Raw genomic sequence first — 136057 nt, forward strand, 5'->3', positions numbered from 1 at the left:
AATTATAATCTTGTAACCAAACTTGGAAACAGGGGATGCACTCAAACAATAAAGGGTGATACGGTCAAAATTTGGTCAATATCAACTTGACGTATTTCTTTCAATTTTGCATTTAAAAAACCTGAACACCCCTCATTTTGAAGGTGTGTGTGTGTAGAATGTTGCTCCTATTTTGATTTTGGAATTCACTCTTCAGTTGTCAAAATGCCGTCCAAGCAAGAAGAGCAGCGTATCAAAATTTTGCTCGCGCATCGCGAAAATCCGAGCTACTCGCACGCAAAGTTGACAAAATCGCTAAAAGTTGCCAAATCAACCGTTACAAATGTAATTAAAGTGTTTGGGGAACGTTTGTCGACAGCCAGGAAGTCTGGATCGGGGGGAAATCGAAAACCGGAAGCCGCTGAGACGACAAAGAGAGTTGCCGGTAGTTTCAAGCGAAACCCTAACCTCTCTCTCCGAGATGCCGCAAATAAGCTGGGTGTATCGTCTACAACCGTGCATCGAGCCAAAAAACGAGCCGGACTATCGACTTACAAGAAGGTAGTGACTCCAAATCGCGATGATAAACAAAATACGACGGCCAAAGCGCGATCCCGGAGGCTGTACACGACGATGCTGACGAAGTTTGACTGCGTGGTAATGGACGACGAAACCTACGTCAAAGCCGACTACAAGCAGCTTCCGGGACAGGAGTTTTATACGGCAAAAGGAAGGGGAAAGGTAGCAGATGTTTTCAAGCACATGAAACTGTCAAAATTCGCAAAGAAATATCTGGTTTGGCAAGCCATCTGTACCTGTGGCTTGAAAAGCAGCATTTTCATAGCTTCCGGGACTGTCAACCAAGAAATTTACGTGAAAGAGTGTTTGAATAAACGTCTGCTGCCTTTCCTGAAGAAACACGGTTGTTCCGTACTGTTTTGGCCGGATTTGGCATCTTGCCATTACGGTAAAAAGGCCATGGAGTGGTACGCCGCCAACAACGTGCAGGTGGTTCCCAAGGACAAGAACCCTCCCAACACGCCAGAGCTCCGCCCAATTGAGAAATACTGGGCTATTGTCAAGCGGAACCTAAAGAAGACCAAAAAACTGCTAAGGGCGAGCAGCAGTTCAAGGCAAACTGGCTTTCTGCGGCGAAGAAGGTTGACAAGGTGGCTGTACAAAATCTGATGGCAGGGGTCAAGCGTAAGGCCCGGCAATTCGGATTTGGAAAAGCGGAAGCCTAACTGAATATTTTTCCTGAATTTTATACTAATTGAACTTGAAAAAGAAATTTAATTTGATTTTTTAAATAAACGATTTCACCGATTTACACGCGTTTTCCCTTGACCAAATTTTGACCGTATCACCCTTTATATCACATATGTAATGCATGAAATCCATGTGAATTTCACATAGCTTTCCAAAAAAAGTTGACAACAACCTAAAGAAATCGTTTATGGACTTTCTCGTTCAGTTTTTTCCTGGAATTTTTTGTTAAATAAGCTAGAATTAAATAAAAAAGGTTTTTTCCCATACATTTTTCACCGCTTTACTACCAATCCCCATAGAGCCAAAACATTCAAATATGAAAGAGAAAATTCACTCTCACGATCTCAATATCTCAATATTCCTTGTTATTTGATGACACTCTGTAACATTTGGTGTGGGAGGGAGGATTACCATTAGTCCCTCCCATTTTGCATATTCTGCATAAAAAATACATAAAAATTCCCTCCCTTTTAACATATTCTGCAGGAAAATACTATTTATCAAAAATTTCTAGGAAAAAACTGAACGATAATGAATAATTTCTTTTGACTTATTTTGACCATAATATGCATCCAAAGCGTTCCATCCATTCCAAATTTCTAACTTACTATCAATGGAACAGCGCCATCAATAAGAAAAAAATAGCCTTGACTTAATGGTGAAAACTATTTTTGTAGTTCTTTAACAATTCTACTCTAACTCTTTTCTTAAATGAACTTAGTGGCCGAAACTGTCTGTTCTTGGCGTGTTCAGTGACGGCATCACGGATCTTATTTTCTAGGCACACCTTCAGCACACCTCGGGTTTCCTCGTACATGGCGACTCCTTTACCAAATCCTTGCCACCCTTGCCACGACCAGTCATGCCTCCTGGTTTTTTGCCGTTGAACGGGTGCATCGCAACTAATGCGAACGCGCAGTTAGCTACCTGTTGTATAGACAACCAGCTCTACCGGTACCATATTTTCTCACTTCTCATTGGTTACTGTGTATAGCGTGTATAGTGTATAGTGTATAGTGAAGCGAGAAAATATGGTATATAACAGGTAGCTAACTGCGCCTTCGCATATAACTAAAGTTGAAAAGACGCATCTGTGTCACTTGAAAATCCATACATGTAAACCAAACAAATACAAGAAATAAAGATCAATTAAATTAAAAAAAAAAAAAAAATCGCCTTCGCATTAGGCATTCTCTGCTTGAACGTCAAGCAGTACAGTTCGGTCTTTGCTCGCTCTGTCAAGTTGTTCTAAAGTTTCTAGTTTGTTCCAAACATTCGCAGTTTAATCGCGTCGTCAGTAGTGTCGGTCGCTTCGTGTGATGGGAAGCGCTTCCGGAGCAGGCTCCGAGAGAAAACGGAGAAGAAGAACAGCGGTGAGGGTAGCTTGAGTGTACCTATTTCGAATAGGTACGCTATTCTTCCCACCGATGTAGGGAATAGGGAATATCTTCCAAGAAGAGGAAGAAAAATCAAGGCCAGTCCGATGGTGCGAGTGGACGGGACGATGCCACCGCGACGAACGTCAGCGTCATTGGTGAGTTCGGTGACGCCGTCGAAAACGAAACTGCTGCCAGCCCGAGTGCAGCAAAAATTAAGCTTCCTCCACTGGTGGTGAAGCAAGTCCCACTCAACACGCTGATTGGCGATCTCACATCGCTGGGCGTTGCAGCTGAGTTTAAGCTCGGCAGGATCGGCACCAAGGTGATGCTCCGAACAAAAGCGGAGTACGAAGTGGCCGTGAAATATCTGAAGGATACCAAGGCGGAATTCTTCACGCACGACATCCCCGGTGAGAAGCCCTTCAAGGTAGTCATCAGGGGTCTACCAAACTTCGACCCCAAGATGGTCGAAGCTGAAATCAACCGGTACAAGCTTGCCCCAATCGCTGTCTTCCGAATGACAAGGAGAGATGAAAACGTGAAGACGTACCCGGATTGTCTTTTCCTGGTGCACTTCTAGAAAGGGACGGTGACGCTCAATGCGCTACAAGCCATCCGATCGATCTACTCCATCATCATACGGTGGGAGCCATACCGTGGCGGCCATCGTGACGTAACGCAGTGTATGAGGTGCCTCAATTTTGGACACGGTACCCGCAACTGCAACATCAAGCCACGCTGCAGCAACTGCGCTCAAGAACACGCCACTTCCAACTGCCCTGCGGATGGAGCCGTGGCGATAAAATGCGCTAACTGTGGTGGTGCACATCAAGGTTCCGACAGACAGTGCTCCAAACGCGAGGACTTCAAACGCATCCGAAAGCAGGCGTCAAGCAACAATCAACCAGGACGCAAGAAGGACAAAACCCCAGCATTCAGGACGGAGGATTTTCCGCCTCTTCGTGCTCCCCAGCAAAGGCAAGCGAATTCGCGGGTGCGACCCGCCCCCCTCAAGAAGCTTCCGGTGATTCTGCTGGCCAAAGCTCTCCATCCCCCCTGGATTCTGGAGACAACCAACAGCGCAAAACAACAACCCCGATCTGTTCTCAGCGGATGAACTGATGGAAATTTTCGTCAACATGTCCGGTGCTCTTCGTAAGTGCCGCAATAAGCCCGAACATATCCAGGTGCTCGGTAAGTTCATCATCCAGTATGGCGTCTAAACCGCTAACTATCGTCACCTGGAATGCTTGCTCTGTAAGAGCAAAAGAGATTAAGCTTGCCGACTTCCTCCGCAAGCACAGCATCGACGTGGGCCTTCTAACCGAGACCCATCTAAAGTCCGGCGATAGCTTCTGGTTGCCTGACCACAACATTATTCGGCTTGATCGCACTAGCTCCAGGGGGGGTGGTGTTGCGGTCGTCGTCAAGAAAGGAATAAAATACCACACTCTGTCCCATATCCGCACCTCTATCATCGAGGCCCTTGGTGTGGAGGTGGAGTCGTCGACTGGATACGTCCAGTTCATCGCCGTCTACTGCCCTCGACAGTGTGCCGCCAGCAGCGGACTAGCGGCTAAATTCAAGAAAGACCTGTCCACCATCGCCCGTACCGGTTCCCGCTTCGTTGTTGGAGGAGATCTGAATGCTCGCCATGAGGCCTGGCGGAACTACCAGCAGAACCAGAACGGTCGTCTGCTGTTCGACCATTCACAGCATGGGCTGTACTCCGTTTGGTTCTCGGACGAGCCAACATTCATCTCACCGGCAGGCAACCCATCGACGCTAGACCTGTTTGTCCAAGCCGGTAGCCTTAAACGAACTCAGCTCCGACCATCAACCGGTGGTGGCTGAACTGGGATACAACGTAGCTCCTGCTCCAAGCCTGCGCAAGGACTACCATCGCGTAAACTGGGCCCAGTTTGGACGCGTGGTAGACCCGCCGCTTGACTCCGTGGAGGACATCGACCGAGCGTTGGAGTGACTCCACCAAGCCATAACCGTGGCTGACGAGGCGTGCGTCCGACGAGTTCCTGTGAGGGGTAAGTTTATTGCCATTGATTCCCACACCCAACTCTTAATTCGCCTGAGAAATGTTCGTAGACGCCAGTTTCAGAGGACTGGAGATCTAGCGAGGAAACGTGAAATGGCCAATCTGAACAAGGAGATTGCTTCCAGAATGGTCTCACTCCGGAACAAAAGTTTCGGGCGGCTTGTCCAGAATCTGGACGACCGCTCCAGACCATTCTGGAAAGTTGTCAAGGTCTTAAAGACGCACCCTAAACCCATTCCACCACTCAAAGATGAAAATGATGACGATCGGCTCATAATCACCCCTCAGGAGAAAGCAAATGCGATTGGAGAGCATATTGCCAAATCGCACTTGCTTGGCTCTAACATCCAAAGTCCGCTCGAAGATCAGGTTGAGCAATGCGTACTCAACCTTGATTCCTCCCCTTGTGCCATCCCTCCGGAGGATAGAATCACAGTGGAACAGATTTGCTCAGCGCTGAAATGCACCAAAAACATGAAGGCCCCCGGGTTTGACGGAATATTCAACCTAGTGTTGAAAAATCTCAGCATGAAGGTTCACTCTCTGCTGGCTGCTGTCTTCAACAGATACTTGGAACTGCACTACTTTCCAAGTATCTGGAAGACAGCGAAAATCATACCTATCCGCAAACCCGGGAAGGGCCCAACGCTAGCTTCAAGCTACAGACCAATCAGCCTCCTTTCAGCGCTGAGCAAATTGTTCGAGAAACTCATTCTCAATCGTTTGCTCAAGTTTGTCGAGGAAAATAACATTCTCCTTCCGGAACAGTTTGGGTTCAGAAAGGGGCACTCCACCAATCCCTCCCCTTGGCTAGTTTTTTAACCTGGACGTTGGCGGGCGGGCCTAATCTTATGCTTCATAGTGGAGCGTTGGAGCCGGTTGGTTTAGGTCCGGCATCGTTGGCTCATGCCGTGACAAAATAGCGTCATGAGCATGCGATGAGTATTACTGAGTTTCCCCTCTCTGATGAACCATTGCATAAGAGAACCAAAGTTCTAGCCTGAAGTGATAGTATCACACTTGTTACTCCTTTATTTGAAAGCCGTGTTGTAGTACGCTTACGTATAGGCACTGACGTTGGGTGCGATACTGGCGGGTTTTGCCGCAAATCACTCTTATTTTATTTATTTTTACGCAGATAGATTTATTTGGGTTCAGTGCTCCTTCTACTTGCGTGACAAGCTTTCGTTGTTGTTTTCATTGAGGTATTACTCAGGGAACAATGTTAAACATTTTTGTACATGGTATTGCAACTATTCTTATATGTGCTTCATTTTGATTTGGGATAAGTGTTTGAACTATGGCTCGGAATGTCCACTGTGACGCGCTTCTATTGTGACATAACCATACGTATTTTTGTGGTGCGACATAGTGGAAACGTGTGAGCGTAGTTGAAGCATATGCCCTATGTAATTTAAAAATCAGCTAGGAAACTAACTTCAAAGTGAAGCATTTTAGTCACTTGAAGGTGTCACCTGGGACGAACTAATATATATTAAATATAGGTCAAAGTCAAAAAGAACTTGAAACACGTTAAATTTTAGATTACATTCACAAGTGCAGGTACTTAATAAAGCATGGTAGGTAGATTAGAGATTTCAATTATTTATTAAATTAGACTAATGATATATCATAATCATCAAATGAACTTAAATAAGAAACTTGAAAAAGTCTAATAACATTAGGTAGATGAACAAAAGAATTAGGTTGTGGGGGGCTCGCTTAGGGAGGCAACTAACCTTTAAAGTTGTAGAATAAATCTTCCTATTTAGTTTATCAAGAAAATGCATGCAGACCAATAGCATTAAGTAGATTAACAAGGAGATGATTAGTTTAGGAAATAAATAAAATTAGAGGTTTATGACAATTAATTACTTTTAATCTTTTGTAGGTATTGTTTTCTCCTGAGTTAATTGTACTCGTTTACTATATTATTCTCTCAATACGTGAAATCTCTGTGGCTTAAGGAAGCCTTAGCGTGAAACTTTAAAGGCACAAATGTGACGCTTCCATAAAACATACACATTTTAAATTGCTACTCCTTGTTTGCTGTGCTACTACAAACAGGTAGTAGCAATTTCAAATTTGTATGTTTTGTGGAAGCTGACATTTGTGCCTTTGAAGTTTCACGCTAAGGCTTCCTTAGAGTATCACCTTAAGCATTTGAGTTAATTTATTTTTTAGTGTTCAAGTACTTACATCTGTAAATAGCAGTCAATGTTAATCTATGAACTAAACCCTACGTGACTGTAAAATCGATCTTTTCTTAAGTGGTATTGATGCATGTTTAACTTTTCGCGGCTTTCGGATTCAACGCGCCTACGACCACGGAGCTTACGCAAAAGTGATATGCAATTCGGTGGAGCTTATCAAATGCTTTTGAATAACAACGGCGCGTCTTTCTCACTCGCTGCTCGTCAAATAATATCCAGCAAACCTTTGACAACTGTAGCCGGAAATCTCCTCTCACCCAGTTCTCGTCTTCGCCGGCGTTGGTCATTCTGGCGCTGTGGTTGCGACACTGAGGCAGTGCACCCATTTTGCAACATCCTCCAACCCGTAACACTGGTCACCGAAAGTTTCGTGTCCAGTTTTACCGACCTGCGCCACATCCAAGATTGCTAATTTAGCGACTGGTCTTCGAATGAAACCCCTGTTTGTTTGAACCAATGCTTGCCGAATCCGACCTTCTTGCCCCGCATTGACATTGAAGATTCGACCTTTTCTCCAACCATTTCTTCTTGATGCCTCCACTATTAAGACTAGATCCCCAACTGCCATAGGTTTAACCATTTTGTTCGTCGCGTAAGAGTTGGTAGATACTCACGTGACCAGCGCTTCCAGAAAGTATCCATTTGATGTTGCACCTGGCCCCAGTTGCTGCGTAGTGCGACTGATTCTTCCGTTGGGTCCGCTGCTGGTTATCGTACGCCACTCGAACTGCCCAGGAGGAAATTGTTGGGATTGAGGGCTTGCGCCTCCTCGGAATCCAGAGGGAGATACGTCAACGGTCTCGAGTTCACCATTCCTTCTGCTTCTATCGCCAAAGTAAGTAGACCTTCGTCGTCCAATCTCCGTCCCTCATTAGCTGCTTCCATCGCTGACTTGAAGGAACGCACCATCTGTTCCCACGATCCACCCATATGCGGCGCGCTCGGTGGGATGAATACCCATTTCGTGTTTGTGTTAGTGAAGGTTTCCGCCATCGCTCCGTTGATCTTCCGTATCTGTTCCCGTAGTATTCCATCGGCTCCTCGGAAGTTCGTCCCGCTGTCGGAATGGATTTCCATAGGTGCTCCACGACGGCTCACGAATCAACGCACACTCATGATGCAGGATTCAGTTGAGAGAGTGTGTCAATTCGACGTAGACAGCACGGATCGTCAAGCATGTAAATAGTGCGATCCACCTTTTGGCGTTGCTCCGACCGATCTTAACAAGGAATGGTCCGAAGAGATCCAACCCTACATAGCTAAACGGTCGCCTCAACGATGCTAGACGAGCATTTGGATTTCCATGATGGTACTTCCTATGGAAGGAATCGATGCTAAGGTGAGTCAATCGATGTTTCCTCGGCAGAATTACGGGAAACTTTGCATCACTTGTTACATTCGCTGCTTGTATTCAAATGTCCACTCGTAGGATTCCACGTTCGTCAAGCACAGGTGATAACTGGTAGATACACACTAAGGTTATTTTACAGATTTCTGTAAAATTTTACCGAAATCTCAACAGCTGAACGTTCGGTAAACAATTTTACAGTTTTCCTGTAATTATTTACAGATATCTGTGAAAAATTCACATAAATTTGTGAAAAATTACAGGAAATCTGCGAAACTGTTTACCGAACGTTCAGCTGTTGAGATTTCGGTAAAATTTTACAGATTTCTGTAAAAATGTCTAAGTGTGTACTGCTGTGTTTGTCCAGAGGCTCCTGCGATTCCCTCGGACGTTGAAGATTGTTCGTTAAGATGGCAAGTTCAACTGGGAAGGCTTCCCATTGAACCGTCCGGATCAAGTACTCCAAGGCTTGTTTTATCTCCGCCTGCGTAAGACTTCCGGGTAGTGGTCCTGATCCATTTGCCCCGCCATGTGTATTCCCAATGAAGCGATGGACGTATGCTGTAGCTCGTAGTACCCGGTTCCAGTTGGAAAACCTTTCCAGGTCGACTACTAATTGTGTTATAACGACTCCTCGATGAACGTAAATCGAGCGAAGTTCTTCATCGGCGATCTCGGTCGTTTGTCTCTGTGCAAGCTTGGCTGGCCACTGATCTTCGCTGCTCCTCAGAAACGCCGAACCTTTAAACCAAACGCTGTCTGACTTGAGCTCTGGCCCTTTACCCCACTTAGTCGCTGCATCTTGAGTCGGTCCAGAACACTCTCTTAATGATTTGTATTGAGTGCCCTTCCGTAACGAACTGCATCAATCGGACCCCCAGAACGGCTGCTTGAAGCTCCAGCCGTGGAATGGACATCGGTTTGATAGACGCGGCCTTGGTTTTAGCAGCTACTAGTGAACATTCCACTTCCCCTTGCTGATCTACGGTTCGGAAATAGGCCACCGCAACGTATGCTTCTTCACTCGCGTCGACAAATATGTGTAGTTCGACGTGTTGGTAGTGCCGAACAGTTGCTCCCAGGAAATAGCAGCGAGGAACGTGGAGGCGTTTCACATCGTTTAACAGCTCCACCCATTCTCGCCAACGCTCATGAATCACTTCGTTGACCTGTTGATCCCACTGGATACCGGATCTCCAAATCCCCTGTAGAAGAATCTTGCCCTGTACCATAAACGTGGATGGCAATCCTACTGGATCAAAGAAACTCATTAGGCACTTCAGGACTTGTTTCTTGGTGGGTGGCACTCCTGTAGATATCACTCTCTGGACTTCCGGTTGCATCAGCGTTGAAAATCCTAGAAGATCCTCCTTTGGACTCCATAGTAGCCCCAAAACTCGTTCACACTTGTCCGGGTTCTGCAAGTCCAGGCAGCGCACTTCCGATACTTCTTTCTCGCCAAGACTGTTGAGCACTACGGAACTGTTCGATTGAAAATTACATATATTGAACCCGCCTTTGGCGTGGATCGCACGAACCTCCTGCATAATTCTAGCTGCTTCTTCGAAGCTTTCAAAACTCTCCAAAAGATCATCGACGTAGTGGTTCTTCACTATGCTCTCCACAGCACGCAGATACTGCTCGACGAATTCCATTGCGTTTTTGTTTTTCACAAATTGAGCGGATGCTGGCGAACACGTTGATCCGAATGTTGCGACGTTCATCAGAAACACTTCAGGAGCTTCAGACGGGTTGCCTCTCCACAGGAAGCGCTGAGCATGACGGTCCATTTCTCGTATTAAAATTTGGTGAAACATCTCTGATATATCAGCAGAAACAGCTACTTCAAACTGCCGAAAGTGAAACAACACTGCTGGTAACGATGCCAATTGATCCGGACCCTTCAGAAGCATATCGTTCAATGATACTCCACGAGTCTTTGCTGCTGCATCCCATATCATCCGAATCTTGTTAGGTTTCTTCGGGTTGAACACCACTCCTAGCGGCAGATACCACACCCGTTTAGTGTCAGGTTGCTCCAGATCTTGTACAGTGGCTCGACGGATATATCCCTTCTCCAGATAGTGATCGATTTGCTTCGCCATGTTCTCCTTCAGTCGGGGTTCTCGTTTCATACGCCGTTCAAGACATTCCAGACGCTTTAGAGCCATTCCGTAACTGTCAGGTAGCACAAAGTCGTCGAATCGCCACAGCAGACCGGTTTCAAACCTATCTCTTACTTTTTTGGCTGTTTGCTCGAGTAGATCGCTGGTCCTTCTATCGCCGTCCGAGATTATTGGCTGGTCGTGACCCGACTTCCTCCACTGAAAAGAACTCCTTCACCATGTTGTGCAGATTCTCATCCGAAGAACAATCGCAAACGTGTACGTTGAGGGACGATGCTGTTGTGGTTTCACCTTTACCTCCGTAGATGCACCAGCCTAAGCGAGTTTTCACTGCGACTGGTTCATTTGCTCCACCTTCTTGTGTTTTCAGTGGAACAGTCAACCGTATGTTGTCGATTCCCACCAGCAAACGTGGGGCAGCTGCCTCGTAGCTTTGTACAGGAATGCCTCGCAGATGTGGATACTGGCTTGACAACCATTCAGCGTCTAGGCTTTGACTAGGAAGAGTGAGTGCCTTTACCGTGCGTACGTTTCGCAGCTCAAAGAGACGCTGGTTGTCGTGGGACAGCGATAAGCATACTGTTCGGGATTCATCTTCTACACGTGACATATTACCCGTACACTTCATCAACTCCTAACTGCCGCACCAACCCGTCCTCGATTAATGTAATGGATGACCCATCGTCCAAGAAAGCAAACGTTGTAATGCTTTTTCCTCCTCCATGTACCGTCACAGGAATGAACCTGAAGTAGAGTGATGATTTTATGTTTCGATGTATGTGGTTCTCTGCTGCTGGTACCACCGAACGGGAAAAATAGAGAAGTGGGTGGTGTCGATACTGGCATCCATTTACACCACAAACTCCAGGACTGCGACAGGAACGTCTGCCGTGGGCGTGCGGCAGATTCCTTGCTGTTGTACGAAACGGCCTCGCCCTTCGATAGAATAGGACTTGAACGTTCTGCACTTCTTCAGTAGATGACCCTTCTGGCGACACGCTGGACAGATCTTGTCGACTCCTTCTACGTTGCTGTTCTGCGGCGCTTCCGTGTACGAATGAACTGCTGCTCGCTTTTGTTTCCATTTGTCCTCTCCTTTGCTCGTTGCTCCAGTGAACAGCGTGACCCGACTTGCCGACTTCACAAATCCCCGCATGAATTCACGAAACACTTTCAAGTTCACTTCTTCACTTCTTTCCATAAACTTCACCCACTCCATCTTCACGTGCACTGGTAACTTGTCCACTAATTCACTCATCAGCGATGGATTTGACAAATGAGCTTGTTGATTTGCAGCTTCTTGGTGGTCGCACAATGTTTGCACTGCCATCCCGAAGTCGATGAGAGATTCCAACTTCTCTGCTTTCGGCGTGGGAACGGAGTGGACCTTATCGATGAGCGCATTTTTTTTTTTTTTTTTTTTTTTTTAACTCTTTATTTGTTCCAAATTCAAAATAAATTACATTTCATTTTTAACCTAGGTGCTCCAGTTACTACAGTAACTTACCAGCCTTAATTGTTATGATATATATCTAAGTGTTTTTACATTGTTCCTGTCTTGGCAATTCAGTATTTTAAACAGGTTTTTTAAACCTGAATGTCAGTATAACAATTGATAGCTTAAAACTAAATAACTAAAACTAAATCTTATCTAAGTATAAAGGGAATTAATCGTTGCAATTGAGGATTGTAACGATTTTTGCCGGAAATTATTAATTATTTTGTTGGACATTTGTGCTAAAGTCTCAACATTCGAAATTCTATGTACTTCGGTAGTACTGTACCAGGGAGGCAACTTCAAAATCATCTTCAGAATTTTGTTCTGAATCCTTTGAAGTGCTTTTTTCCTGGTAGTGCAACAACTAGACCATATTGGCACAGCGTAAAGCATGGCCGGTCTAAAAGCTTGTTTAAATATTAGAAGTTTATTCGTCAGGCAAAGTTTGGATTTCCTGTTAATAAGAGGATACAAACATTTTATATATTTGTTACATTTGGCTTGAATGCCCTCAATGTGATCTTTAAAAGTTAATTTATGGTCAAGTACTAATCCAAGATATTTCACTTGGTTTGACCAGGAAATTGGAACTCCGTTCATAGTGACTATGTGACTACTACTAGGTTTCAAAAACGAAGCTCTAGGCTTATGTGGAAATATTATAAGTTGAGTTTTGGAAGCGTTGGGAGAAATCTTCCATTTTTGTAAATAAGAAGAGAAAATATCTAAACTTTTCTGAAGTCTGCTGCAAATAACACGAAGACTTCTTCCTTTAGCGGAAATGCCTGTGTCATCAGCGAACAAAGATTTGTGGCAACCCTGAGGCAAATCAGGGAGGTCCGAAGTGAAAATGTTATACAATATAGGCCCAAGAATGCTACCCTGAGGAACTCCTGCTCTAACAGGTAGTCGATTAGATTTGGAATTTTGATAATTAACCTGAAGAGTTCTGTCAGTTAAATAATTTTGAACTAATTTCATAATGTAAAGTGGAAAATTAAACTTTTTCAATTTAGCAATCAAACCTTCATGCCAAACACTGTCGAATGCTTTTTTTATGTCTAGAAGAGCAATTCCAGTTGAGTGGCCTTCAGATTTGTTTGAACGAATTAAATTGGTAACTCTCAAGAGTTGATGAGTAGTTGAATGCCCATGGCGAAATCCAAACTGCTCATCTGCAAAAGTTGAGTTCGTATTGATGTGAAGCATCATTCTATTCAAAATTATTTTTTCAAAAAGTTTACTTATTGAAGAAAGCAAACTTATTGGACGGTAGCTAGAAGCTTCAGCTGGATTTTTATCCGGCTTCAAAATTGGAACAACTTTTGCATTTTTCCATTTATCAGGAAAGTATGCCAAATGGAAACATCTGTTAAATAATTTTACCAGGAAAGACAAGGTACTCTCTGGGAGTTTTTTGATGAGGATATAGAAAATTCCATCATCACCTGGAGCTTTCATATTTTGAAATTTTTTAGTTATAGACCTTACTTCGTCCAAATCAGTCCCCCAGGAATCATCAAAAATATTTTCCCGAGAGAAAATATTCCGAAAATCCCGAGCAACCTGATTCTCAATAGGACTAGTAAGACCCAAACTGAAATTATGGGAACTCTCGAATTGCTTGGCAAGTTTCTGAGCTTTTTCCAAATTTGTGATCAAAATTTTATCACCTTCTTTAAGCGCTGGAATTGGCTTTTGAGGTTTTTTCAAAAATTTTGTGAGTTTCCAAAAGGGTTTGGAACTCGGGTCTAATTTAGAAACATTATTTTCAAAAGTTTTGTTCCTCAGGGCAGAGAATCGCTTTTTAATTTGTTTTTGCATATCCCGCCAGATAACTTTCATGGCAGGATCGCGTGTTCTTTGAAATTGTCTCCTACGGACATTTTTAAGACGGATCAAGAGCTGAAGATCATCGTCTATCATAATTGAATCGAATTTAACCTCGCATTTTGGTACTGAGGCAGCTCTTGCTTCAACTATAGAAGTAGTCAGAGATTCAAGAGCATAATTAATTTCATCTTTGGTTTGCAAAGGAATGTTTGGATCGAAGTTATATTCCATAAATGTTCGATATTGCTCCCAATCAGCCCTATGGTAATTGAAAGTAAAGCTGTTGGGATTAGAAATTATTTCTTGGGATATTTCAAAAGTTACTGGAAGGTGATCAGAACCGAAGTCAGCATGGGTAACCAATTGGCTACAAAGATGACATGAATCAGTTAAGACCAAATCAATAGTTGAGGGATTTCTTGCAGAAGAAAAGCATGTTGGGCTGTTTGGATATTGAATAGTGTAATAACCTGCAGAACAATCATCAAACAGAATATTACCATTGGAATTGCTTTGAGCATTATTCCATGAGCGGTGTTTTGCATTAAAATCACCAATAATAAAGAATTTAGACCTATGACGGGTAAGTTTCTGGAGGTCACCCTTGAGAAAATTCTTTTGCTGGCCTACGCATTGGAATGGCAAATAGGCAGCTATAAACGTAAGTTGTCCAAATTTTGTTTCAACAGAAACTCCCAAAGTTTCAAAAACTTTGGTTTCAAATGAAGAAAGAATTTTATGCTTGATTCGTCTATGAATAATGATGGCAACGCCACCACAGGGTCCATCAAGACGATCATTTCTATAAATCAAGTAATTTGCGTCCTTCTTAACCTTATGGTCAGGTTTAAGGAACGTTTCAGTTATAACGGCAATATGCACGTTATGAACTCTCAAAAAATTAAATAGCTCGTCTTCATTATCTTTAAGAGATCGAGCATTCCAATTTAAAATGTTTAATGCTTTAAAATCCATTACTGAATTTTAAAGTCATGACAATATTATTAGCAAATTTTACTCCAGTTTGAATAGCATCAAACATGGAGTTAGATTTAAGCATATCAGAAATCATGTCAATTAATGAATTCTGTAAAATTCCATTTTAGGGGCAGTAATGCTTCCTAAGTCAAAATTGTCAAAATTTCCGTTAGAACGTTGGTTAGTATTTTGATTTCTACCCGCTGCAATAGCAGCATAGGTAGCTCCATTAACTCGCTGAACATTGTTAGCAGCGAGGGGAGTAGGTACAGATGAAACATTTGAAGCAGGGGTGATATTTGTACCTACGGGTACGAATGTAGAATTTGTTCCTCGCTGACCGTTGTTAACAGCAGAGGAATTTGTACCTGGTCGGAAACGTGGAGCGTTTCCTACCTGTCGGTTAGAACGAGATTGTAGGATCGCTTTGCGAGTCTTACATTCCCAAAAATTGGATTTGTGGTTTTCACCACAATTTGAACATTTAAATTTCTTAGGATCTTCCTTCACAGGACAGTCGTCCTTTGCGTGAGAGGAATCACCACAATTCATGCATTTAGCTGGCATGTAGCAATTTTTAGTTCCGTGACCCCATCCCTGGCACTTACGGCACTGAGTGAGGTTTTGGAAATTTCCTCCAGTCTTCCTGAAGTGTTCCCACTTCACTCGGACATGGAGCATAAGGCTAGCTTTTTCTAAGGCCTTAAGGTTGTTTAGTTCACTAGACTTGAAGTGAACTAAATAAAAATCATTAGAAATCCCGTTGCGCGAATCGCCAGGACGGGATTTCATTTTCATTTTGATTACTTGGAGTGGCACAACTCCAAGTAATTTTGCCAGTTCATCTTTGATCTGATCCAGGGATTCACCACTGGGCAGTCCTTTCATGACAACCTTGAACACACGTTCAGTTTTGGTGTCGTAAGTAAAAAATTTGTGCTTCTTCTCAGTAAGATACTTGAGAAGACATTTAAATCCGTCCAAGGTTTCAGCCAATACACGGCATTCACCCCGACGTCCAATTTGTAGTGAAAACTTAACTTTTTCACGAAATTCAAAAGTTCCATGCGAAGAGCATGGAAATCGGTAGTGGTTATCACAATAGGGGGAATCTTTTCCTTCTTGGCATTAAGCCGGGAAAGTTTACTAGAATTTTTCTTGGATGATGGATCATTCTCATCATCCGTGAGCAAATCAAATTGATTACTCAAATTAATTTCTTCAGAAGGGGGGTCAAGAGTTTGCCCCTTTCTTTTGCGTTTAGGCGCCATGGCGGCAGTAAATTTTTTATCCAAATCGACTTCCAAGCAGATTACTATAAGAATCTGAAGGATCGAAGAGGAATTTTCCAAATCGATATCCAAGAAGGATTACCTCGGGTAGGGTCCAAACAAGGATCGAAGAGGAATAAGAGGAGTTGAACAAGGTAGAAAATTTTTACAGGTTGAGCACTGAAAAGTGCTGTTTAAATTTGTTGTAGCTTTAGGTAGTAGTAACACTTCCTTAAGCAAAAAGCAAATAGATCCGCACGGCAAGAGAGCACGATGCGGACTGTCGATGAGCGCATTTATCAACAGCTCCGGTCGACCATACAGCAAACGAAGCGTTTCTATTATATGGGGAACAGATTCGGGGAGAAGAAAGCGACTGCGAACCGCTTCCAGGGCAGGACCTTTCAGAGAGCGTTGCAGTCTCATTAAATTTTCAGCGGGGCTATAGCTACATGCCAACGTAGAGGTCATAAAACTACTGATAAATACTGGCCAATCAGCTGGACTGCCAGAAAAGGTTGGAAGGTCCCGGGGCATTACTAGTCTCGCCGCTAATTGTGACGGCGAGGATGTAAATATGTTAATATTGGTCGGGAGGTTCAAATTTTCGGTAGAGCCGAGTCTAAATTGTTTGGTAAGTTGCTCAAGGGCAGCGATATCGTTCGTTTTGGTCTCTTCATTAGCATTTACTAGTAGTGAAGGATGGTTGAATTTACCTGGACGTGGCGGCTTAGGGTCTAAAGTGTTACCTGTCTTGGGGGGGGGGGGATTGTTGTTGTTGTTGTTGTTGTTGTTATGATTCAATTTGGGTGTTGAATTCTGATGGCCGTTGAGAAACTGGAGCAACGACTTCGGTAGTACTGGCTTCGGGGCTACTTGCTTCGGAATGGACCCTTTCTATTTTTCTGCATCGGAACGGTTCCTTTCGTTGGTGGAACAACTACTGCTGCTCCTTCCTCCTTATCGGGTATCGCGTCAACCTACTCTTGAGCTTTGTTCCGACTTGCTCTGTCACTCGTACGGCTCCGAACACTAGCACCATCTTGTTCTTCTTCCAAAACTGTTTCAAGGCAAGCATACTTTCGCTCCAGAAATGTCTTCTCCAAATCTTACTGGTCCTTTAGCTTTCTCAATTTCATGTCGTGCTCCTCCTGCATCTTCTTCAGCACCAACAACATCCGTCTAGACTTCGTGGTGGACACCGACGTTACCGATCCGGCGCAACTTGGGACGTGAACACACTTGCTGCAACTCCACGAACGATTCTCCACCGAACTTGTCACCCCGGCGCATGTCATGTGCCACCAAGCGTTGCATTGGTCGCACTGCACGAAGTTATCGGTGGAATCCGGACGATCGCAATAAACACAGTTGCTTTCTTCCGCCGGTGGCGTTTCATTCGGGTCCATCGCGACGAAATTTCTAGAAGAAATGTTCCTACTAGGGGTTCTTTTTTGGTTCGACCGCTTCCATTAGCAGGCACAGGTTATGTTTGTGTGGGGCAAGCTTCTAGCTGCAAGTAGATTTTTTATTGTTTGCAACAAATTCACTATATATAAGTTTAAATAGATTAACTTACAAATTTCGATCTTCCAATTAGTTTTAAGTAGAACAATTTTAGGTAGAAACAAATTTAGAATAACAAATTTTGATTTGAAACAAATTTATTAAATTTTGCAACTGTTCAACGCCGTCTTTCTCACTCGCTGCTCGCTGCCGGCGTTGGACATACTGGCGCTGTGGTTGCGACGCTGAGGCAGTGCACCCAGTTTACAACACATGGAATCCAGTGTTCAAGCTGCCAACATAGGCTAGTCATTCTACTGTATTGTCAAAAATAGAAGCAAAATTTATTCAAATGGGTCAAGTCTTGAAAACTAAGCTGTCACGCAGCTCCAGCTTGATACCCAATAAAAAAATAAGCCATGGATTTTGTAATTATTATTGATTTCAGTAGCAAAAACAGTCGCCTAGTCCTACGTCAATAATGCGAGCGTGCCTTAGACACACTCCATAACGTTTTTTTTTTAGAAAAAATGCATTTTTTTCCACCATTTTTTTTTTTTACTTTTGCTCATTTGCAGTCATAATAAAGATCTTTCATGTGCCGCTAATTTTACTAAAATTCGTTTATTACGTTCTACCACTCTGAAAGTACAATTTTATGAGAGCGAGCGGGTATTCTTCTTTTTAATAAGGGCAGTTCTTCCGAGATTTTCCATTCTTATAAATCGGTCTGAGAAAGGATTCAAAAGTTTAACTAGAATTATTTTTACTTCTTTTCAAAGCAGTTTGTTCTTTGCTTGGATTTTATTGCATCAAAATTTAAAAATCCATGGAAACTATTCCCAGAATTGCACAACTTTGTGATTGCTATACGTAGGTGATTTATTATTTCAACCGATGCTTGGATTTGGAAAAGTCATGCGTCTTATATTTATTTCAAACCGTTTATTACTCGATATACTATGTTTCGATATTCCTCCCTATCTCGATTATTTGAGCAGTTCCTTTGAATTCCCATACATCCAGGAGCCTCATTACACCAGTCGAAACGAAGCATCGTTCCAACAATCAATACGAAACTAACGATTTTAAATTGGCTCACTACTTGACTAGCCTATTGGTCCCAAGCAAATCGATTACGTCCCCCATTCTAGTACTACACTATGTTTGTTTTGATTCGCTATGAAAGTTTGAAAGATAAAATGAGAGGTTCGTGGATTTTCCTATGTTTCGATGGGTGCATCGATTAGATTGGGACCGAAGATAGTACCAGCACTGAGCCAAAAAGTTGAGCTCGTTTCTTCGGGACCTTCCGATCTTAGAGTTACCTGTATGATCGTTCTCTATGTCGATGGTCCCTAGAAAATATTCTGGAATACATTACCCTCCATTTGTCGATGAAAAATCTAGTTCACTTGTTTTTTCTACTGTTGAAGTAAGCGATCGAGCTTTGCTTTGGATAGGCGAAAGTTGGTAAATATGGACACAGTAGAAAAGATGGACACGCACTGCTTTAAATCGAAACATCTTTTTAAATAAATATAGAACTACAGCCTTTAACATGAACTAAATGATGTGGGTTGTTTATTTAAAAAGCATGTCACGCTGAATTTATTCTATAAAGATTTTTTAGATTTAAAGCAGCAAAGTTGACATATTTCCTGCTTTGTCCATTAGTGTGGTTCAAAAAATCAATTTTGATCCACCACGCTCTATCGTTTCTAAATCAGGTCTGGCACTGGCCCTTTGAAATTTATATGGGAATTACTACAAGTGAACTTTATATTCACAACGTTCTCGTAATTCGCCATAACGATTTACGTAAAAGCTGGCTATCTGCTCTTATGTAAAAAAAAAATCAACTGCAACTTTGTTGAATACCACTTTTTGATTAGACTTCAAGGTAATTATTTATTATTTGATTTCAAAGACTATAACTTTCTGAAATGATTTATCGACTGCTTTCAGGGCAACACTGCACGTATGACATAGTAGCCTGGTAGTTGCTACTGTACCCCTACCTAACCCGTGTCCCCTCGAGATCGTCAAGTCGACGATGACAGGAGCACATATCGTGGTAGGGGTAAACAATAGTTGCAATTTCCAAACCTACGACTGGATGCCTTCCTTCAAATAACAATTGAAGTGCGATAAAAATCGGTAGAACTGTTTCAAACACACAGTTGGTACTTGAACGGGTCGGTTTTCATCTCTTTTTGCCAGTGGTGGCGGGGGGGGGGGACACCCCTCACCATCCCTCTCCAAAGGGGGAGTTTGGTAAAGAGAGATGAAAAAACCGATTTGTACCTTCCTAAAGAAGTTGTCCTAGTTCGCTATTCTAATATCTATATACAATCTTCACACTGCCGTACTCTAACGGAACTATCAACTCTATGCTTTCATCTACTCCATCTATCGTATAAAAATTACCACTACAGTCTGTTATTTGAAATTAGCATCTTCAACTATGTAAATCGTTGACTTCACGTAGAAGTAATACTAAAAACATATAGTCAAAGAACTTGCAAGTGTTATGTCTGTTTGTCTGTGCAAATACCATAAACGAACTTTATCCCGGATGGGTAAACTATCCCACAAATGGTTTGGATGATACCTCGAATACGTCGTTAAGCTCTCTTTTATGGTTATTTTTATTAGGGAGTGCTTCTAGAATCGTTCTAACTGTTCTGAATGTCGATCTCTCCCTATCTCAATATCGAGAAATGGAAAGTTTGTCAGGAATTTCAGTTGAACGAGGAGAGTGGTGGGATTGGTATGTTTTCTAATGTCTAACAAAAGTAGCTTCCTGTATTAACCTCAATCACTCAAGTAGTATGCACAAACGTATTCCAGATTAATCATTCTAATGAAGCAATTTTCTTCTTTCTTCCGGAACAAAAAATCAACCCGAAGATGATTTTGTAGGTATCATTCAGCAAAGCCAACGTTCCAGCGGATCTGTGCAGCCAGGATTAATAAAAATCGAGCCACAGTTGCCCAGTGCACAGAAAGTGCTTCTCATCAATCAAACCAGCGGGCAGCAGGGACCGACCGCCAACGTCATCACTAAACCGCTATTTGTTGGAGGCAGCAGTACTGGAAGTATTAGTTCACAAGCTGCCCCACCTCCGGAGTTGGATGACCTATCGCATCTGGCGTAGGAGGTAAGGTGCACATTTCTGAATGGTAGTTTTAAGTAATTTGATGGCAAAATTTATCAAGTTTATTCTTGTATTAGAATAAAGGATGGTCTAGGAGTAATGTGTATAGGATACAAATTCGAAGAGAGTTGTTGATCATCCGAAATCCATTCAATCTCTGGAATGTTGGAATAATCGTTTTTTTCCTCCGTGTAGCACAGATGACAAGTCGAGCGAAGACATTATATCAAGAAGACTGGCAACTTTGTCAGAATCTTAGCAGCAGATACAGCAACGCTGCGTTTGAGCAAGCGTGGAAGCAACGCATTGAAACATGAGCAAATACACAAACCTATCTTCTGAGGTTGGAATTCTTGCTATCGAATTCGTTCGGAGTATTTACCTCTGAGCGGTAGATGACGCTATTGTGCCTACCCAACAAACAATTTGAGGTGATTAAAGGCTGTGTAAGCCATTTTTTAACTGCAGAAGCATATTGTTGCCTGAATAAGCTCTTATTCTGCTTGCAATGTTTCTTGAGCGGTCGTATAAGAAAATTTGAGAGTAGTCAGTCTTCTTGATATGCAGACTTCATGTCGAATTTTGAATCAAAATGTGTTTTCTCAACGACTAGGAGATTTTTTTTTCGTGGTGCAAATCTACCAGGGAAATCTGAAATCCCTAGAAAAAGTTATAAATTCACCTGGAAAAACTGAGAAAAGAGTGAATAATTTTAACAGTTTACAAGGAAAATCGCCTTTTAACAAAACATTTGAAATAAGATCCTTTGTGATAAGTGTTTAATTTAAAAACACCCTATTTTAAGGTTTGCATTTTCAAAATACAGCAAATCAAGATAATTCATTAGCGGCGCCGGTGGTGTAGTGGTAAGCGTGATTACCTCTCATCCCAAATGGCCTGGGTTCAATCCCAACATCTCTGATCACGCCTTCCTTCGGAAGGGAAGTAAAGCCGTTGGTCCCCGGTTCCATGAGTTGATGGGTCGATAGATAGGTAGGGTAAATATGTGTGAGCTTGCCTCCCTGGCGTTGGTAGCATTGGTACTCAGTACGGAAATCAAAGAAAAAAAAAAGATAATTCATTCACAGCACGGCAAAATTTCACTTCTTATGCAATCGTAGCTATTGTAAAACGCAAGACCCTATGTGAAGAGAGCTAAATAATCTTCAAGATCGTCCCTCTTGTTTTGAGTTGTCATCAGTTGCATTGCATAACTGCATCGTGGAACTATTAACTAAACTTGTTTGTCTTTTATTTGCAGAAACCGTAATAAATAGTTTGACCTATTCCATTAACCAGCCGCAAGCGCTTTAAACAGCGTGAAAAGTGTAAACTACAACATGACCTATTGGAAGCAAATACAATATTAGATAGCGTAAGGCAAAAGCTGTAAATGTTCACATTCTAATAGATAAACACGTGGACTTTTTTGTGGAAGGAACTTGGTAAATTTCACATAATAGGTAGTTGATGAAAGTTGAACGTTGAGAGTTTCCTAGGTTGATTTATTGAAAGCTCCAATCCCGTGATATGGAGAATATTCTTATCTTTGAGGCTGTTGCATCCCACTGAAAATGCTTAGGTGCGTATACTGTTTCCTCATTTATTCGGAATTTGGCAGTTACTAATGAAAGAAAGAAATGAGTTATAAGCAAAATTATAATAATCACACATGCTTAAAAAATTACCTAGTAGTTCCAAAAAGTTATTTAACGTGTCTTGGTTGCGTTCTGTGCACGACAAAACGAACTTACACTGATTGTTCGTAAGTGTGAACACGTAGTTGATTGCGGTGAATAAGGGTTGAAACAGAGCCGGGTCGTATACTATATCCGCACCGACAAGTACATCTGGTTCAATCAATTGATTGATATTCGATGCATTGATATAGCTCCAGTCGAGATCCATCACACCGACTATTGAATCTCCATTATCGACCAAACATTTCACTAGTGGGTTATCAGTCTCGACCTTTGCGCCCTTGGGAAAGTTCATCTCAACGTTTTGCTTCAATGTGCCAATCACTGAGCCATGGCAATCGGATAGGATTATCATGGATGGTTCACAGTGTTTTGCCATGAATATTCCAGTCAGTCCGACTCCTGAACCAAGTTCTAATATATTTTTGCCGTGGAATTCTTCGGGGTTGTTGGTAATAAACTCACATAATGCTTTCGATGCTTGCCAACTACATAAACCCGTTGTTCCCTCCGATATGAATGCAGATGATTCCTTCAAAGTAATCACATCATTGCCAGGTAATTCGTAATGTTTGAAGCTGAATCCAGCTTGGTCCTCCATTCCTGATTGAGTTAGTAAACTACAATACCTCTCGTAAAGCTGATCGTGCTGTTCTACGTTCATCTTGTTCAGATGGTGTATAATATGCTTTAAAAATGCTATCTGGTATGCTACTTTCAAAGGATATTGAACCACGAGCGGATTATTCACCGTGATGTCTAATAACTTTTCTTGATCTTCCCAGCTGATGTCGTCTAGAAGGCCCTAAAAGAAGAAGAAGACAATTGTTACGAAAAGCTGCTCCTCGGTCACCAAAGGTCTACTCACGTGCCAATATATTTGATTAATAGGCGTACCACACAAAAAGTTCTGTCTAACTAGTGCTAGGGCATCATCAGAGCGCATGGTTTTATTTTTACATTTCTGAAACATTGCTGCTGGCGCGCTGCACCACTAGAAGTTTATGTCGATGACTGTGGCAATGGATGCCTCTCAAAGATCTGGCACAGGAGCTGGATTGCACAATGTAATTATTCCGATCGTGATAGGAATTCATATCCGACCGAGTAGCCCAAGCTTGTCTTATTACTAGTTGGAAAAGAAAATTGAACGCAATTTATACGTTCCTCAAACAATGCTAAATGTCAAACTACGACTCCACACAAATATTTGGATTTTAATTAATTGTCCATTTTTTATGGCAATTAAAAGGCAAGTTTATTTATAATTCTTGTTATTACAAGTGTTTTCATTCGAACGAGATTTTTTTTCTTTCAAGTACTTTATTATTAAATGAATTTTCGCGCAGAAGCGTGGTATTTACGTTGTCAAAATATTTTGCCACCAGATGATATACTGAGAAAATCTCCTATATCTCGCGTCACTTTTCAAATAGACCAATGTAACAAATATAAACAAATCGAGTTAAGCGATACAAACTATTGCTCTTCTGCCATTGTATGTGATACAAAAACATCCATCCAAATTTACTTTCATTTATTTAAGATAATCATTGATCAAAAATTGTCCAATGTACAGTTTGAAATGATGGGTGAATGATTGTTACTTCGGTCATTCGGACTGCCTAACATGATTGGTGCTCATTTTCTAAAGGCGGGGCCAATCTAAAGTTAGGTACTATACTCTGAAATCTGTGAAAGGGAATCCAGTATCATGTAGACAAAACGTCCAATGTAACACTCATTGATTATGTCATTGAGAAAAATCGTCCAATGTAACATGTCCGATGTACAACTTGACTTGTCAAAACGTCCTATGTGATTTTTTCTATGTTGTAGCATGAAATTCAAAGTAAAATTGTGATTTTACCGTTTCTTCTGAATTTTCAACGTTATTATATGCTGACTACATTAAAAATAGTAATGCAAAATGTATTGTTTTTAAACAGTTAAAATAATAATGTGTCGAACTTCAACTTCGATTTTCTCAAAATGGTGGATATGTTACATTGGTCTATTTGAAAAGTGACGCGAGATATGTTATTTGGTTTACGTCTGCCTTCGCACTAACTAGTTTGTATCTTTGTATGCATACAGATCGATTTGACAGTACTGTATGTCAGGATTTTCGTTTGAATTCACCACGACCAAGAGCAACAGCAAACAGCATCATAATTAGGTTTTGCACCGTCGGGGTTAACCTCAATCTGATGACAGTTTAGTGGTACTGTTTACGTGGACTTAGCCGATTTTTTCTTGGGTGGATTTTCTCGATAATTTTTCAGACTGCAGTGAGATGTAAACCACATTTCTGCAATGTTCACGAGCAACATCCTTGCAATGCGCTGTTCCTCGACAATTTTCAAGTTAAAATTCGGAAATTTTAGAATTTTTTTTCGAAAAAACGACTAAGTGCTTGTAAACAGTACATCTGAACTGTCAAAAAGGTTCAGCCGATTAACACTGAGTTCATTCGTGACGTCACGCTGCAGAACCTAATTAGGTTTTGCACCGTCGGGGTTAACCTCAATCTGATGACAGTTTAGTGGTACTGTTTACGTGGACTTAGCCGATTTTTTCTTGGGTGGATTTTCTCGATAATTTTTCAGACTGCAGTGAGATGCAAACCACACTTCTGCAATGTCCACGAGCAACATCCTTGCAATGCGCTGTTCCTCGACAATTTTCAAGTTAAAATTCGGAAATTTTAGAATTTTTTTTTTTGAAAAAACGACTAAGTGCTTGTAAACAGTACCCCTGAACTGTCAAAAAGGTTCAGCCGATTAACACTGAGTTCATTCGTGACGTCACGCTGCAGAACCTAATAGCAGCCAAATTAGGGTGACTATATGAAATCGATGTGTTGGGAACCATGATTGAATTCTAAAACACAACCGAGCACATAACTGGAGGGAGAACTAAAGTATTTTTTAATGTTTTAGCAATGTAGAATAAGAATGGGTTTTAAATTCTATGCTTGTATGAAAAACATGCTTTAAGAGGAAGTTCACCGCCCCAAAAATAATTTTTTTCGGTTCGTTTTTAATTTAATTAAAAAATGGGAAAAATTATAAAAATTCCAACGAAATCCGATTTTTCCTTAGATTCTTGAATTCTAGAGTTTACATGTAACAATATTTTTTCTATGTCATCATGAAGAATTCAGTGCTAACATTTGAAAACGGCACAAAAGCCATTTGTAAACAAATGGTTTGTGGGCCCTTTACTCACTACTTGAAGTACACCCACGCGACACAACAGCAACATCGGGTAGGGGAAATTTTCCCCTTCCTGACGATGCTGTTGGTTTGCGTGGGCGTTCTTCGGGTAGCGAGTAAAGGGCCCACAAACCATTTGTTTACAAATGACTTTTGCGCCGTTTTCAAATGTTAGCACTGAATTGAATCCTCAGCAAAACCGAAAGGTCGGTGTTTTGTGGTTTTTTGAGTTCAACTTTGTGCCATGATCAGGGCTCTACAATTTCGAAGCTCTAAAATGAACTCGTGTTTTGTTTCTCTCATACGTACGTGTTCGACGCTTCATTTATATAACGCCTAGCTAGACTATCAGCAAGAAACGAAAATAAAAAAGCAGGACGCTTAGAAGGAAAGGCTGGCTGTGGAACTTCTCGTCGTTGCTTTGCTCATCGCTTTCAATGTAACTAACGTCGATTTTCTAGTTAAACGAAACCTCATTATGGCTTTCAATCCCCTTTCACGAACACTCTATCACCGCTCTTTCAATTTGTTTAAAATGCGTTATGTCCCGTTTTCGATCATTTTTTTTGATAAATATATATATATAGATGGAAGATAAATTAAAAATATGACGTGTAATCTTCAAGTGTTTTGACGTGAGAAATGCTTTAAATGTGTTATTTCATTTTCCGTCATATACGTCATGAAACCTCTGTTGATGTGTTTCATGAAAGAGAAAACTATCCAAGTCGAGCGCTCTTTCGCTCATCCGTTTCGACGAAGTTCGAAAGCAAGACCAATGGAGCGACGGGAGAAAGAGAGACAAGCGATTGAACATTTGTTTGTGCACGCCGACTGAGGTTCTAGAATGCTGCGAAGCTGTTCGACTTTAACAGAAAAAGAAAGCCAGAACTGGCCCAGAAGTCTCTTCGTCGCATCGATTTGGTCGATTGAAGCTGATATTATGACGCCCTGGCCATGATGACTTACAAAAAATGTTTTTGCATGTGATTTTTTTTTAATTTGAAAAAAAAAATGATTGTTTTAGATTTTTGATGTCTTTTTCCAATATTTTTAGAAAATCAAACGTTTTTTTTCGGAGTGGTGAACTTCCCCTCAATACTATGTTCAAACCACAGAGTTATACCAACCGGTAGAAACCTGAGTACTGTGAACCCAGCCGATTTTATTTTTCAAGTGAGCTAGAAAACATCTTGAAAATTTTCCGAAGTTTCAAATTGTTTTGCTGAAACAGCTCACGAAATTGTATATACATGCTGTCAAATGAACTCTTGGCTCCTCCTCCTCTGCTCCAGAAATAACGTATACATGGTGATGGGAGTGCACCTGCCATAAAGCTCACATGACTCTTATAAAGTTTGATTACATTCTTGTTTCAGCAACCCAGTTTTGGCATTAATATCAAATAAAAACACTTTTTCGAGCATCACGCTCGATGATTTACATTATCCGCCTACTAAGGTTGATGTTTCGACAGTTTCATAATTATAATTCTTAATTTGTTTTCAGTAGGTGGCAACACCTTTACTTGTGGTTCAAAAAGTAACTACCTACGTGAATTCTGAGCTCTTGTGGTATAACGGTAGTACAATCACAAACGAAGTGACAGACGGAGCGGCTCGAAAACTTTGGTGACTAACCTGCTATTGCAATTTTTCAGTGTACCACATGGCAACACCACTACTACTGGATTGTACCACATGGCAACACTACTACTGGATTGAACTAGCAATTTCACCAAATGTACTAGAATGTTTTGGTTCTATCTCTTTCACTCTACTCAAAACTGAAATGCATAAAAAAATGACAAAATGATACGCACTCTTTGCACACTGTCAAAGAATCATTGTACACAAAATCAACTTTGTGCAAAACCAAAACAAAAATACTATCCCATCTGGTGGATGATGGCAGAAGCTTCTAAGAAAATTCTATTACAGTGAACCACATTATTTTAATTGATTTCTTCGCCAGTTAGTCGTCTGTCACTTCGTTTGTGGTACAATCATGTACATACGTCGGGTGGGACTTATTTTTCAAAATCGATCGGGGACATGTTTTCCCATGTGGTAAATGATTATTGGGACTTATTAAGTAACATATAAAAGTTTGGATTTTTCGTTGACATTTAGAGGTGGCACAAAAGGTTGAAGTCCAAAATTTTGCCCATTTTGCGATATCTTCACTCGTTCTCGAGAAATATGGCATAGTGATGTTTCCGCATATGGGCTTCCGCTTACATATTGCTATATCGCAAGTATGCAGTACAATATGCAGCATGAGTAAATATGAGAATAAGAGAGAATAAAAGAAAGTGGAAGAGAAAGAGAGATAGAAAATCTGAAAAACGAGGGAAATGGTAAACTCTCTCTCTAAATAGAAATTCAAGCGAACAACTTCTTATTCTTTCCTTTATTTAACGTCGGTCTCTGTTCCTGCAATCTAGTGCCAATCACCGACGGACATCGATTGCCATCCATTGACACCTGCGTAGGAGGATATCGCACCCATTCAACAACACACATGGGCCGGGACCAACGGCTTTACTTCCCTTCCGAAGGAAGACGTGACCAGAGATTTTTATGCCTCAGAAAAATCCCACCGACCTCGACTGGGATTGAACCCAGACCCACTGGGGTGTTAGAAAGCAGTCACGCTTACCACTACACCACCGGCGCCTGCTCAAGCGAAGGATTTCGAGTTATGGTAGTACCTAAATGTGCATGGGAAATGTGGTCGAAGGAGCCTAGATACCGTCTGTGGGATAAGTTGACTGTATTTGAAATGTGATCTGATTACAGCGTTGAGTATTAGGAATACATATCAATAATTCGACAGTGAGCATGCATAAGGGCGTAAACGCGATGATTGATTCTCTTCATCGATTTTCTCTTTTAGTAATAACTCGCTTGGATTAACGTTTCTCGGTGCGTTTGATGGTGATTTTGATTGCCAATACAACCTGTTACAGCACTACATTGAACAAATTCTAGAAAATTGTTTCGCTTAGCTGTAGCAATGCAAAGAGAAAACCGATGAAAATAATCGACCATCGCGTATAGGCTCTTACGCATGCTCACTAGACTGATGCAAAATTTGAAATTTTCGCTCCACAGTGCTCAAGTGGATCCAAATTGGGCCTTGATTAGCCTCCAAAAATTTAAACTCATTTAGTGAGAAACTGACTTGGCACAAACCATTTGAAGTTTATATGGGAATTACTATGGAGAAGCCATAATTTTGTTCATATCTATCTCCAAATTCACTAGTTCACTCTACTTTAGAAAATGATAGCTGAGCTTGTTGAAAATTTTCTCAGCTACAACTTTATCCAGACCACTTTTCGATCAAATGTAAGGAACAAAAATTATTAATGATTCAAGTCACTGATGTCTTATGTCATTGGTGTTTATGGCGCGTAGAATAGAGGACAAAAATAATGGCTACTATGTCACACTGCAGAATATAGTGTTGCTCACAATACAGTAGCTTAATCTTGCCATAAGATTATCAATCTCTTAAACACGTTTGGCTGAAAAACGATTTTCTGCAAAGTTGTATATTGTAAATGTAAAATTCCCATATGAATAGCAATAGAATTTGTTAACAGTACAATATGTAAAAAGGCTAGAAGGCAATGAACAAAAAATTTAGTTTTCCCATAGTAATTTCAATATAAACTTCAAATGGTTTGTGCCCAGTCAGTTTCTTATCAAATCAGTTTAAACTTTCGGAGGCTAATTTGGACCCGATTTGAAACCGTTTGAACACTGTGGAGCGAAAATTTCAAATTTTGTATCAGTCTAATGGTCACTGTCGAATTGTTCTTTTCTTCATGGAAAGGTTTTGTTTATGAAGATTTACATTTACAGCTAGGTTTTACAAATTATCCTTGTTGCGACTTATGCTTCCATTGCCATTTTCAATCATCATGATGTCTATTTACGCGTGATTGTTTATGATCTCCAAATTAATGATTTACTATGTTACTTCCATAAATATAGGGTTCAAGACCCAGGAAAATTCAAAAACACAAGGAAAGCAGTAATTTATACCATGTTTATAAAAAAATATGATCTTTGTTCCCATGTAAGATATTGCGGTGCTCATCGCTTTCTCCCTGTTAAGTGGGGCCATATTATAAAACCAAGTCGAAACGACTGTTTTCATACAAGCGTTCATACGAATAACGTTTTGTTTCGACTTCCCCAATGAGTCCTGTGATCTCTAAGGTTTAAAGGGAGGTGACTATGTCGTTCCTTATCGTGAAGATTTTAATTAATAATGTCAAGACCAATTAGTACTTCACGTAGATACCACGTGTGTGACGTATGTTTATAACTAAAGAGTTAAAAATCTGGAGATCTCCAGATGATCCAGTTCAAATGCTATGACTCAATGATTACAATGGTAACATAAGTCAAATAAGAATAATTAACAATACAATGTATGATAAACCAAACTTTAATAACTTGATAAAAAGAACAATTCTCATTTATTTTTTCGAAGGAACGCATCAGTTTTTGTAAACAATGCATTTGATCGTCGGTTTGGCGTAACTGATAGCTCGCCCACGCATATTTTTTTTTCGTCTGTTCGGGACATAAATCCACTGCGACCAGTTATTTGATCTATTGTGGTATACCCCGTGTCCTTTGTTTAGTGCATGTCGTATTACCAACAATCAATACGAAACTAACGATTCTAAATTGGCTCACTACTTGACTAGCCTATTGGTCCCAAGCAAACGATTAACGTACCATATTCTAGTCGAAATTATAGTACTACGCAATGTTTGTTTTGATTCGCTATGAAAGTTTGACAGGTAAAATGAGGGGTTATTGGTTTTTCTTATGTTTCGAGGGGTGAATCGATAGCTTGGGACCGAAGAGAGTACCAGAGCTGAGCCAAAAAGTTGAGCACGTTATTTCGGGACCTTCTAGTCTTAGAGTTACCTCTATGGTATTACTCCATCACTATTGAGAAATGAAGAAGTAATCGGTTTTGATACAGTTGCCATTCTTGCCTTTATCGCAAGGATCCGACTTTAATTGTAAGGTCCCGCTCTTTATACCCCTTGGAGTGTTGGAACACCCTCCAAAGGCGCGCCCCTTTTGCTACACTGGCTTGACGAAATAAATAAATAAAAAAAAATATATTTTATTTGAAAAAGTTCATCGTTCGACATTTTGGTCTTAGGTCTCTGGCGCCACATCTGAATGTAAACGAAAAAATCTAAATTTTTGATACATTAGTTAATTAGTCCTAATAATCATTTACAACATGAGAAAACATGTCCCAGAACGACTTTGGAAAATAAACCCCACCCTATGGGGCACCGCCCAAGTAACCAAAAGTTCTGATAAAAAGCTATTTGTGGCTTAAGCAGCTTGGTTGGTGGTGGTCTATAGAATTCTAAGCAGTCTCATTTTTAAGTCGTTATAAGAACTTGAAAGTTCCGGTATCATAATTGAAGAGCATTCTTAGCAGCTTCTGGCGGACCTTGAAATAAACTTTTAGAAAATAAATTAAAAAAGTTTTTTGTCCTCTACACCAAAATTCTAAATTCAGTTCGCACTTTTATGAAAGTTATTTCTAAAGGCAGGTGTATTGATTTATCACAACATTAGTAGTAGAATTGGAGCTTGTTTGAGATATAATAAAGTGAGCTGTTGTCCCGCCTACTGTTGGAGTTTTCAGTGCCAGCTGACTGACTTGAATACGAAACACAACACCTTGATGAATTTTAAATTGGTGTTTGCCCGCATGGTATTCCAACACATTTGTGGCGCAGTGGTTAGCGTTCGTAGATTGCATGCCCGAATACACGGGTTCGAATCCAGGAAACCTTTAATTTATTTTATGTTTGGGTAGAATGTTGATGCACTGCATAAATATAAGAATTATGATTTATTCGGGCCACTGATCATTTCATATTTACGTACATTAAATTTTGTTACTAATAAATCGTTGAATGCGGAACTTTTGGTTACTTGGGCGTTCACCGCGCGATCCAATGCAGGAATGAGCGCGCTGTTTTTTTTCTTTGTTTAATATTTATTTATTTATTTAGATATATTGTTAATATTACATGGTTGAAAAGCTTTCTGAGTGTGTTGATTTATTTCCTTTATAATTGCTTATCTTTTAACATATTCACGTATTTAGACTACTACTTGTAGACTTTATCAGTGCCAAGTACTCAACACAGAGGGGGCGACTCTATCTACAATGCAGGAAAAATTGTGTTTTGCAGTGTTTAGCTGCGCGCACGCTTAGTAGATTGATGGCGATTCTGAAGACTTCTTGCAAAAAGATGATGCACGATGCAATTAGATGCGAGAAATGAAAGAAGATTTTTCGAAGTTTGATTCGCTAGTGTGAGGTTTGTTGAGCATCTAGAATTGAGATTTAGATGTGAAGCTCCTCTTGCTCAACACCACGTTTAGAGGTACGACAAAATTAAAAGATTACAAGGTTGTTTATTATGTGATACATACTTTGATTCACATTAATTTTACATCAATGATGTATATTTTTGTTTTTCATTTCATTATGTTTATTTTTGATAACCTACGTAACCTTATATTTGGTAACCTAATTTACCAGCGCTCTGATGAGCGGTTGCGAGTGCTCGGAGAATGTGGCACTCTCGATAAAATTATCGATCGAGTCTTCGATGCGCTCTTGTATCGTCTTGCACCCGATGCGATGCAGTTCGCTTATCCTCGTGTTGAACAGGGCATTCCAGGATAGTCCTCAACAGCCGGTTTTGGACCAATTGCAGCTTCTTCTTAACACACACGTACCGCATACCAGCATGGCATAATTGACTACCGGAGCGATAGTCATGTTGTATGCTGCCAGTTTGTTCCGTCGCGACAGCCGGGACCGTCGGGATATCAACGGGTACATCGATTTCAGTAGCCTACTACACATGTTTTTTTTTAGCTTCTCGGTGTGGGCACTATACAGTCACTCGTCATCGATAGGTAGTTGACTTCATTTGACCAGTCAACGGGGTGGCCGTTAACTTGGATGAAGCAGTCAGATGGAGGTAGTAGCTTTGGTGATTTTTTTTTTTTTGTATTAATTTATTTGTACAGGCTCAATCGAATAAACTTTACAGAGCCGAGTTATCATTTGCATTATACATGATTAATGTCTTAAATCTAGAGTTAAAGGAATTGAACCGATTACTCGCGGTCGTCTCGAGGTTAGTGGAGATTTACAATTTTTTGGATGGGGAAAGGGAGAAGGAGGTTTGAAATATGATTTATTATACAAATATTTAATTAATCCTAAAACATGAATTTATTTCTATTCATCTTGAAGACAAACATTAAAAAAAAAAACTACACGCACAATACACAAACTAAACACAAGGTTAATCAAACTTACAATCTAAGGTTAGTATTCTTAAAGTAAACATATATGAGTTTCATAAACTCCAGATCACGTCTAGCCAAAATATCCCGAACTGGAACATTAGGTTGTCTACCTCGAGCCCGAAGGGAATCGCACAGCTCAGATCTGACTCCACGATGCTCAGCACAAGACCAAAGGATGTGATCGGCGTCTTGGTAACCTTGTCCACATTCACAGAGATTGCTGTCTCCCAGCCCAACACGAAACAAGTGAGCGTTTAATGAATAGTGATTGGACATGAGGCGAGACATCAGACGAATGAAGTCTCGACCCACATCCAACCCCTTGAACCAAGGACTCTTCGACACCTTAGGGATGATCGAGAATAGCCATCGTCCCAAACTTCCTTCACTCCATTTATTTTGCCAGCTGGCGAGCGACTGTTGACGATAAATGAAGAAAAATTCATTGTAGGCGATTTGTCGATCGTAAATATCGCCTTGCATAGCGCCCACCTTAGCAAGTGAGTCCGCCTTCTCATTGCCCGGAATCGAGCAATGAGATGGGACCCATGCAAAGGTGATGACAAAAGATCTTAAAGATAAAGCACTCAGAAGCTCTCGTATTTTCATGAGAAAATACGAGGAGTGCTTTACCGGCCTCATGGATCGAATAGCCTCGACAGAACTGAGACTATCCGTAAAAATAAAATAGTGATCTGGTGCAAGTGAGGCGATCGTTTCTAGCGCATAGTGTATTGCCGCCAGTTCCGCAACATATACGGAACAAGGAGCTTGAAGCATTCGAGAGGCGCTATGAAATTCGTTAAAAATACCAAAACCAGCGGACGACTCTATTAGTGATCCATCTGTGAAGAACGATCTTGCGGAATCAACTTGGCCAAACTTTGCAGCGTAAATTGACGGAACAATCATGGAACGATGATGTTCTGGGATTCCACGAATCTCCCGCGTCATAGATAAATCAAAACTAACTGAATTGCCGAAGTCGGAGAAGCATACACGATGGGGATTATGCTGTGAAGGGCTGACATCCTGAGTTATGTACACGTAGTACAATGACATAAAACGAGTTTGAGGGTTTAGCTCAAGAAGCTTCTCAAAGTTTTCGATTACCAGTGGGTTCATAACTTCACAACGGGTGACGAGCCTGAGGGACAATTCCGAAAACCGATCCGATAGTGGCAACACGCCCGCCAACACTTCGAGACTCATCGTATGAGTCGAGTGCATGCATCCTAACGCGATACGAAGACAACGATACTGGATACGTTCCAGTTTGATGATGTGAGTTTTAGCCGCCGACTGGAAGCAAAAACTACCGTATTCTAAAACCGATAAAATCGTTGTCCGGTACAACGTTAGAAGATCTTGCGGATGAGCTCCCCACCACGTTCCGGTAATTGTTCGGAGAAAATTGATCCTTTGTTGGCATTTTCGTCTCAGATACTCAATGTGGGATCTCCAGGTGCATTTGGAATCGAACCAGACCCCAAGATATTTGAAAGACATGGAATGAGTGATCGGCTTACCCAAAAGTTGAAGCTTCGGTTGTGCTGGGCTATGCTTCCTAGAAAAAACGACCAACTCAGTTTTCTCCGTGGAGAATTCGATACCTAGCTGGATAGCCCAAGTAGACAAATTGTCTAAGGTATTCTGTAAGGGTCCTTGCAGGTTGACCCCTTTGGGCCCTGTCGTAGACACTATGCCATCATCTGCAAGTTGTCTCAACGTGCAGTTGTCACTTAGACAATTGTCAATTTCTCTGACATAGAAATTGTACAAAAGGGGGCTTAAACATGAGCCCTGGGGGAGACCCATGTAACTAAATCGAGAAGCTGTAGAGTTTCCATGAGAAAAGCTCATATGTTTCTCTGACAGCAAATTGTACAAAAAGTTATTAATTAATGGGGAAAGGCCACAAGCGTGGAGTTTGTCTGAAAGGACTTCAACCGATACTGAATCAAAAGCCCCCTTAATATCCAAGAACACAGAAGCCATTTGCTCTTTTTTTGCAAAAGCCAACTGGATTTCTGTGGAAAGCAAAGCGAGACAGTCGTTCGTTCCCTTACCCCTACGGAAACCAAATTGAGTATCTGAGAGTAGGTGGTTCGTCTCAACCCATTTGTCGAGGCGAAAAAGGATCATTTTCTCCAACAATTTTCGAATGCACGATAACATCGCAATGGGACGATACGAGTTATGATCTGACGCGGGTTTTCCAGGCTTTTTAATGGCTATAACTCTCACTCGCCTCCAATCATCTGGAACAATATTGAACTCCAGGAACTGACAAAACAAGTTCAACATGCGCCTCTTAGCGACGTCTGGGAGGTTCTTCAACAAGTCGAACTTGATCCTATCAGCCCCCGGAGCCGAATTGCGACACGAAAGGAGCGCGAGTGAGAGCTCCAGCATTGAAAAAGGCTGGCTGATCTCGTCTACCGAATTCGTCGTTTCGCGAGGAATCATCTGTGCCGGCACGGAATCAGGACATACTTTTCGCGCGAACTTGAGAATCCACCGATCCGAGTACTCCTCGCTCTCGTTGTTTGAAGACCGGTTACGCATCCTTCGCGCCGTGTTCCAAAGCGTATTCATCGACGTTTCGCGCGATAAACCGTCCACGAATTGCCGCCAGTATCCGCGTTTCTTGGCTTTGATGAGGTTCTTGAGTTCGTGTTCAAGAGTCGAGTACGCTTCGAAATACTCGGGTGTTCCGCGTTTCCGGAAAAGCTTAAACGCGTCGGACTTTTTACGATAAACCTCAGTGCATTGCTGGTCCCACCAAGGGGTAGGAGGTTTCCTACGAAAAGACGTTCCTGGAACCGGCCGAGTTTGAGCTCGAAGCGCGCTGTCCAAGATCAGATTGGAGAGGAAGTTATATTCCTCCAACGGTGGAAGCTCTTCTACCGACGACACGGCTTCATCTATCGCGGTCTTGAACGTTGTCCAATCGATATTACGGGTGAGGTCGTACGCGACGTTAACGGATTCCGACGAATTGAACCCACTGGCAATCGAAATGCCGATCGGCAAGTGATCACTACCGTGGGGATCCTGGATCACATTCCACGTGCAATCCAACGATAATGAATTAGAGCAAAGTGTGAGGTCTAATCTACTTCCATTTGAGGATGCACCAGCCAGACGTGTTACTTCTCCATTGTTAAGAATTGTCATATTGAAGTTATCACAGAGGTCATATATCAAAGTAGAACGGTTGTCATCATACAGTTCCCCCCAGCCTGTACCGTGGGAGTTAAAATCTCCCATAATCAACCGTGGAGTAGGAAGAACTGAACAGATATCTGAAAGTTGTTTTTGACTAATCGAAACTCGGGGAGGAATATACACAGAAGCAATACAAAGGCTCTTGCCTTTAACAAAAGCCTGACATGCGACAACTTCAATACCTGGAAATTGTGGAAGATTCACTCTATAGAAGGAATGGCACTTTTTGATCCCCAAAAGTACTCCTCCTCCACGCGAATCCTCACGATCCAGTCGAATAATGTTAAAATCATGAAAAGGAAGATCGATATCTGAAGAGAGCCAAGTTTCACACAGAGCAAATGCATCACAATCATTATTGTGAACCAAAAACTTAAACGATTCTATCTTAGGAATAAGACTTCGACAATTCCACTGTAGAACAGTGATCAAATCCCCGACCTCGTTTGGAAAATTATCCATCGAAGGAGATGATTGCTGCAAGGAGGGGCCACTTCAATGTCAACTGCTTCAAGAGGGTTTTCACAGTAGGAAGCATTGCCAGAACAATGCTTTTCAGAGGATCAGAAATATCGAGGTAATTGAGGATACTGTCCACAATGTTATCAAATGAGAACAACCCAGATGAAGAAGGGGCTTGTGTTCTGAAAATTGGGGCATCGGGGGTTTTGGATGTCCCCGGGAGAGGTGGAAAATCCTGGGTATAATCAGTTCTGCGGAACCCAGGAGGAGTAGAAGTCTCCTTTTTTCCACCACTCCTTGATTTGGGCAAGCTGATTTGGGGTTCTTGATCTGCAATTTTCCGCGAACGGATGCGTTTTCGTTTCCGTGCAGAACCTTCCGGAAAACTGAAAGAAACTCCCTCCTCAGCCAAGTCAGAGCCAGACTCGTCATCTGACAAAAGAGCGAAGGGATTTGTTTCGTTGGTCGATGGCTTGGCTGTCTTAAGCATTTCTGCAAAAGACCGCCTGGAACGTTCTTTAAGAGAGCGCTCTAGTTTTTCCCCACGTTGTTTGTACACCGGACACGACGAGAGACCATGAGGAGGAGATCCTTTGCAGTACACGCATTTTGGTGCCGTGACTGTGCAGGCGCCATCCTCGTGCTTCTCCCCGCATTTGGAACAGCGTGCCTTGCTGCCACAGTGAGAGGCCGTATGTCCCAACTGTTTGCAGTTTTGGCAGATCATGACCCGAGGAACAAACAAGCGCACAGGTAGCCGAAGTTTTCCCAACTCGATGTACTGAGGAAGGGCTGAACCAGAAAAGGTCACGCGAAACGAGTCTGTGGGGGTAAAACTCTTTTTACCCTCGCTGACAGATACTGAGCCCAGTTTTTGGACATCCAGTATCTTCACCCGGGGGAGCAAGGGGTTCTTGAAACGGCCAACCGCCTGCTTCTCCAAGATTTCGGGGGTCAGACTCGCTTCGGTGACCACACCTTCGATCTCCACATCACGAGCTGGTATGTAAACCCTGTACTCAATCGTAAAGAGCTGGGAGGCAGCAATCTCGTTAGCCTGCTTCAGGTTAGAAACGACAACACGAAGTTTATTATGCCTAACCTTCGTGATTTCGGTCACGGCCGAGTATCGCTTCGTCAGATCAGTGGAAATTTGCATCAAGTTCAAAGGTTTGTTTTTGGGCTGAAAGTAGACAACCCATGGCCCAGTCGAGTCATCTGGATAGGCTCGCGATCGGGGGCTTTTCTGAGACGAACCATGAATGACAGGACGTTTTCGTCTTTTCTTGCCATCGAGTGGCAAACTGGTGTCATCTTCCGACAAAATGTCCATATCGTCTTCTGACGAGACGTCCATTTTGCCGTACTAGTGGGAGCGGTAAACGCTCTACCACTGAAACGATGCTTAAAACCACACAGACACAATAAACAGAAAAAAACTACAAACACAGAAACACAAAATTAAATTTAACTGATGGGCGAGAGAAAGAAACAGGAAAAAAAAACTTATCTGCTATACTACTACCACCGAGTGATTACACAGCAGCAGCGGAGCGACGCGCAGCGTGGGTGACCTTCGATGCGCGTGTGCGGGCGATCTTTGTAGTGGTGTGCTTGTATGAGGCTCGGCACTCAGCTGGACACACGATGATGGATGACCGGTATAAATGCGGAGGCAGATACTGACACTCGATGACGATGATCTGTGTGCAGGTATGCGTGATCACGCACCGATGAAGCGCAAATTGGTTTGCGAATATCCAATTGCAAGTGAACAATTTTCTTTCCGATGACGCCGAAAACCACTTTCTTCTCAGAAAAACTCACTTTCAGATAATTGTTTAGCCGGGTACTATGCCAGTAATCACTAAGCGAGAAAAAACTGATAATTTAAACCAACCGAATACCGAGAAAACTTCCGAAATACCGGAGCGCGAAACAAGTCGACTGCACTTCTTGCTAGGTCGCAGTGGGATGTTTTAGATGCACTTGTAGCTTTGGTGATGATCGATGTCGGAAGAGGATGGCTTGACTCTTGGTTTCGTTTACTTTGGGGTACGAGAAGTACGTCGTTACAGCGTTGGCCATGATGGCACCGTCATCTGCATACAGCGCCAGGCTCCAGCCAGCAGGGAGTTGTGGAACGTCGAAGTTGTGGAGTTTTGAGGTGGCATCTGAAAGATGTACCTACTCGAAACGTTCGATTTGTTAGATTCTTTCTTACCATTCTTGTGTGGTGTGTGTGGAAAGTTCACCTGCACCAGCTTATGGACAACCCATCGTGCCAGACGTTGTCGAAGGCCTTTTCCACATTCAAGAGTACTATGGCTGTGTTGTTAGAGAGTGACTTGTTCCGTTGAATGGGGTTCTCCACTCGGACTAGTTGATGGACGGTAGAATCCCCCTTCCGAAAGCCGAATTGCTGTGGCATGATGACGTGGTGTTCTTCAACGTGTTCCATAAGATGATGGAGAATAAGTCGTTCAAATACCAAGCCTTTGGAATTTTCCTTATTAGAGAGTTGTATAGATTTTTTTCTCCTTTAGTTTACTTAAATTTTTGGTTTTTGTTAGTTCCGATTCAACACATTGTAGTTTCATTTTTATACCTGTGCTCTTGACTTTTTTTTACCTATGGGATGAGTATTTAAGGGGGTTAGATTTTGATAAGTTCTTTAGTGGGAATGACACTGATGAAGACTGCACATTGTAGTCGAAATACGTATCTGTCATGGATACCAAAATTAATTAAGTGGAATTAAATGGAAGATAACCTTTTTTGCTGTTTTATTTTTAAATGGTTCATATGTTTTTTACGGAACAAATCATTTCTCAGGTCCAAATATTCATCCTGTGTTTCCGCATCTATTGAGGAAGAAAACGGATTGCGCACTACATCAGCATCTTCTTGTATCAGCTCAGGGAAATAGAGCTCACATTGATAATCCAGTGAGTGAAAATGAGCAAAAATTTATGATTAAAGATCCGAGTTTAGCTCGTACGCTCCTTTGTCAGTCATACTTCAGAGTCTATGGAACATGGCAACATTTCCAATACTAACATTTCGGGGATTGAATGCTTGAAGATCGTCTTGGAAGTGAATTAGATGGGTTTGCTAGCCCTCTGAGATGAACTAGCCATCGGCTAAAAATCTCATTTATAAAGTATTTAAAAAAAAAGTTTACAGGACCCGTCCAGCGAATTTTGATGCATACAATTCGTTGAACAAGCGAGACGCTTATGCCAACCTTCCACACTAAAATTAGCAATGAAATCATTTTTCCCTTGAACTTCCAAGAACATGTTGATTTCATTCTTTAATTCAAAGCACGTTTGCGAACATTGTCTTTGGACAACCAGCGCACAACACTATAGAAAAGAAGAAACACTTGATCTGAATTAATTTGCTTGTAGTTGTTCAGAGCTTAGTTAACAATTTTGATGACAGAATCAAGTACTTTTAACATTTGTTCCGGCAGAGTCTTGCTCTTGGCATATCGAACACCTGCGGCGTATAATCTCTTTCTGAAATCTTGATTTGTTATCAAGTATTGCTAGCAGAGTTCGTAACGGTCAGTTTGGTCAGTGACGTTTGACGAAAACCAAAAATAAATTGTCGCGGTACAAAAATCATCATTTCCATATACCCGTCGTCATTGACAAAGAGAGGCCGCAATAATCCCTTTGAACAAATCCTATCGCATCTTTTACCTTCACTTCTCTTTTTTCTATCATGCATGGACAAAAACGAACGTGCATGTGAGCAGACTAGTTACCACACTATGAGCGCTTCTTCTTTTCCCTTAGTCTTTCAATTCTCCTAAGCGTTGATAGACCAATGGTAAAGACACAAGTCTGATATTCTCAACGTTGGTGGTTCGAATTCGTTTTGTACCCATTTTAAGTTTTTTTGTGTTGCTTCCAACGATCATCTTTTTTTGTCAAACAATACGGAACGGCTGACTAAAACGTGCAGTTTTTAATTCTCTCCGAGTAACCGACAGATCTAAGAGAGAGAGTGGGAGAGAGAACGTACTGAGATAGTTTTTTTTTCACGACGTAAATGAAAGAGAACTGTTTTCATACGGAATTTGTCATGCGCTGTTTGGAGTGCGACGAAGATAGTAATACAATATTTTTCATCACTGACTAGCAAAGTCAGTGATGAAAAATATTGTATTACTATCTTCCAGGCCAGTGACAAGGCCTATACCAACAGCAGCGTTTGACAGTAGGCAGCATGTCCCGGGCTCAAATCATGTATTATGCTGTGCTGGGCCCGCTGTCACCGTATAACATGTTGCCTACGCAGCTACGCACCTACCACTGGGCTGCTATCTTCGTCGCACTCCAAACAGCGCATGACAAGAGAGAGCAACTCTCTCAACGTTGATGCAAGACAGCCCTGATTGCTAGAGCGCCGTCGGTATTAGCTCCACTTACTTTTCCCACTGTAATTCAAAAAATCAAGCTAAACATTGCATTAGGTCCTAAGTAACATTGACAGATTCTCTTCGTCGACTTTCTCTTTGTATTCCTACGGATTTGATCGATATTACATTTTTTTTGCTGTGCACTACACCACCGGAGCCAGCAAAGTTCAACAATCCATCGTTGCTTATGCCTTTGTTGTCGTTTGGAACCAGTTTTGCGAGGTAGGTGACGATTGTGCGTATTTCTCGCGTAAATTTTGAAAAGGGCCTAGCCTGAACAATACGTAAAGAGCAAATTGAAACATTGTACGTCGCGTGAAAGTGGAACTTAATGAAGGCCTAAGTACTTTTTCGTAGTTTTTAGTTTTCGGATTTGAAAGATCGTCGGTTACAGTGGCCTGCTTACTGAGCAGAAAAACGCGGTCCCAGGTCCTTACATATCAAAGAGATTTATAGTAAAATCGCTTGTGTATCGTGTATTTTGCGAAACTCGTTGTTGTCGTTGGTTCCGGGTTTGAATGGATACAAAAATTAGATCAACGGTATTATGTGATATGAGGGGCTCGGTGGCCTTAGAGCACCCGTTTTTGCTTACTGAGCAGAACATCATGAGTCTAATCTCAGGTCCATCCACAATCAAGATTCGTCAATCGTTTTATTTGTTAATATGACTACATGGTAATAACAGCAACTCGGTGATTAAAAAGGTGCTCGTCTGCCTAGTGGCAAACGTTTTTGCTTACTGAGCAGAAGACCGTGGGTTTAGTCCCAAGCTCCTTCGCGTTATATGATCGTTAGGACATTAATTCAGCTTATCGTTTACTAAAACGAACCCTGCTGCAAACCCAACCCTCTTATCCAACATCCCAGTGATTCCTCGTGGAAGTGCAGAGGTGTTTTCGGCTTCCATCAAAGCGAGTGTCATGTCAACACAATCCTTCCCATTCCTTTCTTGACCTGTGTTCGGGCGCGGCCGGCGCTGGTATTGCCTAATTTAAGATCACCAGTTTTTACACATTGAGGATGATTGCTAGTCCCAAGCATCGTCTATTGGTTCTCTGTGTAATTACAGCTGATCTGGAAATAACAGAGTAGCAACCGTGGGCGGTCAATCAAGCTCAAGCAAGCTCAAGCTCTCTTTGTATTCCTACGGTCATGTAAAGACATTTCCAGGTATTTTCAGCACATATATCGATAAAAGAAGCTTTTATCTAGCATCTAATATGACAAATACAACAAGAAATGGTTATGTGCTCAAGTTATTAACGAAAGAGAAAGTCGACGAAGAGAATCGATCAATATTACTTAGGACTTAATGCAATGTTCAGCTTGAAATGTTTTGATTTTAGCCATGATATCGTCACTTTTAGCATATTTGTTTAGACCAAACAAACCAAGTCCCTCGCGGCCCCCTGTCGGCCGCGGACCACCGGTTGGTAAACACTGTTTTAGACGATGCTTGGCGTTCACTAATTTTTCAGAAGTACTTCTTGAAAATTAATAGTTCAGTGCCAACATTTCAAAGGGGCGTAATTGCATTTGTAAACAATGGCTTTAGCCATCGATTTCTCGCGAATAAAAGCTCACTCATGAAAAATAATGACACCATTAGGTAGAGGAATGTTTCCTCTACCAGCTAGCATTGTTATTTTGAAGAGGTAAGATTTCATTCGCGAGAAATTGATGGCTAAAGTCATTGTTTACAAAAGCAATTACGCCCCTTTGAAATGTTGGCACTGAGTTTATGATATGATGGAATCGATAGGTAAAGAAAATTCCGATCGATTGTCGCAAAAATATTGAAAATGTATCATGAATTAGCCGAGTTATAATCGTTCAAAACCTGGCCACTTTTCGTTACATATTCATTTTTCGTACTTGCTACCTCGATATAGAAAACAAACGTAGTGCTACCTCAAACGCGCCATAAGAGACCTTGATGTTGGATTATCGAGCCGTTGATTAACGAGAGCTGGATTAGCGGGGGATTCTGTAGCTGCAACATTATGTATTACAGTCTATGCTACTAAGCACTACAGATTTCCCTCCGTGCGATGGGGTGTGTTTAGCATACCTTTGCTAACATAGCAACATCAGCGACGCCGTAATTCGTTTAATTGTGTGCAGTTAATAGAATACTTGAGAAAGAAGAACGTCAAAAACAGACCTTGGCACAGACATATGCACGGCGGGAGGGTTTCTTTTTTTCATTATTATGTACATTAAAAAAACCGTACTATCCATGTGGCCAGTCCTATGCAGTGCAGTGTGTGAACGTTGCGTTGATCGTCAGTAGACTCGTCGTTGTAAGCTAAAGGTGCAAGAGTCAAAACAGTCGGGTAGTTGAATTTGTGCATCTGGTAAAAAAAGTTGCACTTTAGAGCATAGCTCCACAACTTGACACTGGTTGACCGATCTCCGTGTCTCCTATCCCATCCCGTCCGTTTTGTGTGGTGTTTTTTTTCAGTTTATTTTTCTCGCTCTTGCCCGAGTTTACGGTTCTATGGACTGGTATGTATGATGCCCAATACCCACAGAATGGATGGTGTCTGAATCATCATCAGCAGTTGATTTCGTTGTCGCGTTGTGGAAGTACCTAAGTCGCGTATGGTACGCAAAAGTTCATAATAGTTCACTTCAATTAGCGAGTAGGTGTAGCTTAATTACAAAAGTGAGATATTCCAGTGCCCGTGGAGTGATTTCTCGTGGACAGTGCAGGAAAGTTCAAGCAGCGACAAAAATAAAACGGTTCCAATTGACTGGAGCCATTAAGAGAGGACCATTCTCTTTTTTCACGCTTATATCATATATATAAGCGACGAAGAATATATTAATAGAAAACACACAAGTGCTTTAGTGGCACTTTGTATGTGTAGTGGTTAGTGTTTGTTGTTGTTTTTGCTGGTGGTTCGTCGGACCTAAACCGCAGCAGCCAGCAGCGGACGAACGATTCAGCGCGTACAAGTCAAGCCAGTAGTCCTACTTTCACATCGGTTGTCGTACGGTCGTTTATGCCTTTGCCGTCCCGCGGCTGTTGTCGTTGATTCCTTATACTTTACTTTGAAATTATAGTTTTCCTCTTGTAGCCGAAACGTGTTTATGCTAAAAAGTTATTAAAAAAAAAGTGTGCAGTGAGAAAAGCAGGAAGAGTGGAAGTGTCCAAATGTTTATGATTTTATGCACATGAGAAACCATTTTGTGCAACAAAGTACGGTGCGCCACCGTTCGCTCAAGTGTTGGTACCCAGAGATCGTGGTTTAGTCACCAGAAGGTAGTAGTGGCCCCAAAGAAGATAAAACATAAAAATAAGAGTATAGAGAAGGAAAATCAAAACGATCCAAAGCCAGGCTAACGGGGGCCGCAGAGCACTTTCCATTCTCATGCCACTGGACAGCGGTTTGCAGTAAAGAAAAAGTTGATGTTGACTAATCTCGTATTAGGTGAGTGGAGATTTTCAATTCATGATTTTTCAACGCAGTCAGCGAACGTGTGCGCCCAGTTAAGCGCACTATAAAACAAAACGCTACTTTGGACCCACGGCAATGTTGTCAGATCTAGACAAACGCGCATGTTCCTCTATGCTACTGCTGTTGCATTTGCGTTGCTCGATGATAGCTGTTGTTTTTTTCTTTTGCTTTTTTATTTTATTTTTATTTTTATTTTTAAGAAACCCATGTAATGCTGCATGTTTCTTAGCCTAGGTAGGGTATACGTCCCTAACCTCGGTCTAATATGCAGCCATCGATTACGTTTTTAATCATAACTCATCAATGAATTTACCTGCAAACGATATTCTACTGCTAAATGGTATGCTTAGATATGCTTATCATGTCGTTTGCTATCAGAAACCACGAAAAGTTGAAAAACTTACTTTTTTTAAGACAATAACTCACGAGGGAAATGTATGTAATATGGGTCTATTGTCCCCAAATTGGGTCTATTTATGGATGCAACTTCGTCCTATCTTGTTTGATCCTCAAAAAAACGCTCTTGGTAACGTTTTCTGATGTATTTTTTTTTATCACTATCACTGTTAACTTAATGCTCTTCATTCCTCAAAACATTTCTTAGAGAAAATTTTACGAAAACTACATTAAATCACTCAATTTAAAAATTAAAAATTAAAAATTTCGCTTATCGTCTTTTGACCGCAGAATATCTAAATCAGAACATTGTGATGTTCATTATACAGGTTTGGCAGAAAAAATCTCCCTTCCTGTTCGTTCCTTATCATCCAAATGCAAAACAACATTGTTGACGTTACTCTTATTGCTATATGCTGTCAAATGAATTTCATGGGCCATAGTTAGGAACATAGAAAAGAAATGTGTCCCTAAAGTTGGGTCCATGTTTTACTTGTGAAAACGTTGTTAAACAATTAAAATAAACATAAAATATTCAAACAGCAACTGTAAGTTTTACGTCTAGTGTGTATTATCAGGTAATTCCAATCAATAAATGCCATAATCAGGCCATTTGATGATCGTCAGTCAACCTTCCCATCTTAACCTTATAAGTCATGGCGGCTAAAAACTCCGAACATTGTGATATTCTCAACCAGTTTTATTACTTACGAGAGCTGAAAATGTATTGAAATGTTGTGATATAAATTGATTTGTGTGTGGTACACATTTATCAACCATCAGTGATCAATATTTTCCTTATTTTTTGTGTAATATTCCTTAATTAATTATTTATTTGCGTGATAGGCCGAATGAAAGGACTAGACCCACATTACATACCGTAACCCTATCTTTACCGTTTTCCTCGATATTGAAGAGAGCGCTGCTCGAAATGGCTTTTGTTCGAAAACATCAAAATTAAAAAGCGTAAAGTACAAGCTTTGATTTCTAATATTTGTGCAAAAAAAATGTTTCTCTTCAAATGGTTTGCTTTTTTCCTCATTTTGAAGAGTACGGGTAAATTTGTTATTTACTTTAATTTAAACGTTTAACACTTTCTTCGATTACCTTATTTGGGATTGTATGAAAATTATACTCAACTCTCCAAAACTGTGGTATTCCCTAAGTCGATATCGCCGTTGGCAGCCCGAGCAAAGTCGGTTAACAAAATGAAAGCAAATCGATATCAAAGTTTGCTTGAACTAACGATTATTGTTTATTTGTATTGTTTAACACATTTTAGGTCATTCGTGACTTGTCCGGGGTGAGATTTGTACTCAAGTCTTGCAGCGTGAGAAGCATGGGTGCTAACCATGTACGTCAGGCCCGTATTCAGTTAAATATTATGAATGCAAAATCAGCAATGATTGATTGAATTGAAAACAGAAATAGTTTTCCGTTTGATTCAACAGTGTAATATGTTGCTCTCGTTTTTGCTGTGTTATCGTCAATCCATACAAAACGAGACCAACAGTAGTAATAAAAAAAAATACATCATAACAGAACATTTCGATTGCAATTTGATCTCAAACATTGCGCCACCCTCTCAGATTTCAATGACACTTTGTGACACAATGACACTTCTTTTCAAGTAATGTTGCGTGCTTATTTACTTGTTAACATACTCTAGACTACCAAAAAGCTTAACTTTCTTCAATTGTTTACATAAAAATTGAAAAGACGTACCCAAATTTCGTCAGAGTGTTTATTTCTACTCAAACATTTAATTTCTTCACTGAACAAAATAAAAATATTGGAAAATTTTAATAGATTTTTCTCAAAATCTTTTTTTTTTATAATTGGGTGATTCATACTATTTTTGACGGCACTCACCACCCGAGGGTGAGCCGCCTTCGATCGTATAGGCTGGTGGAAAATCGACTTCAGAATGTATGGATAAACTCACTTTTAATTGAATATAATGGCCCATTTTGTCCGTTACGTTATTTCTGTATAATGCCGATATTACTATAACGAACAAAATGTAGAAATAAGAATACATATTAAATGAAAAATCTCAGATTTTCTCTGATTCTCCAAACAGAAAATCTGGTTTATCCACCACTGGCGGGGCATACAAAATGAACTAGCCAAAGAGCTAAAAATCTCGCTAATAAATATGTAAAGCATTAACATAAAACTGGCCGGGTGACATCTGTCGGTTTCAACGATGGAAAATAGTATTCAATCATGAAATTTTTTTTTTAGAAAGATAGCTAACCCCCTCTATTGTCCAATTTTTTCTGCATGCTTAGCAGGCAATAATGTTGAAAATTATTTTAATCTAGATTTATTAGGCTTGTTTTTTTAATTTTTAAAGATTTTTTTTTAATTTTCATTATGTTTGTTTCAATTAAAAAAAAAATGATTGCTAGAAAGCAAATTCTGACTTCAAAAATATCTGTTCTGTAAAAATATCAATATCCACATCCCTCAGGGCCCCAGGAAAACAACCTGCGATACAGCAGACAGAATGATAAAATGTTGAAAATTATTTTGATCTAGATTCATTGGGCTTGTTTTTTTTTTAATTTTTAAAGGATTTTTTTAAATTTTTATTTTGTTTGTTTCAATTAAAAAAAAAAACGATTGCTAGAAAGCAAATTCTGACTTCAGAAATATCTGTTCTATAAAAATATCAATATCCACATGCCGAGGAAAACAACTGGCTAGCGGAGATCTCGACTATTTGAATTTAATTGATGTGTTTTTGAAACGGATGGATCTGAGGATTTAGTAGTTAGTGTCATCTTGTGTTTTCCCAAGTTGTTAACTGCCCATCGGTGTACCCTCATGTTTGTCTTTTTCATCAGTATGTCGCTTAGTTCGAGATCAAGAGCACATTGCTCTCCAAACCTTGTGTATCCCCTTCGTTACAATTTGTTACCCCTAACCTCGAGATAGTCGCGAGTAATCGGCCCCCGCTAATATTGTAAATATCGGCTCCGCAAAGCTACAGCAAATGAACCTGGAAAAATAAACGCATTTAAGAAAAAAAAAATTCAATACGATGGAATTTTCTTTTTGAAGTTAAGAGCATTTTTTCAATGAAATACTTTTTTTTACTGAAATCCATTACATTTTTTGTATAATTCGATAATTTGTCCAGGCTCATTAACAGTAGCTTTGCGGAGCCGAAATTCAGTTTTTGTTTAACAAAATTACTTAAAACTAAGATTAGTAGAGTGGGGCCAATTACTCGCAGCTTGCTCGAGATTAGGGGTAACAATTGGTAAACAGTATGATGGAGTGCTGTGAACTGAGAACACAAGATTTAGGGCTGCACTATGGTACTGTATGAGTAACCCAACTAACAATTTTCACAATGTAAACGCTTTACTCAGTTCATTTATACAGTCTCAAGCTGTATTCAAACGTTATACGATATGAGGAAACCTTTACTTAACCTCTATACAACCTAATCTGGCGAACTTAGTCAGCTATTTATGGCTGTTGGAACGGTCGCGAGAAGCTCTTATTGCATATCCATTAACGCTTCTATACAGCTGAACTTGAACTTGAAAGGCGCTTATTTAACCTTTCCTTGTTGTCCAATAATCACTACACAGCTTTCTCTTGAAGCCGGGTTAAATACTGTTTACGCTTTTTTTATGAAGGAATTTATTGAGTTTATTTTGCTGTGAAATCAAATTTATCGAAATTAGTTACAAATCATCACGAAATTATTTACCCTGCACCGAAACCTGGAATCAAACTCGAGACGACCTCATTTGCAAACCTTGACACTACCAACTGTGCTACGCCAACACTTTGAACTTATGTAAACAAATCAACATTCCCTTCTACAACAAAATCTCTGAGTAGAGGCTTTATAATAGTGCACATGAATCACTTTTCTCGACTAGTTATAAAAGAGCAGAGTAATAGCTGTAAAACTGCACACGTCTAAAAATAAACCTAGTTGACTGTGAAAATGCTTCCGAAGTTGCTCTAACACAGTTTATAAGCTGAGTACAGGTTGTTTAGTTGTTGAAAAAGCACTTTTGATGTTCATGTTATTCATCAAGAGTTGTTGGTTGTGTAGAAGCCATCAAATGGGTAATATATTCACTTTGTTAGCTTTGTTTTGCAGCTACAAGTGGAAAGTTGATTAGTGTGTGTATAGAAGTGACATTAGCGTTTATTGGCTGATGTTATTCAGTGCGACTGACAAATTGAATAATGGTTGTGAGAAAGTTGAGTAAACGCTCTCCAAAACTATTTTTGCTAAGCTTTTGCTTGTAGCTGTATCTGCAGCTTCTTTTCAGCTACTTTACAGCACAACGCTGGAAAAGTTGGCTTACAAAACTGAAAATGTTATGAAGTAATGAAATTGGGTTGTTAGCGGAATGCTTTAATAAAACAGCAAAAAAGGTTATCTTCCATTTAATTCCACTTAATTAATTTTGGTATCCATGACAGATACGTATTTCGACTACAATGTGCAGTCTTCATCAGTGTCATTCCCACTAAAGAACTTATCAAAATCTAACCCCCTTAAGTACTCATCCCCTAGGTATAAAAGTCAAGATCACAGGTATATAAATGAAACTACAATGTGTTGAATCGGAACCTACCTAACTAATTAAAACCAAAGATTTAAGTAAGCTAAAGGAGAAAAATCTATTCAACTCTCTAATAAGGAAAATCCCAAAGGCTTGGTAGCCATCATAATGAAGTAATGAAATTGGGTTGTTAGCGGAATGCTTTAATAAAACAGCAAAAAAGGTTATCTTCCATTTAATTCCACTTAATTAATTTTGGTATCCATGACAGATACGTATTTCGACTACAATGTGCAGTCTTCATCAGTGTCATTCCCACTAAAGAACTTATCAAAATCTAACCCCCTTAAGTACTCATCCCCTAGGTATAAAAGTCAAGATCACAGGTATATAAATGAAACTACAATGTGTTGAATCGGAACCTACCTAACTAATTAAAACCAAAGATTTAAGTAAGCTAAAGGAGAAAAATCTATTCAACTCTCTAATAAGGAAAATCCCAAAGGCTTGGTAGCCATCATAATGAAGTAATGAAATTGGGTTGTTAGCGGAATGCTTTAATAAAACAGCAAAAAAGGTTATCTTCCATTTAATTCCACTTAATTAATTTTGGTATCCATGACAGATACGTATTTCGACTACAATGTGCAGTCTTCATCAGTGTCATTCCCACTAAAGAACTTATCAAAATCTAACCCCCTTAAGTACTCATCCCCTAGGTATAAAAGTCAAGATCACAGGTATATAGGGTATACGTCCCTAACCTCGGTCTAATATGCAGCCATCGATTACGTTTTTAATCATAACTCATCAATGAATTTACCTGCAAACGATATTCTACTGCTAAATGGTATGCTTAGATATGCTTATCATGTCGTTTGCTATCAGAAACCACGAAAAGTTGAAAAACTTACTTTTTTTAAGACAATAACTCACGAGGGAAATGTATGTAATATGGGTCTATTGTCCCCAAATTGGGTCTATTTATGGATGCAACTTCGTCCTATCTTGTTTGATCCTCAAAAAAACGCTCTTGGTAACGTTTTCTGATGTATTTTTTTTTATCACTATCACTGTTAACTTAATGCTCTTCATTCCTCAAAACATTTCTTAGAGAAAATTTTACGAAAACTACATTAAATCACTCAATTTAAAAATTAAAAATTAAAAATTTCGCTTATCGTCTTTTGACCGCAGAATATCTAAATCAGAACATTGTGATGTTCATTATACAGGTTTGGCAGAAAAAATCTCCCTTCCTGTTCGTTCCTTATCATCCAAATGCAAAACAACATTGTTGACGTTACTCTTATTGCTATATGCTGTCAAATGAATTTCATGGGCCATAGTTAGGAACATAGAAAAGAAATGTGTCCCTAAAGTTGGGTCCATGTTTTACTTGTGAAAACGTTGTTAAACAATTAAAATAAACATAAAATATTCAAACAGCAACTGTAAGTTTTACGTCTAGTGTGTATTATCAGGTAATTCCAATCAATAAATGCCATAATCAGGCCATTTGATGATCGTCAGTCAACCTTCCCATCTTAACCTTATAAGTCATGGCGGCTAAAAACTCCGAACATTGTGATATTCTCAACCAGTTTTATTACTTACGAGAGCTGAAAATGTATTGAAATGTTGTGATATAAATTGATTTGTGTGTGGTACACATTTATCAACCATCAGTGATCAATATTTTCCTTATTTTTTGTGTAATATTCCTTAATTAATTGTTTATTTGCGTGATAGGCCGAATGAAAGGACTAGACCCACATTACATACCGTAACCTTAAATGAAACTACAATGTGTTGAATCGGAACCTACCTAACTAATTAAAACCAAAGATTTAAGTAAGCTAAAGGAGAAAAATCTATTCAACTCTCTAATAAGGAAAATCCCAAAGGCTTGGTAGCCATCATAATGAAGTAATGAAATTGGGTTGTTAGCGGAATGCTTTAATAAAACAGCAAAAAAGGTTATCTTCCACTTAATTCCACTTAATTAATTTTGGTATCCATGACAGATACGTATTTCGACTACAATGTGCAGTCTTCATCAGTGTCATTCCCACTAAAGAACTTATCAAAATCTAACCCCCTTAAGTACTCATCCCCTAGGTATAAAAGTCAAGATCACAGGTATATAAATGAAACTACAATGTGTTGAATCGGAACCTACCTAACTAATTAAAACCAAAGATTTAAGTAAGCTAAATCTATTCAACTCTCTAATAAGGAAAATCCCAAAGGCTTGGTAGCCATCATAATGAAGTAATGAAATTGGGTTGTTAGCGGAATGCTTTAATAAAACAGCAAAAAAGGTTATCTTCCATTTAATTCCACTTAATTAATTTTGGTATCCATGACAGATACGTATTTCGACTACAATGTGCAGTCTTCATCAGTGTCATTCCCACTAAAGAACTTATCAAAATCTAACCCCCTTAAGTACTCATCCCCTAGGTATAAAAGTCAAGATCACAGGTATATAAATGAAACTACAATGTGTTGAATCGGAACCTACCTAACTAATTAAAACCAAAGATTTAAGTAAGCTAAAGGAGAAAAATGTATTCAACTCTCTAATAAGGAAAATCCCAAAGGCTTGGTAGCCATCATAATGAAGTAATGAAATTGGGTTGTTAGCGGAATGCTTTAATAAAACAGCAAAAAAGGTTATCTTCCATTTAATTCCACTTAATTAATTTTGGTATCCATGACAGATACGTATTTCGACTACAATGTGCAGTCTTCATCAGTGTCATTCCCACTAAAGAACTTATCAAAATCTAACCCCCTTAAGTACTCATCCCCTAGGTATAAAAGTCAAGATCACAGGTATATAAATGAAACTACAATGTGTTGAATCGGAACCTACCTAACTAATTAAAACCAAAGATTTAAGTAAGCTAAAGGAGAAAAATCTATTCAACTCTCTAATAAGGAAAAGTAATGTGTGGTTTTAATTAGTTAGGTAGGTTCCGATTCAACACATTGTAGTTTCATTTATATACCTGTGATCTTGACTTTTATACCTAGGGGATGAGTACTTAAGGGGGTTAGATTTTGATAAGTTCTTTAGTGGGAATGACACTGATGAAGACTGCACATTGTAGTCGAAATACGTATCTGTCATGGATACCAAAATTAATTAAGTGGAATTAAATGGAAGATAACCTTTTTTGCTGTTTTATTAAAGCATTCCGCTAACAACCCAATTTCATTACTTCATTATGATGGCTACCAAGCCTTTGGGATTTTCCTTATTAGAGAGTTGAATAGATTTTTCTCCTTTAGCTTACTTAAATCTTTGGTTTTAATTAGTTAGGTAGGTTCCGATTCAACACATTGTAGTTTCATTTATATACCTGTGATCTTGACTTTTATACCTAGGGGATGAGTACTTAAGGGGGTTAGATTTTGATAAGTTCTTTAGTGGGAATGACACTGATGAAGACTGCACATTGTAGTCGAAATACGTATCTGTCATGGATACCAAAATTAATTAAGTGGAATTAAATGGAAGATAACCTTTTTTGCTGTTTTATGAAAATGTTAGTTGGGAAGTGATTAGGACCTCGAACTAAGCGGACGGAAGAAAATGTACCGAAACACAAAAGACGGACTATGGTGGAACACCGAAGGGGGGCTGACGTTTCAACTTGGAGGAACACAAGAAGACAAGATACTACTAAATCCTCAAATCGAAATACATAAATTAAATTCATATACTCGAGATCCCGGCTCGCCAAGAAACTCTAACGGGTATCTCGAGTTGTTTTCCTCGGGCCCTGAGGGATGTGGACATCTCAGATCTGGCAATACGGTGTAACCAAACATGCGCAATATCATGATTCACTGCCACAAGCACATAAAGTGCTGCCTGAGATCCCAATTCGATAGAAATGCGAGTCTAACGAACAGGGATTGGACATAAGCCTTGACATAAGGCGTATAAAGTCGCGGCCCACGCTCAACCCTTTGAACCACGGGTTGTTCGACACCTGTGGAAGAATATAATGTAACCATCTTCTCAAATCACTATCTGTCCATTTTTGTTGCCAACTGATGAGGACTTGCTGACGAGCAATGGAGAAAAATTCGTTGAAGGCGATTTGTCGCTCAAAAATACCGCTTTCCATAACGCCCACCTTAGCCAGCGAGTCTGCTTTCTCATTACCCGGAATTGAACAATGAGATGGGATCCAAACTGAGATGATAGTATAGGCAATTTAGCGGGTGATAGTATAGGCAATTTAGCGGGAATACAATATTCCGTTTCTGTTAATTTTAGGGAGTTGGCGTGCTCGTACAAGTTGTTTATAATTTTAAAAAATCGCGTAGATGAAAAATAACTACCTAACTCGTTTTTTCATTGTTTCAAGATCATCCTTGGTGGACAAAGCCGAGTTTTGTCACTATCAACAAGGCATACAAAGTAAAAAAGGGCTAAGATGTGTTCTTTTGATTACAAAAACTATTTTTTCCTTGTTTCAAGATCATCCTCGGTCCAGGCAACCCGAGGACTTATTACTATTAACAAGGCATAAAAAGTAACATGGACTGTGTTCCTTTGATTACGGAAAAATCCTATTCTCCTAGTTTGAAGTAGTCAGGACTAGGAATCGGTGGTAGATCTTACATCCCGTTACGTACCACGAAAAGTGATCTACCCACGTTATATGTCGTTACATTCCTCTGAAAAGTTGTACAAACAATTATTTTAAGCAACTTTGCTGTATACACCGTATATCCAACTACATGCTAGAGCAATTTTTCTGAAAAATTAGGGTGCAACTTTTTTGTTTCAAATTAAAAAAAAGTAATCTTCAGAAGAGTTGTAGGGCGCACATTTTTGCTCGTGGAAGTATGTTGGTGTAATTTAACATTCAAAATTTACGGGTAATTTTAACCCAAAAAACTTGCAATCATCAAGTGTTGATATCGCAAGCAGTTGGATAGATAATTGTATGATCAGGGGGGTCTCAAGAAATTCATTTTATTACCTGGAAACTCAGGGAATCTTAGGAAATTTTCATTAAATTCAGGGAAATATTTCTCAATCCTTATTCATACCAGCGTTTCAAACTACAGTCAACTTTTCATTTCTCGATGTTGAAGGGACCATCGAGATAAGGAGAGATTGATATTCAGAACAGTAATTTTTTAGCCTACTTGTAAGATTCTAGAAGCACTTCGGGTTTATAAATTGTATTTGTTTATCCCGTATCCAAAGCAATGGATCACTTACTTCAAACGGATAAAAAACTACACCGTATGAAAAAATCATATTAATTTCTGCGATATAGCGCACATGCTATTAACGCTAGATTTGGCGTAATTTTATACAATAGGGGAAATGACGGCTTCGGCATGACAGACTATTTTCGGCAACCCAAATTGAAACACTATTTTCACTGGATTTTCTTACGAAAACACTTCGCTGAATGCATGCAAACGATTCTTTATGCTTTCAGCTTCAATTTGACTATATTTTTACCACTGAGAAAAAGCAATCTAGCAGGGTTTTCTTGAAATGAAACACACGCACTACAAATTGTAGCTGATTTCGAGTTGCCGATAATAGAACAGCAGATTTACATGCAGTTCAAATGGAACGGTTGCCGAAGAAAAACTGGTTGCCGACAATACTCGCTCTCACTAGAGAAGATTGGAGCTTTGTAAAAGCGGTTCAAAACAGTTTTTGACATTTCTTTCGACTGAAATTGTTAGAGCAGCTGGCAGCAAAAGATTGTAAACAAACCAATACTGCATATGTGTGCGTTCCATAGAGAAAAAGGCTATAGAAAGAAGGTCGCTGCTTAGGTTGCCGAGAATACGTAAATTCCCCTATATCATGTAAATTTATGCACAATATTGCGTTAATCCGCAATATTGTATAGGGTAAACGCTCATATAGTTGTGGTACGTTAGAAGCGTTAGGTTCCTATATACAACTATATGGTAATTCGTTGTATGTACCGTATTTTTATTAGGATTTGAATATTAATCATTTTCAAGTAAATTTGTATTTCAAATTAAAATGCATGAATATTTTAAAATGATGTTTCAGAAAAGCTAGGCCGCTTTAATTCAATAGAATATCTCATGATGTAAGGGTGGTTTATAACGTTACTCAGAATTTATACATCCAAGGACATAAATAACTGGAGATACTGAAGATACATTTTTATTTTTATTTTTCAAAGAGTACAAACTATACCCTCTTAGATCAGTTGGTAAAGGCTACAAAGCAATTCCATGCTGGAGGCGGCAGGGTTTGATTCCCGTCCGGTCTATTAATTTTTCGGGTTGGAAAACTTCTCGACTTCCTTAGGCATATGATGTTAAAGGCAATTTATATGTGGCAGTGCAGGCAGTTGAGAACAGGCAAAAAGCCAATATGCTCTAAGCAATAAGAAAATATCTTGAAATGCCATATAGGTTTTTTGATCAAATTTCCGTCCTACTAAGCACAACCCACGCTTTACCTTTACCCGTACCGTTAAATTTGATAAAGAGTCACAAATTGTGGAGATATTGTTTAAAATCTAACACTGCTTCTTGATTCTAAATTCGTTCTACGATTTTCAATTGCGTCCTAATGCAATGAAACGCCATTAGATTTTCTTCGTTCTACGGATAAACGTAGAAAAGGGGCATTCGCTAGGAGCGCTTCTTTTGTTTTGAGAACAATGAGCGTAAATATTCATACAATGCGCTCAAGTAGGATTTATGTTGTAGCTAATGAACTAACGCATCAGAACAAACTTATTATTGATTTGTGCATGGTGAAATCATTGATATTATTGATCTTTTCTAATCGATAGAACGGAAATAGGCGATTACGACGAAGTAGTGCTCTACCCTAGTTTTTATTTTAATTGTCGTCAATCAGTGTAGACCGTTTTACAATTGTAGTAATACAAATTGCAGGGTGTCCATCCAGTCGGGAATTCGGATTTACCGGGAAAAAACCGGGAAAAATGCGGGAAAACCCAAATTGCACTGGGGAAGATCATAAATACTCATCCCAAGTAGAAAATTTAGTTTTATCATAGTCTTGTAGGCCATAATTTGGTCTTGAAGAATTCTTTAAGGCTTTATAAAACTTGCATTACTTGAAATCAATGATTTTTATATAACATTCATCTACACATCTCTTTACAACATTCATATTATGTCTTTCACTATGGTAAAGTATCAAAAAATCTTCAAAATTATTGCACATTTTGCTCTCACTCGCAATCTACTCGTGCAAGGGGCAAACAGTGATTTTGCCATTATTCCTACCACGATAGCTTATAGAGTTATTATTTAAAAAAATATTTTGGTGTAGCTATAATAAAAAAAAAGTATAAAGATCTGAACTCCAGGCATTTTGGAAAACCTACCAAACCAAATGATATTATGGGGCTTCACGAAGGTTTAACCATTATTTTATTAAGTCTTCTTCTTCTTCTTGTTCGCATTTCAAGCTTATTGCTCAGCGCATATTAGCTTATTGCGTGCTCTCAACTTGTGTTCTAAATGCACTTCCACAGTTATTAATTGAGAGCTTTCGATGCCAATACCAATGCATGAATTTTGTATATTGTGTGGCAAGCACAATGATACTCTATGCCCAGGGAAGTCGAGAAAATTTCCAACCCGAAAGATTCCCTCGACTGGACCGGGAATCGAACCCACCGCCTCCGGCTTGGTAATACCGTGCCTTTACTGACTAGGCTATGAGGCCCCTATTTTATTAAGTAGAATCTTTGTATACCTTGTTGAGTCTCCAGAACTTCAAGATCATATATGCGGTATGATTTGGATAATCCAAAAATGTTATTTTTAAGAACAATTAATAATTTTGAATGAGATTATGAGTCTCCGTGAAGTACAAAATGCTCAAAAATTCTGAGTGGACATCGAACAAGATTTTGATTAACCTGTAAAAAATCGTCATGACAATTTGAAGATTCATAAATATTTTGGTAACACATCTTTGTATTCCACAAAATATTATGTGACTTATAGAACTTTAAGATTTAAACTCCAGGAAGATTTGAAGAACTTTCAATACTGCGTTTCTCTTGTTTAGGCCTCTTGTATTGCTATATGCTTTTTCTGACATACCAAAACAAGATTTAGGCTCATTTTGTGCAGTGATACTCTTCGATTTTATACGAATATATGATTCCATGAGATTTTGGAGATCTGTATCTTCAACATTCAAATAACACGAAGACTTCTTCCTTTTGCGGAAATGCCTGTGTCATCAGCGAACAATCGACGGAAAACAAAATCAAGGAAAAAAAGTATTGAAAGCAAAACTAACAGGTTTTATATGTCATACACAAACTCTACCTCCTCTTCTTGTATCTTACATGTAAAAAAATCTTATTATAATATCTCATAGTTTCATAATTTCGAAAAGTAGCACTGTAAGTAACTGTAAGTTTGCAAGTTTGCATAGAACTGTCTGATGTAGGCTGATCAGTAGCGTCTCGTAAAACGGTTTAATCAGTAGAGGAAACGCTCCTATGTTAGCGATGTACTGGCATAATTTTGACAAAAAATCAAGTTGGAATAAAAAAAAAGAACCCTAATTTAATGCCAAAAAATGGCTGGTAAATGGTAAAATAAAGAGCTATTCAAATGGTGTCGCTACGAAAGTTGCATGAAATTACATTTTCTACAAATATGCTGCAGAATACCGGATAAGAATACACATATATTACAAATATTTAAAGATATAGTGATTTTCCGGCTGTATTGCTCAAAATTGCCTGTACTCACTCGACCAGATGATATCTTCACACATCTAGTAAATAGGTTTTCGAATATATAGAGGGAATTCAGGCCAAAATCTTAAAATTAACAAAATCCGAGCGATATGAAAGGACCTTGGATACATAGGATAACTTGGATACCTTCCAATAATCTGATTATTTACTTTAGTTAGTTATAATCAAATTCTTCATTCAAATACCTTCAAAAAGGTGGGTTATGAATACACATAATTTGTTTGATTGCGAAGTAATCTCTATTCAAAGATATAATGTAGTGATTTTCCGGCTAAAAAGCTTTAAATTTCCTAGTCCTTCATCTAGCTTTATCTCATAAATCATATGTTCAAATCATTTTCTTTTCGGAACACTTCTAGTAGATCGATTTTCCAATATGTGCACAGTGGGACGAAATCAAAAAAAAAGTGAGAGCCACCCTAATGTAAATACTTGTAAAAATGGTAATGAAAACAGCAAAACGTAACAAAACTTTGAGGTACTTTATAAGAAAATTCATTAGGCATCCCGTTGGATCCCCCTATGAATTGTATATGAAACAATAGAGTATAAGTTGCTGAACAAGATAACGTTGAGATTAGCTGCTAATACCTGCTAACCTGCAAGATATACCCACCAAAAGATAGTGCTTAAACATATAAAAAACGGACGGTAATCCGTTATATAATGATGCAGCAATTTGTTTTATTAAGCAAAAATATTTATTTTCAATGCACTTACAACTTTGTAGAACATTGAAAAAATTAGAAAATTCAAACAAAAAAGTTATGGTAAAAACGGTTTTTAAGGGGGTACTATCGTTTGTACTCCATTTTGACCTTATAACTTCGTCCAGTTGAGCGATAGAAAATTATCGTACTGTACAAAGTTTCTTAAAATGATGTAATCTACAATGTTTCCATAGATGTTCATCAATTTTAACTAGACATAAAAAAGTTTTTTTTTATCTTAGTGTATACCCACCTTGAGCAAAAAATTTCACCACTCAAATAATGTACTTAAAAATTGAACAAACATTTTAGAAGACATCAAAGGGCTACACCCAATAGTTTCGTCGCAAATGGCCATACCCCACTTTTTTTTTATTTCGTCCCTCTGTGATGTGAAGCGAATTTCAGGTCCAAAATATCTAAGCTCTATTCTGTAGTTTGAATAACGCAAATCATTTTTTTTATTAATTCTTTTTGATTCTACATTAAAAAAAAAAACTTTGAAATGGTGCGACAAGAACCCGAGAAAATAAGGTCTTATTTATGCTAAGATAAAAAAAACCAGGGATTGCTTCATTTTCTTGAAATTGTTGGTAGAAGGTCGTCTCAAAACTAGTCGGTAATATGATTAATTAAATTGAAGTCGTATTATCGTTTACCATTTATGGCATTATACATTGTATCTCACATGATCCTTCAAACATAGTGCCGCTCTGCTAAACCAATGTTGTAAAAAACTAATCATCAGACAGTCTTTAATTTGAAAAGTAGCTTCATTTGGGTATAAAGTCCTATATATGACTTGTTTACGGAAATATTTCAAACCAGTTGCTGTTTACTCACGATACAAAAAAAACTATGATTTAAAATTGAACAACGTTTCATGTGGCACCCTTCTTTTAACTACTAAGCTGATCCTAACCATTCGCTCCCAAGACTTGTGCGACTTTGGCACATTTGATGAATTGATTTCGTAAAAAATGGGTGTTCCACTCGCTGCCTATCTATCTCTGATTCGATTACGCAAAACCGTTTATAAACACCGACGATCGGGGGGCCACAACAGGCAGACGTTAAGCCCTGACTGGGTGCGCAAGGCAACATTATTGAACGTCGATTCTGCGCAGGTAATCTTGCTTTATAAGGCCCAAGAGTCACTCTCTTTCTCAATGAAACTATATACCGTCGTGCTACGGCGAGGTCTCTGCGCACTGTCATACTCTGCGAGGTCTGTACACTGTGCAGCCAGTTGTGAACGTTCAAAAGATCACGACGATGTCATTCATTGCAACAAGCGCGCGCGCCTGCACATACTCAGTTATGATGGCCATCATCACCTTCCAATGGTAGAGTTGATGAGCAGCAAAAAACGTATGAAAAGAGATCCTCACTTACATTAAAGTACATACTGGCAGCTTCGGATAATGCTTCTGCAGAGCAGCAGATTGCCTTCTAGAGCCTTGATCCTATTTGACGAATTTGGCGAATCCAATGCCTACGATCACACGTTGTTCAATACTACTACAACTATTAAGGTAGATACCTCTACTTGTGCCGTATCTCAATTACCGTGTATGGGTATAATGGATGTAAATGAGCAGCTTAAACAGCTGAGCAAAAGCTATGAATTCTCACTGCTGTGCTAGTTCTTTTGCGATAAATACTAGTCATCAGTCGTTGGTTGCAGCTGCGGTGTGGCATCGTCAAACTTCAAATCATATTGGATGGTGACCTTCACTGTACAAAAGGAAGGCGTATCATTGGTATTAGGGTTTTTATTGTTAGAAAAGTTTTAAATCAGTAGAAATATTCGCCTTACAAATGCTAGATAGGGAAATGGATATAATGTCGGCCTAAATTCCCCTAATTTGGGCCCATACATAAATTCAGCAATCGACTAAATTTACAATAGCGACCAAAAATATCCATTAGTACGGTCCCAATCTAGATAAAATTGAAAAATAGCAGATTTTTAGCGATGGGCCCAATCTTAGATCCATAGGCCAACATTAGAACCATTTCCCCTATTGATTGTGTAACCCAACGCATGTACATTTTGAGCACTTCTAGTGTTATTGTTAATTGAGAGCTTTCTTTTTTTTTATTGGGTATCAAGCTGGAGCTGCGTGACAGCTTAGTTTTCAAAACTTGACCCATTTGAATAAATTTTGCATCTATCTTTGACAATACAGCAGAAGGACTAGCCTATGTTGGCCGCTTGAACACTGGTTTCCGTGTGTACTGTTTCAAGATAATTATAGAAAAAAATGCTGTGACGTGTGCACGTAGATACATCCGCGTAGTAAACCGATTGAATAAGTAAATCCGTTTCGAACGAAATATCTAAATTATGTAAGTTACGAAAACCGCGCGAATTCCAAAAGCCGTGCGAGACAACCGAAGCGAGAAAAAAAGGCTTATTATCATTTAAAGAGTGCCACCAAAATAAATGTGATAGCCTATGTTGGCAAGTTGATTAATTTTGGTTTCCTCCCTAGATATTCTACTTATTTACTACTGAGCTTTTTATCAAATTAGTTAATTTAAAGAACGTATCAATCATTTCAAGGTTTCGCGACCGCACCGAACAAATTCTATACTACATAAGCTCAAAAGTGTTTGACAAGCTCTACCGAATTGCATATCACTTCTGCGTAAGCTCCGTAGACGTAGGCGCGTTGAATCCGAAGTCGGCAAAGCATTTTAGTCACTTGAAGGTGTCACCTGGGTCGATCAAAGATATAATAAATATAGATCAAAGTCAAAATTACTTGAAACACGTTAAATTTTAGATTACATAGCAGTTTAGGTACTTAATAAAGCATGAGTTATGATTGATTAGGTAAATTAGAGATTTAAATTATTTATTAAATTAGACTAATGAGATATCATACTCATCAAATGAACTTAAATAAGAAAATTTAGACAGCCTAATAACAATAAGTAGATTAACGAAAGAGTTAGGATGCGGGGGGTCCGCTTAGGGAGGCAACTAGCCTTTAAAGCAACTGGCAAATAGCCTTTTCATATATTGTCTACTGTTTATTTTGATGGTTGCTTTAAAATATCAATTTGGTATATATGTGAAAGGATGAATCAGTGGGAGATGAATTTTCGGTTTCTTTACATTTTGCATCACAAATCTAGTACTATGTGTCATTTCCTCAAAACCCCCCAATAACCGACCTATTCAATTCCTTCCTTTTCCCATGACGTTCAAGTGGTCCGCATAGACTATTCAGCCATTACCCTTTCTTTATCCTCGGCTTCGGATTGACTTGCGCTCCCATTGCCCCACCAAACGCTGCAAAATGAAAATGAAAATGAAATGTCATTAGACTTTCTGAAGTTTCTTATTTAAGTTCATTTGATGATTATGATATCTCATTAGTCCAATTTAATAAATTATTAAAAGCTCTAATTCACCTAATCAATCATAATGCTTTATTAAGTACCTGCACTTGTGCTTGTAATTTAAAATAAAACGTGTTTCAAGTACTTTTGATTTTGGCCTATACCTATTTATTATATCTTAGTTCGACCCAGGTAACACCTTCATGTGACTAAAATGCTTCATTTTGAAGTTAGTTTCCTAGCTGATTTTTAAATTATATAGGGTATATGCTCCAACTATGCTCACACGCTTCCACTATGTCGCACCACAAAAATACGTATGGGTATGTCACAATAGAAGCACGCCACAGTGGAAATCCCGAGCCATAGTTCAAACACTTATCCCAAATCAAAATGAAGCACATATAAGATTAGTTACAATACAATGTACAAAAATGATGTTTAACATTGTTTTCTGAGTAATAATTCAATTAAAACAACAATGAAAGCTTGTCACGCAAATAGAAGGAGCACTGTTGGGCACTTTCTGAAATATTTCAACAGTATAATTCCCTTGCAAACCTAAATAAATCTATCTGTGTAAAAATAAATAAAATAAGAGTGATTTGCGGCAAAACCCGCCAGTACCACACTTAACGTCAGTGCCTATACGTAAACGTACTACGACGCGGCTCTCAATCAAAGGAGTAACAAGTGTGATACTATCACTGCTAGACTAGATCTTTGGTTCTCTCATGCAGTGGTTTATCAGAGAGGGGAAGCTTAGTAATCCCCATTGCCTGCCCATGGCGCCATTCTATAGCGGCATGAACCTGCAACGCCGGCCCAAAACCTACCGTCTCGAACACTCCACTATAAAGCATGAAATTAAGCCCGCCCACCAACAGCAAGGTGCAAAAACTAGCCAAGGGGAGGGAGTTGCTAATTGAGAGCTTTCTAAGCCAACCATACAACCATACATGATGTGGCAAGAATAATTATAACCCATGCCCAAGGAAGTTGAGAAATTTTCCAATCCAAAAAGTTTCCCACCGGATCGAGAATCACACTCGTCAGCTTCAACTTTATTTTAATTAGGAGCAATATTAGTCTCTAAGAGAACAGTGAAGCCGTTTTTTTCATCTTTTTTGGCGTTTAAAACGTTGGATATCTTCTAAGAAATTGCATAAAATGTTACTGAGTATCTTTTGAATCCAGAACTTTTATTAAGCTAAATTCTAACATTCTGTGCTTTTGAAATAACGGGTTCATGTATTGGAAAAAGTTGTAGAACTAATAATTATAAGAAATTTTACTGAGGCCCTCCATTTTCTTCATCTTAACCCTAAAGATATATAAATGGTCTTCTTCTGGGACTGTCTGGTTTTTTGAGTTATTTAGTATTTTATTCATATTTGATCAATCCAATATTTTCTAGAGAGTTTTAGATAACATCATGTGTATATTTACTTCATTTGCATATGATTTTATATATTGTATTTCATAACCAAATTATAATTTAAATGTTTCTTTTAAAAAAGGAATTGGCTGTGGGATAAGAAAGATATGACTATAGGAGGTGGATTTTTTTAAATACAGTGTTTTTCTCACATACAATTATGCAAAGCTTAATGCAAACTGGAGAAGGTTGAATCTGGTCTATTAGTCATTTGGCTTAGAAAATAAAAAATGATACCATATATGTTTTCCTAAGGGGAGGTTCATTTGGATTTGGCCGAAAATCGTGCAAACTTTGCGAATTTTTTTGGGAAAACGAAAAGTTGTGCTATTGAGTTTTAATGCGTTATACATTGAAGATTACAAATTGTTTTATGTTTAAAAAAATTCAAAATGGCGGCTTTAAAATGGCGTCGGCCTCTGCGCACGAAACAATGTCTCCTCCTGTCAATTATAGGGCCTTTCGTGGTAAACTGAAATTAGTAACTGTCATATATTATGAAAATACATAAAATTTCCTACGGCATATACCTAACCTAAACAAATTTTTAACGAAAAAAACCTAACTTTTTTGACATTAAAAAGAAGTTACTTTTTTACTTTGATCTCATTTGAAAATTATAAAAAAAAAACAATTTTTCATGCCAATAATAGGTATAAGCCGTAAAGAAAAGTATTCACTTTAAAGCTATATTTGAATGAAGTGATTCGGATGAATAAAACAAGACTTATCATTGACAAGAGTTCTCAAAACATGGTTCCGAGAAAAACGCGTTTAAAGTTTTTGGCGTGACATGGGTCCGTTCGAGACGCTTTAACTCGAAAAATACGTATTGTATCGGAATATCCTTCGACACATATATTCTACACATGTGTAGTTTTTATTTTATGTAAAAGAAAAATCGATTTTTTGGACAAAATCTAAATGAACCTCCCCTTAATAGAGACGAATTTAGCCATGTCAGAAAAAAAAATCCTAATATTTTAACTTATGATGATTTAATTAATTCTCAGAGTACCAAGCTTGAAAGCTTCGTATCGCTTGCTTTTTGACAATGGAACAGTCGTAACAGTATTGACACACATTTTACAGGCTTGGTACTCTGACCAAGCCAAAGCACTCATTATAATTCGTTCGCTTTAAGTCAGCTTCAATTTAGCACTGTTAGCAAAGAAGAATACATTGTACATTTGCTTTTAGCGTTTATACTGCATCTCGGTAGAGTCGTTCACGTTTGCACTTTTCTTTTTTTTTATTCAAATCAAAATCTAATCTCAACTAAATCAATGAGCCACGATCTGCTTGATGCTGTTTCGGTTGAATACCTTTCCCAGCAGAACACCGTCCCATAGAGGAAGCAAACTGTAAACGAAGGCTCACCAATATCGGCAGCCACGTGCAGGGCCTAGAAACTGGCAACTTCCGGTGGTGGAAAAGAAACATTATATCTGGCCATCAAGGAGGCATACAACACCGGTTTGGATAACATTGGCACCATCTTTAGTCCCTGTATCCACTGCCAGATCTAATCATTCCAAGTATACAAGAGCTGATCTTCAAAAAAATACCGTTCTGAATGGTTTGAAACGTAAACACGAGATTAATGTAAAACGCTATTTTGACAATCAAAGTTAATGCCAAATAAGGGTCTGATCATAAATAATAAGACAATTTGAAAGGGACCGGTGCTGGTCACAAATTACTTCTCCGAGGTAACTAAAATAAATACGAGTATGTAATCGTTTATCGTTGCTGTTAGTGTTAAAAAAGGCGTCGCCGAATAATTTGCGTTATTTTTATTTTTTTGGGAAATGGAAACTCGATAAAAAAGATCTGACAAAGTTTGAACCTAACGGCGCCGGTGGTGTAGTGGTAAGCGTGATTACCTCTCACCCCAACAGGCCTGGGTTCAATCCCAGTCGGCGCCGCCGGGATGTTCTGAGGCATAACATCTCTGATCACGCCTTCCTTCGGATGGGAAGTAAAGCCGTTGGTCCCCGGTTCATGAGTTGATGAGTCGATAGGTAGGGTCCAGGTGTGGGAGCTGCCTTCCTGGCACGTCGGTAGCATTGGTGCTCATCACGGAAAACAAGATCGACGGAAAAAACAAACCAAAGAAAAAAAAAAAGTTTGAACCGCGTGAACCAATTGATTGTAAGTCTGATCGCGCGTGGATTTTTTTTGCTAATTATCCATCTCTTTCGCTAGGTTCTGTTCAATTTTTGTTGTGAAGCGTTCTCCGACGTGTGCTGCCACTAGTAGAAATCGAGAATCTCGCCCGATGCGGATCCAGCTCGTAAAAATTATAAATCGAAACCATTCATCTGAAAAAAAAAATCTAGTCAACGGGAACAGTAGCACTAGAGAGGTTGTTGTGATGGACAGCAGAATCTGTCTCTTTTGTTAGATCGACCCACCATCTGAAATTACATCGTTACAGTACACACTGTTTCGAAACTACCCAGATTGGTCGAGACGGAGTCTACCTGTGTAAACTCAGAGTCAATGTTATAATAAGAGTCCCGCCAAGAGTGAAGCCAGAAGTACCAATCGAATTGTCAAGCGGGGTACCAAACAAGCAAAGTAAATAAACATTATTGTTCACACAGCTAGTGAACTACAAGTATTGCATTCATTACTGACAATATTTTAGTAATTTTAGATTACAAACATTTCTTCGCTTTATTTAGTACATTGTGGTATTTATAGCTTATACCAACCATGTAACATTGCTAGTTTTATTGGAGTTTTAAAGCATTCTACAAGTCTAAATCATGATCTACAGAACCCATATAAAACCAAAATGGTTACTTGGGCAAGCACTTGTTTGAACATTTTTCAGGTTCTATAATTGTTTTTGTCTCCCAGAAGCTCCGTTATCGACATGACATTTTTTACTTCTGAATGAAAGTCATCCGATGCTAACGCAAAAAAGATCTGATTGCCCTTTACCCTGACGAAAAATAAATCACAAACAGTGCTGCTTGTTCGCAACATTTTCTCCTTATTACAACATCGACTCTGCTTAAACTGTGTTTGAATTAACAGGTTGTCAAGTTAACATCATCGACCTGAATCCGAGTAAACTTTTCACTCTCAACTTGGTTTACCCATTATTGGAATCAGTTTTGACCGATCTGGGTGGATTCTGCCCAGGTTTGGGTAGTTTTGAAATAGCGTATACCAAACGTATATTAGAGCATTTCCACTATCCCTATCCGTGAATCTCGATTACTTTGTCAATTCTCGATTACTTTGACAATTCTCGATTACTTTGTCAAGTCTCCATTACTTTGTCAATTCTCGATTACTTTGTCAATTCTCGATTACTTTGGCAAAGGGATGTATCTTCTTTTGTAAACAAAGATCAACACCATCTTGTTGGGGAAACATTGCTTTGTTATTAATTTGCCTCATAATTTTATGCGTATTTCTGAGTGAGCTCTATTGCGTGTGGGTACACACACTTAATCACGGCTTCCCTGTTCGGTATTTTTTTTTACAGTTTTCGAATTGCAAATCACAAAAAATTCCGAACATTCAGCTATTCTCAATAAAACTACTGATGTTCAGTAGCTTTTGTGACAAACTACTGAATACGGTAATTGCAATTACTGAACTTTCCGTAAAATAACAGATTCACGGCGAATGACTAAAACTCATCAAAAGAGAGTACCGAGTTTTCAGTATTCATAATGTTTTGCAGAACAGTCATCACACGAAATTCCAAAATTTCTGATCTCAAAAGTAAGTCAACTTGTTTGCGTCATCCTCCTCTGTTTCACCCCACGCACTTTACCTCAGAAATCCCTGCGTGCTAACAGAAAACGCTTGGAAAACCTTTGTGAACATTATGGTGAAAATAAGTGAAACATCTGGAAGCCAATACAGGAGTGCTGAAACTGCCGCAGAATTGGGCAGTTTATGCACTCCTGCATCGACTTCCAGATATTTCACTGATTTTTAAGCAAAAACATTAACTAACATTCACTGTTGTAGAGCTCCAGACATGGACACGCAATCCGTACACCAAGAGAGCCACCAACTGGCTGAACCACCAGGAAGTGATACACATGTTAACCTTGTCCCTAATTGAAAACCGTGAAAAATTTGAATCAATTTGATCCTACCCATTGTATGCAGCCAAAAATAAATCATAAACTACCAGTAAATATTTTTTTTTGATGAATTTACTGACTTATTCATCAAAATGCTAAAATACAATACTGAAAAACTACTGAAAAAAATAAAGATAAACAAATAAATTACTGGTATAGACAGCAATTTATTTACTGACTTAAACGGTAGTTTTTGACAGTTCAGACATTTTACGATTTACGGAGTTTTCAGTAAAAGGAAAAACTACTGGGTTAATTACTGAAAACTCAGCTGTTTAAAAACCCAGTTAAATTTTACCGACTTCGGTAATTTAAACTCTGTGTGCATGAATTTCCCTGGTAGTTCCACATATGGTAGATAATTTTTCAATGAAAAAAAGTGGATTTGTATAGTGCAGCTAGTTCAAAATGACATTTGGCATGACAGGCCAGAAGGGAAAATGTTCACAGTGCTGGGGTTATGTCTACATTTTCGAGCAGTTTGAAACATGTTATTCAGAATATGTAATTAATTTCTAGTAGGTGATACAGAGCTGTCAAAATCGTATGTGAAAACACTATTGAGAAACATGTTACAGCGCTTGTAACACGTTACAACTGAATATAGCATAATAAGATTGTGCGACTAACAACTTCGAATGTTAATCTGAGATTTATTTTATTCTCAGTCTTAGCATTCAAGCCAACATTTTAAAATTCTGTGCCGTCCTAATAAAACATTTTAACAACCCAGACTTTGAGATATTTTCATAATCTGGATCATTTAAATTTTTTCATGATCCAGATATGAATAACCGTCGCCTAACTTGTATACATATTAACTGTTTGTGGTTTGTTGTCGTTTGGAACCAATATTCATCCATCAATAATCAAGAGAATATAAAGGGAAATATATATTGCACTCGTGTAATTTATGCGTATGTACTTCGTTAGTACTGTACCATGTCTCCCTGGTACTTCACTTCAAAATCATCTTCATAACTTTGTTCTGAATCCTACGAAGAGCTTTTTTTTTCCTGTTAATACGACAACTAACAACTAGACCATACACTTAGAAAAAACTAATTTTACACGGGACGGAATCCATCTCTGACATAAAGGATGAGACGTAAACAAACATGTCATGTAAAATTAAGTACTTCGAGACTGAAAATTTCGTTACTTGACGAAAAGTACGTTTGATTGAGCTGAATTTCGCGTCTGTTATGACTCAATTTTAAGTCAAAATTGACGCTCGTATATGTCAGCCTTAGAACACCTAAATTTACATGCATTTTTCTAAGTGTGCATATTGGTACATTGTAAAGCATGGCAGGTATTCAAATCAGCTTCATGAACCTTCTAACACGATGATAATTGAAATTTGCTTCCTTAGACCCATACATTTTTTTGTATGCGTAACATTCAAGATATCGCCACTGACCACCTAGCCTCTACAGCCATCTTGCTCCACTTCACGCTACTGGTACGTTTTACTGATGATGCCTAACTGATAAGCTTCTGGCTGAGTCACTACAGTAATGACCCAATTTTGTCAGCCTCCCTTTTAACAATATTGTTTAATGTTGTTTAATATTGTTGAATTTGTAATTACGATGTGAAATTATTGAAAGATAAGAGTCTGATGCGCGGAGGGGCTGACAAAATCGGCTCATTACTGTATTTCATTGTTAATCGGATTAGGGATGTTAATCTTATTGGATGTCTAAAATTGAAATTAATCATTCACAAAAAATCCAATAACAAGTTTCACTACCGCTTTAACGAATAATTATTACCGCTTTAAATAAATAATTAATTATCATACAATATGAATACATTCCCAAAATAAGAGTCTCTAATTGTTTGATCTTCCTGCTTTCTACGAGGATGTAAAATGTGACTGAGCCATGATTGGGAGAAAAACAGGTAACGAAACATACAGGTTGTCTAGTTGTTTTTTTTGTCGGTTCAGCTTTCAGCTTACCATAAAAATATGCCTTTATTACTTCAGACCATTGTTCGGCCACTAGAACATTAGATCTGCTTGCGTTTGAGGTAGGTATACCTACTTGTTTATTTATGTCTTCTTGGGGTGTTGTGTATTTTTTTCCATCATCATCATACAACACAGCGCTCGACTCAATAACAGCGAGTAGTTATGAGAAGCTCGTTGTTCTCGTATTTCTCACTATTTTTTACGCTTTCCATGGGTACGGACCACGACGACGCGCCGATGAGGTTACTTGTACTGTTAAATGTTGTGCCTTTTTTGCCTCTTCATATTCCCATCAACCAACTTCTTACAAGAAGTAAATCTTCGAGAAGTTTATTGCCCTTAATACATCATATCATTAGCCTGAATCACTCACGGTTTGTTACCGGCGCTTCACAGGTGATAGCGGGCACCACGGAGCACTTCGCAGACAGACACGTACCAAATTGCCTACGGTTTGTCCCTTAGCTTGCGGTATAACGGGCGTCTCTCGCTTATCAATCTTATTTACATGCTTTATCATTTCATACAAACACAACGGTCCGTCGATTGCATCTAATAATAATCACAATTCCACCGTGTATAGATACGTTGGTAGCGAGCGTTGAGATGGGTTGGCAATAGTGTCGTGTTTTCTCCACTTTCCCCTGAAGTGTCCGACAACGACCGGCGGAACCTCACAACTCAGTCTTGCATGTATAAAGTGTTGTCTCTGTCAGCAAAAACAACCCGAAGCCGCAATGACGCTACATGTAATGTTTGTTGACGTTTTTGGTATTGCAGCGATAATTTAATGAAGTAATTATAAATGTCATGGTGGAGTCGGATCAGGGCATTTTATCTTCATCTAAGGGTCTGTGAATGCCATTTGTTAAGGATCTTGCATTTTTTCGACATTTTTCAAACTCTAAAAACATAAATACAAGTTTTTTTTTGACAAGTAAATTTGGAATGTAATATTTCTCTTAAAATTTTATTTATTATTATTATTATTAAATGAACAAAATACGCAATTTTAAAGCATCGTGCAAAGTGCATTAGTACACTAATAATTTAGTTCACTTATGTACCGAAGAGCAGTTTGACATTTTTTTTACTGGTTTATGGAATGCAGCATATAAGAAGCAAATATATCGCGGTTTTTATTGCGTAAGCGCCTAAACAGTGTGAAATGCACAGGAGAAATTCAGTTTTATTCCCATATTTGCGCAATTTGCTTTTATTGTGATTCTCCCAATAATGGGAGGTCTAACGTGTGTGGTTTCGAATTAAACCGGTACAAACATTATTTTCGAACAGTTGGGAACCTCCTTACACTGAAAGTAAATTGAAAGTCACCAGTGGCAGGCTTGATAGAGCCTCGCTCGCAAGCCTGAAATGAGCTGAGCTTAGGATTACACTTAGGAGTAGAATCCATACTCACAAATCTCGCGTAACATTTGTAAGGGCTTTATCGCGCGAACCGAAGAATGTCCAAGCAAACGAACAGCACTATTGAAAAGGGGAGAATTTCCGTTACCCGAAGGTGTTGCTGGTTTGGGTGGACGTATTTCGGTTCGCGCGAAAGAACATTACAAGTTTTGTTTACAAAAGTTGATAGGCCCTTTCCAAATGTTACGCGAGAAATCTTTCCATCGTGGCTCACAATCTGTGATTGGAATGGCATCAAACCAAAAGTAATTGTCATTAAATAAGGTTTTGCACTTTCGTGGTTAACCTCAATCGGATGACAGTTCAGTGGTACTTTTTACGTGAATTTAGTCGTTTTTTTTGGGTAGATTTTCTCTGTAATTTTTCAGACTGCTGTGCAATATCCTTTCACCGCGCATTTCCTCGACAACTTTCAAGTTTAATTTTGGACATTTTTAACGTATATCACGTGATATACGCTGTTATGTGAACGGGGTATTAGCATAGAGATAACTCTAAGACCAGAAGGTCCCGAAGAAACGTGCTCAACTTTTTGGTTCAGCTCTGGTACTATCTTCGGTCAAAGCTAATCGATGCACCCCTCGAAACATAGGAAAATCCGCGAACCCCTAATTTTATCTGTCAAAATTACTTAGCGAATCAAAACAAACATAGTGTAGTACTAGAATTTCGACTAGAATGGGGTACGTTAATCGATTTGCTTGGGACCAATAGGCTAGTCAAGTAGTGAGCCAATTTTAATTTCGTTAGTTTATTAGATAATTGGCTGCTTTAAAATATCAATTTGGTATATATGTGAAAGGATGAATCAGTGGGAGATGGATTTTCGGTTTCTTTACATTTTGCAGCACAAATCTAGTAGGGTTTTTTTAATCTAATTTCCGTCCTACTAAGGACAACCCCCGATTTATCTCTCTTTTTTGAACGGGTTTGAACAAAAAAAATAATAATATTTCTATCGACTGACTTCTACATTTATTCACCTTTCCATTGGATTTGATAAAGAGTCACAAATTGTTGAGATATTGTTGAATATCTAATACTGCTTCTTGATTCTAAATTCGTCCTAAGAGTTTCAATTCCGTCATAACGCATTGAAACGCCATTAGATTTTCTTCGTCCTACAGATAAACGTAGAAAAGGGGGATTCGCTAGGAGCGCTTCTTTTGCTTTGAGAACAATGAGCGTAAATATTCATACAATGCATTCTAATAGGATTTATGTTGTAGCTAATGAACTTACGCATCGGAACAAACCTATTATTAATTGGTGCACGGTGAAATCATTGCTATTATTGATCTTTTCAGTTCGATAGAACGGAAATGGACGATTACGACGAAGTAGCGCTCTACCCTACTATGTGTAATTTCCTCAAAACCCCCCAATAACCGACCTCTTCAATCCCTTCCTTTTCCCATGGCGTTCAAGTGGTCCGCATAGACTATTCAGCCATTACCCTTCCTTTATCCTCGGCTTTGGATTGACTTGCGCTCCCATTGCCCCAGTGCTGCAAAATGAAAATGAAAATGAAAATTTGTTTTCCCAAATGCATTGAATCATCTCTTGAAGGTTTCATATGAAAATATGCATTCTGCAAAAACTTGCGTGTACGCTGCAGTCCATTGCATGAACTGCTGTTACATTTGTTGTATGAAACATATGTAGAGGATGTAATAAATTCAACCTTGCATTGGATGTAAGAGGAATTTATTTGCGTGTATGTAAAATAACAAATCTTCGGTATTGGGTTAAGTACGTCATATTGACTCTTTTACGCCAACAATAGTCTCATAAACGCTGAAATGGTCCAAAGTGGGTTGGGCCTTAGGTCTTTTGGGGCGTGTTTATAAAAAAACGCCACAATGGACCTAAATTGTCAAAGATAGTTATTTATTTATTAAGATTAATTAGAAAATGACCAAATATGTCAAAATTACATAAAACGCAAACTAGCCAAAATGGGTTAAATTGCTCTTAAAAGCAGGTCCATTTTATGATTTCATATTCTATGTTTATATAATGCACACTTAGAAAAAATCATTTAAATTTAGGTGCTCTGAGAGTGACATATACGAGCGTCAATTTTGACATTAATTTGAGTCATAACAGACGCGAAATATAGCTCAATCAAACGTACTTTTCGTCGAGCAACGAACTGTTCAGTCTCGGAGCACTTAATTTTACATGACATGTTTGTTTACGTCTCATCTTTTATGTCAAAAATGGATTCCGTCACGTGTAAAATTAGTTATTTCTAAGTGTGTGGGTGTTTATTTAATACCCCTTTTGGGCTATAGGGGGGCTTTAATAATGGCTATACATATTTGAAATATCACACTTTTTAGCACCAGTGTGCTGTAATTAGAACATGAGCGATAATTGGTACGGTGATGGTATCCGCATAAGGAAAAACATCTATCAAAACTAAGCAGATTTTGAGGTCACAATTTCAAGATTTTTTTAAACGTTAACATACAATTCCAAATTTTCATTCAAACATTCTTTCTTAGCCTTAACTTTTACGATCACAACAAATTTGTTGTTATTTCTAAGTTGTGAAATACATTGGATAACCGCCGTAACACGGCGTGGCGTTGTAATTATTTCTTCCCTGTATTTGCATATCTAATCCGGTTTAAAATGCTAATTATCTGATTGAGCTCCCACTCGATAACTTTCTTAAGTTTATTGACCAATCGGTTTTATTCAAGTATCAATCACTCCTTCAACTACTTACACGGGCAACGGCTGAGGACTTCGCGATGACATTACTCAACACACGTACATCCATTCATCAGACTATATACATTGCATGTTTGTTCAGAAACGTAAAACGGAAACCGCAGCAGAGTACATGGCAATCTGCACTACTGTACGCTCGTGTTATCATGTGCCATATTTGTAAGCATGTGCCGCTAACGATGCGTATGATTTTCCATGACTAATACCGTATGTCTCGCTGTTTTGGATTGACTTTGTTATGAGGAAACGCTTTCCGTGTTTAACTTTCGGATTTTAATGCTTAAACCAACCACCACCGCTCGAGCGATGGTAATGAAAATTGGTGCTGAACTTGCAAATGCCGCACACTTAAATTTCATACCTGACACAAACCCTTTAATTTTGTAAGCATGTACACTGAAACAAATCGACATGTACCGTTTATTGGATACATCTTATAACATAGCAATGTCAGCAGATTTATTCATTCTATGTGATGATTGATAGATTCCATTGGATTATCACTTATAAACTATGACTGCGATATGGAATGATTTCTATCGTAATTTCACATACTTAGTACTTGATAAAACTTTGCTTTGAATGTGGTTAGCGATAGGTAAGATGTATTTGAATATTGTCTGATATATTTCATGGTGAAAAACTGTTGATATGTCATGGGAGAGAACAGAAATCTAGAAACTAATGGAAAATCATATAAGTTTGCACTATGAGAAAATCCAGTAAAATATACCTGTTTTCATGATGAATATTGCTCACTAAAAGATATATCTTATAAGATAATCATGTATATTTTATTGGAATTGCTTTTAACGACTTTTGACGTTTTTTGATATGTCGCGTGTTAACATCCATGTAGAAACTATTGGACAGTCATTTAAGTTTGCAGTATAGTAAAACATGTATATCTCATTGGAATAGCTTCCTTTGATTTTTGAGGTTTAATGATCTATCCCAATCATTATATAGTCATATTGATTTGCCTTTTAAGAAATCCAACAGCAAACATTTGTTTTGTCATGGTTTTCTGGGATGAATATCGCTCCCAATTAAATACATCTTACATGATTGTTCTTCATAAATTATTGAAACAATTTTCAACGATGTTATCGTACACTCATTAAAATGATTAGTCGAACTAAATATTGCTAACGACAATGATACTGTATAGAATAATCTTTGTTTGTTATTGTTCCATTAGATAAGGGGTTGCGGAAAAGAATGTATTGAGATCAAAAAAAATGATTCTACTGCAATATTTACTTTGCTAAGATTATAATTGTAAGCCTTCTACACGGCTAATTCAGATTCCAGCACTAGTACCCGAACTTCATGAACCAGTTCCATGAACTCATATAATGTAGTCGTTGTTTTATTGCACACAGGAGCATTAAGAAAGATTTGAATACACGAAACCACCGAAACGGAGCATAAATTTGTTATTTTTCTTCACTCTAGCAAAACGAGCATAACGTTGCACTACATTCCATGTCGGGAGAGCTGTTCTTACTTCGTGCTAATTGAACGAGCTCAATATTGAAATCAGCCGTGGCCCAGTGGAATCGAGCGCAGACACCGAATGCATTCACACCTCAACAGTTCTGGATCGAATCCCAAATCAGCTACAATAAAAAAAAGACAACTGTGAAAGCTCCCATTGCCTGATGTTTATTTTTCGATTTATTTTTAGAAATCGATTAAATATATGTGTCAAAAAAAGAAGTAAATTTCATGTGATTATCACATAAACTTTACTTAGATTGATTTGTTACACATATATTATATTGTGGTAAAAAGTAAAGCTTATGCTTATGGGTTTCAAATCCATTTCAGTTCATTATTATAATTTGACCGATTTTCATTTATCATATGACGATCATATAAAACTTACCAAATTATCAGCATTGAAAATGTATCAGATATTCATATAGAATTTACCTGACACATGTTCAATCATATCATTTTCAATGGATTATCTTATAGCGCAAATTTATAAGATTTCCACATAACAGGAATATGTCATATTGGTTCAGTGTAGCCCGAGCGGCCGGTACGACTCGTTCGGGAGTATTGATCGAACATCTCAAGAAAGCTACCCGGGTCATAAAAGATGCATGAGTTGAAATCAAAAGTATAAATATAAATGAACGGAAAGTTACACTCATTACTCGGCCGCACTTGCTGTGCTCGCTTCTCATGTTATGATATAATTTAGAAAACTGAAATTGTGCACTGGCAGTGCGTAATAATCTAGCGCTGCCTGTAATGCGTTCAATGGGATTCAGTTTTATAATTGTAACTTGAAGTGCACTAAATTTAGTTTGCAAAAAATTCGATATTTCAAATATCTACTGAAAAATAATTGAGATACGGAACCCCAGGGTACAGACAATGTATGTTTTTCAATAACAACACACTAAAAAAATCTGAATTTTACTGGTGATGTAAACATCCATGCATCCACGGGCCTCCCTTAGCTCAGTCGGTAAAGGCGCAGCTACAAAGCAAGACCATGCTGGAGGTGGCTGGGTTCGATTCCCGGTCCGGTCTTGGAATTTTTCGGGTTGGAAAATTTCACGACTTCCCTGGGCATAGAGTATGATTGTACCTGCCACACAATTATACTAATGCAAAAATGGTACAGGCATCGAAAGCTCTCAATTAATAACTGTGGAAGTGCATCTAGAACACTAAGTTGAGAGCACGCAATAAGCTAATAATGCCATACGCAATAAGCTTGAAATGCGAAGAAGAAGAAGAATAAACATCCATGCATGCAAACATTCACGCATGTAAACTTCCTTTTCACGTAAACTAGCAGCTTGCAAGAAATGTTGCAAACAAAGGTGGAAAGTTGCATACAATATATGGAATATTGCATGACATGTCTCATAAATTTACATGATTTATAATGTAAATTTGTATGATTTATGACGCTCCATTTATGCGCATCATAGTAACGGAAATTTACACTACTTTTTTTAGCTGTGAAGAGATATTTCAAGTATCCAGGATCAGATTTACTCTAGTATTACAGATTCTAAGAAGACACATCCAATAATGAAAGAATTAGGCCAAATAAAAAAGTTCTAGTCTGTCAAAGTGCCCTGAGGTAAAATTGACCTAAAGGTATACACACTAAAAAAATCTGAATTTTACTGGTGATGTAATCATCCATGCATGCAAACATTCACGCATGTAAACTTCCTTTTCACGTAAACTAGCAGCTTGCAAGAAATGTTGCAAACAAAGGTGGAAAGTTGCATACAATATATGGAATATTGCATGACATGTCTCATAAATTTACATGATTTATAATGTAAATTTGTATGATTTATGACGCTCCATTTATGTGCATCATAGTAACGGAAATTTACACTACTTTTTTTAGCTGTGTAGGTAAAACGTTAACATATCCCAAGAATCTTATTGTTTATTTAGCCACGACTTGCTGTAAATTGATTAAATTGGTATTCATAGTTAATGTTCAATTGATAAATTAGTTAAGTTTTTTCACATTTTCTAAAAATTCACTTGTGATTTTGCAAATCACATCACAATGTATCATAATTGAGAATCTCAATGATTCATTTTACTACTGCGCGTTTATCTAAAGTTAATTCGACTGAGCGAGGTCAAAATACATAGAATAATGAATCAAAACACAGCGAGTATTAGAGCAAGTATCGAATTTGGAAAATATCGAGTTAGGGAGAGAGCAATGACTGCGAAATTGATGGGATATTGAAATTTATCGAGTAAGCATAAATATCGAGTTTCAGAATATTGAGTAAAAGATAGTTGACTGTAGTATTATATTACTAGCAAATCAATCGTACGAAAACAATCATAAATTTTAATCAATTGGGCTAAGAAATTTAAATCAGTCAGAAAGATTTTTTTTTCTTTAATATTCCGAATTTTACATATAAATAATTATACTAAAATCAATACTAAATACCAAAATCACTCAAGTGCAACGTGCCACAGAATTTATCTTGCACTGGTACAAATAGAAACGGGTGCTGTTTTCACACCCGCTCTCGCAAGTCCCTGTTGTCTGAAATCTGATATGCTCACGGTGAGATACCGAGCAAGCAATCGTATTTGAAGCTAAAGTCGAGACGAGTTTGTGTGTAAACAATCAATTGAACCTCGTCGAAGGGGTACAACAAAGTCAGCAAACGTATAAACATGTAGCGATTTATGGGCTAGTCCATATCTGATCGGCCTTGTATGCAAATATGTCGCTGATACTTGTTACACCGATGATTGTAAAGCTTAGAACCGCTACTGGTTGACTTATTTACTGATCTATGTCTTGTTTTCCTTTCCAGATAGCTTAGCATGTCAGAACGCCGTGGTACGAAGGCTCTAGAACTATGGTGTCGCCGCGTCACCGAGGGCTATAAGGATGTTCGAGTCACAAACATGAGCACCTCCTGGCGCGACGGCCTCGCTTTCTGTGCAATTATCCACAACTTTCGTCCGGACTTGATGTGAGTATGATTTCTAAATTGTTTGTGAGTGAGTTGGATTATGAAGGAGAGTTTTTTGACGCTTATTTTCGTTTGCATGATGGTTCGGTTTTGGCATTTTCAAATAACTTTCTTTGTAATGCGTGTCTTTTAGAATAGAACTGAATATGAGATCGAAATGGTTAAAATAGGTAGTTGGAAAATTCACAATAATGTGCTATAGCTCAAATTACGCTTTTATTTTGCTTGGTTAAAAATTATGTTTATTATTCCAGTAATTTTTTTCGTCTCTTACTCAAGTAACCATAAGAATTAGTTTAAAGCATTAAAATCTGCTTTATTTAAGCATGCTAATAAGCCCTTAGACAGCACTGCTAATGCTAAGAAGCTCTCAATCAGTATTGCTTATGCTAAAAGCTAATGCTAGCGTGCCCTTAAACAGAATTATATTAGCATGAGCAATGCTTGTTAATATGTTTACAGCAAAATCACGCGGTCAGTATTTGTATGTTTTAGTGAGTTGTATGTCTCAAAAATTTTTATAAACACCAACATAAGAGCTTGACAAAGATGATTGACGGATGCCTTATCACGGCGCAAAAATGATTCCGTTGCACCTCGTTTTCTTAAAAAGAGACGGTATAATAATGCTCTATCTTTGTCTCTTCGCCGATGGCAGACACAAAGCCACTGCTGCCAACCGTTATGGATCTTTCGGTTGCGTTCGGGTGTAAAGCAAAAATCAATCTCACCACAGTTTGGTGAGTTTTGTTTAAATCTTTTAAATTTGTCGAACCTCTTAACGGAATCCCTTTATGAAGAGCTTTGAGTGTGTTGGTTTATTTCCTTTTAATTCCGTTATGATTGCTTATCTTTTGACTTATACGCGTATTTCGTCTACTGCTTGCAGACTTCATCAGTTCATGAGTGGTGTTGAGTAATTGGCACTGATGAAGTTTGCAAGTAGTAGCCGAAATACGCGTATATGTCAAAAGATAATTATAACGGAATTATAAGGTATAAACCAACACACTCAGAGTTTTGTTTGCTTGATATTCCGTGCTGCGATATCACAGCCAGCAATCCCTAATAAACCAAATTTGCAAACATTATTTATCGTACACATCTTTGTTGATAGTGCCGGTAGAGATGAAACTTTTGGATTTCCGGCCGCAACTACATATGGACTGCCAAACCAAATTCTTGTGGGGAATTTCGAAGGCTTCTTTGTCTGAAAACACTCGGCAACGGTACGCTTCCATCCTTTCGATCCACAGCTAAGCGCTAGTCAAACGATTTGCACACACTAATCACGGCGTACCGGCAACGTTGGATTTTGCTGCCGTTCGTACAAAATGCGTTTGCGTACTTCCACTGATTCGACGCCGTTTTACCAAACTGAACAAGAATGTAAACTTGTTGTACCACGAAATAAAGTGGTGAGCTTCAGCTGTCATATAAGTTAAACATTTCAGTGGTTCGTGGAATATTTCAAAAACTACACTCGAAAGTGTAACGAAATTGAACGTGGACAGGTTTTAGTTGAGTTTTGACCAATTAAATAAAATATTTTCCTATTCTTTGTCATTAGTGTTTCAATTGTATTCGCAAATCGATTCACGTACCCCATTCTAGTCGAAATTCAAGTAATACATTATGTTTGTTTTGATTCGGTATGAAAGTTTGACAGATAAAAGAGGGGTTCGTGGATTTTCCTATGTTTCGAGGGCTGCATCGATTAGCTTGGGACCGAAGAGAGTACCAAAAGCCAAAAATTTGAGCACGTTTCTTCGGGACATTCTGGTCTTAGAGTTACCTCTACGATATTATTGTCTTACAATAAGTTACAGAAAATGCAGAAAGGTAAGTACCGGAACAGACCTATTTATATCGTGGAGTAATTTTACATTTGGGCTAGTGACCCCTTTGTTCAAACCACATTCGGCCTATGGCGGTCAGCATAGTGCCATTCAGCATAATGATCCTTCCCAAAAATGTGACTATGCCCTTGGTTGTGATAGCATCAATCATATCAGATAATAATTAAAGTCATACAGACAGTGGCTTCAATTCATTCGTACAGATTAACATTTGTCAATTATTATTCTGGTATATTATTGATTACGCTCAAAGAAAAATTCACGATAAAAGACTGGAAAATCTTGTGATTCCGTCTAATAAGCCATCTCCAAAAAAAAAATTGTCTATGTTGAAGCTTTTCTCAAACCATGGCTCTCATCTGTAAATAACATCAAATTGCACATATGTTGTTTGTTCAAAGAAGATTATGAATGTTCTCAAAGAACATGTCATGAGAAAAGAATGGGGAATTTTGTGATTGCAATTTATGAATTATGCCTATCGTCTTTAGGCCCACCGGATGATCCCCTTTTGACATATGGACATTTGGCATACTGAGGTTTGGCAAATGGACGTTAAGCCGAATGGATGTTGACAAAAAGACGTTTGGTCGAATGGACGTTTATACTAATTTAGCATTACCACATTAATTTGGCATGAAATTTTTTGAATCGTGAATAAAGAATGCTGTGAAATTTAATAAAATCAATCATAATACGTATTTTCCATTACAAGTTTGTATTAAAATAAATTTAGATCATTAGAATTTTTAGCATCTTTCAATATCGGCTCTGTACAGAAGATCAAATGCTTTTTTCTCTGTTCGTGACATAAATCCACTGCGACCAGCTATTTGATCTATTGTGGTATACCCCGTATCCTTGGTTTAGTGCATGTCGTATAACTCCATCACTATTAAGATATTATGAAGTATTCGTTTTTTTACAGTTGTCATTCTTGCCTTTATCGCTAGGATCCGACTCTATTAGGAGTGTTGGAACACCCTCTGAAGGTGCACCCCTTTGTCAGTCGAAAACGGATTCCTTCGCAACAAAATCAACAATAACATCGATCATTACCATGCATCAGAATCCTGGTCCTATTCAATCATGTCGAAAATCACATGTAATTTTTATAGCAACAAAAATAAACAAATGTTAGTTTATGCACTGTATTAATGATAGTTTTGTCCTTTTTGGCAAGTAATATTACACCATATTGTTGACACGATTGAAGAACATCCACTTTGATGTGATATCAAAATTATTTTTTTGTTTTGTATGTGTTTGACACATAAAACCTGTCATTTTCGCTTTCAGAGGATCACAATTAGCGATTTTATGATTCGTGAGCGCTCACTCTGATTCCATAATTTAGCAAACCTGTTTGTAAAAACTTAAAGTTAATAATCGAAAAAATTTCCATTTGCCGCAATTACGGCCCCAATACGTTTCTGGAATGCTCGACAAGTTCTGATAATATAGTCCGAATTCATATCTCTCCAGGTGCGGGTCAATGTTTGTCTGAGGCTTGCTGTACTGGAATGGCGTTTGGTACAGGCCTTGGCCTTCATGACGCGCCACACTGAATAATCCAAAGGGTTAAGATCGGGGCTGGATGGTGACCACATATATTTCGGCCAGAACGGCAGATGTTCCTTCAATCAATTCTGTGTGCGGTTCGAAATGTTACATTCAGTAATCCACGGAAGGACATACTTACTAAGAATGCCGATATACACCTTCGTATTCACTTTATCCCCTTCAGTGATGGTGCAAACATTATCACGCATACGGTTAACCACTTCAAGCTAGAGAACAGCGAATAAAACATAAGGAATCACTTAGATGAAAAATAACAACCTAACTATTTTTTTCTTGTTTCAATATCATCTTCTGTGGACCCCGAGTTTAGTCACTATAGGCAACAAGGCATCAAAAGTAAAAAGGACTAAGATGTGGTCCGTTTTTTTTCTTTTTTTTTCCTTGATTTGTTTTCCGTCGATCTTGTTTTCCATGCTGAGCACCAATGCTACCGACGCAAGGTAGGCAGCTCCCACACCTGGACCCTACCTATCGACCCATCAACTCATGAACCGGAGACCAACCGATTTACTTCCCTTCCGAAGGAAGACGTGATCAGAGATGTTATGCCTCAGAACATCCCGGTGGCGCCGACTGGGATTGAACCCAGACCTGCTGGGGTCAGAGGTAATTACGCTTACCACTACACCACCGGCGCTGCTAGGATGTGTTCCTTTGATTGCTGTTGATTAGCCATATTTAAATTTAATAAAATGAATTATTGATTCGACCACATTCAACTATTCAGAAAGGACAAAGCTTCTTGGTGAACGTATATCGTGATCATGAAGGATGATTTAAAATTGATAGACCGTTATTTGTGAAGTACGACAAAGAGATTTTAAGTAAATTCAAATAATTGCAGCGTAACGAAGCGTATCATGCTAAAATTATGTAATCTTTCTGACATTTCTAACACGCACTAGTGTTATCACATTTTCAAATGTAAAGTTTGTTAACCTCACTTCCACATCACCAAAACTGGCGCTTATAGAAAGTAATATATAAAAGCAGTACCGTGTGATGTCCGTTCACCGCCCGACCACCACTCGCCGCTTATTTTGTCAAAATTTGTTGAAAAAGTACTCAAAGTGAGTTCTAAAATGCGCTTTACCCACATATTCGCTCATTTAAGATGCCTGCTGATAATATTTAACCATCGACACTTATATTTCACTGTTTATTATCGAAAAATTACTTTTGTTTACATCGATATGAGCGGTGAATAGAGACCCACCAACGATCAAGGGTTCCCTTCACCGCTCACTCCAAAACTAAACTTAAAATAGGCTTACTCTTACCACTTACCAATCAGACTAAGGCCTTGTTGTCCTCTGCTGTCCGAAGAAGTCGTCTCCACTCTACTCGATCCATGGCCACACTTCGCCAGCCTCGTAGTCTGCGAAGGGTCCGCAGGTCGCCTTCTACTTGGTCGATTCACCTTGCCCGCTGCGCACCTCTTCTTCTTGTTCCTGTTGGGTCGCTTTCTAGAACCATTTTCACTGAGTCGTCGTGCGGCATTCTTACGACGTGCCCAGCCCACCGTAGTCGCCCAATTTTTGCAATGTGGACGATGGATGGTTCTCCCAGCAGCTGGTGCAATTCGTGGTTCATTCGCCTCCTCCTCGTTCCGTCATCCATCTGCACTCCACCGTAGATGGTACGCAACACCTTCCGTTCGAAAACACCAATGGCGCTTAAAATAGGCATTACTACCAATATTTCATAACAAATGCGAGTGTTTATTCAATATCTAATACCTCAATAACTTATAAACCATATAATGCGTTAAATGGCCAGAAAAGATAGACAATTCAAAAAGTAAATATTATAACTACGACATGAGCGGTGAACAAGACCCCTGGTTACATGCACTAATACGTATCGAAATCAATTTTAACAGCATTGTTTTGGATGGTTTTTATTTTATTCACTATCTTATGATAATAACCTTCAAGCTAGTGCAAAAATATGCTCAATACATTTATGGAAAGTCGATAGAGTGTAGGAGTGGCATTTTTTCATGTATTTTATCCAAATTCCCCAGACAAAATTCAAACAAAAAGCGCCAGCTCATCATATAACCAAATGAGCTGAAACTTTCGGATAATGGTTTTCTAACCTAAAAGAACAAATGTAGGCGTTAGCCCGGGGAAAATTAGAACTTTTATTTTTGTGGGAACTTCACCGTAGATGGTCTGCAACAGCTTCCGTTCGAAAACACCAAGTTCGCGTTGGTCCCTACGACCATAGTTCAGGTCTCGTGGCCGTAGAGGACCACTGTTCTAATCAGTTTCTTGTAGATAGTAAACTTCGGGCGGTGGCGAATTTAATCGAAGCTGCTGTATTAACAATCATGAATTTTCAATAGGGGACTAGAGCGGGTTTCTAAGTATTAGTACAGAAGTGTGCTGAGTAGATTTTATAAATGTGTTCGCAGAACAGCGGAGGACGTTCCAGAAGACTTAAAAGCGCACTGATGGCCAGTTTTGACAAAACATCCTCAGAGTTTTAAAGATACGAAGCTTTCAAGACTATTATGAACTGTTGTACCTATCTTTTAAGACGGAAGTCGTGCATTTCAAAATCAGCTTCATAAATATTCGAGAGGTGCATCCATTAAGCACGTCACGATCTAAGGAGGGAGTTTGACAATGTGTGTCAGATGATGCATGGTATAGGAAACAAATTACTAAAGGAGGAAGGGTTTTTATCCTTGATTTGATTTCCGTCGATCTTGTTTTCCGTACTGAGTACCAATGCCACCGACGCCTAGATCCTACCTATCGACCCATCAACTCATGGACCGGGGACCAACGGCTTAAAAGGGGACCAATGCGAGGGGGGCGACACATCTAAACCTCAATTCTAGATGCTCAAAAAATCTCACACTAGCGAATCAATCTTCGAAAAATCATCTTTAATTTCTCGCATCTACTTGCATCGCACTTCATCTTTATGCAAGAAATCTTCAAAATCGACATAAATCTTCCTTCTATCTACTCAGCGTGCGTGCAGCTAGCCACAGCAAAACACAATCTTTTCTGCATCGTAGATAGAGTCGTCCCCCTCGGACCAATGGCTGTAATTTAACTAACGATGTGAACTTGATTTTGCTCTAAAGTGAGCAGGGAACGGGCAACACACGGTACGAGTATTTGGATGGGTCATGACAAGATTTTTAATCGATATTCGTCGATAACGTCTGCAATGCGAATTCACTACTATTAACTACCCTAGTCATCATGATGACAGTTTCAAAATCAATAAAACACTGCTCTATGAATGAAGCATATAACAGACATATACAGCCCATAAAACTATAACAGTAACATTTTTGCTTGATTTCCTATTCTAATGGGACTGTTATGCGTTTATGGGTAGTATATATGCCCATAAAACTATATCAGTCTGAAAAAACAGCAAGCCAAGAAAAATGCGGTTGAAAACTTATTTGTCCGTAAGCTCTTACGGATGAGACAACCTATGTAGTTTTGGTATCTTTCACGATATTTTCTGTAGTGCACAATGTAAAATGCCGGTAGTTTACAATTGATTCTAATGAATAACTTATATCTGACACTTAAATCTAAATGTAGTCACTCATTAAAATTTGGACGACAGCAAACGATGACGAAATCTGGAGGCATTGATGTCAAAGTCAAATAAGTCAGATATGTACTTCGTTGAATTGATGAATCATGGCGACAAAGGAACTGTTTGAAGCATAGTTGTATGTACTTCTTCATGTAGCAAGGCTCTCGGACGGAGTGTTTAGGCAGGAGCATACAGATTAATTTTGGCCAGTAACTTAGGCACATCATATTCTGCGAGCAAGACTTTGAGATCTTTGAGTATCTGACGAATTTGCGTTGAACAGCTTCGAATCGTGCAATCCATACTGCTTGGTAGGGATTCTAGACAACACTTAAGCGTACCAATGAACAGTAAAGGGCTTTAATTAAAACACAGAGGATCACAGAATGCCTTAGAGATCTTGAACATGAATCCAAGCTGACGATTTGCTTAGTCGATCGTGGTTGAGAAATGGAGAGTGTAAGTGAGCTTTTCATCCAACATGACACCGAGGTCTTTAACGTGATCGACACGTTGAAGTGCAGTCCCAGCAACGTTATATCAAAAATACGGCAGTCTTAGTTAGACGGAAACTAATTACGCAGCATTTTGAGAAGCACAGGACCATAAAATTACGTTCACACCAATCATTAAAGATTTCCAGAAGGTTTTGTAGTTCTAAACAGTCAGCATACCCTCGAACGGCTAGGTAAATCTTCCAAGTCACCGACGAAAAACAATTTATCTCCACGTAGCAGAATGAACGTTACATCGTTCACAAATAAAGAGAAGAGCAGTGGTCCCAAAGTGCTACTCTGTGGAACTAATGATTTATTCGAGAAGCAGTACGATGAGTAGTTTCCAATGCATACAGTAACTTCCCGTTACACGAGGTACGATCTAAGCCAGCTGCAGAAGGAAGCAGAACATCCAATTTTGACGAAGAACTACGTCTTTGTCGACTATACTGCCGTTATACGCATAAGAGTCCCACAGTGCATAAGGATTGCATAGAACATGGGACAGTTATGCATATAACGGCAGTATACTGGGGTGCAAATCAAAAATATATGTGTGGTGAAATAGTGTTAGGTTTTGAACGTTTGTAACTTTGTCATTTATAGATCAAATTAAAATCCAAATACGCCAATCGATTTGCGATTAACGAATCTGCGAAAATAAATACTTTTTCAATTTTTAATCAAAAAACTTTTGAACAATGCGCAAATGATAATTTTATCACTGTTTTCATGAACTAAACGTTTTCCCCAAACCTAGTTATCATAAACGAATACCTCTTGATTGCACATCATTCTGCTTGAACAACCGAATAATCATTTCAAAAGAAGGAAAAATGTTCTATTGAGAATCTTAGTCACAGTAAGCTATTAGCCTACCTCCAAGGCAATTATAATGGTAGAAAACAACGAGCAGCTTTCAAAAGAAGAAAATCGAAGCCATTGCTTATTTTATTCATAGTGCCAAAAAATAACTAAACTGTTGAAGTTTAAGGTGATTCCTTGTAGAGGCCACAAATGGCCACCACGTTAGCTATACAAGCACTTCCACTTAGAAATTTCAATTATACACATCTCGTAAATTAGTACCCCATTTCACCTGAAATTGCTACTTCATGTATGCTGCAGTACAGCACACGTGGAGTAACTGTTTCATTGTGGTACGAATCGTAGCAGCTGATATTTGTGCACTTAAAGTTTCGAAGTGGTACGAGAATAAGGATCTCACAGCGAAACACCTTAAAAGAAGAAAACATTTATAGCAATGTCAAATTTTGAATTAAATATTATAAAATTGCCTGAAACTTCCAATGATCCCCTATATAATTATGTTTATCTATTCCGAGAACATTAAAAATCCAGGTATTAAAGACTCTTTAGTAAATAATGAAAGATAGAAACAAATAAAATCGCAGTCAAAGTCCAAACTGTCTAAATAGAATCCTGAATTGTTGAATATCTTTAAAATTTCCAGAATTTAGAATTCTCATAAACTCCGCTGAGTCTAAGTTTGGTTACATGGCAAACATATGTCAAACAATTTTCGGCCAAATGCTCTCTGTATTGCAAGCTCGTTGATACCCTGTAGGATGCTACAGTTTCATAAAGAGGGCGGTACCGTAATCCTGAATCCTAAGTAGGGTAAATGTGCTAGTTCTAGCACTGCTCCAGTTTTTGGCCTAGGGCCTAAATAAAATTTCAAATAAATATTCATAGTTTGTTTTTGCGTAGATAGGGTAAATGACGGCTTCGGCAACGCCTTTACCGTAATCCGACGGCAAATAGATCAAAATACGAAACATTTTTTTCAATGAATGGAAGTAACCCTGATCGCAGATAGGCCTTACGATTCTGCGCGCTTGATTTGATTTATTATTGCTTGGCTAATCCCAAAAAGAAATGTTTTTTAAGCGTGTATTTATTCATTTTTCCATCAATTGTTTCGAAATATACGTTATAACAAGACATAATTCTTTTTTATATGAACCACCCTAATGGTTCGTGTTTGTTCGATTTGAGATTTCTTATGTTCAAGATTTAGTACAAGATAATTGTAATTAATTTGTGCATCCATGCAAATTTAACAATTATTTTGTGTTTTTTTTTCAAACTAATTCTGTGTCCAATCTTCTGCTTGCTCATGAAAAATATAAATTAATTCTTATTTATCTTTCCTCATTTTGTTTTTCTTGAAATTTATCTCTTTTACCTCTCCTCTGGTGGTGGGTCAACTATGTAGTTAAATGTAATGAAAAGTGTAAGTTTACAACTTGTAGCTTTCGATATAATACATGAATTGGTTCAAATTTTCTTTTCTTATGCTTTCCATTTTCCCGAACAGAGATTTTGCTGCTCTCAAAAAAGATGACATATACTACAACAATGAACTAGCATTCAGCATTGCCGAAAAGCATCTCAGCATACCCTCGCTGCTGGATCCAGCTGATATGCTCAAGTACGAAGTGCCTGACCGATTCTCAATACTAACCTACCTGTCGCAATATTACCGAGTATTCAGTAATCAAGGTTCGTAATCGGAAAAAATGTTTCCCAAGCCTAGAAATTCAAATCATTCCCATCCCTTTTTTTTGTAGAACCGACCACTACGAACAAAAAAACAGCAGAAAAGGAAGCCAAATCCGACGGATTGGATACGAAGGTAAGTGGAAACAGCTTTCTGTCGCTGGTGCTGTAGCTTCTTTTGTGTTCTTATCGGCTAGTATGGCGCTGCTGGCTCATACAAATCACTGGGAAATATTAACTGTACGTGATCAAATTACTAACATACCCCATGTGTTCCCCGTTTACGTCTACGTTGCGAGGCTTACCATCTTCATTACCATGCAACCATATTTTATGTATCGGAACAAGTGTGTTAGAAGTAGAATATAATGTTTGTCGTCAATCGAAAAAAAAAATAATATTAATCCATAAAAAGTTTAGATTCGACATCATTCTAAATTTATCATTTTCATTTTTCATCTTTGCTGCTCGATTTTTGTTCGGTAACTGTAAAGCTAACAAAATTTCGTATATCAAAAACCACTATTTCCTCGCTTACCAACCCAACAGTGTTCAAGTCGAATCGAAAATATTAGCAATAACTCAATTCAACTGCGAAAAAAGAAAACTGCCACCAGTCCTCGCACGCAGAACACCAGTCAATGGCGCACTCAATTAACAACCTTCACTCGGAAACATTAATCGGATCTTGGCCTCGAAGTCTCTGGTAGAACAATCACAATTGCCACCGCGACAGCGAATAACCATTAGCCACATTTTGCTCACGCGTGTTTTGTTTCTTTTTCTCTTTCTCTTTCTTTTCATCTCTTCATAATTGTAGGAAGATAATAGTTTGGATATTGTGGGTCAATATAAGCCAGAAATTTTCTGCTAAAAAACTACAAAACAGTAAAATAAATAAGTTAAATATACATATAAAATACACATACAAAACAGAACAAAGTCTCGAACAAGACCGAACAAACAAGCAGAATCTCATCAATAGGTCGTATCCGGCATTTCAACGTTATTTAGTAGAAAATTCAAACATCTCTTATTCCCGGCTGAGTCGTGTGGTGATAATACAGGTAAATTCTTTTTTTTCTGATCTGAATAACAAACGTTTGATTTTGTTGTGCTAAGTAGCGGTTGTGTTTTCTATAGTAATAACCTAGTGATTTTTTTCCGATATTTTTTGTTACACAAGTAGGAGTTGTGTAAAAAAGGTTTTTTTTTTCGTATCATAATCATCCTCATAAAGAACTAGTGCTTTGAGTGTATGTTGTCTTTATTGCTTTTACGCTTTTGTGATATGTTACGTCAACTCATGATCAATATACGGTTGTGATATTTTATGTAGCTTATATATTTGCTCAGTCAGTTGTTTACTGTTTAATACTCATTAATATAATCGTGAAACCTATTTTTTAATTGAACATCCTATTATCTAAATTATGCTGAATGTTGCTATGTACTACTTTTAATTCCACTATGGGATTTGCATTTTTTTAATAGAATCTATGCAATTTATTTAGCGGGAAATTTGGTGTAAACATTGAGTTTTTACGAAATATATATTTTTTTTATATTATGATAAATTATTAAAAACCCATATAATTAATACCATAATAAGAGTATCCTAATCGGACGATATGGAAAGTACAATGGAATGCTGAATAACAATCATTACTTCTTACAATTTCAATCAAATAATTTATCCATTTGAGTCAGAAGTGGGTCGAGGGAATTTTAGGATTTATAACATGCATACGCCAGGTAATGCGAACAAACAGGCTTTTTGATGAAGATTTATTCGCATAGCTTGACGTTAAATCCAGGCTACTATGTTCGAAATAGTATCAACATTCTTGGTAACGTTCAAATTGTGAGATTTTCTCCGACACTCAACAGTTTCAGTGGTTGTATTAAGTAAATAAATTTGGAAGAATTGAAAAAATGTCCGGAAGTGGTGCCCTGAATTTGTTGCTGACCTATGCTAGTTTCGACTCGGAAGGTGAAAATGGTCCAGTGCAGTTTGCAGTCAGTGCTGACTAAGGGCTGGGGTATGAATGAACGCAACTCAAATATGTGTTAGATTCAATGGCCTTGTCAGTTCTTTTGCTACAGTTTTCCGAGTGAAGTAGTTCCAGTATCAAGCCTGAAAGTGGAAAATCCTGTTATGAAGCTAGCTGAAGATAGAGAAGCAGATTCATGCCAATCAAAATCTACAAGGGACAGCCCTATGGGGTTGTACACAATGGTGAAGTAGGACTACGTGGTCTTCTATAATAAATGTTATTTGTTTACTGCAGCAGGGGTTCTCTCTGTGTATACTATTTAGTATGACTATGATTGCACTGAAACCTTTTGATATGAATTTTAGCTAGGAGAGTTTAACTCTTTTGGAAAATCTTGGTGGCCCTGAAAAGGGCCGATGGTAGTATAGGCTTAAAGCCTTTGGAATATGATGATGACGTGTAGACAGCTCGATCAGCAAATCAGTTCACTCGCAACTGGGCACTCGCAAGTGTCTCGACCCGTCTGCTGCTGGACAGGGGTTGAACTGGTGTCTGCGATAGGTTGAAAGGCCGCAGAATCTCCCTGCTGATGCTCCTCCCCTTTTAGTTTTTCTCGTTAAACTCCTTCTCTCTACAAGTTGGTAAATCTTAGCCTTTAGCAGAAAGACGCTTAACACTTTTTTCGACGAATTTATGATCCTGTTTCACGTCATGCTTCTTCTCCTGTTCAGATTAAACAGTACTTTTATTTATTTTCTCTACTGCGCTAAATCAAACGAGTAGAAATAAGAATGGATGTCGGTTACGCGCTGGAATAATTGAAAATTTGAAGAATATTTAATCGAATAGCTGAAAAAAATCGTTGCGATTAATCGTTAATCGAATAATTGGACTTTTAGGCATCCCTAGAAAATAGTATAATAGTGTGTGCAAGATGTTACGCAATTCCTTCCTCGTTATTCGCACACGCCCGAAGATCGGAGGCGAATGCCACTTCGACTTGTTTCGTCTACTAACGACTCTCTGATGACAGTGTTGGGGAAGCAGCAATGCTACATCGACATGTTTCGTCTAGAAACGATTCTCTGATGACTGTGTTGAAGAAGCAGCATATGCATGTACGTAATTGATGGATTTGTTAGTTATTCCGACGCTATTGGATAATGCTTGACATTTACCACTTTTTCAATAGTTTCCTTTTAAAAATCAACAGCTGGAAGCATTGCTATCGGTGCGTGGAAATATTTCTGATAGATTGGTGATAAAGTTATTGAAATTAGTCCAGGGGCAGCTGAGTTATTAACGTCCAAAATCTTTCATAATTTCGTTACATGTTCCATTTTCAGTTTTCACAAAGTGTACCCCCATATAGAAATCACAGACGTAGTCCTGTATGTATATGTGTGTATGTTTTTTTTTTCTTTATTTTTGTGATTTTTAGCCGTAGGCTAGTTCATCACATCAATGTGTGTATGTATTCACCCCCACTGGCCGGCAGTGGTATTATGGAAAACAAATTGCTTACAACAATCCTTAATGTAATAATTTAAAGCAAGTTTAGTCCGGGAGTTAGAAAGCGATAGCTCTTCTGCAGATTCAGCAACCCATTTCAGAATGCCTGGTAATTCACGTCCATTCCGAGGTTACTTTCACATACAATAAGCCCCGCATGTAAACACTACCGTTATCATATGAATAATGGTATTGCAAACACACTTCCAGATTTCGAAATGTGATGTTTCGAAACCTGGCGCGTATTTAGTAATATATGGAAATATGCATTTATGATTGATTTATAATTAGATTTTTTTTTTTTTGTTAATTACTTTATTTGTACAGGCTCATTCGAATAAACTTTACAGAGCCAAGTTATCATTTTCTTTACACATTATAAATGTCTTAAATCTAAAATTAAAGGATTGGAACCGATTACTCGCGGTCTTCTCGAGGTTAGTGGATGACAATTGTTTGGATCGGGAGAGGGAAAAGGAGATTTGGAATATGATTTATGATTCAAAAATTTCACTATTTCTAAAACAAATACTTAATCCTATCGACGTTATATCAACTCTGTAATTATACAATTATTACAGAAACAAATCTACAAAAAAAATACACACACACATACAAAATACAAACCGAACACAAGGTTAATAAAACTTACAATCTAATGTTAATATTCTTAAAGTAAACATATATGAGTTTCATAAACTCCAGATCGCGTCTAGCCAAAATATCCCGAACTGGAACATTAGGTTGTCTACCTCGAGCCCGAAGGGAATCGTACAACTCGGATCTGACTCCGCGGTGCTCAGCAATAATGTGATCTGCGTCCTGGTAACCTTGTCCACATTCACAGAGATTGCTGTCCTTCAGCCCAACACGGAACAAGTGAGCGTTTAACGAATAGTGATTGGACATGAGGCGAGACATCATACGAATGAAGTCTCGACCCACATCCAACCCCTTGAACCAAGAACTCTTCGACACCTTAGGGATGATCGAATATAGCCATCGTCCCAAACTCCCTTCACTCCACTTATTCTGCCAGCTGACGAGTGACTGTTGACGATAAATGAAGAAAAATTCATCGTAGGCGATTTGTCGATCGTAAATATCGCCTTGCATAGCGCCCACCTTAGCAAGTGAGTCAGCCATCTCATTGCCCGGAATCGAGCAATGAGATGGGACCCATGCAAAGGTGATGACAAAAGATCTTAAAGATAAAGCACTTAAAAGCTCTCGTATTTTCATGAGAAAATACGAGGAGTGCTTTACCGGCCTCATAGAGCGAATAGCCTCGACAGAACTGAGACTATCCGTAAAAATAAAATAATGATCTGGTGCAAGTGAGGCGATCGTTTCTAGCGTATAATGTATTGCCGCCAGCTCAGCAACATATACGGAACAAGGAGCTTGAAGCATTCGAGAGGCGCTATGAAATTCGTTAAAAATACCAAAACCAGCGGACGACTCTATTAGTGATCCATCTGTGAAGAACGATCTTGCGGAATCAACTTGGCCAAACTTTGCAGCGAAAATTGACGGAGCAATCATGGAACGATGATGCTCTGGGATTCCGCGAATCTCTTGCGTCATTGATAAATCAAAACTAACTGAATTGCCGAAGTCGGAGAAGCATACACGATGAGGATTATGCTGTGAAGGGCTGACATCCTGTGTTATGTACACGTAGTACAATGACATAAAACGAGTTTGAGGGTTCAGCTCAAGAAGCTTTTCAAAGTTTTCGATTACCAGTGGGTTCATAACTTCGCAACGGGTGAGGAGCCTGAGGAACAATTCCGAGAACCGATCCGATAGTGGCAACATGCCCGCCAACACTTCTAGACTCATCGTATGAGTCGAGTGCATGCATCCTAACGCGATACGAAGACAACGATACTGGATACGTTCCAGTTTGATGATGTGAGTTTTAGCCGCCGACTGGAAACAAAAACTACCGTATTCTAAAACCGATAAAATCGTTGTCCGGTACAACGTTAGAAGATCTTGCGGATGGGCTCCCCACCACGTTCCGGTAATTGTTCGGAGAAAATTGATCCTTTGTTGGCATTTTCGTCTCAGATACTCAATGTGGGATCTCCAGGTGCATTTTGAATCGAACCAGACCCCAAGATATTTGAAGGACATAGAATGAGTGATCGGTTTACCCAAAAGTTGAAGCTTTGGTTGTGCTGGGCTATGCTTCCTAGAAAAAACGACCAACTCAGTTTTCTCCGTGGAGAATTCGATACCTAGCTGAATAGCCCAAGTAGACAAATTGTCTAAGGTATCCTGTAAGGGTCCTTGCAGGTCGACCCCTTTGGGCCCTGTCATAGACACTACGCCGTCATCTGCAAGTTGTCTCAACGTGCAGTTGTCACTTAGACAATTGTCAATTTCTCTGACGTAGAAATTATACAAAAGGGGGCTTAAACATGAGCCCTGGGGGAGACCCATGTAACTAAATCGAGAAGCTGTAGAGTTTCCATGAGAAAAGCTCATATGTTTCTCTGACAGCAAATTGTACAAAAAGTTATTTATTAATGGAGAAAGGCCACAAGCGTGGAGTTTGTCTGAAAGGACTTCAACGGATACTGAATCAAAAGCCCCCTTGATATCCAAGAATACAGAAGCCATTTGCTCTTTTTTAGCAAAAGCCAACTGAATTTCTGTGGAAAGCAACGCGAGACAGTCGTTCGTTCCCTTGCCCCTACGGAATCCAAATTGAGTATCTGAGAGTAGGTGGTTCGTCTCAACCCATTTGTCCAAGCGAAAAAGGATCATTTTCTCCAACAATTTTCGAATGCACGATAACATCGCGATGGGACGATACGAGTTATGATCTGAAGCGGGTTTTCCAGGCTTTTTAATGGCTATAACTCTCACTTGCCTCCAATCATCCGGAACAATATTGAGCTCCAGGAACTGACAAAACAAGTTCAACATGCGCCTCTTAGCGACGTCTGGGAGGTTCTTCAACAAGTTGAACTTGATTCTATCAGCCCCCGGAGCCGAATTGCCACACGAAAGGAGCGCGAGTGAGAGTTCCAGCATTGAAAAAGGCTGGCTGATCTCGTCTACAGAATTCGTCGTATCGCGAGGAATCATCTGTGCCGGCACGGAATCAGGACATACTTTTCGCGCGAACTTGAGAATCCAACGATCTGAGTACTCCTCGCTCTCGTTGTTCGAAGACCGGTTACGCATCCTTCGCGCCGCGTTCCAAAGCGTATTCATCGACGTTTCACGCGATAATCCGTCCACGAATTGCCGCCAGTATCCGCGTTTCTTGGCTTTGATGAGGCTCTTGAGTTCGCGTTCAAGAGCCGAGTACGCTTCGAAATACACGGGTGTTCCACGTTTCCGGAAAAGCTTAAACGCGTCGGACTTTTTACGATAAACCTCAGTGCATTGGTGGTCCCACCAAGGGGAAGGAGGTTTCCTACGCAAAGACGTTCCTGGAACCGGCCGAGTTTGAGCTCGAAGCGCGCTGTCCAAGATCAGATTGGAGAGGAAGTTATATTCCTCCAACGGTGGAAGCCCTTCTACCGACGACACGGCTTCCTCTATCGCGGTCTTGAACGTTGTCCAATCGATATTACGGGTGAGGTCGTACGCGACGTTAACGGATTCCGACGGATTGAACCCACTGGCAATCGAAATTTTGATCGGCAAGTGATCACTACCGTGGGGATCCTGGATCACATTCCACGTGCAATCCAACGATAATGAGTTAGAGCAAAGTGTGAGGTCTAATTTACTTCCATTCGAAGATGGTCCAGCCAAACGTGTTACTTCTCCATTGTTAAGAATTGTCATATTGAAGTTATCACAGAGGTCATATATAAAAGTAGAACGGTTGTCATCATACAGTTCCCCCCAGCCTGTACCGTGGGAATTAAAATCTCCCATAATCAACCGTGGAGCAGGAAGTACTGAACATATATCTGAAAGTTGTTTTCGATTAACAACGGCTCTAGGAGGAATATAAACAGAAGCAATACAAAGGCTCTTACCTTTAATAATAGCCTGACATGCGACAACTTCAATACCTGTAGATTGTGGAAGATTCACTCTATAGAAAGAATGGCACTTTTTGATCCCCAAAAGTACCCCTCCTCCACGCGAATCCTCACGATCCAGTCGAATAATGTTAAAATCATAAAAAGGAAGATCTATATCTGAAGAGAGCCAAGTTTCACAAAGAGCAAATGCATCACAATCATTATTGTGAACTAAAAACTTAAAAGAGTCTAATTTAGGAATAAGACTTCGACAATTCCACTGTAGAATAGTGCTCAAATCCCCGACCTCGTTTGGAAAATTATCCATCGAAGGAAATGATTGCTGCAATGAGGGGCCACTTCAATGTCAATTGCTTCAAGAGGGTCTTCACAGTAGGAAGCATTGCCAGAACAATGCTTTTGAGAGGATCAGAAATATTCAGGTACTTGAGAATATCGTCCACAATTTTATCAAATGAGAACAACCCAGATGAAGAAGGGGCTTCTGTTCTTAAAAATGGGACATCAGGGGTTTTGGATGTCCCCGGGAGAGGTGGAAAATCCTGGGTATAGTCAGTTCTTCTGAATCCAGGAGGAGTAGAAACTTCCTTTTTTCCACCACTCCTTGATTTGGGCAAGCTGATTTGGGGTTCTTCATTCTCAACTTTCCGCGAACGGATGCGTTTTCGTTTCCGTGCTGAAAAACAGAAAGAAGTTCCCTCCTCAGCCAAGTCAGAGTCAGTCTCGTCATCTGACAAAAGAGAAAAGGGATTTTTGTCGTTGGTCGATGGCGTGGCCGTCTTAAGCATTTCTGCAAAAGACTGCCGGGAACGTTCCTTAAGTGAGCGTTGTAATTTCTCCCCGCGTTGTTTGTACACCGGGCATGACGAGATACCATGAGGAGTTCCCTTACAGTACACGCATTTTGGTGCGGTAGCTGCACAGGTGTCATCCCCATGCTTCTCTCCGCATTTGGAACAGCGTGCCTTGCTGCCACAGTGGGAGGCCGTATGTCCCAACTGCTTACAGTTTTGGCAGTTCATGACCCGGGGAACGAACAAACGCACAGGTAGTCGAAGTTTTCCCAGCTCGATGTAGTGAGGAAGGGCTGAACCAGAAAAGGTCACACGGAACGAGTCTGTGGGGGTAAAACTCTTTTTACCCTCGCTGACAGATACTGAGCCCAGTTTTTGGACATCCAGTATCTTCACCGGAGGAAGCAAACGGTTCTTGAAACGGCCAACCGCCTGCTTCTCCAAGATCTCGGGGGTCAGACTCGCTTCGGTGACCACACCTTCGATCTCCACATCACGAGCTGGGATGTAAACTCTGTACTCGAGCGTGAAGAGCTGGGAGGCAGCAATCTCGTTAGCCTGCTTCAGGTTAGAGACGGAGACACGAAGTTTATTGTGCCTAACCTTCGTGATTTCAGTCACGGCCGAGTATCGCTTCGTCAGATCATTAGTAATTTGCATTACATTCAAAGGTTTGTTTCTGGGCTGAAAGTAGACAACCCATGGGCCAGTCGAGTCATCTGGATAGGCTCGCGATCGGGGGTTTATCTGAGCCTGTCCTTTGCCAGACTGAGACGATGAACCAGGGAGAGATGACGTACGTTTTCGACCCTTCTTGCCATCGCGTGGCAAAGTGGTGTCATCTTCCGACAAAACGTCCATTTCGTCTTGCGACAAAATGTCCATTTTGCCGTACTAGTGGGAGCGAAAAACGCTCTACCACTGAAACGATAATCACTCGGACACAATACACAACAAAAAAAAAAATACAAACACAGAACACAAACTTAAAATTTAACTGTTTGCGAAAGAGAGAAACAAGAACAAAAACTTATCTGATAATCCTATACTACTACCACCGAGCGTTTAAACGGCAGCAGCGGAGCGACGCGCAGCGTGGATGATCTTCGATCAGCGTGTGCGGGCGGTCTTCGTTGGTGTGTGCTTATGTGAGGGTCGGCACTCAGCTGAACACACGATGATAGATGAGCGGTGTAAATGCGGAGGCAGATGCTGACTCTCGATGACGATGATCCGTGTGCAGGTATGCGTTACCACGCACCGATGGTGCGCAAAATTGTTGGCGAATTGGTAATCGTAAAAACAATTTTCCTTCCGATGATGCCGAAAACACACTTTCTTCTCAGAAAAAAAACTCACTTTTAGTTAATTATTTAACTATGAACTCTAAGCGAGAAAAAAACTGACAATTTAAATCAAGCGAATAGCGAGAAAACTTCCAAAATAGCGGAGCGCGAACTAAGTCGACCGTACTTCTTGCTAGGACGCAGTGGAATGATTATAATTAGATGGATCTCACCAAATTCTACCTCCGAAAAAGCACCGGTTTGTTCACTCGCGGTAATCGAAAAAATCTTCCGCGTTGTTTTTACAACCTAACACAGCATTTTGAATCACATGCGAAGTTTTTCATTTGCACCAATTTTTTGCCTAACATCTCATTTGCGTGCATCCTCCAGAAGACAGAACGCCAGCAGCAAGAAAAGAAAAAAAAAAAGCCCGGTAAAAAACTCTTCTTGGGAGGGAGGCAAAGCACCAAAAACAAGCGAAAAGAAAAACCGACACCACAGCAACACAGTTTCTCGAAACAAATTATTGTCCCAGTATTCACATTAATTACAATATCACTAAAAGCTTATTAAAACGTGATAGATTTTAATTTACCCTTATCCACTCGCGAAAACTAATATTTTTTGACTTGGTTCAATTGAAAAATATGCGGGAAACAGATGAAATAGAAATAGAAATAGAAATCTCAGACGTAGTCCTACGTCAAAAATGTTCGATTTCGAACTCCATACAAGTATACAAGTAACACGTCAAAAACTCGACGATTTTCGAAATTTTTTTGTGAGCAAATGAAACAACGCAAACGTTTGGTGTTTTTTGCATTAAATTGCTTAAATCTTCCTCTACATTTGAGATTTTTTTTCATTGGTGTGTGACCTCTGTGGCTCCTTGGGGTCACATCGGAAGGAGGTCACCTCCGGTGGGGATTGGTAATTGGCGGGCGTTCTAGAGACCTGAAAAATGGACAACACTCACTTTTATCAATTGGACCTTATTCAGAAAAGATCTTTGTTCTATGTGAATCTCTAAAACAAACAAAAAAAAAAACGTTAGAAAAAAAATTTAGAAAAAAATATCTGAAAAAAAAATTGGATTTTTCATTGTCTTTTTTCACTTTAGGCAGACCTGAAAATTATTTATTGTTATTTTTTTCATGATATCGGTTGGTCACATAGAGTATAAATCTATTTCCTTTAAGATGCGCCAGGTTTCAAGTCATTTGGATGAGAACTTTTTGAGTTATCTTTCCCGCCAATTTGGAAAACACCGTTTCGAGAAAAACGCGTTTAATGTTTTGGGTTCATGATTTCTGGAACTTACGGTTAATCGGCGATACCGGTACCATAGATCACTCCTTCCTCGTGCTCGTAGAATTTAAAAAAAAATTTAAAGTAAAATATAAAAAAAATCGATTGAATTTTTTTTACTTGTAATAATGGGGAATAATGGAAAAATTTACTTTTCAAACTGTTTAAGTCTTTATCATAGGCTTAAAAAAAAAAAAAATTGCTGTTGATGCTAAGTTCAGGTTACAGAGTAGTAACATGTTATAATAATTATCGACAAAAAAAAAATCATTAATGATAGTCCTAAGAATCGTCTATAGGTTATCTGTGTATTATCATTACATTACATCATTACAGCGATCTGGCAATAACGGAGTAGCATTTGCAGGCGGTGAATCATGCTCATGCTCTCGACTTAAACCAACCTGTATTGCCTCACAGCGAACAACAATTATTCAATTATTATTATTGATCGATTCTTCAGTTGGCGTGGGAATTCTTATCAATTATGTGAAATGCATGTGTATGTCGCAATTATGCTTGTTTTCAATAACCACATTTTATGCATTTTTGAGCTCTCGAAAATTAATTTCCTAGTTTACATAGATGATTGAAGCATTGATTGAATAGCTGCAAACATGTTCTAAGTTATAGAATTGGCTGGATCAGTCGATGAATCAGATATGTTGACTGAATTATTACCCAAAGTTTCATTTCCCTTGAGTTCTCCAGAGATTTAATTTAAATTGTATTCTGTGTTTTCTTTTGCTAATTATCAAACTATTTCTCAGCATTTTTATAACAAAAATTCCCCAATACTAATCCAATATCTCTTTATCTAGATGGCAAACTCAACCGCTTTCGTAGGAGTCCCGAAACGTGAGCCCTGCCGCAAATGTGGCAATCCGGTGTTCTTCGCCGAGCGTATTAGTTTCGAACAAAAACTTTATCACCGTTCCTGTTTGAAATGTGCCCGCTGTGGCGCTCAGCTGACGCTAGGGAGTTTCTACGAAACGGAAACCGACGGTGAATACTGTTGCGAAACGTGCCCGGATGAAGAGATTCAGATCGCTGAGCGGCGACGTTCGATGTCGGCCGAAGCTGCTACCGAGTCGCCAGTTAATGGCACTCGAGAAAATATCCGCACCAATCGAAGTAGTAAACTACTAGAACGAATATCATTTTTCGAATCGGCGCCACTCAGCGATGAGGAGAAAACATCCAACATGGCTCGACGGGCAAAAATGACTAGCTTTCTGAAGGATTCACTAGAAAAATCCGATAAATTAGATAACGTTACTGAAGCAGAGAAAAACGAAACTGTGCCACTTGAAGAATCATCCGATAGCGAAGATGAGCCGGATAGAGATGAACCTCCTCCCAGTCCACCGGCGACCAAACCTCCTCCTTTAATACTTGAAACAGATAAACTGATTATTGAACCTACTACAGATATTGCCACCACTCAAGCTTCAAACACTGATAACATTGAAGAGGAGTGCAATGGAAGTCAAGAAGTGAACAATATTAGCACCACTGAGCGTGGCGCCGAAGAATCTCTTGAACCCCCTGCTTCAAGTCAAAGAAACTCGGACACTCCGGATGAATTGAATCCTATAACTGATGTTGAATTAATAACGTTGAACGGGACCATCATCAAAGATTCAGAATGTGAACATGTCAATGGTGAAAGTATGATAAATACTGGAGAAGAGGTTATTGCCAATACCGAATTGCCAGAAAGTAAAGAACAAAACGACGAACAAAATGCAGAAGTATCTCAAGAAACATCTGCTGAAGCAGAGGCTCAGCCTGTAGAAGTGCCTGAAGTACATGTGATTTGCGAGGAAAAGAATGATTCTAGTTTAAGCAAGCTGGAAGAAGTGCCTAAGAATGAAGCCATTATCATAAGTGATACTGTTACATCAGAAATATCAATTCCGGATGTTGAGATTCATACAGAGAAGCAAAATGACACTTTTCAATCTGAAGAAGTGTATCCTTCCGATTTGAACCCGTTCGGGGACGATTCAGATGAGTCATCGCAACTGCCATCAAAACCCGTTCCTTCAGCGCGAAAGGTCAGCACAAATCCATTCGGCAGTGACGACGAAGATGAATCTCAACCTGTAAACGCTAAGCCGCCTCGTCCTCCACCTCCGAAAATAAAGCCACTTGTTCCTGCTAATCCGTTTGGCGATGACGAAGATGCTGAACCAGAGAACGAAATCGTTCCAATTATCATCAAACCTTCACCACGTCGCACACCGGTTCCAACGCCACGCAAACAGCACAACCATACCGATTCCATCAGCTCGATGGAAACCTCTTTGATGTCCAGTCAATTCGGAGGTTCAAATGTTTCACTCGCTTCATCTTTGGATAGCACGTCAGCCTCGATGACGATAAATCGTCGCAAGAAGCCTAAAGCACCGGATGTACCAGCTGCCATCACGAAAATATCGACCGAAAACTTATCTACCAGTCAATCTACAACTCCTCGTAGGAAACGCTTGGCTCCTGCACCTCCTCCATCGTCAACACCGAAGCCAAACGATACAAAATCTTCATCACCCAATCCAACTCAACGGTTGATAACTTTGGATGCTAGTTTAATCGGGAACGATTCTGATCTGAACGAACCGATTAGTCGAGCTGCCAGCAACGACTCGGTAGTTTACAGGCGAACCATCATTCCTTTGAAAGTCGACGACGATAGTCTAACTCTGGAAACCACTACCACGACAAGCGAACGGCAGTGGGAAAAAATGAAAGACAACAAGGAAGCTCAGAACCGCAACCGACAGTCACAGATATCTCCCACCAGCTCCCAGAACGATTCCTACAATAATTTAATATCCAATAAATCCCAACAAGGCAAATGGAAACGGCGCAAAGGTCCAGCACCGGCCCTACCTGTGCCATTACCCGAGCGTAAAACAATCAAAATGCTACCGCTGAAGGAGATTCGGCAGGAGATGGACATTATTGAAACGCAACAGCAAGGACTGGAGAAGCAGGGTGTGATTTTGGAACAAATGATCCGGGAACGATGCGAGGGAGTCGGACCAGAGATGGACATCACCGGCATCCAGACCAACTCGAAGGAGGTTGAAGATCTGATCATGCAGCTGTTTGAGCTGGTCAACGAGAAGAACGAACTTTTTCGGAGGCAGGCCGAGCTGATGTACTTGTAAGTATGGAGTTTGTTGTTATTAAAACATCTAAGATCGAGTGTGCTTTGTGGAGCCGAAATTCATACCATTATTTGCAATATTTTTACCCTTCTTACAAAGAAGGGTATAGATATCACTTGAAAAACCGCTAATCGATCCGAGGCCCGGAGGGCCGAGTGTCATATACCATTCGACTCAGCTCGACGAGATCGGAACATGTCTGTGTGTGTGTGTGTGTACGTGTGTATGTGTGTATGTGTGTATGTGTGTGTGTATGTAACGAAATATATAAATAATTACATATATTTAAAACCAAATTAAATTTTGTTTGTTATTCCATATAAATGATCATTTCAGTGAAGTTCAAATGCAATATAAATATCAAAATTTGATGAGTCTGGCGAAGAACTAATCTAATATGTTTAAAACGAGTGAACCAAAATAGCATTTCTCGCTTTCTTTTTTGAAGGGACGTATCAGATTTGGTAAACAATGCATTGATTGCCGATTTGGCGTAACTGGTAGCTGACCCACACATACTATCACCACTATCACGAAGGTGAAAATTTCCCCTATCTGATGGTAGTGTTAGCATGCGTGGGCGAGCTACCAGTTACGCCAAATCGATGATCGAATGCATTGTTTACAAAAGCTGATACTTCCCTTTGTAAAAGTAATCGAGATTTCATTGAAAATTTCCCAGTTTTTCACATACGCCCTTTGCATCATTACATTTGGGTTAAATTTTGATCTTACCCCAATAAGCGCAGAATAATTTGCGTTATCAGATTTCCTCTAAAAAATAAATTAAACATGGAATGGATCAATAGACTAACATCACCAATATCAGTCTAAAAGGAGGCAAAATGCCATAATCGATATAAAATTTAAAAAAGTCGGTTAAGGCACAACTGTAAAACAAGACTATGTCGGAGGCGGCTGGATTCGAATCCCGTCTGATCTAGGAATTTCTCGGGTTGAACAATTTATCGACTACCATGGGCATATACACTGTAACTTGCAAACACCCATCAATGTGTACAATTTTACCATTTTGAGGAAAGTGGTTATACCCATTAAATGGGTAAAATAATTACCCATTAATGAGTAACTGTTTAATGGTTATATCCACTTTTCCTAAAAATGGGTGAAATTGTTTGATTAATGGGTACTTCCAAGTTAGAGTGTAGATTATGGTTGTACTTGCCACAAAATTAAATTAATGCAAACATGATACATGCTTAGAAACCTCTACCAACTGTGGAAGTGCTCAAAGAACGCTAAGTTGAGGGCCGGTGGAAAGTCGCAATAGCGATATAATAAAGCCAAAGAAGAACAAATCCTTAAACATCTAAAACCGCCAATCAGTCTTTAAACAAAGAATTTGCTCTTCCCACAAGAAGCCTCATTCAATTGTGATGTTCCACATCATCCAAAGAGTTCTGCGACCTTTCTCTCATCTATCAAAATAGGTCTCATGAGAATCCTCATTCAATAGGACAACGCCTTTACTCACTGATATTATTTTCTTAAAGAAAGTGCTAGTGGCTCATAGCACTGCCGTGTGACAGCCACGGCTCTACATTTTCGAAGCTCTATTAACTCGAGTTTTGTTTTCATTCATGCAACGTGTTTAACACATCATTTCTATACCGCCTAGCTCGAGGTCTAGCTAACGAAAATGAAACGCGAAACGAAAATAAAAAACAAGCACGTTTAGAAAGAAATGACCTTTCAATGAAAGTAAAGTCGATTTTCGAGGTGAAACGAAGACTCAATTTGGCTTTCAATTTCTTTCCCTCTGTCACAGGTCTTTCATTTTATTTATTAGGTATGCGTTGTGCCCCGTTTTCGTTACTTTTTTTTAGATAAATATGTAGATGGAAGATAAATTAATCATATTATGTGTAATCTTCAAGAGAAATGCTTTAAATGTATTTTCATTTTCCGTCATGTACGTCATAAAACCTCGGTTGATGTGTTTCATGAAAGACGAACAGTTCAAGGTCGAGTGCTCTTTCACTCGTCCGCTTCACCGAAGCTTGAAAGTAACAAATGAAGCGACGGGACAAATAGAGGCAAACGATAGAAAATTTGTTTGTACACGCCGACTGAGGTGCTAGAATAATGCGAAGCTGCTCGACTCCAACAGAAAAAGAAAGCTAGCAGTCTCTTCATTGCATCCATTTTGTCGATTGAACACTGATAAATTAAACAATTCCCATTTTACTTGAAATTTAATCAGTTTGACATTAACTCAGTTTAATCATATCGAATGATTAAAAATTAATACTCTCTTTCTAAAATATAATCATTTGATATTAAACCCAGTTTAATCATGGTTGATTAGATTGAAAATAATCTTTTTTGAATTAATTTTATTAATTTTTGATTCTATTTTAATAATTTTCGATTGAATTTTAATCTTTTTTGATTATATATTAATATTTAAAAATAATAAAATTTAAGACTGGAAAGATTATTTCGAATTTAATCATGCATGACTACTGCCGAAGCAATCATGGCTCGGACTCAATAAGGTGAATCTGCATGCTTTTTAAACTTTTTTGATTTAATTTATCTTTGAGTGAAGGTGACGCCCTGGTGATAGTTAGTGTTGCGTGCTATCAACAATATCAATTGACTTTAGATATTGCTCCAGCACTGAATTTCACTTTCGACACTGATATTTGTAGCATGATTTCATGCGGTACGGCTTTGAAATTACTATCCTATATGAATAACACTAGGAAAAAGTTGAAAATCGTACTTTTATCTCAATAAATATACTATTTTGTATAAGTCTTTTTTTCTAAAGATTAGTACTCGATTAGCTGGCGTAGGTATATGTTAAAAATTTGCTGCAGAACTTTGAATACCATTACAATGTCAATGTCATTTGCAGACTGACATTGAGGCGAGTGACATTGATATTGGAATTGTGTGAACTGATACTGATATTATGGGCTAGTGGAAATCGGTATTTTATAGGTATTTTTATTAATATTTTACGGTACTGGTATTTTGAACCATTATTCATCATAGGGAAATTTATTCCAAAGAACGTAACATTTTTGCAAAATGTAGATTTGAAATCACATTTTGCAGCAAAGTAACATAGATCGTAGAACAAAATTAAAAACAAAAAAAATGATATTTTTGGACATGTTCTGCCATGAGGATGTCAATTAGGGTTATAATAATCGATTGAAATAAAATTGCGGTGCAAATTTCCCTATTTGTAGTGCCTGAACAGAAAAAAGCTTCTTCTGAACAATTCTGATTTTGGCGCTTACGTCACATTGCTGTTACAGGACAGAGCACTGCTCAGGTGGAAAAACACCAAGTGTGTGCTATTCATCCCTTCGTGAAAGTACATTCGTTTATATTTATCTCAATCATGCACTTCACTCTCGGATACTACCTACATACCGAGCTCACGGAAGTTACTTACTAATGTATCCTATACATCCCTAGTGGTGCATAGGGCCAACGTGAAAGATTTCCATTCTGGGCGGCTGCTTGCTTTTGCCTTGAACCAGGCACAGGTCAGATTCCTGACGACTTCCTATATTTCCTTATTGAGGCTCCCCCGACATGAGCTCCTGGGTCTGCCTCTGCTGCGATGCCCTGCCAGGTTCTAATCCAGCGCTTGCTTACAAATTTCGTTTCCGCTTCTTCATAGTGTGTGGCCGACCCCCTCAACTTACGTTCTCGAATTTCTGTTGATATCGGTTTCTGATGACATCGGTTATGAAGCTCAGCATTCGATATCCAGTTGTGAGGCCACCAGACCCGAATTGTGTACCGCAGGCATCGGTTGATGAAGACCTGCAGCTTTTGAGTGTTCTCTGCTGATACATACAACGTCTCACTGACGAATACCAACACAGAGTTCACGTTTGAATTGAAAAATCGAATTTTGGTACTTATCTGGTTACAGGGTGTTGACTATCTGAAAAAAACCTGGAAAGTCAGGGAATGTCAGGGAATTCTATTTATGATCTGGAAAGTCAGGGAATGTCATGGAATTTTTGTGTAGGTCAGGGAAAAAAAATATATTTTTGATTTATTCTATCCAATTTAACGTTGAAATTGAAACGAACCAAAATATGCGAATTGAGTATTTTACCACAGACAAACAGACATAACTCATTGAATATTTCTCATTGTAAAACATCGTCGCTAAAACATTACCGCCATCTGTTGAGTACACTGTGGTGGGTAGTACGCTGAACAGATGGCGGTAGTGTGTAAATGTCAAACGCAAGGGAATTTACTATGCGCGCCACAGGTGGCGGTACTACCAACTATAATACTTTTAAATTGACCGTTAAATGCTTGTTCGATGAACAACTTGCGAGTGTTATGTCTGATTGTCTGTGATTTTACGTTTAAACAGAAATTTTGTGTTGTTTCATTTGGCTGTTTTCTCTTTCGTTTCGTCCAGAAAATAATCAGGCCTTCCTGATTTTGTAAGTGTAGTTGATCCTTTACTAATTTTCCAGGGGTATGCAAATCTAATATATAACCTTATATAACGCGTCTACCTCAGATTGATTTTGGTACTTTGCTTTTTGATACCCACTCTAATCCGTTTACCCCAAAACTGGTGCAATGGGGCAAAGAGCTCGTTGACATGATATAACAGTGCTTGATATAACAGAATGCTTTTCGAAAGTCAAATCGCTGCTAAGGTTCAGCTAGGACGTGACGTGGCTATGTTTGGCATTGCTCCGTACTATAAAGCAGAGCTGAAAAAACACTGCAAAGTCCTGCTTTTTTGTTGTAGGGTTTGATGAATTCCTAAATAAAACATTATTATTATTATTTAGCTTTATTAAGGAGGCTTTCAGCCTTGGGCTGGTTCGCCTCCACCTAAATAAAACAACAAAAAAACAACAAATGGATTTGAATGCCCGATTCTGGGATGATTCGAAAAACTAGGTGGCAACTCGCTGCGTTTATGGAAGCCCTTGCCGGTATCCCTTCAAACAAGTTGCTGCAAGTGTCCATGGATGAGCCCAATGTGAAAAGCTAGAGGTACAAAAATGTGGCGAGAAGCTGATAGATCTGGGAAGCTGTGGGCTGCATATTTTGCATAATGCATTCAAGGATAGTGTTCGCAGTAGCAGTTGGGATGTTGTCAAATATTTGTGTGGTATCTACAATATCTTCAAAGATGTAACAGCAAGACGAGCGTTTTTTTACGATGTATTCCGGATCTACCATATTCCCGTTAATGTTTTGCGGCCACCGATGACTGGAAAATAAAGGTGATGTTGAAAGGCAATCGAAATTACTCCGCGTATATGCGAAAATTTATTCAAGGCGTCCAGAAAGATAAAATCGAACCAACGTCGGCTTCCTACCAAGATGTTAAAAACTGTTTGAATGACTTGCTGCTGATGGCTAATAGTACGTTCAGACTACAGAGATATAAGTTATAACATGTTGCAGCAATATCTTGATGGTGGTTTCTGTGTTGTAATTATTTGACAACCGTTATAGCATGTTATATCTCTGTAATCTGAACGTGGTATTAAGCTGGCTTTCTTCAAATCAGTTGCTAACTAATAAAAACCAAAGATTTAAGTAAACTAAAGGAGACAAATCTATACAACTCTCTAATAAGGAAAATCCCAAAGGCTCGGTAGCCATCATAATGAAGTAATGTGTGGTTTTTATTAGTTAGGTAGGTTTCGATTCAACACATTGTAGTTTCATTTTTATACATGTGATCTTGACTTTTATACCTAAGGGATGAGTACTTAAGTGGGCTAGATTTTGATAAGTTCTTTAGTGAGAATGACACTGATGAAGACTGCACATTGTAGTCGAAATACGTATCTGTCATGGATACCAAAATTAATTAAGTGGAATTAAATGGAAAACCTTTTTTGCTGTTTTATTTAAGCATTCCGCTAACAACCCAATTTCATTACTTCATTTCATTACAAATTTTGAATGAACTTATTCAGCGAGTTCGAAATTCGCATTCGCTTTCCAAGTAGACAAGGATCGTTATATGAAAGAAGCTCTCGATGCCGACAAAGCGAAATTGTTGAAACGCCAGAGAGAAGCTAAAGCGAAACATCTCGAGAATAAGCGAAGAAAGTTATTGGAAGATGCTCAAAAAAAAGCCGAGAGTTTGCTCGTTGTAATGTGAACTCATTGAGAGAATAAATGTTAATGATAATTAAACTTAAATTATTTTGCGATGTCTCCGGTTGTCATATGAAGGTCCAGAGAGTACGAAAACTTACTGACTTATGTATGAGCAGTGCATCCTCAGGTTCGGTTGTCAAAGCAAGAATAATCACTGCTCTGTTATTTTACAATAATTTATATGTAAAAAGAAAGGATCGTCTGTTGATTTGTTTGATTGATTGATTTTTATGGATGGGTTGATTTTTATTTGGCTGTGAAATTATGAACACAAATGGAGACCTTGGTAACATTGATTAAATATTCCTATTATTGCTTAGTAATGAATAGTGAGCCTAGTTGTGAGCAGTAGTTATTCATTATTATATTATAATATGTATTTATAACGGGTACACGACGTTAGGCATACGGTCGTTGGGCATACGGACGTTAGGCATAATGTACGATAGGCATAATGGACGTTAGGCATAATCTACCCGATGAATTCCAGAAGCATGATCATGGGGACCGTCTATTGATTGTTGACATCGGTGGCAATAATGAAAGAGCCTTAATTTTTGGGACTCATGAAAACTTGCGATGTTTGTATGACTTGTATCATATTTTATTCAACGCTTAACCTAATTTACCATGCTCGAAACTGGTTTCTAGAGCAGCAATGTATTTTATGCCTAACGTCCAATATGCCTAATGACTTTATGATTAACGTCCATTATGCCTAACGTCCGTATGCCTAACGTCCGTATGCCTAAAGTCCGTATGCCTAACGTCCGTATGCCTAACGTCCGTATGCCTAACGTATTTATGCCTAATGGGGTACACTCATTATTTATAACCCTAGGTCACCCTTCGTAGGTAGTCGGTCATACATATGTTCTGTAAAAATTGTATTAGTATCATGTTGTGCGTGCCATGAGTATGCTATTCTTGATATTTTCGAAAGCTTACTCTGCTGCTCGTTTTATACTAACCAATATTTTGGACTGCGGTATAACAAAGCACATCACGTTGTAGCTTCTTAGGTTAAAATATCGGAGTTTTGTGGACTGGAATTTTTCTGAAAATCCACTGGAAGGTCAGGGAAAGTCAGTGATTTTTTTTTTCGACTTTGAGTCGACACCCTGGGTTAGATCTCTATACATTTCGTAAACTCGCAAAAGCAGCCCTAGCCTTATTCATTCGTGCACCAATGTCACTTTTGGCCCCGCCATCTGACGTCACCTGGCTGCCAAGAGCTCATTGAAGAATGGTAGTAAAAATCAAAGGAAATTTTTGTCGTATTCACTACAACTTAAAAAAGTGCCATCTTTTGGAATTAACACTAAGTGCCATCTGTTGGAATAGCAACAAACATTTGCTTTGGATCAACCTTCACCGATTTGCATGAAACGTTGCATAATTGCATAGTTATGGGCACATTTGAGCTAAAATTTGATTTTTTTTTTTCAAAATGGCGTGAAATAACGCCTGAGACAATGTTGTAGAGTAAATGAAGCCTTTCTTGAAAACAGATACAAAGGTATTTTTTTTTTGTAATTTTTGTAAAACACCAACTTTAGGTCAAATTTTTGAACTTCTTGTTAATACGTTTTTGGTGTAATTTTTGCACAGAAAACGATTAAAATGTATAAAAATTACATAAAAATGCTTACTAGTAAAGCATTCAAACATTTTATTAAACATGTATGTTCTTCGAATTCGGTAAATTTTCAAGTGTTCATAGTTTTCAATATTTTAATAGTTTGCATTTTTAAGAAATTATTTTAAAAATATATGTTAATATTGATCAAGCACGTTATGAGATATTAAAGTTATGAACACTTTTGTGGAATTTATACTCAAATGCAGTGCTGCAAAATCTCGATAATACACGGTGATATTCACAATTCTGCTTTGGTCACTCATTTGAGCTAACAGTCATCGTCAAGGCAAACCATGTCAATTGTCAGTGACAATGCTGTCAGTGACGAACATGTGTAAATATTTTTATTAACTAAATTTGTAACGAAATTAAATGACTTCTACGTCCTGAACTGTGTTTAAGCCAGGGCTGCCAGAACTTGGAACAACATGGTAACCGCTTCCAAGCATTAGTAGAAATTGATTATATATGTCCGTCGGCGGCAGAAGTTGAAGAATATTTAATCCATTCCCAAAAAAGCAAGAAGTGTTATATTAGTAATTAAATTGAACTGCTATGAACTACAGTCACGAATGACGTTTAAAGTGTTAAAGTGACTATAAAAAATGACTTGAGCAAAACAATAACATGGAGCCGTTAAAGTGAACAAGTATCTACGTCTTGAACTGCTTGGATAACAATCATGTAACACAGAATGCACGAAATTACAGTTTTTGCTACCAAGTGAAGCTTTGTCATTGACGAACAAATGAATGAGATTTTAACGAAGGTTTTTTGAGGATCAAGTCTGTCAGTGACTATGTGATACATTTTTTTTGTCAATATCGCTCAAAAGTCTGTCAATGATAATAGCACATCTCAGCACTACTCAAATGTACTAAAAAAATCCGTGTATATTTTTCTTTATTTATTTATTTTTCTCCACAACTTTTTCTAAGACGTCATTTCGATCAGAAGGGAAGTTTTCGTGCTATAATTTATTGAAAAATGTCTAATACGTTTGATAAAAAATACAAGAACCAACATGGCTGAGTTTTAGCACAAATGCGAATGATTGAAAGTTTCATGCAAGTCGAAGAAAGTCTGATCGATTCGTCATTTGGTGTGGAACTGATCCATGTCCTATTGGGATGTTTCGTATCGTTTGAAGAGTTCTGGGACCTCTCCAAAGGCGTACCCTCTCATCAATCAAAACAGGCCTCACAAGAATCCTCATTCTATTGTGATGTTCCTTATCATTCGACAGGTTTTGAGACCTCTCCTAATACGCACCTTCTCGTCAATCAAAATAGGTGTCCATAGTGACAAAAACAAGCGATGTTACTGAATTTGACCATGCCGCAGAACCCTGGTACTAAAATTTTCTTGTTTTCAATCTCAGTTCCTCAGAGAATTTCATAACCGAGGGTTCATATCCGTCAACAAGAAGAGCTTAGAGTCAATGTTCGATGTGGTAGACATCATATCTGAAACACTACTTGTCGTGCTTTCAGGAAGAGAGTTTATCTTAAGTTTTGAAAATATCCTGTTAAAATCGAGATTCGACCGAAAATATATGAGTGCGCAAGCATTTGAATCTGCCCAAATTATGGTACCTGCACGGTATTCCTTAACAATTATTCATCACAATCTAGGAGACACTTTGAATAAAGTGCTCACAATGGCAAGGAAATCAGAAAAAAATCTAGTTGCACAGTCTGTTCTAGTGGTCATACCTATATCAATATCTAATTAAAACATTGGAATATTACTAAGACTTCAACTAACAAACAGAAATTGTGCTTATAATCTCCTGCGCTAGATTAGTTTTCGATAGCGAGATACCAGTAGAGAGAGCACTCAACAGTAAGAGAGTGAAAATGAGAGCATAAAAAAGGTCGCGTGCAGCTCGTTGTAGAGCACAACAGTTACAAAATTTAACGTAAACAACGTTTAAACTATCCAAGTAACTACGATGCCCGTTAATAACCCGATAAGGTCCCTTTTTGCAATATAAGGCTAATGTAGGGCTTCCAAGTTTTATATCAACCGTATATCAGCTTTATGTTGCAAAAAAAAATCTTTTATCGGGCTTGTTCGTTGTGTAGTTTTACCTATTTTTCCTTACCTTGATAAGATGTTTCATTCCTGGTCAGGCATGGAAAATCATTTACATTCATTTCGTGCATTCATTTACATTCATTTGCCTCTAACTTTTTTCTTCAACAGCATTCCGCAAAATAATGTGTAGAGCTTTTGTAGGTTTTGTTATTAGCTACAACTTTTGTTAACAAGTCAAATCCGTATCTCTTATGCATGACGAAGCAGAGCGAACAGAAGCCACTACTGTTTTTCAGTGAATGTATTTTACATTCACTGAAAAACAGTAACAACTTCTGCCCGCTCTAGTTCGTGATGCTTAAGAGATACAGATTTGAGTTATGAGCAAAACTTGTAGCTAATAACAAAACCTACAAAAGCTCTATACAGTTAAAGGCAAATGAATGTAAATGAATGTAAGAAATGAATGCAAATGATTTTCCATGCCTGTTCCTGGTTGCAATTCATTCAAACTTTCAAAACTTTTGAAATTCCATCCAATTTTTTAACGCATTTACATGCTTAAACCTCGGTACCGATCACTCACACAATAGATATTTTAGTCGTCTATTCAATCGCATAATAATAAAAATCACTTTTAATAAATCTGTTACATCTTCACAGGCGTCGGCAACATCGTTTGGAGCAGGAGCAGGCTGATCTGGAATACGAAATCCGCCTATTGATGGCACAACCAGAACGGAACAAAACCGATTCCGATAAGGAAAAGGAAGAAGCCCTTATTGCGAGGCTGGTTGAGGTATGAACTAAATATGGCATGAGCACCACATTGTGCGGCTGCCTCAAACTAAACTGTGATCATTTCTCCACCACAGATCGTTCAAATGCGAAATGAGGTGGTAGATTGCCTGGAGATGGACCGTTTACGAGAGGCGGAAGAGGATATGGTAAGCTGACTTGATTTGTCCTATAAATGATTTTACTGATTGTGATTGAATAATTTATCAACCTGTTTAGAGTATCAAACAGAGCATCGAAGAACGAGCAGCCAGCCAGCAGAAGCACAGCAAAAAAGATTCCGATACAGAAAAGTCTACGAGTGGCGATTCGTTCGTGAAACTTTCGAAAAAGGAAAAGAAGAAGCTCAAAGAGGCGAAGAAGCTGGTAAAATCGAAGAAAATCGATTCGGAAAAGGTACAGTATACGATTCTCGACATTACACATATATTGAAAGCTCATTCGGGTGAACATGATCTTTTCATGTAATTTTCCAGGATGCTGACGAGACCGAAAGCAGCACCAAAGAGAAAAAGAAGAAGAAGAAATTCTTTTCCGACTTTCTGCACCCTAAATGAGCCCGCTGACTACGTTAACATAGTCCATCCGGAGTATATTTTATGTACCATCTTATGATTAAATTATATGTTTGTTCACACTACTCAGAGTTAATCCATCAAGCGGATTTTTTATTAGCTTTGTTCAGAATTATGAATTCTGATCTAGTTGAGAAAAACAAACTTAGAAAACATCATCAACCTTGCTTTAACAATCAAACAATCGTACATTCCAGTTACTGTTGAGTTTCTTCAATGTTCTAGAAGAAAATGGAAAAGAAGTAGTTAATTAGCTGTTTAATCATATCATCATTTTTCTATCTTACATGTCATATTGTATTAACAATGTTTAAGTTTTTGTGTCTTGTGATCGTTTCATTTGTCATTTCAGAAAGCATTTATATAGATAAACGATACACCGTGTGAAAAGACGTGTCCTAGTTTGGTTAAGTTTTGTCTTACGCTTTTTATCGTTTATGATATGGAAGTTTTTTTTTTTCTGTGCGATATGTGAATATAGTAACAATAAAATGGTACACTTGTAGAAAGCTTAACTGTATCGCATTTCAATTTAAATCGAAAGAAAATATTTTTTTACTGGCTTCGCTGTGTCAGATTATCAATCTTGTTCGATGATTTGGGGACAGGGCAAAGTGGAAAAAACTTTATTGTCGATTCATAAATTAGATTACTTTTTTAAAGAAGATTGGGCTCATCGCTAAAAATCGGTTATTTATCAATTTTATCTAGATGAACGCGTCATTGGGACGGTATTAATGGATATTTTTTGTCGCTATTGAAAATTTAGTCGATTGCTAAATTTATGCATGGGCCCAAATTAGGGGCATTAAGGCCGACATTACATCCATTTCCCTTATGCTTTCATAGGGCCCTATAGTGTAAGTCGAGTCAAGCGTCACTTCTGGTAACTGGTCTTCTAATTTGGTATTACTTCTATAATACCAAAATAGACCGGTGACCAGAGGTGACGCTCGGCTCTACTTAAAGGGTGTCCACGATGAAATTGCCACACTATGAAATTGCTCTAACTTTTTAACCGTTGGGTAGAATTTAATGAAAATTTGGGTGGATTTAGTTCATAGTGCATTATTTACATCCTGCAAGTTTTAAAGTCCTGTGATCAAAACTCGCGGAAATGGAGTCGAAAGAACAGCTCGTGCGTGATAAAATCTTGCGCATTCATCACGAGAACAAGGATCTCTCGCATCTTTCCATCGCTAAAACGTTGGGAATCGCGAATTCCACGGTGTCGCGAGTGATTACGCGGTTCGAGGAACGGTTGACCACCGATCGGAAGCCCAGAAGTGAAGGAAAAAGTATTCCGTACAACACCAAAAATCACAACCGCGTAGTTGGGGCCTTCAACCGAAATCCGAACGCCTCCGTTAGGGATGTGGCTAAGAAGCTGCACCTAAGCCGAAGTTTTGTCCAGAAGGCCAAAACTAAGGCTGGGCTTCGAACGTTCAAGGTACAAAAGGCCCCTAATCGCGACGAGAAGCAGAACAAGTCCGCCAAAACCCGTGCCAGGAAGTTGTACCTCAACATGCTGACGAAAGTTGAATGCTGCATCATGGACGACGAAACATATGTGAAGGCCGACTTCAAACAGATCCCCGGCAACCTGTTTTTCACGGCCAAGGATAAGTTCAGCGTTCCGGAGCATGTCCGCACTCAGAAGATGTCCAAATTTGCGAAGAAATTCCTGGTTTGGCAAGCCATCTGCACGTGCGGGAAGCGGAGTGCACCTTTCGTGACCCAGGACACGATGAACGGACAGGTGTACATAAAATAGTGCCTCCAGAAGCGGCTGCTTCCTCTCCTGAAGGCCCACAACGTCCCAACAATCTTCTGGCCGGATTTGGCCTCATGCCACTACTCCAAGGACGTGCTGAAGTGGTATGCGGACAATAAGGTCAATTTCGTGCCGAAAATGTTCAACCCTCCCAACACTCCGGAGCTCCGCCCCATCGAGAAGTACTGGGTGATTATGAAGCAGCACCTTCTTAAACGACCTAAGGTAGTGAAGACAGTCGAGGAACTGAAGAAAGTATGGGTTTACATGCAAAAAACGGTTGATTCACAGGTTGTGCAGAATCTTATGGCCGGGGTTAAGGCCAAGGTGCGGGCATTTGCGTATGGACTGTAAATAAAATACGAGTAAAATGGTAAAATTAAGTTTAATAGTTATTTCTCAATTCCTGAAAATTTGATGGCAATCGGATGAAAACTCGAATTTTGCGAATCAATTTTGTGTGTGAAAATTTCATCGTGGACACCCTTTACATAATAGGGCCCACAACCAACTAAACTAGCTATATGTATATGGAACAAGTTGCAAAAAGAAGATTTTTCAACACGTGTCGTAGTTTATCCACCGACACTTGCATACCACATTTTTTGGCACTCAGTGCTGAAAAGAGTAAGTTTTCGGCCCTGTTTTAAATAACATAATGGTCTACTTTTTCTAACTTAAATAACAGTATCGAAAAGTACTACTTTTCAGCACCCAATGCCAAAAACATCTACTTTTCGACACTCTTTTGAGTGCAAAAAAAAAGTGATGTATGCTACTCGATGCAAAATTGGATTTTTCCAGCTATACTCGTGCTTATTTTTTTTTGCATAAGCATTTCAATAATCAGCTTTAAATGTTTGCTGGAAATTTGGAGGGGAACACAGTTGGATAAAATAAAAATAGTGGTGAATGATCGCTTTCCCTAACACAGATTTCAAAATCAAATTCCACCCGGGCTCGCCGAACATTTATGCCTAGCGCGTCACCGCAGAGCAGAAGGGAAACTTCGGATCAGAAAATGGCTCCACTTTTCATTGGAGAACACTAGCACACCTAGCGGTAGAAGGAATATTCTGCCTGCAGTTAAGATAGGCAGCATGCTATGATAGTGTGAGTGCGCATAGAAAGCTCGTGTGGGACGCTACCACAATGCATCACTGGTTGAGCGAAAAAACGTACCGCTTATTGATTCACCGATTTGTTTGCACTTCTGTTGTGTGGCGTCACTCTCGTTCCAAACAACATACAGCCTCATATGTGTTGAACACCCTAATAGCTCAGCATTACTCAACCATCACGATAAAACAGTGCTTTTCAGGACCATCATAAATTATTGTTGTTTAAGAGATAATCATTGACACCGTTCGTTCGCTTTGCTCCCAGCACATCACCACCAAGGGGCTCTTCATAAACTACGTAGACAGTTTAGGGTTGACAATTATCCACGGCCCATACACATTTAAAAAAAAATTGTATGGATAATTGTCTACGCAGGGGGAGGGGTGGGTCAAGAATCCCAAAAAACTGTCTACGTAGTCAACGAAGCGTTTCCTTGATGTAAAAAGTGGTTTCCCTAACACAGTCGCCGAGTATTGATACCGAGCACGTAATCCTATGTCAAAGCTACGGTCGTGTCTTGGATACAATCTCTTACTTTTTGTTCAATGTTTTACAAAGTTGTAAGTGCTTTATTTATTTTTTTTTTTTTGTTAATTACTTTATTTGTACAGGCTCATTCGAATAAACTTTACAGAGCCAAGTTATCATTTTCTTTATACATTATAAATGTCTTAAATCTAAAATTAAAGGATTGGAACCGATTACTCGCGGTCTTCTCGAGGTTAGTGGATGACAATTGTTTGGATCGGGAGAGGGAAAAGGAGATTTGGAATATGATTTATGATTCAAAAATTTCACTATTTCTAAAACAAATACTTAATCCTATCGACGTTATATCAACTCTGTAATTATACAATTATTACAGAAACAAATCTACAAAAAAAAATGCACACACACATACAAAACACAAACTAAACAAAAGGTTAATCAAACTTACAATCTATGGTTAATATTCTTCAAGAAAACATATATGAGTTTCATAAACTCCAGATCGCGTCTAGCCAAAATATCCCGAACTGGAACATTAGGTTGTCTACCTCGAGCCCGAAGGGAATCGTACAACTCGGATCTGACTCCACGGTGCTCAGCACATGACCAAATAATGTGATCAGCGTCCTGGTAACCTTGTCCACATTCACAGAGATTACTGTCCCCCAGCTCAACACGGAACAAGTGAGCGTTTAACGAGTAGTGATTGGACATGAGGCGAGACATCATACGAATGAAGTCTCGACCCACATCCAACCCCTTGAACCAAGGACACTTCGACACCTTAGGGATGATTGAATATAACCATCGTCCTAAACTCCCTTCACTCCATTTATTTTGCCAGCTGGCGAGGGACTGTTGACGATAAATGAAGAAAAATTCGTCGTAGGCGATTTGTCGATCGTAAATATCGCCTTCCATAGCGCCCACCTTTGCAAGCGAGTCCGCCTTCTCATTGCCCGCAATCGAGCAATGAGATGGAACCCATGCAAAGGTGATGACAAAAGATCTTAAAGATAAAGCACTTAGAATCTCTCGTATTTTCATGAGAAAATACGAGGAGTGCTTTACCGGCCTCATGGAACGAATAGCCTCGACAGAACTGAGACTATCCGTAAAAATAAAATAATGATCTGGTGCAAGTGAGGCGATCGTTTCTAGCGTACAATGTATTGCCGCCAGCTCAGCAACATATACGGAACAAGGTGCTTGAAGCATTCGAGAGGCGCTATGAAATTCGTTATAAATACCAAAACCAGCGGACGCCTCTATTAGTGATCCATCTGTGAAGAACGATCTTGCGGAATCAACTTGGCCAAACTTTGCAGCGTAAATTGACGGAGCAATCATGGAACGATGATGCTCTGGGATTCCGCGAATCTCTTGCGTCATTGATAAATCAAAATGAACAGAACTGTCGAAGTCGGAGAAGCAAACACGATAGGGATTATGCTGCGAAGGGCTGACATCCTGTGTTATGTACACGTAGTACAATGACATAAAACGAGTTTGAGGGTTTAGCTCAAGAAGCTTCTCAAAGTTTGCAATCACCAGTGGGTTCATAATTTCACAACGGGTGAGGAGCCTGAGGAACAATTCCGAAAACCGATCAGAGAGTGGCAACATGCCCGCTAACACTTCGAGACTCATCGTATGAGTCGAGTGCATGCATCCTAACGCGATACGAAGACAGCGATACTGGATCCGTTCCAGTTTGATGATGTGCGTTTTAGCCGCCGACTGGAAGCAAAAACTACCGTACTCTAAAACCGATAAAATCGTTGTCCGGTACAACGTTAGAAGATCTTGCGGATGGGCTCCCCACCACGTTCCGGTAATTGTTCGGAGAAAATTGATCCTTTGTTGGCATTTCCGCTTCAGATACTCAATGTGGGATCTCCAGGTGCATTTTGAATCGAACCAGACCCCAAGGTATTTGAAGGACATAGAATGAGTGATCGGTTTACCCAAAAGTTGAAGCTTTGGTTGTGCTGGGCTATGCTTCCTAGAAAAAACGACCAACTCAGTTTTCTCCGTGGAGAATTCGATACCTAGCTGGATAGCCCAAGTAGACAAATTGTCTAAGGTATCCTGTAAGGGTCCTTGCAGGTCGGCCTCTCTGGGTCCTGTCATAGACACTACTCCGTCATCTGCAAGTTGTCTCAACGTGCAGTTGTCCCTTAGACAATTGTCAATTTCTCTGACGTAGAAATTATACAGAAGGGGGCTTAAACATGAGCCCTGGGGGAGACCCATGTAGCTAAATCGTGAAGCTGTAGAGTTTCCATGAGAAAAGCTCATATGTTTCTCTGACAGCAAATTGTACAAAAAGTTATTAATTAATGGAGAAAGGCCACAAGCGTGGAGTTTGTCTGAAAGGACTTCAACCGATACTGAATCAAAAGCCCCCTTAATATCCAAGAAGACAGAAGCCATTTGCTCTTTTTTAGCAAAAGCCAACTGAATTTCAGTGGAAAGCAACGCGAGACAGTCGTTCGTTCCCTTGCCCCTACGGAAACCAAATTGAGTATCTGAGAGTAGGTGGTTCGTCTCAACCCATTTGTCCAAGCGAAAAAGAATCATTTTCTCCAACAATTTTCGAATGCACGATAACATCGCGATGGGACGATACGAGTTATGATCTGAAGCGGGTTTTCCAGGCTTTTTAATGGCTATAACTCTCACTTGCCTCCAATCATCCGGAACAATATTGAGCTCCAGGAACTGACAAAACAAGTTCAACATGCGCCTCTTAGCGACGTCTGGGAGGTTCTTCAACAAGTTGAACTTGATTCTATCAGCCCCCGGAGCCGAATTGCCACACGAAAGGAGCGCGAGTGAGAGCTCCAGCATTGAAAAAGGCTGGCTGATCTCGTCTACCGAATTCGTCGTTTCGCGAGGAATCATCTGTGCCGGCACAGAATCAGGACATACTTTTCGCGCGAACTTGAGAATCCAACTATCGGAGTACTCCTCGCTCTCGTTGTTTGAAGACCGGTTACGCATTCTTCGCGCCGCATTCCAAAGCGTATTCATCGACGTTTCGCGCGATAATCCGTCCACGAATTGCCGCCAGTATCCGCGTTTCTTGGCTTTGATGAGGCTCTTGAGTTCGCGTTCAAGAGCCGAGTACGCTTCGAAATGTACGGGTGTTCCACGTTTCCGGAAAAGCTTAAACGCGTCGGACTTTTTACGATAAACCTCAGTGCATTGGCGGTCCCACCAAGGGGAAGGAGGTTTCCTACGGAAAGACGTTCCCGGATCCGGCCGAGTTTGAGCTTGAAGCGCGCTGTCCAAGATCAGATTGGAGAGGAAGTTATATTCCTCTAACGGTGGAAGCCCTTCTACCGACGTTAGGGCATCTTCTATCACATTCTTGAACGTTGTCCAATCGATATTACGGGTAAGATCGTACGCGACGTTAACGGGTTCCGACGGATTGAACCCACTGGCAACTGAAACTTTGATCGGCAAGTGATCACTACCGTGGGGATCTTGGATCACATTCCACGTGCAATCCAACGATAATGAGTTAGAGCAAAGTGTGAGGTCTAATCTACTTCCATTCGAGGATGGGCCAGCCAAACGTGTTACTTCTCCATTGTTAAGAATTGTCATATTAAAGCTGTCGCAGAGGTCATATATCAAAGTAGAACGGTTGTCATCATACAGTTCCCCCCAGCCTGTACCGTGGGAATTCAAATCTCCCATAATCAACAGTGGAGCAGGAAGTACCGAACAGATATCTGAAAGTTGTTTGCGATTAACAACGGCTCTAGGAGGAATATAAACAGAAGCAATACAAAGGCTCTTACCTTTAATAATAGCCTGACATGCAACAACTTCAATACCTGGAAATTGTGGAAGATTCACTCTATAGAAAGAATGGCACTTTTTGATCCCCAAAAGTACCCCTCCTCCACGCGAATCCTCACGATCCAGTCGAATAATGTTAAAATCATAAAAAGGAAGATCGATATCTGAAGAGAGCCAAGTTTCACAAACAGCAAATGCATCACAATCATTATTGTGAATTAAAAACTTAAAAGAATCTAATTTAGGAATGAGACTTCGACAATTCCACTGTAGAACAGTGATCAAATCCCCGACCTCGTTTGGAAAATTATCCATCGAAGGAAATGATTGCTGCAATGAGGGGCCACTTCAATGTCAATTGCTTCAAGAGGGTCTTCACAGAAGGAAGCATTGCCAGAACAATGCTTTTGAGAGGATCAGAAATATTGAGGTACTTGAGAATATCGTCCACAATTTTATCAAATGAGAACAACCCGGATGAAGAAGGGGCTTCTGTTCTTAAAAATGGGCCATCAGGGGTTTTTGATGTCCCCGGGAGAGATGGAAAGTTCTGGTTATAGTCAGTTCTGCGGAAACCAGGAGGAGCTGAAACTTCCTTTTTTCCATCACTCCTTGATTTGGGCAAGCTGATTTGGGGTTCCTTATCTGCAACTTTCCGCGAACGGATGCGTTTTCGTTTCCGTGCAGAACCTTCCGGAAAACTGAAAGAAACTCCCTCCTCAGCCAAGTCAGAGTCAGACTCGTCATCAGACAAAACAGCAAAGGGATTTTTGTCGTTGGTTGATGGTGTGGCTGTTTTTAGCATTGCTGCAAAAGACTGCCTGGAACGCTCCTTAAGAGAGCGTTCTAGTTTCTCCCCGCGTTGTTTGTACGCCGGGCACGATGAGAGACCATGAGGAGTTCCCTTACAGTACACGCATTTTGGTGCAGTGACTGTGCAGGCGCCATCCTCGTGCTTCTCCCCGCATTTGGAACAGCGTGCCTTGCTGCCACAGTGAGAGGCCGTATGTCCCAACTGTTTGCAGTTTTGGCAGTTCATGACCCGAGGAACAAACAAACGCACAGGTAGCCGAAGTTTTCCCAACTCGATGTAGTGAGGAAGGGCTGAACCAGAAAAGGTCACCCTCGCTGAAAGATACTGAGTTCAGCTTCTGGACTTCCAGTATCTCAACCGTGGGAAGCAAGGGGTTCTTGAAACGGCCAACCGCTTGCTTCGCCAAGATCTCGGGGGTCAGACTCGCTTCGGTGACCACACCTTCGATCTCCACATTACGAGCTGGGATGTACACTCTATACTCGAGTGTAAAGAGCTGGGAGGCAGCAATCTCGTTAGCTTGTTTCAGGTTAGAGACGACAACGCGAAGTTTATTGTACCTCACCTTCGAGATTTCGGTCACGGCCGAGAACCGCTTCGTCAGATCATTAGTAATTTGCATTACATTCAAAGGTTTCTTTTTGGGCTGAAAGTAAACAACCCATGGGCCAGTCGAGTCTTCTGGGTAGGCTCGCGATCGGGGGCTTATCTGTCCCTGTCCATTACCAGACTGAGATGACGAAGCAGGGATGGCATCATCTGATTTCTGGGATGACAGACGTTTTCGACCCTTTTTGCTATCGCGTGGCAAAGTGGTGTCATCTTCCGACAAAACGTCCATTTCGTCTTCCGACAAAATGTCCATTTTGCCGTACTAGTGGGAGCGAAAAACGCTCTACCACTGCAACGATAATCAAAATTACTCGGACACAATACACGAAAAAAAAATACAAACACAGAAACACAAACTTAAAATTTAACTGATGGGAGAAAGAAAGAAACAAGAACAAAAACTTATCTGATAATCCTATACTACTACCACCGAGCGTTTACACAGCAGCAGCGGAGCGACGCGCAGCTTTGATGATCTTCGATCCGCGTGTGCGGGCGGTCTTCGTTGGTGTGTGCTTGTATGAAGCTCGGCACTCAGCTGAACACACGAGATGGATGAGCGGTTTGAATGTGGAGGCAGATGCTGACACTCGATGACGATGATCCGTGTGCACAGGTATGCGTGACCACGCACCGATGGTGCGCAAAATGGTTGGCGAATTGGCAATCGCAAAAACAATTTTCCTTCCGATGATGCCGAAAACACACTTTCTTCTCAGAAAAAAAAAACTCACTTTTTGATAAATTTATCGGGAATTATGCCAGGAATCACTAAGCGAGAAAAAACTGATTATTTACGTCAGATAATAGCGGGAAAACTTCCAAATTAACGGAGCGCGAAACAAGTCGACCGTTCTTCTTGCTAGGACGCAGTGAGATGTAAGTGCTTTAAAAATGCACATTTTTGCTGCAAAAAACAAATCGCTCTCTTCATTTAAGGGAATAGTGTCCGTTTTTTTATATTTTTTAACGCTATCTCAACGTCATTTGGATTTGCAACTTATACCCTACTGTTACATATATAACTCATAGGGGGTCCAAGGGGATGCCTAATGAATTTTCCAATAATGTACCTCAATGTTTTGTTATGTTTTGCTGTTTTCATGACAATTTTTCCAAGTATCCCACGTTATTATTTTTTCCCTGTTATGTTTATTCCCTGGCTCACTGTGCAACGGTTTTTTGACAGTTTTTTACCGTAACTGATAAAATTTGATAGTAACCCCTAAATATTATCGCAGATTTGCAAAGTGCTTTCAAATTTCTGATAAGAATGGATAAAACGTTTTTGATTTGAGAAGCTCAAAACGTTTTAATGATGAGTTGTTGTAACGTCACGCAACATTGTCGCTCACCAAATAATTTTGAACTACTCAAATCGTAAACTCTTGATCAATAATCATAGGAAATTTATCGCACTTTCCAAATCTGCAAAAATATTTTAGGGTTATTCTTTTTTTTAGTGACAGTACAAAAACTGATAAAAACAGGCAGAAATATGAATAAATACTGGTAGAATATGGGTCATACCGCGCCAAGTGTCCGAGGCACGTGAAATTGCCCTCCTCCGATTTGGACCAAATTTGAAGGAGATGTTTATTTTGGCCTAACTATTATGAATCCAAATTTTTGTGCAGGGGAGAATTTTCCATTTTTCGTAATTTTCAATAAAGCACTACTTTCTTTTGTTAATATCTTCGGAACAAATTAAGCTACAATTAACTTTCATGCGAAAATTAGACAAGGAATCTTAATATAAATTTACTGTGTTCGTACAGTATTGCCAAATATTTGAAATTTGCGTTTAAAAACTTACAACTGAATGTTATCAGAAGGAGTGTTGACAAACCTTTTTTACCCTTCTCACAAAGAAGGGTATAGATATCACTTGAAAAACCGACTATCGATCCGAGTGTCATATACCATTCGACTCAGCTCGACGAGATCGGAACATGTCTGTGTGAGTGTGTGTGTGTGTGTGTGTGTGTGTGTACGTGTGTATGTGTGTATGTGTGTGTGTATGTAACGAAATGAATGCGCTCACGTTTCTCAGCAACCGCTCAACCGATTTGGACAAACTCGGCGCCAAATGATAGGTCTTGGGGTCCCATTGAACGCTATTAAACGGTTTTGGAATCGGTGAACCGGTTCCGGAGATATGGCCGGAATAAGATCCGGTGAATATGGGCCTTCACGCTGGATTTAACGGAAAACGTATCAAAACCATCATGCAACACATCAAATTACTACAGAATTCAAAAATAAGATCAATGCAAGTCGTGTTAAGTGTTCCAGACCACATTGGACACACTTGGACATGTTCCGGGTACCCCGGGGAAGTTGCTTGAATATGAATTGAATTAAAATCCATTAAATCACATTAAAATACTCACCAAATAGACTACATCCGGATATATTCCGGGTACCCCCAGGCAGTGGCGTAGCGTCACTGGATGACACGGGGGTGGGGGGCTTGGTCACTGATAATGACAATAAAATAAATAAACTTGAATAAGTAAGAAGGGTCTGATCACACCATAGGTGGATAAATTCGGGTTTTTTTTTTAGTTTGAAAATGATCAATATGTTTTTTGCTAGTTCAAAATGTATGTATTTTTTTTTTTAATTCCATCGTCTTGACCTACAAATAGACAGTTTGGATCGTGAAATCCCGTCCTGGCGATTCGCGCAACGGGATTTCTAATGAGTTTTATTTAGTTCACTTCAAGTCTAGTGAACTAAACAACCTTAAGGCCTTAGAAAAAGCTAGCCTTATGTTCCATGTCCGATTGAAGTGGGAACACTTCAGGAAGACTGGAGGAAATTTCCAAAACCTCACTCAGTGCCGTAAGTGCCAGGGATGGGGTCACGGAACTAAAAATTGCTACATGCCAGCTAAATGCATGAATTGTGGTGATTCCTCTCACGCAAAGGACGACTGTCCTGTGAAGGAAAATCCTAAGAAATTTAAATGTTCAAATTGTGGTGAAAACCACAAATCCAATTTTTGGGAATGTAAGACTCGCAAAGCGATCCTACAATCTCGTTCTAACCGTCAGGTAGGAAACGCTCTACGTTTCCGACCAGGTACAAATTCCTCTGCTGTTAACAACGGTCAGCGAGGAACAAATTCTACATTCGTACCCGTAGGTACAAATATCACCCCTGCTTCAAATGTTTCATCTGTACCTACTCCCCTCGCTGCTAACAATGTTCAACGAGTTAATGGAGCTACCTATGTTAATGGAGAAATCAAAATACTACGTTCTAACGGAAATTTTGACAATTTTGACTTAGGAAGCATTACTGCCCCTAAAATGGAATTTTTACAGAATTCATTAATTGACACAATTTCGGATATGCTTAAATCTAACTCCATGTTTAATGCTATTCAAACTGGAGTAAAATTTGCCAATAATATTGTCATGACTTTAAAATTCAGTAATGGATTTTAAAGCATTAAACATTTTAAATTGGAATGCTCGATCTCTTAAAGATAATGAAGACGAGCTATTTAACTTTTTGAGAGTTCATAACGTGCATATTGCCGTTATAACTGAAACGTTCCTTAAACCTGGCCATAAGGTTAAGAAGGACTCAAATTATTTAATTTATAGAAATGATCGTCTTGATGGACCCTGTGGTGGCGTTGCCATCATTATTCATAGACGAATCAAATATAAAATACTTTCTTAATTTGAAACCAAAGTTTTTGAAACTTTGGGAGTTTCTGTTGAAACAAAATTTGGACAACTTACGTTTATAGCTGCCTATTTGCCATTCCAATGCGTAGGCCAGCAAAAGAATTTTCTCAAGGGTGACCTCCAGAAACTTACCCGTCAAGGGTCTAAATTCATCATTATTGGTGATTTTAATGCAGAACACCGCTCATGGAATAATGCTCAAAGCAATTCCAATGGTAATATTCTGTTGATGATTGTTCTGCAGGTTATTACACTATTCAATATTCAAACAGTCCAACATGCTTTTCTTCTGCAAGAAATTCCTCAACTATTGATTTGGTCTTAACTGATTCATGTCAACTTTGTAGCCAATTGGTTACCCATGCTGACTTCGGTTCTGATCACCTTCCAGTAACTTTTGAAATATCCCAAGAAATGATTTGTAATCCTAACAGTTCTATTTTCAATTACCATAGAGCTGATTGGGAGCAATATAGAACATTTATGGAATATAACTTCGATCCAAACATTCCTTTGCAAACCAAAGATGAAATTAATTATGCTCTTGAATCTCTGACTACTTCTATAGTTGAAGCAAGAGCTGCCTCAGTACTAAAATGTGAGGTTAAATTCGATTCAATTATAATAGACGAAGATCTTCAGCTCTTGATCCGTCTTAAAAAATGTCCGTAGATGACAATATCAAAGAACACGCGATCCTGCCATGAAAGTTATCTGGCGGGATTTGCAAAAACAAATTAAAAAGCGATTCTCTGCCCTGAGGAACAAAAGTTTTGAAAATAATGTTTCTAAATTAGACCCGAGTTCCAAACCCTTTTGGAAACTCACAAAAATTTTGAAAAAACCTCAAAAGCCTATTCCAGCGCTTAAACAAGGTGGTAAAATTTTGATCACAAATTTGGAAAAAGCTCAGAAACTTGCTAAGCAATTCGAGAGTTCCCATAATTTCAGTTTGGGTCTTACTAGTCCTATTGAGAATTAGGTTGCTCGGGATTTTCTGAATATTTTCTCTCGCGAAAACATTTTTGATGATTCCTGGGGGACTGATTTGGACGAAGTAAGGTCTATAACTAAAAAGTTTCAAAATATGAAAGCTCCAGGTGATGATGGAATTTTCTATATCCTCATCAAAAAACTCTCAGAGAGTACCTTGTCTTTCTTGGTCAAATTATTTAACAGATGTTTCCATTTGGCATACTTTCCTGATAAATGGAAAAATGCAAAAGTTGTTCCAATTTTGAAGCCGGATAAAAAACCAGCTGAAGCTTCTAGCTACCGTCCAATAAGTTTGCTTTCTTCAATAAGTAAACTTTTTTTAAAGATAATTTTAAATAGAATGATGCTTCACATCAATACGAACTCAATTTTTGCAGATGAGCAGTTTGGATTTCGCCATGGGCATTCAACTACTCATCAACTCTTAAGAGTTACCAATTTAATTCGTTCAAACAAATCTGAAGGCCACTCAACTGGAGTTGCTCTTCTAGACATAGAAAAAGGATTCGACAGTGTTTGGCATGAAGGTTTGATTGCTAAATTGAAAAAGTTTAATTTTCCACTTTATATTATGAAATTAGTTCAAAATTATTTAACTGACAGAACTCTGCAGGTAAATTACCAAAATTCCAATTCCAATCGACTACCTGTTAGTGCAGGAGTTCCTCAGGGTAGCATTCTTGGGCCTATATTGTATAACATTTTCACTTCGGACCTCCCTGATTTGCCTCAGGGTTGCCACAAATCTTTGTTCGCTGATGACACAGGCATTTCCGCTAAAGGAAGAAGTCTTCGTGTTATTTGCAGCAGACTGCAGAAAAGTTTAGATATTTTCTCTTCTTATTTACAAAAATGGAAGATTTCTCCCAACGCTTCCAAAACTCAACTTATAATATTTCCACATAAGCCTAGAGCTTCGTTTTTGAAACCTAGTAGTAGTCACATAGTCACTATGAACGGAGTTCCAATTTCCTGGTCAAACCAAGTGAAATATCTTGGATTAATACTTGACCAAAAATTAACTTTTAAAGATCACATTGAGGGCATTCAAGTCAAATGTAACAAATATATAAAATGTTTGTATCCTCTTATAAACAGGAAATCCAAACTTTGCCTAACGAATAAACTTCTAATATTTAAACAAGTTTTTAGACCGGCCATGCTTTACGCTGTGCCAATATGGTCTTGTTGTTGCACTACCAGGAAAAAAGCACTTCAAAGGATTCAGAACAAAATTCTGAAAATGATTTTGAAGTTGCCTCCCTGGTACAGTACTACCGAAGTACATAGAATTTCGAATGTTGAGACTTTAGAACAAATGTCCAACAAAATAATTAATCATTTCAGGCAATCCTCAATTGCAACGATTAATTCCCTTTATACTTAGATAAGATTTAGTTTTAGTTTTTAGTTTTAAGATATCATTTGTTATACTGACATGCAGGTTTAAAAAACCTGTTTAAAATACTGAATTTCCAAGACAGGAACAATGTAAAAATACTAAGATATATATCAACAATTAAGGCTGGTAAGTTACTGTAGTAACTGGAGCACCTAGGTTAAAATGAAATGTAATTTATTTTGAATTTGGAACAAATAAAGAGTTTAAAAAAAAAGCGGAGGGTACAGCACAAATCAAAACACGAAGCGGTGTCATCACTAAGCTTCGGCAGCTTCAGTTTGCGTTTTCATTCGCGGGCGTTTACAAATACCTTCGTTATAAAATAGAAAAGTAATCATTTTTCCTCATAATTTTTGAATAGAATGCGTGCAGCGTTGGCCAAGGAAGACGGCATATTTTATTACGTTTGTTTAGCAATGATTTCGATACTGTTAGCAAGTGTGTGTGTCGATACAATCCATCGCCCACTGAACCGGCAGTGTTTTTATGGAAGAAACCTGTCTGCATCTATCCTGTAACATAGGTGCAAACATTTTTAGCCCTGGAGATGGAAGGTGACAGCTCTATTGTACATCCAGTGACCCATTTCAAGAATGCCTGTTCCTACACGTACATTCTGAGGTCTCCTTCATATACAATTACCCCGCATGAACACATCGATGTATCAATAGGATGCATTCACACTTCCAGAATAAAAAAAAACTTTTTTATTCTGGCGCGTATTTAGTTGTAACAATTTGAAATTTATGTAAATTAGACATTAAAATGTAAGTAAACTTAGCTGATCTGTTCAACGTCCAACTAAAAAGGCGGCTCTCCATCGCATCTTGTATCCGACGTCTTTTTCCCCTTTTTCTTGTCTTTTTGCGAAGCCTCTTTCCTTGATTCATCTGCTCTGCTTCGATGTATGTTGTTTTTTTTCTCAATGCTTACTACAAAATAAAAATTAAAAATTATGTTCAAATGTTGAATAATGTTTCATCCTCCTTAGGGGTGGTCCATTAATTATGACACACATTTAGGGGGGAGGGGGTGTTTTGAAAACTGTGACGAGCCATACAAAAAAAAAATTAAGGTTCATACAAAAAATGTGACAAAGGGGGGAGGGGGGTTGAAAATGGGCCAAATTTGCGTGACATAATTAATGGTCCATCCCTTATTTTTGTGACTTATGAGGGATTTCCACCTAATGTATCAACATATTAGCACCCCCCTTCGTATACCAAACCTGAAATTATACAAAAACAAATTAAACATTAGCACCAACCACCCCCCCCCCCCCCCTCCCCCGATTACAACAGCTCCAAGCCTTGCAACAGGATCATTTCGTGCCCCATGACACTTTGATTCAGTTGCTTCCAGGTTCAGGTGGGTTCAGTGGGTTACCACCTGACACCTCTTAACAACCACTATGCTACGAAGGGGACCGGAAGTTTCAATGAACAACCTATACTGTTAGCAAGTTAGACCAAAATAAAAATTTCCTTCATATTTTGTCCAAATCAGAAGCGGTAAATTTATTTATTATTTTTTTTTTCGGTCACTTGGCGCGGAATGACCCATATGTGTCAATAGAGCTATCACCTTTCATCTTCATGGCTAAAACTGTTTGCATCAATCAAACTGTGATATCAAAACATAGTTACAAATATTATTCCGTTGCTTGTATATCATCATTCATTTTTATTTTTATCATTCTTCTTTTGCTTCCTCTTTTCTGATTATGTTCCTGCCGACAGGTAGTGTTTTTATTTGCACTTTCAAGGATTGAAATTGAGATCTTTCTAAGTCTACCATTGCATAACTTTATTTATATGTCGTGTGGGAAGTAAAAGTACACCCTATATCCAGTGAAAGCCGAGAAAAATTTCAACCCAAAAGGATCCATGATCGCCAATCGACCACGATTGATTTGATCAAACCACTCATCTGGATAATTTCGGACAAATGTATGCTCAAATGCTTTTGTATCTGAAACATTTTATTACTAACCATATAGATATAATAATATAATCCATTTTGATCGCTTCATCTTTTGATATTCGGACACTCTTTTCTATTGTTGGTGCATTGCTTCAACGTAGTTTTAATTTTTGTTTCGTTCTCAGTTGTGAATTTTCTAAGTCTACATGTAGAAATTTCATTAATCGTCCACAAATATAAAAAATAAACTGTCGATCTTCATTCTCTTATGCCCGTTTCGGTGAAATCTGTTTGACGCCAACGATATATATCAATTCACATTTTACTAGCATCCCGATTCGCAATCCATATTCAATCGCTATGCAATTCCATTGTTTTTATTATTGTAACATCCTACTTCGTTTCTATTCGATTACTTCGCTAAATTTCATTCAGTGAGCACTCAAGTACGGTTGTAATAATTTTTCACACCTAAAACTATACAACAATTTCCTACAAACTTGTGTTTGATTTTGTTTAAATAACAGGAAGTTCAACGTTAGAATACGATTTTGTTTCATTGTTTTGCTCTTGATCAACGTTTAACACCTCTCGATGGAGGTAAAGGTTCAGGATGGTTTGCGGTTACCAAGTCCAAAATGCTATTGCTTTACAAATTCTTCAAGAAAGAGTTCTGTATTCCATCTTCTATCCACGGAAAAATCGAGATCAGGTAGTTCTATTTTTTCTCTTGCTCTGCTATTGTTTGTAATTCAAAGTCACGCCATTTCAAGATTGTAATTATAAATTTTACATCTATAGTAGACACTTATGGTACTGTTTTCTCTTTGAGTTACCTCTATCATCGTTGATTTACTTTAGTTAGTTTAGTTTCATGTTTGTTGAGTAGTCAGTGCCATGTGTAAAAAATATAACATTTGCAAGAATAAGACAGTAACAAATGCCAGTAGAGAAAGTTAGCAGGAATACAATTATTATTGAGCGGATTCGAACCGACATGTATTGCAATTGAAACACTTAGAAAAAGCTACGTCTTTCGATAAATATGTTTCAAAAATTGAATGATTCGTGAAATTTGATCGTAACATTCAATTACATGGACTTTGAATCTCTGAAACAACTTTTTCCAACCCTGGAAGCTCATATTGTTGGTGCGTGTGATGAAAAATAGTGTTCATAAAACTTCTGTTGCAAATCTTCAATGAGCCTTGTGGTTATCATCATTGGAATTAAGAATAAAAATATGTTCATCACATCTATAAAAAATAGAACAAGATTACACATGTCACAATTACAATCAGATAAACTCCTTCTTGACATCTGGTTCTCACAATACTGTTGGCAAAACATTTACTTTTATATGTACGGTTTCGTCTTTTGGGTCCCGGATAGGATATTTGTTTCAACATGTAAGAAATCTACAATATTTGTTTTCATGTTCAATTTAGATAAATATTAGTAACAATGACGTCTCTATTTTATATCTATTTTGTTTTTCAATGCCATGGAGCCTAACAACGAATTCCTCCTAGGATTATCACCGATGGTGACTGTTTGTTCTCAATGGTCGCTCGGATGAATACAAAATTTTGGTAGTACCAGAAATCAGAAAAGGCACACAAGTTTGAAATGTAGGATTTGATGTAAACGTTCACAACATATGTGAATAACAATTTTCAGTGAACTTTAAATAAAAGGTACACAAAAAAATGTCGCATGTGTTTGTTTGACTCTTTTTTTTCCTCGATTTTTTTTCCGTGTTGAGCACCAATGCTACCAACGCCATGGAGGCAGCTCCTACACCTGGACCCTACCTATCGACTCATAAACTCATGAGCCGGGGACCAACGGCTTTACTTCCCTTCCGAAGGAAGGCATGATCAGAGATGTTATACCTCAGAACATCCCGGCGGCGCCGACTGGCATTGAACCCATGCTGGGGTGAAAGTTAATCACGCTTCCCGAGCAAAGTCCAGCATCAAAATGACAGCAAATTGAAATCAAGTTTTGATATCAACATTAAACTGAAATCCTAATTTGACTTCAGTTTATGCAATTGATTTTTCATTTTGCTGTACATTTGCTCTACAAAAATATGTTGTTGCGGGTTTGTTTTCATTGCCTTAGCATAACATCAAATTTATTACTTGTTTTGTTATCAACAGGAAAAATTGATATCAAATTGAGTTTTCAGTTTGCTCTCACTGATAGCAGAAATAGTTTTCAATGTGATGTCACAGGAAGATTTTTTTGCTCTCAATTTTGATATCTTAACCGGTAAAACGACCAAAACGACAGCAACCTGAGTAATCATTGTCAGCGAAATTATAACATTAAATTTAGATTTCAATTTGATCTCAGACTTTGCTCGGGTTACCACTACACCACCGGCGCTGCTATTTGTTTGATTCTTATTCCGGCATTGAGATACCTATTATTACGTAACAAAAATCGAATTCCAATGGTTTTGTCTTGTGCAGTCTACCGAAAGTGCGCCATTTTGTCCATTTGACCGCAATTAAATTATATGTAATTGCCGGTGATCTACAGACATACAAATGTACAAACCACGTAGATATCATATGTTGTTCCTTTCACCCAAAACGCGAATTGATAATAAACACTTAGACACTTTGACATAAAGGACGTAAACAATCATTTCATGTAAAATTAAGTGCTCCGAAACTAAACAATTCGTTGCACGATGAAAAGTGTGCTTGAGCTGAATTTCGCGTTTGCTATGACTAAACTGTATGCACAGAACAGAAGGAGAAGTGCAAACAAATCGGTGAATCAAAAAGTGGTTCGTTTTTCTACTCAACAAGCGATGTGTGTGGTAGCGTTCCACGCGGGCTTTCTATGTGCTCTCACACTATCATAGCATGCTGCCTATCTTAACTGCAGGCAGAAGATGCCTGCTACCGCTAGGTGCGCTAGTGTTCGCAAATGACAAGTGGAGCCACTTTCTGATCCGAAGTTCCACTCCTGTGCTGTATGTCAAAATTGACGCTCGTATATGATACACCGTTTTAAAAATTCATGTAAATTTCTGCGAGATATAGCGCACATAAAATAACGCTAGATTTGGCATACATTTACGCGATATTTCGTGTAAATTTAAGCGCAATACCACATAAATTAGCAATATTGTATGCAAGTTTGTAAACGATTTCGCTGTTTATGCCAAGTATAGCTCAAAATTAAACGAAGGGGGATTTTACGCGATAGTTAAAAATTAGATTTTTTTCTGTTTAGTCTCAGAGCACCTACATTTACCTGAATTAAGTGTATAGCTTTGAATATTGCCGCTAGGTTTAGTATATGAAACACATAAGCTCCTATATGAATCGATTGGAGCATGTATCGGATAGTGTAAACCACGGTAGCTTATTATGCCCCATTCTCTCCAATTTAGCATTTAAAGCTTATAGCGTATTCGTTTATTATTCAGTTCCAACCTGGATCGGGTATCAAGATTGGGTCTGCTTGTTTTCTGACAAACGTCAGTTTGCTCGTTTGTTTTTAAAACCAAGCTCAGGTTGAGGTTCACACTGACAAAAAGTTCGGTTTCGCACTGGGTTGGAACTGGTGTTAACCCCGATAATAAACGAATTCGCTATTAGAAATTTTTATTTTTGCACGAGAAGTAATTCAGCTTTGACGTAAATCATGGAACGTAAACAAACATTGCATGTTAAATTAAGTGTCCTGAAACGCTGAAACTGAAACGTATGCAACTCGACGAAGAGTGCGTTTGATTGAATTGATTTTCTCGTCCTTTTCAACTGATTCTTATATGTCAAAAGGGCCGCTTCCATGTGTCGGTCTCAGGGCACTGAAATTTACATGTCTTTTTCGTAGTTTGTACTGACACTACACACTTATGTCGTTTTCATTTTTGCGGTGTAGTTACACCGGTGCTACACTGCCGTACACCGATATATTTTAGGGTGTAGATATAGGATGCACCTTTGTTTACAAGCAAATGCTGTTGAGCTGTCAAAGACTCGCGCTTATTCCTGCTTACACTACACCAGTGCTACACCGCAAAAACGAAAACGACATTAGAAATAACTAATTTTACACGTGACGTAATCCATCTTTGACATAAAGGATAAGACGTAAACAAACATGTCATGTAATATTAAGTGCTCCGAGACTGAAAAGTTCGTTACTCGACGAAAAGTACGTTTTATTGAGCTGAATTTCTCGTCTATTATGACTCAATTTTATGTCAAAATTGACGTTCGTATATACCTAAATTTACATTATTTTTTCTAAGTGTGTAGATTTCAGTTGTAAACACATCAGTTCCAACCGGAGATAAACCAGCATCTGGCTGAAAATCTCCTTAATCAAAACAACCAACCAACATCAGTTCCTTTTCGAAAAGTACAAAAAATCAATCGTTTGGTTCAGGAAGTACCAGACCTTCGGTCCCAAGCTAATTGAAGCACCCATCGAAACGTAGGAAAACCCCAGGTGGCAACTGCAGAAGAAATGGTGTTTTGCTGTGGTTAGCTGCGCGCACGCTGAGTAGATAAAAAGAAGATTGGTGACCATTCTGAAGATCTCTTGTAAAAAGATGATGCGCGATGCAAGAAGATGCGAGAATTGAAAGAAGATTTTTCGAAAATTGATTCGTTAGTGTGAGATTTGTTGAGCATCTAGAATCGAACCCCTCATTGAACTCTGCCAATCGTTAGTTTCGTATTGATTGTTGGATCTACTATCGTGAGAAGATAGGAGTACCCGTTTGATGATAGCAACGGCCTAACCAAGTCGATTGATAAATCGGCGTTTCGGTAGGTAAAATTAACCAAATGGTGGTGTGGCGATGAATATTCGCTGCAACTTTTCACAAATTCTGCAACATCCGTATTCATATGCGGCCAAACGACACAGTTGGGTACAGGCTTTCGAGAAGCACGAATACTCTGATATGAAATTCCGTGAAAGTACGCCAGTATTGTCTTGCGGTGCGGTTTTGGGACGAACGGTCGAGTCACATCAATGAAAGTATCTCAATACAATGGTTTTGAACATTCAGTCAACGTCCTTAGCTCCAGACGGTGGAAATTATCCATTGAATTAAGAATGTTTAGAAGCTCTTCATCACTTTCCTGGTGCAAGGCAATCATTTTCGATTATTTTTTGTTCGTTGTGCTACCATTTTTCCAGCAATGAGAGTGCAGCACATGTTTGAAACGATCGGTGATGATCCTCTGGAGATGTTAATGCTTATATCTATTTATTTATTTATTTGTCGTCAATCAGTGTAGACCGTTTCACAAAAGTTATGTTGCCTTACATGCTATCGGCCGATTACAAATATACGACCTAACCGATTACAAATATTTTACTTCGGTTCGTTAATCGATTAATCAATTATGTGAAACGTCATTTCAAATATAAGGACCGTACATAAATAATGATACGATTTGAAATGGACCGGGGCTAATCACAAATTACGTCCCCACGGTAAGTGAAATAAACACCGGTTGATCAAGCCTTTTTGTCATCATCAAGTCTTTTTCCCATCGTGGGTTTTA

At 39.0% G+C, this 136057-nt stretch overlaps 3 protein-coding genes across 4 annotated transcripts in view; 2 read left to right on the plus strand and 1 right to left on the minus strand.

Annotated features, from left to right (window-relative positions):
* Positions 1-20709, plus strand: part of Taf6 (TBP-associated factor 6) — a 31356-nt gene extending 10647 nt beyond the window's left edge. Inside the window, exon 4 of the mRNA XM_065217763.1 lies at positions 20367-20709. Within this exon, the coding sequence (XP_065073835.1) occupies positions 20367-20614 (248 nt within the window). The 3' untranslated portion in view covers positions 20615-20709. The remainder of the gene's footprint in view (positions 1-20366) is intronic.
* Positions 20710-21835: 1126 nt separating this feature from the next.
* On the minus strand, positions 21836-23721 carry LOC135697891 (protein-lysine N-methyltransferase EEF2KMT). Its single transcript, XM_065217745.1, has 3 exons — positions 23183-23721; positions 22303-23119; positions 21836-22238 (listed from the first exon to the last, which is right to left on the minus strand). Exons 1-3 carry the CDS (start codon positions 23285-23287, stop codon positions 22120-22122), a joined length of 1041 nt encoding a protein of 346 aa, XP_065073817.1. The 5' UTR covers positions 23288-23721; the 3' UTR covers positions 21836-22119.
* A 20488-nt stretch (positions 23722-44209) lies between these two features.
* On the plus strand, positions 44210-114368 carry MICAL-like. 2 transcript variants are annotated; one of them, XM_065217761.1, is made up of 9 exons: positions 44210-44488; positions 78356-78517; positions 88375-88559; positions 88628-88692; positions 100297-102647; positions 113144-113279; positions 113356-113427; positions 113498-113674; positions 113755-114368. In XM_065217761.1, exons 2-9 carry the CDS (start codon positions 78366-78368, stop codon positions 113833-113835), a joined length of 3219 nt encoding a protein of 1072 aa, XP_065073833.1. In that variant the 5' UTR covers positions 44210-44488; positions 78356-78365; the 3' UTR covers positions 113836-114368. The 2 variants fall into 2 exon arrangements, with proteins under 2 accessions (XP_065073833.1, XP_065073834.1); XM_065217762.1 differs by lacking the exons at positions 44210-44488; positions 78356-78517; positions 88375-88559; positions 88628-88692 and adding an exon at positions 89427-89623.
* Positions 114369-136057: the final 21689 nt, after the last annotated feature.

This window comes from Ochlerotatus camptorhynchus, unplaced genomic scaffold (genome assembly GCF_037179485.1).
Source record: "Ochlerotatus camptorhynchus isolate MF236.1 unplaced genomic scaffold, CSIRO-AGI_Acam_v1.1 ptg000079l, whole genome shotgun sequence".
NCBI lineage: Eukaryota > Metazoa > Arthropoda > Insecta > Diptera > Culicidae > Ochlerotatus > Ochlerotatus camptorhynchus.

Bases quoted from the DNA above. Each gene is read 5' to 3' on its own strand.
- MICAL-like (XM_065217761.1), top strand. From the start codon at position 78,366: ATGTCAGAACGCCGTGGTACGAAGGCTCTAGAACTATGGTGTCGCCGC. The intron at 88,693-100,296 runs GTAAGTGGAAAC...CTCTTTATCTAG, and splicing joins CCGACGGATTGGATACGAAG to ATGGCAAACTCAACCGCTTT. The intron at 113,428-113,497 runs GTAAGCTGACTT...CAACCTGTTTAG, and splicing joins GAGAGGCGGAAGAGGATATG to AGTATCAAACAGAGCATCGA.
- LOC135697891 (XM_065217745.1), bottom strand. From the start codon at position 23,287: ATGTTTCAGAAATGTAAAAATAAAACCATGCGCTCTGATGATGCCCTA. The intron at 23,120-23,182 runs GTGAGTAGACCT...TTCTTCTTTTAG, and splicing joins TTAATCAAATATATTGGCAC to GGCCTTCTAGACGACATCAG. The intron at 22,239-22,302 runs GTAATTTTTTAA...TTCTTTCATTAG, and splicing joins TAACTTTTTGGAACTACTAG to TAACTGCCAAATTCCGAATA.